The following is a 144179-nucleotide window of genomic DNA, read 5'->3' as shown; positions in this document are numbered from 1 at the left end:
ATGCTATGATACATGTCTGTGAAAGCTTCCCCTTAAAATAGAAATGCTGTTATAGATCTTACAGCATTAATATTTTTAAAAGTTGATAAATGAGTAAAAGTACAATTTAGTCATTAAAATTTAACATATTCTGCTCATGCTTCTTATCTACTCAGTTATGTTCTCAGAACTAATTTTCACATTGTATTTAATGTGTGCTTTATTGATAGCTTCTTTGATCTGTGTAAGATGATAATTCAGGGAACAAAATGAATGGGATTTTTGGTGTAGGGAAAAGTACCTTTCCTAATAAGTCATTTCTTAAAAATAGTATTTCAGTCAAGGTTCTCTGGCTCCAGGGAACAGAAATTCACAGTTCAAATATAATTCAAACTAGTTAAAATATAAGGAGAAATTTTATGGACCTCCAAGGACAGGAAATGAGTAGAATTATCCTACCTGGACATTTGAACTAGGGAGTCACAAACTAAGACAAGACTTCTGTGATAGTTATAATTCCTTTCATCTCTCCTTAGGTTAGATGAAAACTACCTTTCAATTTCCTGCCTTGGCCCATTTATTTTTTTCTTTCAACCCTGGGATCCTAGATAATGCCATGTCTCTGTGGTGGTTTGTGGCTAACAACAGCAATGTAGTTCCAAATTATCTACATGATGGGTACTAAGGAGACGACTGTGCTATGCATTCAGAATGGTAGTGTTCAGATTTGCTCATGGATGCTTTATTTGGGGTGATGGTGGCAACACTGAAAAGTTATACCTTTGGATATAAAGGAGCTTTTATCAATTCTTGGGGAGAATAATGCAGGAGATGCTGAAGGAACCCAAGTATCATCCAGCTGAGACTGAGCAGGGAAGAAATTGGAAAAGAGAGGATTTTTGATTCTATGTATTTAGCTTTTTGTACTTTGTGCTTTAAAAGGGGATTTTGGGGGTTAACTTTTGGGTTTTCATTTCACTGGGAATTGAACAATCAAGGAAAACTTCTGATATGTAACTTTGGAATAGTCTTCATTGTATTAGTTGGGTTCCTTGTGTAATTTCTGACAAGCTCTACCACACCATGTGGCTGGCCATGATTGGAGATGGGAAATAGAATACATAGTTATTCTTTAGCCTATGAAGAAACTGATCTTGAAGGTAAAAAATGTTCTTTTCCAACCCAGAAACCTCCAATAGCTGAATGGCTCACTTCAGAGGTCATGGAGAGCATATTAACAGTGATGGAAACCCGAAGGTAGGGAGACCAAATGTCCTGATTTGCCCGGGACTGAATGGGTTCCTGGGATATGGGGCTTTTGGTGCTGAACTTGTAAAAGTTCCAGGTAAATTAAAAAGGTTGGTCAATCTGCCTAAAGGATGGAGCAGATTGGGTCTCAGATATGGCTGGGCTTTTCCCCTGAATGGCATGATGATGAAGATGAGGAGGAGACAACTCCTGTAGTTGTCCATAGTCCTTACTTCCTTGCATTATAGTGGTCTCATAGAGATCGGACTTCTGATACGGTGGCTGGTTTTTATTTTTTATTCTACTTTATCTCTCTATTTATTATTTATTATTTTAAATATATTTTTTAAAATTTTTATTTGATACAGAGAAAGAGAGAGAGAAAGAGCACAAGCAGAAAGCATGACAGGCATAGGGAGAACTGGGTTCCTTGCTCAGCAAGAAGCCTGATACAGGACTCGATCTCAGGACCCTGGGATCATGACCTGAGCCAAAGGCAGACGCTTAACTGGCCGAGCCACCTAGGCATCCCATGGTGGCTGGTTTTTAAAGAGGAAAAGCAGAAGCTGACAATTCTTCTAAGGCCTAGGCTTGAAAGTTCAAAAACATTTACTTCTATCACATTCTTTCAGCCAAAGAAGAGACAAAGCCAGTCTAAATTCAAGAGAAGAGGAAAAAGTTCCCAACTCTTGATGAATGGAGCAGTATGCACATACAACAAGGAAAGGAAATGATGATGGCAATCTTTGGAGACTATCTGCTACAAATACATATTTTTTTTAATTATGAGGCACACAGGAATGTAAAATGTTGATGTTGTAAGTGTTTACTGTAAGTCAGGTTTGTCTACCCTATGGTAAGTAAGATAGTTGCTCTCCTTAAAAATTTATATTGTAGGGGTGCCTGGGTGGCTCCGTTGGTTAAGCCTCTGCCTTCAGCTCAGGTCATGATCTCAGGGTCCTGGAATCGAGCCCCACATTGGGCTCTCTGCTCAGCAGGGAGCCTGCTTCTCTCTCTGTCTCTGCCTGCCTCTCTGCCTGCTTGTGATCTCTCTCTCTGTCTGTCAAATAAATAAATAAAATATTTTAAAAAATTTATATTGTAGAAGGAGAGACATACATGCGAATACACAGATGCAATACAGAATAATGTATATCTACACATACACATACATTTTCATATACATAAGATATAGAAATGTTATATAGATATCAGTGATTTTTTTTTAATTTGGAGGTGGTAGAAAATAACCAGATTTCATGAGAATATACAGGGTTTGAAGAATGAATAGGAGTTTTTGTGGTGTATAAGAAGGGTTAGAGCATATGAGGTACAGGGGAATCATGTACTGAGTTTCAGGAATTAAAGAGCATGGTTTGCACTATAAGATTAGAGCATAAGACCTGAGAAGTGAAAATGAAAGACAGGTAGGAAATATAACAAGTAGGATCTTGTCTGCCATGTTGTAGAATCAATGGGTTTTTAAGTGAGGAAGTGCTTTAATTAATTTTAGTTTTTTAAAAGTTGACTCTAACAACAGTAAGTAATACTAACAACAATCACAATAACTAATACCTAATGAATATTTATTGTTTTCCAGGCACTGTTCTAAGCACTTTGATGTTATTTGATATTACAAGAACCCTACAAGATTACCATTACTCATCCCCATTTTACAGTTCAGGAAACTGAATCATAGAAAAGGCAAATGACTTGCTTAATATCTTACATTTGCTAAAAGGCCAAGTGTAAATTTGAAGAGAGGTAGTCTATCCCCTTAACCACTATGCTATATTGCCATTTTTGGTGTTAGGAGTTTTTGGAGATGTATCTCCAGTAACTTTGGAGACTACTGAAAAAATTCAGATGCATGTTGTAATATCGTGAGAAAAGGCAGCAATCATAGAAAGAAGTGATACAGATGAGTCCCAAAGATAAAATACAGATAATAGGATTCAGTGAACAACTGAATACATGGAAACTGAAGAAAGAAAAACTGAAGATGACTTTGAGTTTCTGGTTTGGGTGAGCTGATGAATGCCAGTGCCATTACCAAGAATATGAAATAGACGGGGACAGTTTGGTTTGGGGAGAAAGACAGAGAGTTCATTCTTGACGCTGATTTTTAAGTGTTCATAGGACAACTGAGCAGAGAAGAGAGATGAAGTTGAGAAAAATTTAGTGGAAAAGGGAGTGCTTCCTAGTGCCAAATGGATTAGGAAGGTCAAGTAAGTTGAGACATGCAGAGCTACCATTGGATCTGTAAATACAGAGGTCGGCGCGACCTTGACAAGATCAGGGTGATTGGAGAGGTGGCTGGAAGCCAGACTGCTGTGGGCGAGGAGAGGAGGAAGTGAAATCAGCAAGGGGTGGCCTAGATTTCCAAGAATTTGTCTGGGAAAGGAGGGAGAAGCATAGAGTAGGAACTACATAGAAAAATGGAAGGTAAGAGACAGGGTATGTTGTTATCCCACTTGCTTGTATTTTTAAAGAATGGGTTAATTTTCTGGGATGCCAGAATCAGAGAAGAGAGAAGGAGACTTAAGATTTATGAGGAAAAGGGCAGGAGGGATGGATAAAAATGTGAGAGTAGACCAAAGGCAGGGGTAAACAAAGGACAGATGGCAGGACATTTCTCCTTTCAAAAGAGGAAGGAAGAAGATAAAAATGTTTAGAGAAATGGGTATATTTGTATTTGTGGGGGTGGGATAGGAGATTGAGAAATTTCATATAATCTCCAAGAAGTATTAGCAAGTCATTTGCTTAAGGAAGAGAAGAGGGCTAGGAACCTGGAATAAGAAAGATATTGGAGGCTGAAATAGCACTTTGGTGAACAAGGTGATGGGAGAAAAATTGCATTCGTGGAGGGTTCAGTATGTGCTAAGAACTGTGCTAGGTCTTTATGCATAATTACAGTGGTAATAATACAAAATAGCTGGGATTATATCCCTTTGAAACTGCCCATACAAAGTTGGTCCTCCATAAATATTTATTGAGTGATTGCATTTTGTTCTTTGTGGCTAGGTTCAGGTAAGTCCGTCCCCTCATTGAATCAGTGAAAGTTAATTCACAATTACTGTGTAAAAACCTGATGCTAGAAGCAAGAAAGTGTCTCAGGAAGTTACAATATTGTTAATGACACTTTTATTTTTATGGTTATTAATTGAATGATTATGAAGTCCCCAGCCCCATGTAGTTTACATGGGATCACATTTAATCCTTATCAATAGGTTTTAGTTTATGTCCACTTTTCAGATGAGAAAAGTGAGGTCAAATTGCTTTCTCAAAGTCGCTACAGCCAGTAAGTGGTACTTGGGATTCAAATTGAGACTTGTCTATCTCTAGGCACTTAAGTCACCAAGTTATAGTGCTGACTATATAAGAAAAGTCTTAGGTTCTCAGAAAATACCCTATCATTCTTTCTCTCTCTCTGTCTCTCTCTGTTTCTCTTTTTTCTCTCTCTCTCTCCCTCACACACACATACTCACATGATTTTATCAGTGATTTTACACTGGCTTAATTGATGGCTATTACCCATCTTAGGAAGAGATTCCTGTCTCTCAATTCATCTATCCTTCCTTTCATCTTAAGTGCAAAATGTCTTTTTTTCTAGAACTCATTCTTCCTACAACTATTCTGCACAGTTCCAGCAAAATCCACAAGGGTCACTGGAAAGTACAAGGTGTTATAAGACAGCACACGGTATTCCATTTCACCGAAGCAGATGTCAGAGTTCTCATTTCTCTCTATGTCTCTCTTCTCTTCCCCTCCTCCCTCCCTCCCTCCTTCTTTCTCCTGTGCTTCCCCTTCCCACTTTCTATAAGCAGTTGTCTTACTTAGTTTCTTCAATGAACCCATCACATTGGACTCTCCATACAGTTACTTTTACAAGAAGCTAATAATTGAATATGCAGTGTACCAAGTACTGGGGAATTCTTTTCCATAAAGAAGTGGGCATGGATCAGCTCTGAGACTACATTCTACATTGGCCCTGACGGAGAGAAGATACTTTCTGGAAAAACTAGTCAATTTATCCCACTTCTGGCAGCCTTTCCCTTCTCACCAAGCCTGTGGTTAGGTTGCTGGAGCACAAGAACTGCTGTGAGCCCTTTCTGTATCTGTGGCTGTGGAGGTAACAGAGGAAGCCAGAGACTGCCGTCAGCACCCCAAGGCCATCAGAATGACGCTCTGAAGCTCCTCTGAAGAGGTGGATGTTGGGGTCGCAGGATACCTGGAGCTTTCTAGGGCTTTCAGTGCCCTGTTGGCCTGGAAATACATTCAGGGCAAAGGGCTTCGGCTTTTTTTCCCCCTTGTGGTATTTGGCTATGTTGAGCTCAAATCCTAACTCAGCCCTGGCAGAGCTGAGGACTGTATAAGTGAAAAATAGTGGAATGAAACCTCAGAACACGTTATGACCTTCAAGAAGGTTTGGTTTGGATTGGGTTCTAGAAATGGTCTGGGTTTTTTGGTAGCAGACTTCATTTTCTTTCCAGAACACATTTTGAACCTCTTCAGAGAGCTCTTCATGACCTCTGAGAGGCATATGAGGCTCTGGTGGTCCTCACTTGGCCCATCCCTGTAACCTCCCCACCCCAACAGTAACAATAGGCATGAAAGAAGGGTAATGTTAGGAGTTATCATTAAACAAATGTCATGTATCAGGAACTGGGATAAAGAGCATTACAATCATCATTGAATGTCATTTTCAAAAGATTCCAATGAGGAAGGTATGGTTGTATCCATTATACTCTGATGGCTCTAAGGCTTAGGGTATTTGATGTCTTGTCCATGTCCTCAGGATAATGGCAGTGTGGGATTTGAACATGAGGATGTTGGACTTCAGGGTGTGGGCTCTGAACACTACTGTACCACCCTCTCCTTTTCCTTCTGCTCTCCTTCCCTACTTCTTCCTACTCCTTTGTCCTTCTTTCCTCTCCCCTCTGCTCCCCTCCCGCCCCCTCTTCTCCTCACTTCTCCTCTTATTCTTCCCTCTTTTCTCCATTCACCAGGACAATTCAGGCATACTTTTGGAGTGCCTGCTATAGACCAACTACTATGCTGTCAAAAGCGAAGAAGACACATCGGTGTCAACTGAGGAGACCTTTAAACACTGACAGGATAAGATGGGAGCTGGGTCAGTGAGCCTGTTCTTCATGGGGAGGGTCCTTGAAGCTAGTCTTATTTAAGAACACACATTCTTCCCTTTAATTTCCAAATATGGCCCTCAAAAATCTGATGCTTAGATCTTAATTAACTGAGAAGAGAAAGGAGTAAGGATTATCTATTGTGAATTGATCGTCATTTGTAGATTCATGTTTGTGACTGTCACTGTATATTTAAGTTGGGACAATATGAGACTGAAATTAGCTTAGTTTGTTCAAGGTCGGTCACCTGACCCAAGCTAGACCAATCAGAAATCTCTACTGGACTTTTACTGGTATTATCAATAAAAATGCTTCCTCTTTTTCTTGGGAATTGCACTACACAGTAGACTTAGGGCTGCCAGCAACCATCCCACTACCATACAAAGAATGTCTATCTGAAAATAAAGCCAAGAAGAGGTGTCCAGGATTGAGGAAAAAAGGGGACTCCTTAAGAAAAGCATTGGAATGCTAGATCTAGCCATACGGAAAACTAACATATTATAAGTATCCCCTACTTTCTGAAAGTTCACATTATGCCACTTTGCTTTTGTGAAGACCTATGTTAGTACCTGTTTTCACTGATAGAAAAAAAATCCAAAGAGAATTTATGAAAAAGTCTATTACTGTACTAATGAAGTTTTTTTTTCGTATTAAGCTGAATTTTTTTTTTTTTTTAACCCATGAATAACTCTTTATTACCAAAGTGGATTTTTTTGTTTTTTCAACTTATTTTGAAATAGTTACAGGTACACAAGAAGTTTTGAAAATAATACAAAGAATTCTTCATACCTTCCACTGAGTTTCATCCAGTAGTTACATCATTTTAAGTATAGTATAATATCAAAAATCAAGAAATTCATATTAGTATAATGTGTCTATACAGTTGTATGTAATTTTTTAAAATAAGAATATTTCCTTCTTCTTTTTTTTTTTTAAAGATTTTATTTATTTGCCAGAGAGAGAGAGAGAGAGCACACAAGCAGGCAGAGAGGCAGGCAGAGGCAGTGAGGGAAGCAGGCTCCCTGCGGAGCAAGGAGCCTGATGCGGGACTGGATCCCAGGACCCTGGCGGGGATCATGACCTGAGCCGAAGGCAGCGGCTTAACCAACTGAACCACCCAGGCGTCCCGAGTTGTATGTAATTTCATCAAAGGTGTGGATAAAATTGTCATTTTGAGGATATCATAGACATGGAATAGTGATGGTATATAACCTTTTGTGATTGGCTTTTTTTTTTGCACTCAGCATAATACCCTGAAGATCCGCTCAAGTTATTCTATGTATTGTGACATTTTGAGGAAGATGTTTTATAATAGCAAAGTGATATAAACCAAACTTTTGGAAAGTGGGGATTCTTCCCTTTATGCCATTAAGGCTTACAAAAGACTTCATAGGAACACACTGCTTTCAGATAATGGGGGAAACCTGTCATTATATGAGCCAGTAAATTCCAAATTTTGCTTAAACTGATTTGAACTGGGTTCTAGTCACTATCAGACTAAATATCCTAAGCAGAAACAGACAGAAAGAAATAAAGCAAGGTGGTCGTATGGGATGTCTGACCAAAAGATGAAAGGAGAAAGGAATCTGAGTATAGGGACTTCCCTGTCTTGCTCACTGGTTTGTACCTAGCACGTAGAACAGTGTTTGGCATGCGATAGACACTTAATAAATGTCAGTTAATTGAATGAAAGAATTCAGGGTGGATCAGGCAACTTGCAGATCAGATTTAGCTATCTGAAGTTTAGAGCATCGTGGTGGTATGTTTATCCATTTGCCATGCTTTTGTATATTTCTTTCAGTTTATGCTTGACTCCGAAAAGAGTTCTTTTCTTCCTTCCTTCCCTCCTTTTCCTTCCTTCCTTCCTTCCTTCCTTCCTTCCTTCCTTCTTTCCTTTTTCTTTCTCTTTTTCTTTCTTTTTTTAGATTTATTTATTTGAGTGGAGAGGGGCAGCGAGAGAGGGAGAGAGAGCCTAAAGTAGATTCCGTGCTGAATGTGGAGCCCCATGCAAGACTCATCTCATGATCCTAGATCACAACCTGAGCCAACACCAGGAGTTGGATTCTTAACCAACTGTGCCACCCAGGTACCCTGATAACAAAGTTCTTAAAAAAAAAATCAAGCTTGTTTCTTGTGACAAAGTGGCAAAGAAAAGAAGATTTATCCAGTCCTGGGCTAGAGAGAGGAACAGAATGCCTGCCCTTGGAGGCTGGGTATGTTAAATGAGGTAAGGAAAGGATTTACATAGTGCTGTGATGTCAAGATATGGGGAGAGATGGCCTGAAATCAACAGTGAAGCACTCTTCTCTCTCTCCCTCTTTCTCTCCACACCAACAGCACCCCTACCCCTCAACTTTAAAGTTCTTTTTCCTCTGTTCAGTGGAGAGTTTTCTGTTTGCAGGGAAACATTGTCCCTCTCAGTTACTCAAACATAGTTGTCTTTCTCCTTTTCCTTTTCTGCTTCTCCCTCTTTTTTATCTACCCCCATTCTTAACCAGGGGTCTCTCCTCGTTCTCTGTGCATTCTCTTTTCCTTTCTTCCACTTCAACCTCAATTCCTCAGTGATTGTTTTCAAAGCTACATGACTTTCAAAGGATGGTCCCTGTGAACATACCTCGCCAGGCTCATCCATGTTCCACATCTTCCCTCTGACCTACCATTATTCCAAAACTTGGTTATATTATGGAATGACATGAACAGAGGCACATACATAAACTAAGAGGAAAGAGCTTCTGGAGAGGCTACCAGAATTTGCCAACTCTCCAATAATGGTTGGCTTAGAGTCAAAAGGATTTGGGCATAGCCAAAACATTCTGCACAATTTGCTACCTCAAAAAATGTTACAACTGTCTAGGCAATTAGCTGGGGCAGGGTGGGAGAAAACAAAAAGCAGGAGATCTCACAATCCAGTAAAAGCCTAAGAATTGAGGGAAGAGTGGGATCCTTGGAGTTCTTGGGGTTCCTGATTCACATCCCAGTCCTCATCTATAGAAGGCTGAATTTAGCCAAAGTACTTAACGTTCATGTGTCTTAGTTTCTTTATTTGTAAAATAACCCCCTATGAGGGTTTTTGTGAGGATTAGAAGATTTAAATTACCTACTTAATAATTAATACTTGGTAGGTATTGCCTCCTTCTCTAGTTGCAGAAACAAAGCTTAATATTCTAACTCTTCTCTTCAAGAAGAAATTGCCAGCCACCACAATTTGCACCACCAAGAGATCTGTGGTAGTTTCTCAGCCTTACAGCTGGGGTGGCAAATTCAAAAGTCTACTGGGGTCAGATAGATAATGTGAATGAGGGAAATTGGTTAGGTTTACTCAGTTACATAGGGTAGTATGGAATAGTGAGAATTGTGGCAAACTGGATAGTATGTGCTTCATCTAACAGGGAAAACCAACTTCCATAGGTTATTTCTTGTGGGACTGTGGGCCCAGAGTTGCCACACTATTAACTGTTTTTCAAGAAAATCTAAATTTTTAATAGTGAAACTTGCTGAATTTTATGGTGTTGTCAAATTCATCACGATTAAAAATGACCACAGCAAGAAAATGCCATGATGGATCAAAACACACACCTCTAGAAATCAAACATTTCCCCTCTTCTTGGCAGTCCCTTTGAGAATTATAGCTCATCTTTTGGGACCCCTGATGCTTGGACTTCTGCATATAGAAGCTTCTCCTTTACTTGCTTTCACAAAAAGTCCAATAATCTCAATGAGGATTTAGTGTGACAAGAGATTTAGCTGGGAAGTTGAGGGTCACAGAAAAGTCACATCATACCATATGTTTCTTTTGCCCCTTTCACCTACACTCCTCCTCACCTTTCCCCCGCTTCTCCTCCGCTGTCTCAGGAATAACTAATTTTTCTTTGTCTTAGCTGAATTTGTGAAGCTCTTTTCTTTGAAGCTCTGGTAGCAACTGACATGTGTGCTCCAGAGGTGCTCTTATCCCAAGATTGCCCCTCAAACATTTTCCTATTAAGGTTGGTCCTTCCTCTGAAAGAATCCTCTGACCAGCTGCACAAGGGGGAATTTATCACTTATATTTTTACAAATGAATGTACCAATTAGCAAGGAATGCATGGTTTAATAAAATACCAAAGGAAGTGGTTCACAGGTTGAATGCCATGCATTAGAGGAGAGAGAGATGCCCGATTCCGTAGGGCGCTTTTGTCTTAGAAAACACTTGATGGTCTGTGGCCATCCATAGTGGCTCACAGAACACTGGTTGAAACAAACTATACCAAGTGGATCGCCAAGTCTGTGTTTGTAGAGGGATTGTCTAAAAGTTCTGCAGAGATCAGAGTGGTGGACCTAGGGAGCAAGAACAGAGGGTTGATATCAGAGAAGACTATCGTGGTTATAAGGGTAAGCTTGGGATCCCAAGTCTGTCCTTTGCTAGTTATATACTCTCTTTGAACCTCAGTTTCCCTCATCTACAAATAGGAGAGCACAATACTGTTTCCTCCAGAAAACCATGTGTAAAGTACCTGGCTATTGTAGACACTAATGAATGCAAGCTTCCTTCCTTCCTTCATAATTCCTTCTCATTCTTCCAGTTCAGCATAGGTATCATCCCCTTCAGGTTGCTTTCTTTGAACTCTCCTTCATTTCTTCCACATTGGGTAAGTACTCTACTCTTTTCCATGTCCCAGACTTCCTGGCATATCACCTGTATATATCATTCTTATCACATAGTGTCAAATGGCTGCTTTTATTTCTGGATTTTCTTGAATGCTAGGAATAATCTCACATTTACCTTTGTCTCTCTAGCTCCTCACACAGAGCTACATGAGTAGTAGAAATCCATTAAATGTTTCCTGAACTAGGGGTTCTGAAGTGGGGAGAAAATTGTCTTAGCTAAACAGATAAACTTATACTTTAGAAAGGTCTTATAAAATACTCTATTTTTGAAAAGGTGTTATTTTAAGAATCTGTATCTCTTTATATATAACTTATTACCCAACATCAGTACTTGGTCAAGCATTAGCACTTATGGAGAACATTAATAAGGGCAAAACATGGAATTTAACCTGGTATCAACTTGAAAGTTTGGTCAAGATCTCAGAGAGAGAGAGAATTGAGTGGGAAAGAGAATGCTTGTTTCCCTTGTGGAAAATGTCTTTGAGGGATGGCAATTAGAGACCCAGTGTACTTGAAAGTGTCTCTTCCAATCTGAAAATAAACTAAGTTTCCTGAGCTGCTTCTGGAAAACCAAAGCTTGGAGGATTTTTCTGACTTTCATCCTGCCTGCATCAGCATTTGGAAAAGGAAGAGGGAACAATTAACAATTAAAAAGGACCAACTGTATTAGCAATCAGTAGATTTAGGGGAGAGGGAGACAGAAAGGCTAATGACTAACTTTTTAATTGTGTGAAGAGTAAAGAATTATGGAATTACCTAGAACTTAGCTTTTTATCTTTTTTCATTTGATCTCTAGCCAAGTAACTACTGTAGAATAATTTAATATTCTCTGAGTCGTCAATAATAAGGCTTGCAATGTGATAGTCAAATGCACTTGAAATTTTGATGAGATCATTAATAATATCTCTTGTCAGTGACTTAACTCTAGTTAATAACTTCCTTGTGACTTTCGTCAAATGGATTTTCCTGGGGGATATTAATTTCCAAAGGTTTATGGATGTCCTTCAATTGTTAGCCAGTGACAGAAATAGCTTTTCTGCTGTGGCATGTTTTGAGGTTTTGCCCTTACTTCTAAGAAAAAGGCGATAATTGTGTAAACCAACTACTCATCTGTGTTTGGCATCAAACTTTAACCTAAAACCTGAAGTAATATTTTCTAAAAAGAATAGTTTCATGTAATTTTCACAACAGCATGCCAACACCAACTATTCTAAAATGGCAGCCTGTTATTTTACGAGTTATATAAGTCTAATAGAGGAGAAAAAAAAATCCTCTTACCACCTCTCTTTGGGAACAGTTTCTTAGAATTTCTCTGACTAATAGGAGAATACGTCAGTATGCTCATTTCTCATCTTCTGCAGCTCATGCCACACTACCAATCCAAACCCACTCCCATTCCAGAGCCAAACCCAGAGTTTTCAAAGTGAACTGTATTTGTATCTGTTCTGTGGTGAGGAGGAAAAGCTTGAGAAAGGGTCAGCAGAGAATTGTTCATCAAATCCTAGAACTGTTGAGCAGTGGGTCACCCTTCAAATTTGGAAGGAAGTATTGGAGGGCAAAAAAGGAAGAACGGTGCTATACATTGAATAATATTCATTCAGAATTTGTCACTTTGCATAGGAACCTAGAGCCTCTGTGCCAAGCCCACACGCATTTTTATTGAATGAGTGAATAATAAATAGAGCTAAACAGCGTTTGGATAAATGTATAGATAATTGATATGTAACTGATTGAGAAGGGGAATTCAATTTCTCTTAGGTTACAGACCCTCCACTTCTTTCTTCTCTCATCTTCTTCTTCTGATTATGTGAATTACTGGAAAGACTCTTGCCCCTGGAACCAGGAGAATCTTTTCCACTATGATGTTCTTAGAAAACAAACATATATTCTTTGAAATTTCTTCTTAAAAAAACTGAAAGAGAGAGAACTTTGCACATTATCTCTAATGTCCTTTAATCATGCAGCCAGGAAAGGACTTTGTAAATGATCTCTAATGTCCTTTAACCATGCTGCCCAGGAAACTACCTCCAAATGAAACAGAAAAGAAGCAAAGGACTGGATTAAAAGGCAGTCTTTTTCTGGGCCTGCACGGTCTTGTTGGGAGACAGGAATAGAGAAATAATGGTACAAATGAACGTATGTTGAAGTCCAAACAATCAGCATGTCTATATGCTGTCACCCCAGGAGATAAGATACCCTTTTACCCATCAAGAGAGACACTGGTCCTAAGATCTTGCTCCAGTCTTCTTCCTCTTCCAGGTCATCATTCCACCAATTCATCCTTTCTTTATTAACTCTAATATTTTCATCTGTGTTGGAGATTTCTTCTGGGCTCAGAAGAGTGCTCAAAAATTTCCTAATCTAAACAAACAAATGCCAGCTAATTTACTTGGGCAATGTCACCCTCCAACTATTGGCCTTTCTTTGTCCTATCTTAATTCCACAGTTGCTACTTCTACATTCTCATCTGTCTTTCATTTCTCAACCTTCCCAAACTTAAGTTTTTCTGACTTTCTGTTCCTAGAGATAATATCTCTAGGATATGGTGGCCTCCCCACACTAGCTAAGATCACTAGCCCAGTCTCTAGACACTTTCTGTCTGTTTTATTGGATGGATCACTCTACTTCCTTTGGCGCCACTTTAATGATCGACTGAGATCTCTAATTTTTTTTGCTCCTCGGTTCTCCGATCTCCTTCTTTCCCAAATTTCTCACCATTTTCACCATCTCCGTTGTGAATTATTCCTCTTACCTTCTCTTAGATATTGGTGCTTTTCCTTTCTTTTTTTCCTGTTCTTTTCTCAATTTATATGTTATCTTGAGGCAATTAAATTTACTTTTAAAATTTATGTATTTTTGTCTCATAAAACTATATCTTTCTTGAGCACTAGACTAATATGTTCAACTGTCTGCTCACTGGATAGTTTTCTATCAGGCATGATTGGTTTCATGCTGGAGACTGTGAACTTTTCAAAGGCCTAGTAAAACCTGTGAGACTTAAATAAATAAATGATAAACTTCAAAAATATTAAAACAACCCTGCAAAAGCTTAATTAATGTGTTATTTAAAACATAACATTTTGTTAATTTTATTACAAAAGTAAATTTATTATTTAAAATATTCAATTTGTAAACAATTGAAAAAATCAAAATAATCAAAAATTAAATGTATTGCAAATAATTAAAAAAATCAAGATTACAAAAATGCTCTCAATTTTTTTTATTGCAAAAGCTAAATTTAATGTGGAATGTGGGTACATTTTAATATGTTTGCTATGATGTGGGATGGGGCTTCCAGAAATAAGTGTGCCTAGGACTTTGAAGGTCTTACAAACAGCACCACTTCCCGTATTATCTCCATCTGGATATTCCACAGGCATCTAGAAACTTGGCATATCCAAAGCCAAATTCATCTTCTTCCCTCTCTGGTATTCCCTATTTTGGTTGGCATCACCCAGTGATCCAAGCTGGAATTCATCCTCGGCTTTTTGATCTTAGCCAAGATTCTTCATATTTTCCCATTCAATCAATTACTACATCTGATTGGTTTTATCTCCATATGATGTAGTAAATCTATTCATTCCTTCACTTTCTTTCTTGCTGCTATAGTTTAAGCCCTGGTCATCCCTCACTGACTTTTGCGATAATCTTGTAAGTGGTCTCCCTGTAGCTGCTCTGTCTGCTTCTTTCCTTACAGTTGACTTAAAGTTCACATTAGACCTTGTCACTCCTATTTAAAAGACTTCAGGAGCTTGGTAGTGATTACAAAAGAAAGCTTGAGATCCTGAGCATGGCCACACAAGGCTTTGGTGACCTGCTTGTATCTGTTTTTTCAGTCTCATCTGTCACTGCTCCCTCTCTGGCACTTGCCAGTTAATGAATTGCTTTCTAGGCAATATGAGGGCTCTCCTGGCCTCAAAATGACCTCCCTGCTTGGAATGCAGTTTTTCACTTTTCTCACTTAACTTTAATTTATTCTTGAACATTCCCTTCAGTTATTACCTGTTAAAGAAAGCCTTCCAAGAGTGTCTCAGATCTGAATAGAATTCCCTCCCCTGTAGCATTCATACCTACTTCTATCACAGACTTACCACGCTCCATGCAACAGTTTATTCCCATGTCCTTCTCTACCCTCTCAATGATAGGTCACAGAATGGCAGAGGTGCTCTCATTCTTATCTTCTCATTGATACTTCAAGACAGAAATCAATTTCATTTTAAAAATTTGTTTTAATGGAGAGAGAGAGATAGAAGAACAGCGAATTTAAGCAAATTCATTTGTTTAAGATCTTTAGGTGTGGTGGAGGAATTGTCTCTGTCCTGGGCTGGTCCAGATGTATTTTTCCTTTAATTTCCCACTTTCTGCTGATCCTGTTCTGGGACCTTATGTTCTTATGGTCTCTAATGTTCACATCCAAGACTCATTCCCTTTAATGCCATGGTCTCTGCTGGAAAGAGAAGCTTCATTTTCTTCATCTGCACTTGTTCAATGTCCATGCCCACATTTGAAATAACATCTGTACTCTCTACATGTAAGGAGGTTGTTTTTCTCCAGCACTCTGCCAAATGTTCTCTGACAGCTCCTGATACTCTAGGTACTTTTCTTCTACTTTCCCTACACAACCATAGCAAAAAGTTAATAAGACAATAAAGGGAACCTGGAGGCATATTTGTTTTCTGATGACCTCATAAATAGGGTTGTTGGATTTAATAAATAAACAAACCCAGGATGCCCAGTTACATTGAAGTTTTAGAAAAACCATGATTGTTTTAAGTATGTCTCATGCAATATCTAAGATATACTTACACAAAGGAAAAAATCCATTATCTGAGATTCAAATGTTATTTTATATTTTATTTGGCAACCTACTTTTAAGTTTTATTCTTGGACTCAGACTCACTTCATGTGCCTATTAAACAAGTAGGATTATTTTTAATTTGCACAAGGAAATTTTTCATTCCCACTTTTTTAAAGCAAAGATTTCCTCTTGTCTGTCTTTAATTTCTCTACATGGAACAGGAATCCATTAAAAAATAGTTATTTTCTTCTTAATTCTACAGTTTAAAAAAATGGCATCACTAATTATGATGATACCTGTCATCTGTCACCACAACTGGATTTTAGGGAGTTAGGGGTATTGGGTTCTGTGGGAAATCAGAGGGCATGTATTCCATCTAAAGGAGGTGCCACAACTCAGTCTCAGTGTTGTTATTTGACAATACAGATTCAGTATTTTGAGAGTCTGGTTTTTGTTTTCCTCCAAAAGAAATGTCAGGTATCTTGATTTAATGTGAAAACCCCAGAATTGTAATCATTGATAACCAATTCAACTGTTAATGGAAACAAATCAGCACAAGGTAAAATGAACAGTCATGACCTCTGCATTTGAGTGTCTCCTCTTTTCAAGTAGTCAGCTTGCTGCTGCTGGAGTCCTGTACTTTGTCCCAGGGTCTCAGGGCAGAAAGAAAAAGGTTAATCTCTGAGTGAAACAATTTTGAAAGAGTTTCTGATGAAAATGTTTCCTCAGTGGGACAGAAACACAGGTGTCAACGTAGCAAGATGATTTTTCTACACATCTTTCTTTCTGAATTTTTCTTTCACTGTCCCCCAGTTAAGCAGGCAGTGGAATCTTGCTTCCCTTTCTCAGGGAGTTTTATGGCAGGGAACAAAGGGTGTAAACAATTACCTTTTCTGACTTTTGTTTACAAAATTCCATGCCGTTGAGGAAATTTTCTAAGGCTGTAGTCTGGAGAGTTTGAGGATAGAAAGAATGGCCCTGAGGGAACCATAAAGAGTGAGATTCTCCTAGACCAAAAAAAACAATTCTCAGACAGTAGAAATGGCAGATGTTTGTGGTTTCTGTGAGCAGTGGACAACATCCTTTTCCTCACCATCCCTCCCTGGCAGTGCTTCAAGAAGGTGGCTGGATCCCGGAGGGAACAGTGGCAGAGGAGGCAAGAGTAAACACTAAGCTCCCCAGAGGCATGTCACAAACCCACAACCTGAGGGAACCACCTGAACAGAAAAAGCACAAATCACAGAGTGAATTGGTCTCTATAGTGATTGGTGAATAAAGGGGCTTCCCTGTTATAGGGTGCTCCTTAAAATACCAAAGCTTATCTAGTGCCAGATGTGAGAGGAGACCCCAAAACCATGGTTGAATATCCTAACTGCACAGTGTAATGAAGACTTAGAACTGAAATTAGTTAAGTTCTAAAACACAAGGAAATAGGCACAAAAGAGTAGGAATGAATATTCACCTGAGTGTATGGACAGAGGTTCCTATCTACAACCCTTTGATACTTCCCAAGCAAATGTCTAATTTACAAATAACCTTATTTGTACCTACTCTGGTGGCAACCGCTCAGAGATTTACTAGTTAGACATTTCTCCTCGTTCAGCATATAGATAGGACACACTTAGTCAAGGTTGGGCTTTTTTACAGACTAAAATATAAAAACATAGAAACTCTTGGATTACTTAGCATAAGAAATGCCTGTGCTTTTGCCAGAAAATACTAAGTACTCACCACTAGGTAACTCACATAAATTACTACTTGCTAAATTCCTGACCTCCTGTTGCATGTCCCCCAATGCTGTGAAAAGCATTAGCTGTATTTGGTATGTGTCTGTAGTTTAGCACTTAAAATTAATCTTCATACCAAGGAATTTATGATATAATAATGATAATGATTATGATAACTATAACATAATAATAATAAAATTTATGGCATAATAATGTTAGATAATTAGTCATATTTTTAAGTAAATAATTATTATTCAATCTTTTTTTACAAATGAGGAAAATAAAGCACAAGAGGTAAAATAACTCATTCAAGATTACACAGCTAGAAAGTTCTAGAGCTAAGACTGAAATATGAATGTTCTGATTAGCTCCAGAGTCTGAAGCCATCCCCCATCTGCTGTCTGGACTCTCCATAGGCTGCTCTTGCCTCCTGAATGCTCCGGACTTGACCAGGTTAGTCTCTCCATTCTATGCTCCCAGGGCCCATATGTGTTTCTTTCATGATATTTATCATAGTTCATAAGGATTTTATTATTTTCTGTCTCCCATCTAGATTATGGGCATACATAGTAGGGAAAATGGGAAGGTTTGATCCACTGAGGTCGAGACAGTAAGCTATCTTTGCAAACACTTCCTCCTCTCATCCACAGTGATAGAATTATAGCCAGGCTCATTGACTTCCAGACACCTACATCTTCCAGCCTCCCTTGTAGTTGTGTGTGGCCACATGTTTAAGTTTCTACAAATAGAATGTGGGCATTTTATTTTCCTTTTCTGTTCTTGCCAGCTGGAATCAATTGTGACCCAGTGTCCACTGCATGGAGGATGCAAAACAAAGCCTCAGAGAATGGTGGGGAGGAGGGAAGAAACCTGAATCTCCAAATGACCAAGTGGAATCAAACTTCCCACTAACCTGTACCTTACCTCAAATTGTCATACTAGAAAGAAATTTACTTCAATCTTCTTCAAACCACTGAATTATTTTGGTTCTCTTTGTGATGGTAGTGTAACCTCACTCTAACCCCCCACTGCATTCCTAGAACCTAGCAAAGTGTCTGGCACAGGGCAGAGGCTCAACATATTTTGGTTGGGTAACCCACTGCATTTGTTGAGTAACCAACATGGATAATTGTGCCCAAAACTCCTTGAAAGTTGGGACTGTGTCTTCCACTTGTTTTCTTCCACATCAGACACAACATTGAACCTACAATAGGTGATCAAAGAATGAATGGAGAAATGATGAAGAAAGAAATATTGGGTGTGTATATGTTGATATCTGTATGTCTTTTCACATCTTTTCAGCAATAGAAATACTTTTCAAGTAGTTATAATTTATTCTTATTTGAAAAGGAATTCAACATGAAGCTTATGTATGAAGTATGTTCATGTAGCTTAATTATCAAAGCAAAATAATTGGGAAAAGTTAAGGCACTATATCATATATGATGGACTTAGAGTTAGGGGACCTGGATTTTAGTTCTATTTCTAAGTCTGTGATCTTGGACAAATCACCTAGTTATCCAGGCATCAGTTTGCACCTTTGCATACTCATGAAATGAATAAAAAAGTTTCTTCTTGAAGGTTCCTCCTAGTTCTAAAAGTCTATTATTCTATATACTACATTTAAAAAAAAAATTCGGCACTATCTTGCTTCAGATTCCTTAGATTCCAACTCCTTTAAAGACTATTCTGTGATTCATACAAATGATTATTTTCATTTTTTCATTATCACATAATGAAAAATAGTTACTTTGAACCAGGCACTGTACTAAGCATGTTAAGTGCACTTAGCCCTCACAGTAACTCTGTTGAATAGTTAAGGTGAGAAAGTTAAAGCTCATAAAGGTTAAATGTTTCCTTAATGTCCCATAGCTAGTAAATGCTAGGTGTAGATATCAAGTCCAAGTCAAATTGTTTATCAGTTAATTCATTAATATATTCATTTAGCAACTAGATATTGAACATCTACTATGTGTTAATACAAGTCACTTTTGAGATGGTAGAATCACAGCAGTGAACAAGACAGACATGGGTCTACACTCATGAAGCTTAAATCCTATCTTCCTAGCTGGAGGTGTGGCAAACAGTAAATAGGTAAGACACAAGTAATGAAATTTCAGATAGTAATAAGTTTTATGAAGAAAATAAGATAAAGTAATATGATAGGGTCATAAGTAGAAATGAGTTTTTAAAGGAAAATCTAGAGGTTTGACATCAAGAGAACATACTTCAATTGCTACTTCTGGTCTTAATAATTGCTATAATTTACTGAGTGTCTGCCATGTTCTTGGAACTGGTATATATTTTAAATGTGTCAACTCATTTAATCTTTAAAAGAATCCTAATCATGTGAGGCATTATTCCTATTTCATAGATGAGGAAATAGGTTCTTAAATTCCCGAAGTTCTGAAGCAAATAAATGGCAAGTAAGGATTCTAAGTCAGGTACTCTGACTGTATGGGGTCCATGCTTACTTCTCTTCTAATCTCTGTCTGACGAGGGGACTGTTAGAGGAGTAAGAAGTCCAGAGACAAAGCCAGGATAGGCAGGGTTGTGAGTGTACATATGGCATTAAGACCACTGGACAGGACCCAATGATAGAGAGACAGACAGAAAGACAAAGAAAACAAGCTGGAGTCCTAAGACACAGCAGGATTTCAAGGTCAGGTGGACAGCCTGGGAGATAGCAGGGAGGTGGAACTAAGAGAAAGTGGAGTTAACAGTAGCCAAGAGAGAAAATAAATATTTCAAACAAGGAAGGTGGTCCTTATGTGTAGAAAACATAAGGACCTTTGTTGCTGAAAAGCCAAGTAAGATAAGGGCAGGAAGTTGACAATATGGAGGACAATGTTGAACTTGGTATGAATGGTCTGGGTGTGAGAAGACAGCTGCCTAATTGTGGTTCTGGGAAGAATGTGAAGTGAGGAAGTGGGACACATGCATAAATATATGTAAATAACTCTTTAAAGAGTCTCTTTGTGAAGGAGATCATGAAATGACTCGGTAAAAAGAGGAGGATGGGTGGCCAAGGGAGGGAAACACATGCATGTATACATGCCTACATGCTCACATACATATTTTTTTTTAAAGATTTTTTTTATTTCTTTGTTTGAGAGAGAGAGTGTGTGCATGCATGAGTTGGGGGGAAGGCAAAGGGAGAGCAAGAAACAGACTTCTCACTGAGCGGGAAACCCAATGCAGGGTTTGATTCCAGGACCCTGAGATCTTGACCTGAGCTGAAGGAAGACACTGAGCCTACTGAGCCACCCTGATATCCTTACATGCTCACATACATATTAAAGACAGGGGACACTAGAGCATGTTTGGTTTCTCTGATTCCTATTCCATGCTCTCAACTCCATGCCACACTATCCCCATAATTACATTAAATGAGAAGTGACTAAATAGGCTTATTAATGGACTGAAATGGACTCCACATGTAATTGATTAAAAACAACAAAGCTATAAAACTATGTTAATGATGTAAAGGCAGTCCTTTGTGCTGGAATCACATTGGCAATTTCTTCATCTCTACATCTTATTTATGCATCACATAGGCAAATAAGTGTTCAGGGAGTGGCAGGTGCCTACAGTGCATCTTCATAAGTTTACCCAAGATAGGTTTTTGAATCCGAATTTCAGCTTCAGCCTTTCCTTAGCTGTGTGACATCTGTGCTTGGGTAGTTTTGAAAGCCAAGAAGTTGCCTCATCATTTGGGAATTGGATTCTGTATGTGTACAGTCAAACCTTAGTCAAAATAGAAATAAAATCTGTGTTTATGTACACATTGACATTAGACTATTTTTCAGTTGTTTATCCAGAAAACATTTATTGAGTGTCCACTCTGATGAGCACAGTGCTAGACACTGATAATATCAAACAGAAAAGACACAGCCTCTTCCCCCGAAGGACCTCTCAAAAGTGGAGATAGGAAGAAACCTTTTAGAACTAGATGTCATAGAGAAAACCAAATGCAGTGTTTGTGACATAACAAAGTTTGATGGCACTTTTGTTAGTGGAAGCAATTTGTGTGTGTGAGATGTATGTGTGTGTGTGGTCTAAATGTACCTAGTGGAAAGGGGAGGTTTGATCTAGGCCCTGAGAGTGAGCATGATATACCTCACACAGGGCACAGTGTAAACAAAGGTACCTGGGCACATCCTCTGGGTTCATGATATGAGCTACCAAGTATGTCTACAACACTGGAAAGGCAAATGAGTAATGAGGAGGTCTGAGTGGTAGAGAATGGTTGTAGGTAAAGCAGCAGAATGTAAGGCTAGAAATATACGCGGGCCCAAATTGTTCATTTGTTCATTCATTCATTCATTCATTCATTCATCTTTCCATTCACTTGATAATGACTTTTAAAGACTAGTCAATACTAGGGACCTGAGTGTAAAGGCCTACTTAATCAGAGGGAGCCATTTTGTTGCAGTAAACTTAGATTGACCCTATGTAGTAAACTTAGATTGACCCTGCCCCTCCCAGAGGAACTTACTTGCAAAGCCTAGATACAAGGGCAGGTCAGGACACGTGAAGACATCCAATCAGTGGGGCGCGCATATATCTACTAGGGTAAATTGAAATTCAATTGGCCACCTGTGTGTTACCTAGCAGTTTTTTTTCTGTGTATGGCAGACTTAGCATGACTGTGTAGTTTTCTCTGTGTATTGCAATCTCATTGGCCACCTGTGTATAGCCTGGCTAAACTACCTCTATAAAAGTTAGTTTATGAGGCTGGGAGGGGTCGCCTCTTTGCAAGAGATAGCCCTGACCGGTCAGTTTGATTTTTGATGCTTGGCATGAAATAAAGCTTTGCTTTGTATCAGTCTCGCTCCTTTGATTATGGACCCTAACACTGAGGATGTTGTTAAAGATGCAGTGGTGAGCAAAAATGGACACAGTCCCTGCACACATAGAGTTTTTAGTCCAGTGCGTGAAGAACATTGACTGCTGTGCTAAGTTATTAACTCCAATGTTTAAGAACTGTAAATAAGAACTTTTCAGTATTGATGATCATTTCTGTGTTGTGAAAACTCACCTCTGGAGGTCATGCAGAGAACAGACTTGAGAAAGGAGAAAGTAGAAAGAGAGACATTATTTGTGAGGCTGGTGCAGTGGTCTCAGAGAGAGGAGGGAAATTAGGGCACAATAATTGAGGATGCTGGAACTCAGCCATTTGTGACCATGTTATTTATTCATTCAGGAAATATTTTTTGAGAGGCAGGATAGTGAAGCTGTTAACATGGACTTTGGATCTGCATCTGGGCTCTGCTGTTGATTATCCGGGCAAACTTGGAAAGTTGTTTCATCTCTGTGCTCAGGTCTTTTAATCTCAAAAACTGACATGACAATAACAGTCCCTACTTCTGCTGGCCTGAATAGTGTCCCTCCAAATTCATATCTACCTGAAACTTCATGTAATATTACTTGGAAATAGGGTCTTTGCAGATATAATTGGTTATATTAAGATGAGCTCATAGTGGAGTTCAGTGAGTCTTAATCCAATAACTGGTATTCTTATAAGAAAACAAACACACAGGAACACCATGTCACAATGGGGGCAAGACCAGAGTGATGCTGCTCTAAGCCACAGATGCCAAGCATAGCCCACCACTACCAGAAGCTGGAAGAGGCAAGGAGGGATTCTCCCCTACAGATGTAAGATGGAGTATGGCTCTGCCAATTCCTCAATTTTGGACTTCCAGTCTTTAGTCCAGCCTGTGGACTTGAGAACTGTGAGAGAATACATTAACGTTGCTTTAAGCCACCTGGTCTGTGGTAATTTGGTATAGCAATGACAGGGAACTAATGCATAGTTTGTGCTGAAGATTAAATTTGTTAATACATGTAAAGCGCTTAGAACAGTCACTGTAGTATGTGTTCAATGTAGTATGTAGTATGTGTTCAGTAAAATATAGTCCATTATTATTATGTGCCTGACACTATTTCATTGCAGTCTCCTGGCTAGTCTCATTTGGTTGGGAAAATGTCCCATTGAACCTGTTGTTGGTAGTTATGTGTGATTAGGTGCTTTGGTGGGTGAAAGCAATGTTTGACAGTACCCTTATAGAGAAAACCTTTCTGGAGAGATGGCCCATTTCACTGGGTATCACATTCTTTTAAAAGTAGAACCCAATGGCAAGTTTTCATTCTTTTTGATGACCTAGTAATATTCCATTGTAGCTGTGTGTGTGCGTGCGTGCGTGTGTGTGTGTGTGTATACGTGTGTGTGTGTGTGTGTATACCACACAAAACTAGAGGGTATTATGCTAAGTGAAATAAATCAGTCAAAGAAAGACAAATACCATATGATTTCACTCATATGTGGAATTTAAGAAACAAAACAGATGAACTAGGGGAGTGAAGGAAAAATAAGATAAAACAGAGAGGGAGGCCAACCATAAGAGACTTTTAATGATAGAGAACAAACAAGCTTGCTAGAGGGGAGGTTGATGGGGGGAATGGGGTACCTGGGTAATAGGCATTAAGGAGGATACTTGATGGAATGAGCACCAGATGTTATATGCAACTGATGAAATCACTAAATACTACCCTTGAAACTAATAATATATTATATGTTAACTAAATTGAATTTAAATACAAAAATTTTAAATGAAAGAATCAACACCCTTTGTCATCCATTCAGTACATGTATGTCCCTTTTGGGGCACAAAAGCTCCTATTCTCTCCTGCCATCACCTAGAGAGCAACTGAATTAGTTTGTGGTACTGCCACAACAAAATAGCACAGACTGGGTTCCTTAAACAACAAAAATATATTTTCTTAAGGCTCTAGAAGCTCAAAGTGCAAGACCAAGGTGTTGGCACATTTGGTTTCTCCTGAGGCCTCTCTCCATGGCTTGAAGAGGGCAGTCCTCTCACTGTGTCCTCTCACGATGTTCCGTGCATGTGAATCCTTGGTGTCTCTTTTTGTGTGTCCACATTTCCTCTTATAAGGATACCAGTTAGATTGAATTAGGGACTACCCTAAAATGATCTCATTTTTACTTAATCGCTCCTGTAAATTTCCTATCTTTAAATACACAACTTGAGGTATTGGGAGTTAGGACTTCAATGTACAAATTTTAACACACAATTCAGTTTCTAACAGTAGCCTAAGACACATCAAGTTCTAAGGCACAGTCATAGGCTAGAAGCTGGTTGCTCATCTTATGAAGCTCTTATGACCCAGAAAGATCTGGTCAAAGATTTCAAGTCTTTTGCCTGGATTGGCAGGAAGTGGAGTGTGAGATAGGAAGAGGGCCTGGTGTGGTTTCTGGTGGAGCTGTGGGGGGCATCAGGGCACTATGTGAGAGATAGGACCCTTGTGATTGCCCATTTCCATGAGTGCATGCCTTCTAGACTGTTATTTTCTGGAGGGAAGGGACAATTTCTATCTTGTTCATCTTTGAATTCCCTGATGCCACATAGTTGGCATACTTGCGGAATGAATGATTCACTTTTGCAGCCTTTTCCCTAAGTGAAAATTACTTTCCATGTAATGAAAGCAAATTCTTTCTGCATCTAGAAACCTTCAACATCCTCCAGTCTTTATCTTAAAGAGGCCTTGTCTTATTTTTTTCTCTTTGGAAATGTTTGATGCTCACAGATGTAGGCACTGTTTATGGAAGGTTTACCGCACTCCAGACACCAGGCTAAAGGCTTCACAAATATTTCAGTTAATCCTCATGGCAATCCTGTAAGGTGGTTGTTACTTCACTCATTTAATAGGCGAAGTATCCACCACTCAGAGAGGTGAGCTTCCTGTTCCACATCACACAGCTAGCAAGTGACAGCTAGATGGGTTTGGAACCCAGGTCTCTTTGGCTCTAAAACTCAGGCCCTTAACCATCAGGTTTTCTGCGCACAGCCAGCATTCTTGCTTCAGATTTGTCAATGCTTATAGTTTTTCAGAATGGGTTCCCAGGGATAGCCAGGCCTCCTGACTATTTAGGTCAAGTGATTTGATTTCATTCATAAATGTATTAAAAGAAGATATACATTCTTAAGCTAAGTAATAGTAACACTTGTTTCATTAAAAACCTTTGCTTAGAACTCATGATTCTAGGGAAGAAAACTCCAAGTGTCACCAAAGTTCATTTTCCCTTTCTTTCAGCATCTCGTCTGTGTGTGTGGCACGGTAGGGGAGGGGGTGGATGGGTGCACATGGTATTTAGGTCCACACACAAATGAAAATTCACAAAAGGAGACTGGCTTGTATTTCCTTTGTCAACCAGACTTGAACTACAAGGTTTTCCCCCTTTTGCCCCTTTTTTCTTTGGTTTGCTTTTTTTCTTCTTCATTTTCAACCAGTTTGACTTATTGTCTTAATATTGTGTAGACACAGCCCTGGTGATACCCTAGGATGAGTTTGATATTCTTCAAGATCTAAACACAATGGGGGTGACTTAAGGACAGAGTTTCAGTTTTGCTTCTGATTCTTCTTGGTTTTGTGGGTTTTACTTAATGTTATTTGAAAGTTTTTTTGTGTGTGTGGTTGAATATATACTATAACTTGTTCTTTTGTGACAACAAGATTTATACTGGCGGTGTCTCTCATACCACTGGAAACTGGAAGGAAATCTACAATGTGAACCTCTGAGAGTTTTAAAAAGACAGCAGCCATTATTTGGTAGTGATGGGTTCAAGCTGCCCTTGAGTCTAGATAAAGGCTTGTGCTCCATCCTGGCTCACCAGTGAGATCAGTATGCAAATGTTCTGTCAGATATTTAATACATCACATATGCATTTAGACTACTTCCCTGCCTCCTCCTTAATTAAGGTTTCTTCAGTGAGTAAGACTTCAGGAGAAAGAAAATGATCTGATGGAATTGTATTAAGTACCAATTTACTTCCCAAGTTTCTGAGTTTTTTTCACTTAAATTAACTTGGCCTGAAAGACGAAGGGATTTGAACAGACTATAGAAGCTAGTGTTCCATTTTGTATATCATTTTGGCTCCAGGGAGCTGCTCCTGGTAAAAATGAGCCTGTGAGATGTAGCTGTTTTATGGAAGGGCTAACAATACTAGTCTTTTATAAATTATAAATCCTCTTAACCTCAAACAATTTGGAGCCACCAACTGTAATCTATAAGGTTTCAACTGACAGGGATTTCATTTCTTCTCAGTGCCTTTCAGGCCATTAGGCAAATATTTATATGAAGTTCTCAGCTATTAGGGATTTAAAATCATTTTGTGTGGGATAGAAATTTCTGGTCTATACCTCCTCAGCTGAATTTTTTGATATGAGTTTTATGTTTTCCCTTTTGTATTTTCTGCAGTTTTGACAGCCATTTTCTTTAATTTCTTTCAGATACAATTTGTAATAGAAAAAAACTTTTTTGGGGGAGATGAGGAAAATGGTGAGGTAGACAAATTATCATTGCATAATTCTTTCTTTTGGTGGTTTTCTTTGCACCATGTCTTTCTGTTTTTGAAAATAAATAGTAATCAATGATAATTATTACTTGACACTTTAGCGATTCCTTTAGCATAAGCAATAGCAAACGACTCTAGAAAACTTGAGCAGAAAAGGAGTTTATTACAAAATCAAAGAGAGGGCTAGAGGATTGATTTCTGATAAGCAGAGAAATCAGAGCAAGATTGTGCGGTCAAGGGCAGAAACTATTGAACAAACCCATCTGGATGTGACTAAGGAGTAAGACAACCAGTGAGCACCAGCTGTTTATTCCGTTCCTCCCTTCCATGTTTTCACCCTGAGCAGACTCACTGCAGTCCTGGGAGACAAGGTCTGATTAGCATAGCTCCATCTTCATCCTTGTCTGGACAGAGATGGGGCCTGATTTTTGGGATCCCCAAACCTCTAACAATGCATACAATGAAATCTTCTCTGAAAGGAAATAGGGCACTGTTAGGAAAGAAAACTGAGTGCCGAGCAGCCAAAAACAACATCTACTTATTGCTTAACATCACATGGAGAAATAAGAAAAAAAAAATCCATTCTCTTCTCAAACCAAGAAATTTAATAAGTCTCTTGGCAAATTAATTTCACCTCAGTAAGAAGAATTTGATCATCTTAGATTCAATTCAATGAAACAATTGTGAAATCCCTTTGGCTTTAAAGTGCAGAGAATCCCAGGAACAATACCCTTGATTCAATTCCACACTGTAAGCTGGGCAGTTTAGAAGAATGGCCTGGGTTTTTCTCCAAGCCCTAATGAAAGTTAATGATCAAGAACTGGGCTATGTGCTTTTTTTATGGTTGCTTATTATGAGCTATTTAACTTTTACAGCTTTATTAAATGTTTTATGGAAAGGTTTATTTCATGTTTTATTACAGCTTTGTAGGATGGCCATGTTTGGTTAAGAAGAATGACAGATGAGCACAGATGTTTTGCAAATATTGCTGGTAAGCATTTTCTGGGTAAAGTCATTGTTCATTTTGACATTTTGTGGGGGCTGGGTGGGAGTGTTCTCTTTAATGAAGCCCAGTAGAGCTGGGTGAGATGATGGGAGGGGAGTAGAAAGTGGAAGGAGCATTCCCCACATTTTGATTTTTTAGACTTAAAAAATTAATTAAAGTATGTTATAGAAGTCCATTTTGGCTGAAAGTGAACATTTGAGGTAAGAACCGCTCCCCTCACTCAAAATACATCTAGCTGGTATTAAACATGCTTTATAAAATTAAAAATAATATTTTACACTGTGTTTATTTCACTGTTACAATAAATTCAAGAGGTGGGTAAAAATAATAATAATTACCATTACCAGGTGTTCTAAGCCTTTTTCTAAGCACTTGACATTCAATATCTCATTTAGTCCTTATAATAAGATAGTAGATGAGTACTAATATTGACCCATTTTATAGATTTTATAAGACTTCTATAAGTTTCCCAAGCATTTTACTCCAAAGTTAATTTGTATCTCACTCTGTCACAGAGACTTAAAGTCCTAATAGTTTGATGTGTGGCTATTCAAATTATCAATCAATCTTTGAGACATCTCTTTCTTATTTTTCTGCAGACAACCAAAAATACAAAAACTGTTGAGAATACACATTTTAAGGCTATCGTCACACTGGCTGACATCTCCAAATTCTTGGTTGCCATTTGCCACCTTTGCTGGGAAGTATGGACCATAAGCCTCTGCCTTTGGCTCGGGTCATGATCCCAGAGTCCTGGGATCGAGCCCCGCATCAGGCTTTCTGCTCAGCGGGGAGCCTGCTTCCTCCTCTCTCTCTCTCTCTGCCTACCTCTCTGCCTACTTGTGATCTCTGTCTGTCAAATAAATAAATAAAATCCTTTAAAATTAAAAAAAAAAAAAGAAAAAGAAATTCTCCCTGCAAAGCAAGAATCTAGCTATTTGGAGGGTGCCTAGGTGGCTCAGTGGGGTAAGCCTCTGCCTTCAGCTCAGGTCATGATCTAGGGTCCTGGGATCAAGGCCCACATCAGGCTCTCTCTGCTCAGCGGGGAACCTGCTTGCCCCTCTCTTTCTCTGCCTCTCTGTCTACTTGTGACTTCTCTCTCTGTCAAATAAATAAATAAAATCTTATAAAAAAGAATATAGCTATTTGGAAATCAAAGTCTCATCCAAAGAATTCCTAAATACTTGCCCAATTTTTATCAAAAGCCCAAATTTTGTTTTTCCCCTCCAAATTTTGTTGATGTTGCAATGAATTCAGCTGAAGTGCTATTTCTCTGTAAAAGCATCTCACATCTACTCTTTAGACAATTTGGCTTTGTGCAACATCTCATGTGTTTAGAGTATAACACAACATTTAACCTATCATTAATTGAAAGCCTACTTTGTCTCATAGAATGTGATGGGTACTTTACATATGTTGGCACACTTAATTGTCACCACAACACTAAGTAGTGAGTATTATCATCTTTTTACACATGAGAAAACTGATATTCAGAGAACTTATGAAGCAGATATGGGTTTCAAACTTAGGTCTCTGTCTCCAGGACTCAATTGCTTTTCCTGTACTCCATGTGGACTTTCTGACAGTGAAAGAAGGACATGCTTCAGGATGTCCAAGGTAAGCTCATTGGGGAAGTTTTCCAAAGTGTTGTGACATTGTAGTCAGGAAGATATTTGTAGATAAGTGCCTTAGATTGGGACTACAAAATAAAAAGTCTTTTGTTTTATTAATAGGGAAATCTCCCATTTTACATTCTGATTGTACTACATTCTTCTCCCTACTTTGCAAATCCTCCCTCTTTTGCTCAAGCAACAGTCTCAGTCCCTAGGGCGAAGTCCAAAGAATTTACCAGGCACATTTAGGGCCTGAAAGTTGATTTGACTCTTGAAACTTGGCATTTGTGTGTGACTGCATGTGTATAAGTGCATTTAGTTACATGGATGTGGGGTAGGGCATGAGCACTAGGAGACATTATCCAAAGGGATATGTGTATGTCCTATGTGTCCATATGTGTCTTTCTAGGTAGTGTAAAATCAAAAGGTGTGTGTGTGTGTGTTTGTGTGTATGTGCATGTTGTATGTGTGTATAAATAAAGTCTGTGTGTATAAGGGCTGATTATGCAGCCATGTGCATATTCAATAATGGTTTGTGTGTGTAATTACAGAAATGAACATGTAAATTAGAACTCAGGTAGCAGGGAAGAAATATCCAATCCAGGGTTTCAAGTTCAATTGAGGAAAATGTATGGATTTATGCAATTCAAAATATATATACAATGGAGTATTACTGAGCCATCAAAAAGAATGCATCGGCCACATGTGGCCTCTTCAACATCGGCCACAGCAGCCTCTTTCAAGATATGTCTCCAAAAGCAAAGGAAACAAAAGCAAAATAAACTTTTGGGACATCATCAAGATCAAAAGCTTCTGCATAGCAAAGGAAACAGTCAATAAAACAAAGAGGCAACCCATGGAATGGAAGAAGACATTTGCAAATGACACTACAGACAAAGGGCTGATATCCAAGATCTATAAAGAACTCCTCAAACTCAACACACATGAAACAGATAATCATGTCAAAAAATGGGCAGAAAACATGAACAGACACTTCTTCAAAGAAGACATACAAATGGCTAACAGAAACATGAAAAAATGTTCATCATCATTAGCCATCAGGGAGATTCAAATCAAAACCACATTGAGATACTACCTTAGACCAGTTAGAATGGCCAAAATCAACAAGATAGTAAACAAGAAGTATCGGAGAGGATGTGGAGAAAGGGGAACCCTCTTACACTGTTGGTGGGAATGCAAGTTGGTACAACCACTTTGGAAAATGGTGTGGAGATTCCTTAAGAAATTAAAAATAGAGCTTCCCTATGATCCTGCAATTTGGGTTAAATACCCAGTAGTAGGGTATTTACCTCAAAGATACAGATGTAGTGAAAAGAAGGGCCATTTATACCCCAAAGTTCATAGCAGCAATGACCACAGTCACCAAACTGTGGAAAGAACCAAGATGCCCTTCAACATATGAATGGATAAAGAAGATATGGTCCATATATACAATTGAGTATTATGCCTCCATCAGAAAAGATGAATACCCAACTTTTGTATCAACATGGACAGGACTGAAGGAAATTATGCTGAGTGAAATAAGTCAAGCAGAGAGAGCCAATTATCATATGGTTTTACTTACTTGTGGAGCACAGAGGACATTGAGAGATGGAGAGAAGAAGTGAGTGAGTTGGGGGAAATCATAGGGGGAGACAAACCATGAAAGACTGTGGACTCTGAGAAAAAAACTGAGGGTGTTGGAAGGGGGTTGGGAGATGAGGCGAGCCTGATGGTGGGTATTATGGAGGGCACATATTGCATGGAGCACTGGGTGTGGTGCATAAACAATGAATTTTGGAACAATAAAATAAAATAAATTTTTTTGAGGTCAAGAAACTAAATTGAAACAAACAAAAACAAAACAAAACAAATAAAAAAGAATGAAATCTTGCCATTTGCAATGATGTGGATGGAGTTAGATGGTATTATGCTAAGCGAAATGTCAGTCAGAGAAAGACAAACACCATATGATTTTATTCATATGTGGAATTTAAGAAACAAAACAGATGAACACAGGGGAAGGGAAGGAAAAATAAGATGAAAACAGTGAGGGAGGTTAAAACATAAAAACTTTTAACTATAGGAAACAAACTGAGGGTTGCTGGAGGGGAGGTGGGTGGGAGGTGGGGTAATTGGGTGATGGACATTAAGGAGGGTACCTGATGGACTGAGCACTGAATGTTATATGCAAGTGATGAAACCACTAAATTCTACCCCTGAGACTAATAATACATTATATGTTAATTAATTTGAATTTGAATAAAAAATTAAAACAAATCTGCTAAGAGATGGCCTATTTAAATTTACCCTAGACTAATGATATAGGAAGGAGAAATGTGTCACATACACATCAAGCTACTCTGAATAAAGCCTAACTAGGGATATGAAATTCATTTTGGTTAGTTCCTGAGGAATCAGTACAAAAGGAATTGAATCATAGGGCATTACTAACACTTTCCCCTAAGCTAATTATTTTTGTCTTTCCTGATTTTTCAGAGTGGGGTAACTCTCTAGTAACTGTGGTTACTAGAGAAAGGTCACTAGTAACCTTTCAAATATATCAAGATATTGGTTAACAAGGGTGAGAACAAACAATTAGGAATTTGGCTTGTAACCTACCAACTTTTTAATAACCTGGGAAAGTCACCTAGTCTTACTGTACTTTAGACTTCTTACCACTAAATAAGTACTACAGTATTTGTCCAATCTAATTTGCAGGGCTATTTTCTGTAACCAATGAAATAATATGAACACTTCTGAATAACATAAATATTGTAAAGTAAATAATTGTTATTGATTTGGTTGTTGTTTTGGAACCAGTTATTGAATGTACTTGTTGCTTAGGTTTTTCTGCTAAATGAAATGAGCCCCTAAAAGAATAAGAAAACGAATAGAAGAAGAAGGAGAAGGAAGAGGAGAAGGAGGAGGGGCAAGGGAAGGAGGAGAAAGAAATGAGCACTTGATGTAAACACAAATGTTGAGGATGTGAATTTGAGCACTACTTTCATCACTTTTTGGGAGAATGGTTTTGGGGTATTTCATTTTACCTATTAAGCCTTAGAAGTGTCCACATTTGTTAAGTAAATTTATGAAACTCTAATTAACTCATTGGGTTAGTTTAAGGATTCCATGGGATGTGAAAGCACTTTGTAAACTTACAAATATCATTGACATGAATAGGGTATTAATGTTTACGTAGTACTCTACTAGCAAAGTTCACTTTATTTTGACAAAGGGAAGGTTCAAGGGCTTTCCCAATAAATAAATATTTTATTTACATCCCTATCTCTGAGTATATAATTAACAGCTGAATGAATTTCATGGACCCAGATGTGTTATTGCAAATTAGGATTAAAAATGAACCCTCCTATACTGTTGGTGGGAATGCAAGTTGGTGCAGCCACTCTGGAAAACAGCATGGAGGTTCCTCAAAAGGTTGAAAATAGAGGTACCCTATCACCCAGTAATTGCACTACTGGGTATTTATCCTAAAGATACAAATGTAGTGATCCGAAGGGGCATGTGAACCCGAATGTTTATGGTAGCAATGTGCACAATAGCCAAACTATGGAAAGGACCTAGATGTCCATCAACAGAAGAATGGGTAAAGAAGATGTGGCATATATATACATATGTATATATAATGGAATACTATGCAGGCATCAAAAGAAATGAAATCTTGCCATTTGCAATGATGTGGATGGAACTAGAAGGTATTATGCCTAGGGAAATAAGTCAGTTGAAGAAAGACATCTATCATATGCTCTTCCTGATATGAGGAAGTGGAGATGCAACATGGGGGTTTTGGGGGGGTAGGAAAAGAATAAATGAAACAAGATGGGATCAGGAGGGAGACAAACCATAAGAGACTCTTAATCTCACAAAACAGAGGGTTGCTGGGGGGAGGGGAGGAAGGAGAGGGTGGTGGGGTTATGGACATTGGGGAAGGTACGTGCTCTGGTGAGTGCTGTGAAATGTGTAAACCTGGAGATTCACAGACCTGTACCCCTAGGGCTAATAATATATTGTGTGTTAATTAAAAACAAAAACAAAAAAACACAAAAAAACAAAACCTCTCTAGCTACTCAAGCTTCTTGAAAGTTAGTTGATCATGTAACAGTGAGCAGTTGGCTAGTCAATTGATTAATATTTAACTAATGAGTTTGTGGAACATATATAAAATGGAATATTACTCAGCCATCAGAAAGGATGAATACCTATCATTTATATTGACATGGATATAACTGGAGGATATTATGCCAAGTGAAATAAGACAAGCAGAGAAAGACAATCATCCTATGGTTTCCTCATATGTGGAACATAAGGAACAGCATGGAGGACCATAGGGGAAGAGAGAGAGAAATGAAGGGGAAAAAATAAAAGAGGGAGAAAAACTGAGGTTTTTTTTCTCCAACTGAGGATTTCAGAGGAGATGGGAGTGGGGGGATGGGGTGGCTGGGTGATGGGTATTAAGGAGGGAATACATTGTGATGAGCACTGAGTGTTGAACACAACCGATGAATCACTGAATACTACATCCGAAATTTATGATATACTATATGTTGGCTGACTGAACATACAAAAATATCTTAAAAATTTAGGTAATGACTTCATGTTGTTTTATCAACTTAGGTATCTTTAGTTTTATATCTTCAAGCTTAATATCTAGACACTAATTGATTTGTTCATCAAACATTTATGGAGTTCTTACCTGGTTCCAACTAGAAGCTAGATATCCAAAGATAAGAAATACTTGATCCTTGTTTCCAAATAGCTTCAAGTCTAGTTAGGAAAAGACCAATAAAAACTAAAAACATGATCCCAAAAAGGTGCATTAGGTACATAAATGGAGGCATAGATGCAGGTGTTGTGGGGGAAGAGAGGATTTGCCCCAGATATTGGAGGTTATGATGGACCTGAGTCTGGAAGGAGCTATGAAAGTTTACCATGCAGAGAGGAGGAAGGGAGGAAAATCTGAGGCAGGGAAATGATAGAGGTAATACAGACATGGAATTGTGAGAATGAATTGTATATAGTGGAATTGAAAATAGGTTGTGAAGGACGCATTAGGATGCTTATGAGGGTATATTTAGAGCTTCTCTCCTAAGAGTATGAAAAGTTGGAGCCAATTTATTAAGGACTTGGAATTCCAAACTGAGAAACTAGAATTCTCTCTGCATTCAAGGACACACTAAAGCACTACAGGCATGCAGGAAAATGCTATAATCAAATTTGCATTTTAGGAAGAGTCAAGATCAAACTTTTATTGAATATCTACTATACATTCTGTGTGAAGCTGTGGCAGACTAAAAGTAAACTATCTTGAGGATTCTGATCTTCTGGAACTTAGAGTGCAGAAGGAGACTATGGATTTTTCAGGCCTTGATTAGTTTAGAGGATAAAGGCACCAGGGTGAAAAAGTTAAGTCCATTAGAGCAATAGCAGAAGATGGCCTGATAGATGAGAGTGTTTGGGCAAGAATTTGTTCACATCAATTTGTGGCCCCTCCCCACCCTACCCCAGGATATTTTGATAGAAGGACTCTTCCAAACCTTTATGAATGGGGACAAGTGCAAGTCACATACACTATTATTAGCAAACCTCAATTACAGTTCTCTCCTACTTTCAGGAGAAGAAAAGAGAAACCTCTGAGAAGTACGAAAGTATACTCTGTAAAAGAGAAATCCTCTATGCCTATGAAAATTTATGGCAGAAAAAAGGAACACATTTCTTTGTGTTGGATTAGAAGATGAAGATAATTATCTTCAAAAATTAATTTTTAATGGGAAACAGAAAATTGTTTAATAGTAAGATGCAAATAGACAGGCTTTTTAATGATAAGAGTAGAGAATAATGAGAAGAGAACATTCTGAAATGAAAATATACCAAGATGAAATGTGAAGACAATAAGTTGAGCAGAAAAGAGAACTGGGTGAGATGAGGAAGATGCAGTAACAAATTTAATCAACCTGCTTATTCCTTTTTCTGAGTCAACTCTCCTACTCCCCATTCTCACACTGGGGAAAGGCACATATATGATTTGCCTTGTTCCCAGTTGATTAGATGAGAGATGGCACATGATCCAAACTTGGCTCCTCAGTTTTTTCTTCTCGAAAATCAGAATAGGGACTCAGGAATGCTTTGCAGGCTTAAAGGGTTTTGAAGGAGAAAAGTAGAACTACCATGGAGGCCATTTTTCTTTTCTGTTCATAGAGAAATAGAGACCTGAATTGTAGAGAGGAATGAAGTAACAAGATGAACAAAGAAAAGCAGATACAAGAAACCACAGAGTCTGGAGAGACCCAAAGAGAAAGTAGCTATCTTGGTTCCTGACCACTTTCCAGTTCCTCATTCCAGTCTCCCATGAGGCCTCACAAGACTTCCTGACTTTGGGTACTATGAATTACACTTGTATTATTTTAAAAACATTCCACTTTTGGCTTACCCTAATTTGAATGGGATACTATTATTTACAACCAAATAGTCCTTGACCAAAAAAGAGGGATTACAAGAATACTAAAAACAAAACAAAACAAAACAAAACAAAACAGTACTAGTGTAGACTTCTGTTTTGAAAGTCAGCTGGAGAACAGCTTCTGCTGCAGAATTTCTTGATTTCCCACAAAAATACATATAAATTAAAGGATTTAGAAACAAGTCACAAGAACACTGAAAATTTAGACTTATAGTCAACTTAATTCTGGAATCAAGGGAGTTGATTTTCAATACTTATTTAGCTTAACCTCTCAATGACATTTGTTCCTGCGGGCTATCCCCTCTTTCCTGAAGCATTTTCTTTCTTTGGCTTTCATAACTATATTCTTTTGATAGTTTTTATACCCCTTTAATTACATCTTTTCCCATTTTCCTTGTTCCTCCTTCTGTACTTGACTCTTTAATGGTTTCCTTAGTGCTGTTCCTTGGCATTCTTCTCTCTCACTCTACCTACGGTGGTCACACTCATGGTTTCTGTCTGTATGACAATGACTTTGGAATCAGTTCAGTTCATAACCCCAAAATATACAGACAACTTCCTACTAGAAATTTCCATTGGGATGTTATGAGAGTAAATCATATGTAACCCAAATCAGTCTTTTCCTAGCCAAATCTGCCCCTCTTTCAATAAATACCACCTTCTCCATCTTCCCATTCAAACTAGAAACTTGAGAACTATCTAGAAATACTTCTTCGCCCTCTCCTTAATATTCAGTCACTCACTAGGTCCTGGTGTGAAGATGATAGAAAATAAACTAGGATTACTGCCCCCCATTGACATTTGATTTAGTACCAGCAACCTCTAAACTTCTGCTTCCTTCCATGTTCTTCACTTGTAACACAATCCTGATAGGTTCACAGGCCCTGGCAAAATGAAAACCTCTGTGTGTGTGTGTGTGTACACACACACACAAAGGGAGGCATATACTGAAATAAAGAACTGTAAAACAGTGGATGATATTTATAAATATAATATATAAAAATATATAATATTTATAAATATTTATAAATACTATGAGATCAGAGTATCAGAGAACAAGGTGATGAGTGTAGGGAAAGCAGGACATTAAGTGAAATTGTGTCAGAACCTGAGGATTGGACTGGAATGAAGCATACTCACCTAACCTCACCTCTGTATACCATACCACCACCATCACCCTCCATCCACAGTTGCATATCTGAAAAGGAAATTTTTCTATCATATGACAGAGTATAAATCCAATACAATCCACATACTGTCTGTGGACAAACTCTGTCTGAAAACACTTTTCTATGTTTAAGAATGAATAAAGGTAGAAAAAAAGGAAAGAACTCATATGGGATTATGTAAACAATACTGAAGAATAAGGGAAAGGGACAAGTATAGGAAGACTCAAAGGAAAGACCTATTTCTGAAAATGATCTTTTGCACTGTATTAAAGTATAGGCAAAGCTTCTGTAAAAGAAGATACTCCATAATATAAGGTATCTTTCTTTTCAAAGAAAATAGAATTTTATTCTTCTTTCATATAATGGTCTAGTGGCAAGAAGACATCCAGATGGCCAACAGACACATGAAAAAGTGCTCCATATCACTCGGCATCAGGGAAATACAAATCAAAACCACAATGAGATATCACCTCACACCAGTCAGAATGGCTAAAATAAACAAGTCAGGAAATGACAGATGCTGGCGAGGATGCGGAGAAAGGGGAACCCTCCTACACTGTTGGTGGGAATGCAAGCTGGTGCAGCTACTCTGGAAAACAGCATGGAGGTTCCTCAAAATGTTGAAAATAGAACTGCCCTATGACCCAGCAATTGCACTATTGGGTATTTACCCTAAGGATACAAACGTAGTGATCCAAAGGGGCACATGCACCCGAATGTTTATAGCAGCAATGTCCACAATAGCCAAACTATGGAAAGAACCTAGATGTCCATCAACAGATGAATGGATCAAGAAGATGTGGTATATATACACAATGGAATACTATGCAGCCATCAAAAGAAATAAAATCTTGCCATTTGCGACAACATGGATGGAACTAGAGCGTATCATGCTTAGCGAAATAAGTCAAGCAGAGAAAGACAACTATCATATGATCTCCCTGATATGAGGAAGTGGTGATGCAACATGGGGGCTTAAGTGGGTAGGAGAAGAATCAATGAAACAAGATGGGATTGGGAGGGAGACAAAGCATAAGTGACTCTTAATCTCACAAAACAAACTGAGGGTTGCTGGGGGGAGGGGGTTTTGGAGAAGGGGGTGGGATTATGGACATTGGGGAGGGTATGTGCTTTGGTGACTGCTGTGAAGTGTGTAAACCTGGTAATTCACAGACCTGTACCCCTGGGGATAAAAATATATGTTTATAAAAAATAAAAAATTAATTAAAAAAAAAAGAATATGAAAAGCACTGCTTAAAGAGAAAGAGAAAAAAAAAAGAATAGGAAGAATTGGAAAAGGCTCTAAGAGATGCCGTCTATCTTGCTACACTGTGGTTATTTAGAGCAATGCTACTCAAAGTGTAGTTCAAACCAGTGAGAAGTCTTTGGAGTCTATGAAGAGTCAACAGTGAGACAAATACAGAAGTTGACAGTGTTTATCTTCTCTTTTGCACTAACAATACTTACCACTGACCAGTAACAAGCAATTTTCAGTTTGTACCTGTCTATGCACCACAATTTGAAGAGCACTGACTTACTGGGTTATCCCCCATGGTATGCTTAAAACCATGCTATATACAGAGAGATTTAAAAAAAAATCCTTCAGGAAGAACAGGTGGCAATTGAATTAATATAAAATTGATAGGCTAAAGTGAAATAAAGCAGAGTATGATAAAAAGTCAAAATGAGATTAGAAGAAGATGAAAAAAGAAACAATGAGCTAAAGAAGTTGTTGAAACTACAATTTAACAGTAACCTTAAAATCTATACTGGAGTTCTGCTGTTCTCCTTGGTATTGAAACTGCACTCCTTGGTAGGTGAACTTATAATGAATACTGTTATGCTGAAAATAAAAAATAAATTTATAAAAAGCAAAAAAAAAAAAAAAAGATTTTTTATAGACTATTCTTTTATTTCCCCTGGGGCTATATCTGGGAGTAGAATGGATGTATCATGTGGTAGATGTACACTTGACTTTCTTAAACCAATTTGTTCTAGTAGTTTGTTTCACTCTGTTCTGTATATTCCCTTGCATTTTATGCACAGACATGATTTCTGGTAATAAAGATAAGTTCACTTCTTCTTTTAAAAAAAAAAATCTATACTGGAGGCAGTGGAGAACATAATCAGTGCTGTACAAAACCCAGTAAATAGTGTAAGAGATAAATCTGAGTTGTTCTCCTAGAATGCAGAAAAAAAATCTCAAAGAAATTTAAAAATTTGAAAAGGAAAATGACTGATGTGGAAGCCAAAAATAGAGAACCAAAACCCAAATAAATTACTCCTCTGAAACAAAGAAAAAAAAAACACAAATAGAATCAAATTACTAATTAAGGATATAAGACAAAACAATTTTAACTGAGATGAGCTAAGGGATGTTTAAAGATTTAAAAGCTTACCCCATTCCAGGAGAAAATCAGTGAAAATGTAATTAAACTTCTGTTCATCCAGATAAGGTTTCTGGACTAGAAGGGTAAAGAAAAGTCCATTGAAAATCCAGGCAGAAAAAGCCATAATGGAGGGAAATCTAGGTTTATTCTTCTTAATAACAATAAATTCTATGGGTACAAAAGTTTGAGGAAGGAGAAAGTCCCACAACTATTAGTCAAGACTTTTATATCTAACCAAATTATCTTACTCTTTCTTAGGTAAAGTACTAAGATGTTATTGAATTAATTTGTTCTACACATACAGCCATGCTTGTTAAGTGTTAGATCCTTTGGATACAGTGGTAAACAAGATATAGATAGATATATATATAGATAGATATCAAGTTGGAAATATAAAATGAACAGTATTGTTATATTATAAATAATTTGGATTTAAAATTCAAGGTTGTATCAACAAAGATCATGGAATGAAGGAAATAAAGTAAATTAAAGGATGCAAGATACTTTCTCATTTCTAATAAAAATAACTATAGGTTAAAAATGCTTTTTAAAATATTATAAGTAGCAATTTATAGAATTAACAATAGGAAATTATTTTAAAATATTATTTAAAAATTTCTTTAAAATTATATATATAAAATAATATAAGATTACAGATCATATATGTTAACTTTAATTAAAAGTATTTATGGGCAATTTTGTTTTATTAAAAGAGTCTCAAACTAGATTAAAATAATCTAATTATTTGCTTCTTCATAAAGAACATATATAACACACCTTGAAAGCTTGAAAGCAAAATTATTAGCAGTGATAGATGTTGAAAATTTAATGATAAATAAACAGACTATAATATTAATTTCAAGGCAGAATTCAAGGATAACATCATGTATAATAAATAATTATTTTGACATACAATAAAGATAAAACTATCATGAACCCAATTCCAGAAAAATGAAATAAAAATATATTTAAATATTAAACCAATAGGAACCATATTTAAAAACAGGAAAATAATTTTTCTTGGCCCAAAAATCAGTCTATAGAAGAAAATGGATAATGGAGATCTCAGCACTAAGTTAAAACTGCTTTTGCAATAAGCCACCTATAGACAGGAACCTAACATAGAAAGCCACAAGTAATAGGGAAAATACTTTAAACCCAGGACACAGAGATGAGAATTCTGTTGCAGAAGTTGAACCCACAACCAAACATCACTGAATCTATGAGAAACATACACCTCAACAGGGAATAGCAAACCTAACAAATAGAAACACTCTCAGCTTAGGAAATAGAGTTAGTAAGCCAGTCAGAAAAGGACTTTAGATAAGCAAGATCTTCATAGAGATAAAGGAAGAAATCTTGAGATACGAACAGGGCTTATAAAATAGGAACAGGTTGATATATCAATATATCTGTATCTATGTTCATTTATAGCCATATCTCCTATTAGAGACCTGGGAGGAAGAATGTGTGTATGTATTTATATGCATGGGTGCTTCTGTGTACAAAATAAAATAAAAAGGTACAATAAATAACATGCTGGATAGAGCTAAAGAACAAACCAACAAGCCAAACATCTTAACTGAGGAATTCTTTTCAAAGCACAGTACAAAATAATAAAGAGGTAGGAAAGAGGAAGAATAAAGTTAAGAGAGTTGGAAACTGGACCCAAAACTTCCAACCCTTACCTAATAGAAGTACCATAAAAACAGATTAAAAAAAAAAAAAGATTAGTTAAAATGGAGGAGAGATAATATTTAAAGGGATTTTCAAGTAACAAACCAGAGAAAAAAATTACACATTAGAGTGTTATAAGACTTTAGAAAGATGAAGGACAGAAAAGCAATTTCTAACAGCCATAAGAGCCTGCAAAGAAATGACTAAGAGATTAAAATAATTTTTCACCAATAACCGTGGAAACAAGAAAACAATTGAAAATACTTTCAAAATGTTTTTAAAAAAACTATTGAATCTGGAATTTGATATCTAAGCAAACTTTCATTCACTAATGTGTATAAAATAAAGATATTTTCAAGCAAGCAAGGCCAGATGAACTTTACTCAGGGCTCTCTTATCAAGAAGAGGAGAACTACTAAATAATACAGTCTATCAAGAAGATAAATTAATCCAAAGGTATAGTATATAATACAAGAAACAATGGTAAACAAAGAAAATGGTCTCCATACTTACTTCATATGAAAAAAATCTATTTAAATATTATTAAATTGTAACTAAACTTACATATGAGACTTTAGAGGTAAGGAGAGTAGCTAAGAGAACATCTTGTCTTATTTGGGATGAGGAAAAATAAAAATGAAAATGCTGATTAATTCTATAATATTTAATAAAAAAATATATTTGAAAGCTAAATAAGGGTAAACAATTGGTGAAGAAAGTGCATAAATTAAAGCAATAGAGAGAAAACAGAACAAAAATGTACTCAATCTAACCAATTGCTTAAGAGAGATAAAGCAATGACATGGTAAGGGAAAAACATAAAATGTAAAAATATATGTAATAAAGTATGAAGTAGTTTGAATTACACATTTAATAAGATTGATCTAAAAGCAAGAAAAGGGCTCTGAATTAAACAAACAGAAATAACACAGCCTTTAGTCAAACAGACGGAACAGGTGCAAAAGTTGATTATATACTATGCCACAGGGAAAGACTTGTCAAAGCTGATATTGCATAAGCCTTGTTCATGGACTACAGTAAAATAAAAATAAAAGTTTATGACAAAAGTAGAGCTTTCCAAAAGACCAGATATCAGAAAATTAAAACAAAACAAATAAAACACATCAATTTAATTCATGAGTCTAATGAAAATAAGTATTTAGAATAGAAATAAAATAAAATCTATCAGGTATTAACCAATGTGGTACATAGAGAGAAATTTATATCCTTAAGTGGCTTATTATAAAACAAAAGGCTTAAAAATAAACTATTTTTTCCACCCAGAAAGCTAGGAAAAACCCAGAGAAAGTAGAAGGGAGGAAATGAAGACAAAGGCAAAATTTAATAAATTAGAAAAATGCACAAATATCAAAAGTAGAGTTGCTTAACAAAACTAAAAGCTAGTTCTTTGAAAATGCTTGTAAAATAAACACTACCCTGGGAAAAATCTATTAAAAAAGAAAGAGCACAAATAAATAGAATCTGAATGAAAATAGAGACATAAAATGCTTTAAATATTAAAATATAGTATGAAAACGATAAGAACAATTTTGTACCAAGGAATTTGAAACATAAATAAGCAGAATGTTTTAAGGAAAATATTAATTATAAAAATGAGCTCAACAACATAGGCCAATAAACATTAAAAAAAAAAAAAAAAAAAGGAAACAGAAGCCAAAGACATTTCCTAAGAAAAGGCACCAGACCCAGATAACTTCATAGGTGAGTTCCAGCAAATCTTCAAAGAATAGATTATTCTCATCTAATGCTAACTGTTCCAAACAATATAAAAAGGTGGGAAACCAGCCAACATATTTTGTAAGGCTAGCTTAACAATGATATCAAAACCTGACTATGTTTATATGTTAGACTTGGGGTATACTTTCTTTGGCGTGTGTGTGTGTGTGTGTGTGTGTGTGTGTGTGTGTGTGTGTGTATACATGCATGCATGCACATGTGGATTTTATTTATAGGTAGTGAATTACAGTTTTTGTTTTGAACATGAATGGGAACATTCTTCCTCTTATTTGATCTAATTGGTTATCTCTGCTTCAAATAAAATGCTAACTATTGAAAATAATTCTGAAATTATCATAACCTAATAGAGTTTGATAGAAAGGGACATTTTGCCCTTAAAGGGATGTATTTAGTTTTTTTTTTTAATTTTATTTATTTTTATTTCCAGCATAACAGTATTCATTATTTTTGCACCACACCCCGTGCTCCATGCAATCCGTGCCCTCTATAATACCCACCACCTGGTACCCCAACCTCCCACCCCCCGTCCCTTCAAAACCCTCAGATTGTTTTTCAGAGTCCATAGTCTCTCATGGTTCACCTCCCCTTCCAATTTCCCCCAACTCCCTTCTCCACTTGTCCTCCATGCTATTTGTTATGCTCCACAAATAAGTGAAACCATATGATAGTTGACTCTCTCTGCTTGACTTATTTCACTCAGCATAATCTCTTCCAGTCCCGTCCATGTTGCTACAAAAGTTGGGTATTCATCCTTTCTGATGGAGGCATAATACTCTATCCCCAGGGGTACAGGTCTGTGAATCACCAGGTTTACACACTTCACAGCACTCACCAAAGCACATACCCTCCCCAATGTCCATAATCCCACCCCCTTCTCCCAAACCCCCTCCCCCCAGCAACCCTCAGTTTGTTTTGTGAGATTAAAAGTCACTTATGCTTTGTCTCCCTCCCAATCCCATCTTGTTTCATTGATTCTTCTCCTACCCACTTAAGCCCCCATGTTGCATCACCACTTCCTCATATCAGGGAGATCATATGATAGTTGTCTTTCTCTGCTTGACTTATTTCGCTAAGCATGATACGCTCTAGTTCCATCCATGTTGTCGCAAATGGCAAGATTTCATTTCTTTTGATGGCTGCATAGTATTCCATTGTGTATATATACCACATCTTCTTGATCCATTCATCTGTTGATGGACATCTAGGTTCTTTCCATAGTTTGGCTATTGTGGACATTGCTGCTATAAACATTCGGGTGCATGTGCCCCTTTGGATCACTACGTTTGTATCCTTAGGGTAAATACCCAATAGTGCAATTGCTGGGTCATAGGGCAGTTCTATTTTCAACATTTTGAGGAACCTCCATGCTGTTTTCCAGAGTGGCTGCACCAGCTTGCATTCCCACCAACAGTGTAGGAGGGTTCCCCTTTCTCCGCATCCTCGCCAGCATCTGTCATTTCCTGACTTGTTTATTTTAGCCATTCTGACTGGTGTGAGGTGATATCTCATTGTGGTTTTGATTTGTATTTCCCTGATGCCGAGTGATATGGAGCACTTTTTCATGTGTCTGTTGGCCATCTGGATGTCTTCTTTGCAGAAATGTCTGTTCATGTCCTCTGCCCATTTCTTGATTGGATTATTTGTTCTTTGGGTGTTGAGTTTGCTAAGTTCTTTATAGATTCTGGACACTAGTCCTTTATCTGATATGTCATTTGCAAATATCTTCTCCCATTCTGTCAGTTGTCTTTTGATTTTGTTAACTGTTTCCTTTGCTGTGCAAAAGCTTTTGATCTTGATGAAATCCCAATAGTTCATTTTTGCCCTTGCTTCCCTTGCCTTTTGCGTTGTTCCTAGGAAGATGTTACTGCGGTTGAGGTCAAAGAGGTTGCTGCCTGTGTTCTTCTCAAGGATTTTGATGGATTCCTTTCGCACATTGAGGTCCTTCATCCATTTTGAGTCTATTTTTGTGTGTGGTGTAAGGAAATGGTCCAATTTCATTTTTCTGCATGTGGCTGTCCAATTTTCCCAGCACCATTTATTGAAGAGGCTGTCTTTTTGCCATTGGACATTCTTTCCTGCTTTGTCGAAGATTAGTTGACCATAGAGTTGAGGGTCTATTTCTGGGCTCTCTATTCTGTTCCATTGATCTATGTGTCTGTTTTTGTGCCAGTACCATGCTGTCTTGATGACGACAGCTTTGTAATAGAGCTTGAAGTCCGGAATTGTGATGCCACCAACGTTGGCTTTCTTTTTCAATATCCCTTTGGCTATTCGAGGTCTTTTCTGGTTCCATATAAATTTTAGCATTATTTGTTCCATTTCTTTGAAAAAGATGGATGGTACTTTGATAGGAATTGCATTAAATGTGTAGATTGCTTTAGGTAGCATAGACATTTTCACAATATTTATTCTTCCAATCCAGGAGCATGGAACATTTTTCCATTTCTTTGTGCCTTCCTCAATTTCTTTCATGAGTACTTTATAGTTTTCTGAGTATAGATTCTGTGTCTCTTTGGTTAGGTTTATTCCTAGGTATCTTATGGTTTTGGGTGCAATTGTAAATGGGATTGACTCCTTAATTTCTCTTTCTTCTGTCTTGCTGTTGGTGTAGAGAAATGCAACTGATTTCTGTGCATTGATTTTATATCCTGACACTTTACTGAATTCCTGTATAAGTTCTAGCAGTTTTGGAGTGGAGTCTTTTGGGTTTTCCACATATAGTATCATATCATCTGCGAAGAGTGATAATTTGACTTCTTCTTTGCCGATTTGGATGCCTTTAATTTCCTTTTGTTGTCTGATTGCTGAGGCTAGGACCTCTAGTACTGTGTTGAATAGCAGTGGTGATAATGGACATCCCTGCCGTGTTCCTGACCTTAGCGGAAAAGCTTTCAGTTTTTCTCCATTGAGAATGATATTTGCGGTGGGTTTTTCATAGATGGCTTTGATGATATTGAGGTATGTGCCCTCTATCCCTACACTTTGAAGAGTTTTGATCAGGAAGGGATGCTGTACTTTGTCAAATGCTTTTTCAGCATCTATTGAGAGTATCATATGGTTCTTGTTCTTTCTTTTATTGATGTGTTGTATCACATTGATTGATTTGCGGATGTTGAACCAACCTTGCAGCCCTGGAATAAATCCCACTTGGTCGTGGTGAATAATCTTTTTAATGTACTGTTGAATCCTATTGGCTAGTATTTTGTTGAGTATTTTCGCATCTGTGTTCATCAAGGATATCGGTCTATAGCTCTCTTTTTTGGTGGGATCCTTGTCTGGTTTTAGGATCAAGGTGATGCTGGCCTCATAAAATGAGTTTGGAAGTTTTCCTTCCATTTCTATTTTTTGGAACAGTTTCAGGAGAATAGGAATTAGTTCTTCTTTAAATGTTTGGTAGAATTCCCCCGGGAAGCCGTCTGGCCCTGGGCTTTTGTTTGTTTGGAGATTTTTAATGACTGTTTCAATCTCCTTACTGGTTATGGGTCTGTTCAGGCTTTCTATTTCTTCCTGGTTCAGTTGTGGTAGTTTAAATGTTTCTAGGAATGCATCCATTTCTTCCAGATTGTCAAATTTATTGGCGTAGAGTTGCTCATAGTATGTTCTTATAATAGTTTGTATTTCTTTGGTGTTAGTTGTGATCTCTCCTCTTTCATTCATGATTTTATTTATTTGGGTCCTTTCTCTTTTCTTTTTGATAAGTCGGGCCAGGGGTTTATCAATTTTATTAATTCTTTCAAAGAACCAGCTCCTAGTTTCGTTGATTTGTTCTATTGTTTTTTTGGTTTCTATTTCATTGATTTCTGCTCTGATCTTTATGATTTCTCTTCTCCTGCTGGGCTTAGGGTTTCTTTCTTGTTCTTTCTCCAGCTCCTTTAGGTGTAGGGTTAGGTTGTGTACCTGAGACCTTTCTTGTTTCTTGCTGGATTTCAATAGTTGTCTCGTAACTTCAGGGTATAGTAATTTGTATAGCATAGACATGTACTCTGATATATGTGTATTTTATTTGGAAAGAAAAAAAAGAAAGAAAACAGTCTCTAAGGTCCCAACCATCATACATCAAGATCCCCTTTCATCTTTCTACATGTTACAGATACTTCATCTATAAGCTATAGAGAACTATACAGATGTTAGTCATTACAAGAATGGTCACTCTTCTGTGACAGGATTGGGAAACAGTTCTATTTCCAATCCCAGGGAAATAAGTTTCTCTTCATAGTTCCTTTTCTCTCCAGTGCTTTTGTGAGACCATTGCTGGAAAAATAACTAATAACTTGAGTTGCCACATTTACTGTTCATGAGTTAGCAGGAGATGAAGTGGTTCTGGCCAGAGGCACACAGATTCTCTGAGCTACCATCACCTTTTCTTGCCATTTACTGTCATCCACTTTCCTATAGGCCCAGTGTTGAAGTAGCACCACATATACATGTAGAGCAGCTAAAAGAACATGTAGACTCAGTTCTAATTCAAATCTTGACTCTACCGCTTTCTAGTTGTGTGACATTAGGCAGTGTAATTAATTTCTCTGTACCTCAAACTTCCAATTTGTAAGATGCATCTATTAAGCATCCCAGGGTTACTAAGGAGAATATAGTATATAATACATACAAAATTATCTAGCACAAATTTTCTTATGTATAGCCAAGTATCCCATATACATTGGCTCCCTTACACTTAATTTATAAGAAACTTAGATCTAGATCACTTGATAAATGACTTTTTGAAAAACTGGTTTGAATTTTAACCTATTTACAAGTGAGTTTTAGAATCATAACAAGAAGTTTCCTGTAAAGTGCTGAGCATCATGACTAATTTGAATTAGCCTTTTGAATAGGAGCTGATCTTCATCTGGTACCTATTGTACAGCAGAAATCAGATATTTGAAGAATGAAGCTGACATTTATGTTTATGTGATTATTAATAAAATTAACATGAGGCAGTACTTCCTAGTTTACAAAGTTCATTCACTATCACAGTTTTATTTGTTCACCAAACCCTAGGGAGTAAAGTCAGAACAATATCATCATTCCTATTTCACAATTGAGGAAACAAGACTCAGAAGTTTTCAGTGACTGTCTTAAGGTCATAGTTAGAACTTAGAACAAGGGCTTTGCTGACTCTTTTTGCAAAATTCAGTTACTTTTCCCAGGGTATCTTATGCTTTGGAAGAAGTGTGAACTAAAAGGGGTAAGAATAAGAAAGTCTTTTGACAGTAATTTGGCAATGTCCTTCAAATTTGAAAATGTGCTAACCCAGCAGCTCTATCTAGGTATATACCCTAGTGAATCTCTCTAGAGGTACATAAGGACATGTGAACAAGAATGCTTACTGGAGGGGTGCCTGGGTAGCTCAGTGGGTTAAAGCCTCTGCCTTCGGCTCGGGTCATGATCCCAGAGTCCTGGGATCGAGCCCCACATCGGGCTCTCTGCTCTATGGGAAGCCTGCTTCGGTCTCTCTGCCTGCCTCTCTGCCTATTTGTGATCTCTGTCAAGTAAGTAATTTTTTAAAAGAATGCTTATTGAAGCATTGTTTGATAATATTAAAAATTGGAAACAATTTAATGCTCATCCGTAGGAGAAACAAATAAGCTATTTTTTGGTAAGATGAAATGTTATACAACAGTTAAAACAGTAAGTTAGCCCTCAAAAATGTGATATTGAGTAAAAACAAAATTTTAGAATGATACATGTATCCTGAAACCCAGAGCCTTTCATGGTTTGTCTTCCTCTCTGATTTCTTCCCATTCGGTTTTCCCTCCCTTCCCCTGTGGTCCTCTGTACACATAATAAAAGAAAAATGAAAAACCAAATAAAAACAAATGAACTTTAAAAATAAAATAAATTAATGATAATTGACTCTCTCTGCTTGACTTATTTCAATCAGCATAATCTCTTCCAGTCCCGTCCATGTTGCTACAAAAGTTGGGTATTCATCCTTTCTGATGGAGGCATAATACTCCATAGTGTATATGGACCACATCTTCCTTATCCATTCGTCCGTTGAAGGGCTTCTTGGTTCTTTCCACAGTTTGGCGACCGTGGCCATTGCTGCTATAAACATTGGGGTACGGATGGCCCTTCTTTTCACGACATCTTTATCATATGGTTTCACTTATTTGTGGAGCATAACAAATAGCATGGAGGACATGGGGAGTTAGAGAGGAGAAGGGAGTTGGGGGAAATTGGAAGGGGAGGTGAATCATGAGAGACTATGGACTCTGAAAAACAATCTGAGGGGTTTGAAGTGGCAGGGGGGTGGGAGATTGGGGTACCAGGTGGTGGGTATTATAGACGGCACGGATTGCATGGAACACTGGGTGTGGTGAAAAAATAATGAATACTGTTATGCTGAAAATAAATAAATTAATTTTAAAAAATAAATTAATTAATGAAAAAATGATACATATCACATGCTAGCATTTATGTAACTTTTTAAAAAGTGAAATAATACTATTTATCTAGTTACCACAGTCTATCTAGATATATATTTATGCTACATACAATTCATCTAGCTAATATGTAGAACATATATGCTGTTATAAAATAGAAAAATGTGAACTATAACGCTACAAAGCAATTTCAGTATAATATTTGCTTCTAGGAGAGAAGGCGGAGATGAAAGAAAGCAAAGGGGACTTTTATTTTATCTGTCGTGTTCCTTTTCTTTCATGTAAAAATTTAAAAACCATGATAAAATGCTAGCATTTGTTAATTTATTGTACTGGGTACCCAGATGTGTTTGTTTTATTATTTTCTCTTTTTATATATTATTTAAGCATTTCAAAATTAAGAGAAAAAAAATATTCATTTAGAATGGAGCCGTACAACATAGTGATTAAGAGCACGAGCTTCAAAAAGACCAGGTTTGAATCCCAGTTCTGCCCATTTCAACATTGTTAAAGTGGAACAGGTCTCCATAACTCAACACTTCACAGTGCGTTTAATATGCATATGTGTACCGTGAGCCATTAAAATGGGTATATTTAAAAGAATAAAATAAAATGAGTATATAGCATTTAGTGTTTCACAAATTTATTTCATCATAAAATCAGAGTTTCTTAGAACCCAGCGTGATAGAATAGATCCTGTCTTATAGATATTCAGTATTTAAGTATGAACTTAAATGATCAGTTGTCTTCAATCTGAAAAGGGTATCCCTTCATCTCCTTCCTATTTAATCTGTCTGTGTGTCTTTTCTATTCCCGCCATCCCTAAGGAAATAGGCTCTGTCAAGACAGCAAGTTTCATTTGATGTGGAAAATTTAAAAAGATTTTGTAAGATCCTTTTAGAAAATGTATTTTTCAGTATCATTTGTTATTTCTACTTTAGGCAATATCTGTTAGATATCTGGTCACAGCATTAAATCCAATTTCCTCTCAGTTACTCAGAAATCCATTTTCATTTATTTTGTTCAGTGTTCATGCTTTATAACAAAGAGCACTAGGATCTTCCAGGCTTAAGTTCCCTGAAGAGTATCATTTTTTTTTTTTTTTTAGTTGTGTTGTGTTAGTCACCAAACAGTACATCATTAGTTTTTGATGTAGTGTCCCGATTCATCATTTGCATGTAACACCCAGTGGTCCATGCAATCAGTGCCCTCTTTAATACCCATTACCAGGCTCACCCATCTCCCGACTCCCCTCCCTTCTAAAACTCTCCCTTTTTTTTTTTCTGGAGTCCATAGTCTCTCATGGTTCATCTCCCACCTCAATTTCTCCCCCTTCGTTTTTCTCTTCTCCTAATCTCCTCCACATTATTGCTTATGTTCTGCAAATAAGTGAAATTTGATTTTCTCTGTTTGACTTATTTCACTTAGCATAATCTCCTCCAGTCCCATCCAAGTTGATGCAAAATTTGGGTAGTCATCCTTTCTGATGGCTGAGTAATATTTCATTGTCTATATGGACCACATCTTCTTTATCCATTTGTCTCTTGAGGGGCAACTTGGCTCTTTCCACAGTTTGGCTATTGTGAACATTGTTGCTATGAACTTTGGGGTGCATGTGGCCCTTCTTTTCACTACCTATGTATCTTTGGAGTAAATACCCAGTAGTGCAATTGCTAGGTCATAGGGTAATTCTATTTTATTTTTAAAATTTTATTTATTTGACAGAGACCACAAGTAGGCAGAGAGGCAGGCAGAGAGAGGGGAAAGCAGGCTCCCTGCTGAGCAGAGAGCCCGATGTGGGGCTGGATCCCAGGACCCTGGGATCATGACCCGAGCCGAAGGCAGAGGTTTTAACCCACTGAGCCACCCAGGCACCCCGGGTAACTCTATTTTTAATTATCAAAAGCATTATTTTAAAATGCTTGAACAGACAATCCTAAAATTTGTGTGGAACCAGAAATGACCCCAAGTTACCAAGAAAATGTTGAAAAAGAAAAACAAAGCTGGGGGCATCACGTTGCCAGCATGGTACTGGCATCATGTGCCAGCAAGTTACTGGCACAAAAACAGACATAGACCAATGGAACAGAGTAGAGAGCCCATAAATGGACTCTCAACTTTATGGTCAAATAATCTTCAACAAAGCAGAAGAAAATATTCAATGGAAATAAGACAGTCTTTTCAATAAGTGGTGCTGGGAAAATTGGACAGCTATATACAGAAGAATGAAACTTAACCATTATCTTACACCATACACTAAGATAAACTCTAAATGGATGAATGACCTCAATGTGAGACCTCAATGTGAATCCATCAAAATCCTAGAGGAGAATGTAGGCTGTAATCTCTTCAACATCAGCCACAGCAACTTCTTTCAAGACACATCTCTAAAGACAAGGGAAACAAAAGTGAAAATGAACTTTTGAGACTTCATCAAGATCAAAAGCTTCTGCACAGTAAAGAAAACAGTCAACAAAACAAAGAGGCAACCCACAGAATGGGAGAAGATATTTGCAAATGACACTACATACAAAGGGCTGATATCCAAGATCTATAAAGAACTTCTCAAGCTCAACACCCAAAAAACAGATAATCAAGTAAAAAAGTGGGCAGAAAACATGAGCAGACACTTCTCCAAAGGAGACATACAAATAGCTAACAGACACATGAAAAAGTGTTCATCATCATTAGCCATCAGGGAAATTCAAATCAAAACCACATTGAAATACCTTACAGCAGTTAGAATGGCAAAAATTGACAAGGCAAGAAACAACAAATGTTGGAGAAATTTTGGATAAAGGGGAACCCTCTTACATTGTTGGTGGGAATGCAAATTGGTGCAACAATTTTGGAAAACAGTGTGGAGGTTCCTCCTGAAGACTATCTTAAGTTATGGTCTCCACCATACCCATAGGTGGGCTTGCCAATTATTTTTCAGTAATTCCCCTAAGAGACACCTCAGAAGGTGTCACACATGCCACACACATAATATAATCTTGTTCTTGTACTGTCCACTAATTAAATCCTATAACCAATGTCCCAAAATGGGATTTGATATCAGTGAACTTGTTTCATTTTACTCAGGGCTTACAGATTTTTGTTGTAATGCTGGTTTTAGCCTTGTTTGTAATCCTCAACATGACTTTGGAGCCATAGCCTGCACATTGAGAATTAAGGGTTCTATTTCAGGTTCTGCCTCTGGCCATGGTCTTCATTTGAACTTCGGTAAATCCAGATCTCCTGGAGAGCAAGTTGTCCAGAGAACCGTTAGCTATGGTTTACCTTGGGTTTGAAATGTTTCCCCCCAGTGATTTATGTCTTTGACATGGTATCATTTTATATAACCCCAAATAAAGACGCAGTTATTTCCCTTGGCCTCTTCAAAATCACCAGAGCTGCTTACTCCATATATTCAGGTTTTGCAAAATTCCCTGGAATGTATCCCCTTATATGTAACAAAGCAGGCTCTGCTTTGTCGATTAGCTTGGTGATCATTTGGGCCTCTTTTGGGATTTCAGAGCTTACACTCTCATAGTTAAATATGCCAAAACTGACAGATAGAAAATATGAATCAGCTCTTTAGAACAGAGAGGGTCCCTGAACTCACTTCTTAGAAGTTCAGCTCTGAGCTCTGCATCTTTCCATAATGAGCTATTCATTGTTTATGCACCTCACCCACTGCTCCATGCAATACACGTCCTCCATAATACCCACCACCAGGCTCACCAAATCCCCCACCCCTTTACCCTCCAAAACCCTCAGTTTGTTTCTGAGAGTCCACAGTCTCTCATGGTTCATCTCCCCCTCCGATTTCCCCCAACTCACTTCTCCTCTCCATCTCCCAATGTCCTCTGTGTTATTCCTTATGCTCCACAAGTAAGTGAAACCACATGATAATTGACTGTCTCTGCTTGACTTATTTCACTCAGCATAATCTCCTCCAGTTCCATCCATGTTGATACAAAAGTTGGGTATTCATCCTTTCTGATGGAGGCATAATACTTCATTGTATATATGGACCATATCTTCTTTATCCATTCATCTGTTGAAGGGTATCTTGGCTCTTTCCACAATTGTGGACATTGCTGTTATGAACATTGGGGTACATATGGTCATTCCTTTCACTACATCTGTATCTTTGGGGTAAATACCCAGTAGTGCAGTTGCTGAGTCATAGGGTAGCTCTATTTTTAATTTTTTTTTTTTTTGAGGAATCTCTATAGTGTTTTCCAAAGTGGCTATACCAACTTGCATTCCCACCAAGACTGTAAGAGGGTTGCCCTTTCTCCACATCCTCTCCAGCATTTGTTGTTTTTTGCCTTGTTAATTTTTGTCATTCTAACTGGTGTAAGGTAGTATCTCAATATGGTTTTGATATGATATTTGTGCAAAGGAAACTATGATGCTACTGAGTGTCTGATCTTCCCTGTACACTCTAAATGACAAAAAGTTAGTGTAATCCTTAATAAGCTTCCAAAGAATTGTAACAGCATTGTCTCTTGTGTATGTCTGTGTAAGAGTGAGTGAGTATATTACTGAGGCAGTTTATATATAGAAGAGATACAATTTGGACCATCATGATACTTTCCTGGTGCCTGGACAACTATAGATAATGGATTTTTCTGATGCTTTGGAACTTTCATTATATGTTGGGATGGATGAATAACCCATAACTCTGAGAAACAGGGCTTTTTAAATAATAAATTTAAATAAATAACTGTTTAAATAATCTCTGCACCCAACATGGGGATTAAACTCACGTCCCCCAAGATCAGGAGTCACCGGCTCTTCCAACTGAGCCAGCCAGGCACCTGGTAACAGTAGCTTTATTTTTTTATTTTATTATTTATTTATTTATATTAAATTGATTTATTTATTTTCAGAAAAACAGTATTTTAAAGGAGCATGTTTTTACCTAATGAATATGGGTGGATCTGTACATACTCAGGAATGACAGTAAAGTTAAAAAGCATTTCATATCACCCTTTCCTTTCCTGTTGATTTTTATAAAGCTGTTTAAAAAAAAAAAAACAAACTCCTGGACTGCTTCAGGGAGGCCCATTCTTCCCCTCAAGTGTCAAGCTTTCTTCTCAAAGCAGTATTTCTTGGATAAATGTAATTCAGATCTCTGACTATGCAATGTAGTGAAGTGGAGAGTTTCAGATAATTCAAATGGTAAATGAGGTTTTCCCCTCGATTATCCAAATATTTTAGGTGACTGTGTTAAAAAAAAATTGTCTGACGTTATCTAGATCAAGAACTCAATTCTATGTAGGTTGCCTGGGTGGCTCAATTGGTTAAGTGTCTGCCTTCAGTGCAGGATCCTAGGATCCCAGGATCCTGGGATCAAACCCTGAGTTGTGTTCCTCACTCAGTGGGATATCTGCTTGTTTCCCCATCCCTCTCCCTCTGCCTTTTCTTCCTGCTTGTGCTTGCTCTCTCTCTCGTGCTCTCTGTCTCTTTCTCTCAAATAAATAAATAAAATATTTTTTAAAAAAGAACTGAATTGTCCATATTACTTTACATAAGCAGAGGATGTATATATCTTTTGTTAGGGGTTATTAACCATAAAACCCCAGAATTGCCAGTTTCAATTTGTTTTTTATTCCCATTTCCTGTAGAAAGAGAATTCAGCAAAGCATTCTGTGTTCCTTCTTTACCCCCTTATATTCTCAGAAGCAGCTGCTGTTGCCTTGGCCAAAATACAGTATTTATTTGCTGATTTGGGGACATTTATGTCCAAAGTTAGCTGAGCTGTGGGAAGGTTGAACTTCTCGGAATACAAGGGTATAAACCATGGTTCACAGTCTGTAAGCACAGACCCTTGGTTTTCCACTGACTACAGCCTAAAACCAGAGGAGGCTACTGTGATTTTAAGTACAACTGAAGTGGGTAGACTAAGCCAGGCCTTTACACACAACTTGCATGAAGCCAGGAGTCTCTTCTAGACTTCTTCAATGATCTAGAGACTCACTACCTATATATGCTCATTTATCTGACTAGTCTTTGGGCTTAACTAGGGAATGAGGGACACAGTTTTGGTCAAAAGGACATTTCTGGATTCCTCCATTTTTGATGTTTGACCCAAACCCCATTCACTCACAAAGACTTAACTGCTGGCACTGTTAAGGAGCAAGCTGTCCTCTATGCTTCCTGCCTTGGGCAAACTGCCATGGTACAACTTTATACTGTCCTGAGAGCTCTGCTAACAGATGAGAGAACTCTGACAATGATGCAGCTGGAGGCACCACATCTGTGATTTAAGTCTCTGTTTTAAAACCTTCAGTGGCTCATGGTCTAAAATTTCCTTTGTTATCTAGTCCCAGTCGACCATTCCCATCTTATCTCTTACCACTGCTTGCCTTGTACTTTATATGCCAGAAATTCTAAACCACCCAAATTCTCTATAGTCACCAAACAAATCTGTGGTATTTCTTGCCTTTTGATTTTTAAGTGTTCTTTCTATCTGAAATGCCTTCTTCCCAGTAAATGCTCAACATCTTCCTCCTGCATCCCCCTTTATCTCTTAATTTTTACAACACTTTTTTTGTAATTTCCAAAGATAGTCATCCCTGAACCTGATCAATCAAGCCTCATCCCTGTTAGTGAGTGTACACGTGAGACACTGTCTTATAACTGCCTGACTATATGACTTTTTTCCCCCATTAGACTGTGAATTCCTTTAGAGCAGATACCAAGTCTCTTTTACCTTTGTTTTTCTGATGTCTGTCTCAGAGGCTGGAGCATAGTAGGCACTCAAAATAAATTCTGAGTATGTTGAGTTAATAAATAAGTGTTACCATATAGGTAGTAGACAATGCTTTTTGGTTGGGAGTTGTATTTAATGGTGGGCAGAGAATAAACATCACAATAATAATGGTTGTGTTCTATCTAAGCAGCTATTATCTCATAAGTGTTTTTAATATGTATAACTTGCAATAATACTATGATAAAGATACCAGAATTATTCCTATTATGATTATGATAATGATAGCAATTATGAAAGAATTTAAAATAAAAAACATAAGAGAACCACATAAGAAAGAAGTTAAGTGACTTTCTTAAGATCACACATAACTGAGATGCCTAGGTGGCTCAGCCACCCAGGAGCCTGTTTCTCAGTCTCCTCCCCACTAAGGCTCTCTCTCACTGTCTCTCTCTCTCTCTCAAATAAATAAATAAAATCTTCCAAAAAAAGGACCACACATAATCACAAAGAGTAGAGCCTGGAATTACTCTCTAATGCTAATCATAATATGTTAAATCAATGACATCTTACAATTTGGAGATAGGTGTAGAAACTGGCTGTATTGGAGACCGATTGAAACCCCCTTAAATGCAATTAGACTTTGAATTACTCTGCAGGGAAAACTCTAAAGGCAATAGAATCAAGAAATACTTCATTTCAGTTTGGGGCTGGCAGAGTCCATGTACTCAGGGGTCCAAAGGCAAGAACAGCTTTTTAATCTGGCATTAAACTATCAGATATTTCTTCTAAGAATTATTACTGGGAAGAGTAGTTGATGCATAATACTGCCCCTAGAGTATTGCTTGGTCTTGATGTGCCTTCCGAATCATCAAAGAAAATTGAAATTGTGCTCATTTTAAGTTTAGTATTGCCTGTCTTACTGTCTTTAGAGCTTTTGTTAGTAACCTCTGAATAACAGGTCCTCTAAACTATCTTAAATATTTTAATAACCAGAACCCCCCCAAGAGAAAATTTATTATTATTTCAAATCTGGTTATTTTTCCTTAAAATATATGTAGGTGTTCATGTAATTTCTAAAATGTAAATTCTTAAGAAAATAGGAGTTCATAGTAGCTTTTGATTATTATATACTTTTCAATTAATGGATAAGATTTTCTCATTTGTAAGTATTTACCAAGCACCTACCAAGTGTACAGGCATTGTGTTGGGTACTGGAGTTACAGGTATACTCAAAACAGATACAGTTCCTGCCATTCTGTAATGAGGGATTCCATGAAAGTCTTTGATTTTAAAGAACCAAATTCTGATTCCCAAAGATGAATGAATGCTATCATGGTTAAGCCTAAGACTCCATGGTTAAGACCAAGTACAGAAAAAGAGGTGGGGCAAAGATTAATAAGACAGGAAACAACAAATGTTGGAGAAGAAAAGAAAGAGGAACCCTCTTATACTGTTGGTGGGAATGCAAGCTGGTACAGCCACTTTGGAAAACGGTGTGGAGATTCCTAAAAAAAAAAAAAAAAAGAAGAAGTACCCTATGACCCTGCAATTGCCCTACTGGGTATTTACCCTGAAGATACAGATGTAGTGAAAAGAAAGGCCATATGTACCCCAATGGTCATAGCAACAATGTCCACAATAACCAAACTGTGGAAACAGCCAAGATGCCCTTCAACAGATGAATAGGTAAAGAAGATGTGGTTCATATATACAATGGAATACTATTCAGCCATCAGAAAGGATGAATACCCAACTTTTGCATCAATATGATTGGGACTGGAATAGATTATGCTGAGTGAAATAAGCAGAAAGAGTCAATTATCACGTGGTTTCACTTACTTGTGGAGCGTAAAAAATAACACAGAGGACATCGGGAGATGGAGAGGAGAAGTGAGTTGGGGGAAATCGGAGGGGGAGATGAACCATGAGAGACTGTGGACTCTGAGAAGCAAACTGAGGTTTTTTAAAGGGGTTGGGGGTGAGAGGATGGGTGAGCCTGGTGGTGATTATTAAGGATGGCACATATTGCATGGAGCACTGGGTGTGGTATATTAACAATGAATCCTGGAACACTGAAAAAAAAGTGCAGAAAAAAAGGTGAGATTTGATGTGGAGTCTGGGAGACAAGAAAGTGTAGTGATCATGTGGGATGGATAGGTAGACAAGGAGCATGTGGTCTTGTAATGGGAGACATGCTTTGTTCATATATTGGGGGCTGAAGAAGTTTAGGCATTATCCTATAGAATGGATGGAAAATAGAATTTTGTCTATATGCCAATGCACTGGTAGTGTTTGCTTGTAGAACCACTTGGGGGCTTTAAAAGGCCCTTTCTGGATTTCAGCAAAGTAGTGTGAATGACTTTTGATATCCTCTGATTGTTGGAGGAAGAATGGAAACTCCAGTGAATGAATGTGTTTGCCACTCAATCTGTGAAAAATGGACAACCATCAATCAATGAATATTCGTTGATCATCTTCTATCACTTGGATAGGGTATTGCTCAGAACTGGGCTTGGCACTATGGGAAATTAAAGAGGTCTAACTGTCTATTGTCTGAGTATCTAAAATATTAGACATTGTTCTTACAATATAGCTGTGAAGAAGTATATTTATGGGATAGCCAGATTTCAGTACAGTTTCAAGAAGAAATCTTGACTCGACTTTATGCATCAGGCTTTTATGTATGGAAAACATGTTAGTTTCTGTAGGACAATCCAACAGCAATGATGGAGAGCTAGAGAGAGCTCTTGCAACATTGCTTAAACGTCTGGTGACAAGACATAATCAGGGCATTGGGGAGGGAGGTCAACAGCCTGAAACTATTATCCAAGCAGGCACTCAGTATAGTGCTGGCCAAGCAAAGTGCACATGAAGAAGTATGGGTTACAAATTAAGTTTTTAGGGTCTCCAATTCCCTTCTCACTAAGAACCTTCAAGTCAAGGGTCCAAAGTGGAATTGGCTATGGATTGGCAGTTCACTTAGACCACTGGAGAGCTGGGATTTATTTTCTTTAAAGTTTTCTCCAAGACATGTTTAATAAGCAGATGTAAACCTATATGTTCTCCTTCCAACAACTCTTGGATCCTTGTGTTCCTTGATGCTTGCAGTGCTTTCCCAGGGTGTCTTTAGCAACATAATCTTTACTTTTTTGAAGGATAAAGGCCTTTGGCTTACATGCTTTCCCACCACCCTGTCAGTTATTACGTCTGTTTTCTTGAAATGTCTTGCTCCAGATTGTTTATTTATTATGGGCCTTGTGGTCAGCTGCAAACATAGTTTGCAGTTTTTTTTTTCAGTAACATTTATTGTTTTCATCTGATTGAAGAAAAATGCATGCCAAGAGTTGAAAAATTGAAAAATACAGGGAGGTATAAAAATGAAAATTCAAATTACTCATAATTCCATCATACAGAGATAATTAGTATTTACATTTTGGAATTTTTCTTTCAAGCTTTTATATATATATATGTATTATATAATGTATTATATATTATATTATATAATGTATTATATATAATACATATATATATAAAATAGTGTGCATATATATATAGAGAGAGAGAGAGTAAACATGTTTTCATGTCTTTGTAAACAAAGATTTAATGGCTATGTAATTTTGGCTTATTCTGATTTTTTTTTTCATTTTAACTAACATCGGTACCTCTACCTTTATATTTCTTTAGGAATAATTTTCCATTAAAAGAATTAGAGTCTCAATTGTATAAATATTTTTAATGACTACTGATACAAATACACCAATTTAAATCTCCACATGATAATGTGGAGACATGATAATGCTAGTGTTGTTTCACTATGCCTTATTACAACTGTATATTATTAATTTCAATTTGAGAATTTAGTAGAACAAAATTTTAAATCTTATTTTTGGATTACTAGTGAATTTTATAACCTTTAATAGAGAAGTGATTCCAGAAATCTTGGTCCTTAATTTTCTGCACTTACCTTTATTTATATTCCATTGATGTTGAGTTCCTGGTTTCCCTAAGTAGAGCCTATGCACATTTTTTTGATCCATAAGACAGGTTAACTCTCTGCTCTACATGTTTTCTCTTCACTCAACAATCATGTAGTCATGAAATATTTATTGAGAATCTTATATTTTAGACATCTGAATCTGGAGGTAGAAAGATGAAAATTTTTTTAAAATTTTATTTATTTTTAAAATTTCTTTTCAGTGTTCCAGAGCTCATTGTTTATGCATCACACCCAGTGAGAAAGATGATATTTGAGGGTCCCTGGTCTCTAGAATCTCATAGTATAGAGTCAACACACACACATAACCTGAGAAATAAAATACAGTGTTTCAGTGCCATGCAATTAATACCTAGTCATTTTCTTTAGAAATCTTAGACTCTTATTGGCTATACAAAACAGTATAAAATTTATTATAATATTACAATACAGTAAGTAAGGAACAGCTTAAAATAGTGGCTAAAGACATGTCTCTGAAGCCACTGTCCGGGTCACATTCTGTCTTGATCACTAACTGATGGTACTCTGTGGATATGGGTAGGCAAATTAGCCATTTTGTTTATCAGTTTCCTTATTAGGAAAATAGAAACAATAACAGTGTTGTTTCATAGATTCATGCAAAGGATTTAGAACAAGACCTTGTACGTAGTGAGTGATCAATACATGTTTCATTTTATTTTAAGAGATATGATATAGAAAGCACAGTTTGTGTTACTGGAATGTGTAAGAGGGGTTTTTGATCTACACTTACAGAGCAGGAGTTGGGGTTTGTGTGTCAAGGAAGCTGCCTTTGGAGAAAGAAGCATTCTCCCGAAATCTGAAAGACAAGTAGGCAGGATGACACCTTTGGGAAAGTACAATAGAGTTTTTAAGTGTATGAGAGTGTAGTTTCTATAAAGAGGGAAGAGCATGTGCAAAGCCTCAGAAAAAAGAGAATGAATGGCTTTCAAAGAACTAGATGAAGTTCAGTGTGATTGGAATATAGGGTCTGAGGGTCTTTCAGTTGTCTATTGTTGTTTACAAAACCACCTCAGAATTCAGTGGCTTTAAAATACAGTGGTTAGGAGAACAACAATTCAAATAACTGTGAAATTTTCATCAGAAACCATGAAACTAGAAAGGAGTGAAACAACATCTTTAAAGTGATGATAGAAAAGAACTATCAACCCAGAATTCAATATCTAGCATACCTTTCAGGAATGAAAATGAAATAAAAGCTTTTTCAGACAAAAGAAAATGGTGAGAATGTGTCACCAGCAGACCTACTCTAAAATAAATGCCAAAGTAAGTTCTTCAGGCTGAAGGAAAATCATACCAAAAACTTGAAACTTCAGGAATGAAGGTAGAATAAGAGCAATGGTAAATAGCTGGATAAGCATAAAAGACTTTTTTCTCATCTTAAAATTCTTTAAAACTTTGCATGACTATTGAAAGGAAAATTTATAACATTGCCTGATGAGATTTTCAGTATAAGTAGATGCAATATATATGACAACTATGACATGGAAGAGAAAAGTAAAGGTATCTATTTGTTTTGTAGGGTTTATAGCTATTACTTAGAGTGGTAAAAAACTTATTCTGAGCATCCTGTGAAAGGTTATTAGTCAATATTGTGATTTCTAAAAAATAATACAGAGATATGTCCATGAAACCAATAAAGAAATAACACAGAGGACACTGGGAGGAGGAGAGAAGTGAGCTGGGGGAAATCAGAGGGGGAGATGAACCATGAGAGGCTGTGGACTCTGAGAAACAAACCAAGGCTTTTGGAGGGAAGAAGGTGGGAAGTTGGGTGAGCCTGGTATTGGGTATTAAGGATGGCAGGTATTACATGGAGCACTGGATGTGATGCATAAACAATGAATCTGGGAACACTGAAAAAATAAAATAAAGTTTAAAAAAATAAAATAAAATGAAGTAATAAAAGTATTCAAATAATTTTTAAAAAAGGAAAGGTGAAAAATGAATAAAAAAGGAGGGGGGACTAACAGGAAACAATAAAATAGACATAAATCTGACCAAATCAAGAATTGCATTAAATTTAAATCAGTTGAAAGACAGAGATGGATTTTTTTAAAAAAGACACAATTATATGCTATCTATAATAAATTCACTTTAAATATAATAACATAGATAGGCAAAAAGTAAAATGATAGAAAACACATGTTACGTAAACACTGATAAAAAGAAAGTTGAAGTGACTATATTAATATCAAAGTAGACTTTAGAAGAAGCAAAGTTGCTAGGGGTAAAAAAGAATATTTCACTATGAAAAAGAGGTCAAGTCACTAAGAAGACATAACAATCTTAAACACGAACATGACAAAAGCAGAACATTAAAATACATGAAGCAAAAACTGATAGAATTAAAAGACAGAAAAATTCTCAATTATAGGAATCTTTAGTATTTTTATCAATAATTAATAAAACAATTAAAAAGAAGGCACTGGAGGTGGGAGGTTGGGGGAGCCAGGTGGTGGGTATTAAGGAGGGCATGTATTGCTTGGAGCACTTGGTGTGATGCAAAAATAATGAATTCTGTTACGCTGAAAAGAAATTAAAAAAAAAAAGAAAATAGCAAGAATATAGCCCACTTGAACAACACTATCAATCACTACATACCCTACAAGAATAAAAGAATAATAAAATAATTAAAAGAATAATAACAATGTTATGACTATAAATTTCACATCTTAGATGAAATGAACCAATTCCTTGAAAAACACAAACTGCCAAAACTCATACAAGAAGAAATATAAAATACAAATAGTCTTATATCTATTTTTAAAATTGAGTTTGTGAGTAAAACCTTCTAGGAAAGAAAACTCTAGGCCAGATGGTTTCACTGGCAAATTTTACCAAACATCTTAGGAGGAGATAATACCAGAAAAATAAAGATAATGGAACACTTCTCAACTTCTTTTATGTGGCCACTGTTAATCTAACGGCAAGATCAAACAAAAATACAAGGAAAGAAAAGCTATAGACCAAAATCCCTCATGAACATAAATGCAAAAATCTTCAACAAAAATATCTAACACATCAAATCCAGCCATATCTTTAAAAAATGGTTATTGGGGTTTGTCCAGTGGTGTGCTGTGAAAAATAAAAACAAAACAAAAACATTTTTTTGGAAAGAAAAGCTCTGATTCGTATTACTTGCCAATTTCCATGTCAGTTTCCATATTCTCACAATGGCAAATGGTAAGCCACCCATATGAAGCTACTAATCACGGAACTGGAAAGATATGTACACAGTCGGCTTTCATGACCCATGTCTCAAAATACGGTCTTTATCATAAGGAAGTGTTTTGAAGCTTTTAAGCAGGGAGATATTTGGATTTAGAATAATTCCTCTTGCTTCAGACTAGAAAATGGCTCAGAAATGGGCAAGGTTAGAGCCAGAATGATCACTTATGAATTGCTCATTGGCATTCCTAAGAAGTGGTCATGGCCTAGAGCTGGATTGTGAAGGCTAGAATGGAGAAAATGGACACTTGTAAACTATTTTTAAGATGCAAGCTCAATGGGGCATCAAATTGGTTGTAGGGTGTGAGGCAAAATTTAGGAGCCATACATCCCACCTAGGAAGGTCCTTGTCATTATTTTTGATAAGCACGGACACACACTCTTCATGGAACCATTTTATTTTTTTGTAATTCCTCCATTCCAGTGACAATGGGTAGTTGTTAATCTATGGAACAACACTGGTATTTTTTTTTAAGATTTTATTTATTTATTTGACAGAGAGAAATCACAAGTAGATGGAGAGGCAGGCAGAGAGAGAGAGAGGGAAGCAGGCTCCCTGCTGAGCAGAGAGCCCGATGTGGGACTCGATCCCAGGACCCTGAGATCATGACCTGAGCCGAAGGCAGCGGCTTAAACCCACTGAGCCACCCAGGCGCCCACAACACTGGTATTTTTAAAAGCTTTACTCAAAATGAAACTCCAGCCCTTCGTGCTTTTTCAGTTAGCTGCATCTCTAAGGTTCATTACTGAATGCCTTCTTGCACCATACACTATTCTAGGTATTTGGGATATATTAACTTAATATAAATATATTCCTTTCTTTGTGGAACCTATATCCTAGCTGTGGGGTGAAGGGAAGACTGAAGATAGAGAGTAAACATAATATGAAAGTAAGTGTTATAGAATGGAAGAAAGTGAAGAGTGGTTTATAAAACAAAAATGTGGAGCCGGTTAAGGAAAGTTCAGGAGTGATGTTGAGCAGGATTGTAGAATTAAATATGGTCGTTATAGACAGACCCACTTAAGCAGTAATACCTGAACAAAATCTTGGGGAGATGGAAAAGCTACCATTAGCCACTTTATTCCTGTCATTGAGACCAAATATGTCCCCCCATGGTATACATGTCTCAACTACATTTCTGTAGTCATTGTGCTGTGTTACAAAGTCAAAATTCTTCCCTCACTCTCCCAATTTTCTATGACCTATCTGGAAGGCAGAGTTAAGTGCACTTTTTCTGTTTCTTTGGTATTCTGAGCGCCCTTTGACAAAAGAACTGTCCCTAGAGAGTCATGGGTGCCTCCTTCCTTGGCTAGTTTTCACACTGAACTAAGAACCCCTCAGGGATTTTGACTGTCCTATTTAATTTTATATTCCAGTGCCTGTAGCACACCTGGCATACAGGAGGTATCCAACAAATATGCTTCTCAAGAATTGATAAATAGAATAGTCTAAAGAGTTTTTCATTGATAAGTAATGCCAAAATTTGAAATGAACTCTAATCATAGGATTTGATAGGAAATGATAAGTTTAATTGTCTGGTTTCAATATCATGTCTTTGTCCCCTTCATGTGTTTTTGTCCCTTCTGTTTAAGCAGCTATGAAATTGCAGATCGAAAATAGTATTCAAATCTATGCCTGTGTGTAAAATGCCCATTGTTGTGCATGTGTTTTTGTGCTATTAAACTAATACTAGACGTACATTTTCTTTGGCAAGAAAGAGAAGAAGTGCAATTGTTTTGTCTGGGTACCAAAGTGCTAGACACTTTACCAGTGCTTAGTTTGAGAGACCATCCAGAAGTTAGAAATATTTCAAAACATTTTGTTCTTTTTTTGAGAGGGAGAGAGCGCATTTATGAGTGGGGGCAGGGGCAGCGGAGAGGGAGAGAGAAAGAGACTCTTAAGCAGGCTCCATGCCCAGTGTGGATCCTGATGTGGGGCTTTATCTCATGACCCTGAGAGCATGACCTTACCCAAAATAGGCAGATACTTAACTGACTGAGCCACCAAGGCACCCCTAGAAACATTTCTAAAACTAAAGTAAGCAGTGATGTTTTTGTTTATTTATTTTGTGTCTTCTTTTTGAAGGGGAGGAAAAGGAATAAAGAACTTTTTAGCAATGACTGAATTGCTTGAACTACTTAGGTAGATAGGGATCATCTTTTGTGTTTTGACCTTCAAAGATAGAAATTTAATGGTGCTATGAAATGACAAAACCCACACACATACACCCATGCACACAAGTACTAATGAGGACTGGGAAAGAAAATGTAAAGACAGGATAACTTGAATGGTGGCTGCCACAAGTACGATACTGGGCAGAGGGATTGGCTGACTGTGGATCTGATATCTTGTAGCAGAGCATTTTATAGGTCTTAAGAAAGCATGCCTAAAGCATCCATTAGGGACTAAGAAAACATTTCTCTTGGAGGAGGAGATTGTATGCCCTGAGCACTCCTAGTCTTGTCAGAGTTTCAAAGGAAAGAAAGAAATATGAATGAATGAAGAAAAGTCTTAGAGTTCCGCATAAAATAATTCTTCTGAGGAATGGTCTGAGGAATTAGTTCCAAGATGAATGGTGAAATATTGATTCTTGGTATCTTAATGGAGATTCCACGTCAACACTGTTCCAGCAATCAAGATATCCATTTATACAGTCAAGTAGTCTTCACTGACTGCTCTGTATTACCAGGTACTAGAAGCTGGGAAACACAGAGGTGCATAGGACACATTGCCACCCTCTTGGAACTCACAGTAAACAAATGAATTACAATATAATGTACAAAATGCCAGGATGTGAGTATGAACATAGTGCTTTAGGACTGCCAGAACTGGCAACCACCTTTGACTGAGGGATCCAGAGAAGACTTCAGGAAGGGAGATGTACATTGATCTCTATCTTGAAAGAGTGGGCATTGGTCAAGTAAAAAATGAAGTTTGAGAGGGGCATTCTAGACTAAAGCAGCCTACCCAGGGCACAAAATGGTGAAAAGTCCTACTCTGATCAAAGAGTGATATGACAGTAATAATGTCTTAAGACAAAATGTGTGAAGAAAGTCAGGATGGGGGGAAGGAGATGAAAGAAGAATGGAATTTCAGGCCCAAGGGGATGGAAAGTAGATTAAGGAAGTATTGTCGTACCAATTAAGGTGTCTGGAGTCTGAAAAGCATTGGAGGCATTTCCATAATTATCCTGATACTTGTCATTTATTAAATACTTAGTTTTCTAAGATAGGCCAGATTTAGACATGACCTTTTAAAAGGTCAATCTCTAGTTTTTGGTACCTGACAATTAAAACTCTTCGACCCTAATGGGGGCAGAAGGTAGTGAAGGTAAGAAAACTAAAACCAATAAATGAAAAATTCTCTGATCCTCCCATTGACATATTGTATTCTTTGCTACAGATTTCAAGCTTTATGCCTCCCAAAAGTGCTAAAACCAGTCTTGTGTGTTGTGTGTACCCACTTTCATCCCTCCCATTTCCCCAGAATGAAAGTGGGAAGATGGAAATAATTTAGAACAGTGCTTCTTCTACTGTGGTCAGAGGACTGTGGGAATGCTATGGAATTTTTAATTGTTTTCTTCCTTCAAGGATAACCTTGAGAAAAATGACTTTGCCAGTTAAAAAGAAAATGATCATTTTTTTCACTGACAAATTAGAAGTAGGTGCATTATACGAATTTTCTTTTTTTAAAAATTTAAATTCAATTAGCCAACATATGGTACCTCTTTATTATTTGATCTAATGTTCAATGATTCATTAGTGTGTATAACATCCAGTGCTCATCACATCACATGCCCTCCTTATGGACCATCAACAAGTTACCCCATCCACCCACCCACCTCCCTTTCTGAAGCCCTCCATTTGTTTCCCAATCAAGAGTCTCTTATGATTTGTCTCTCTCTTTTCTTTCTTTCACTTCAGTTTTCCTTCCTTTCCCCTATTGTCCTCTGCACTATTCCTTATGCTCCACATATGAGTTAAACCATATGATAACTCTTTCTCTGACTGATTTTTTTGGGAAGATTTATTTATTTAAGAGAGAGAGAACATAAGCAGGGGAGAGGGACAGAGCGAGAGGGAAAGAGAAACTCAAGCAGACTGACCTGATGCAGAGCCTGACTCGGGGCTCCATCTCAAGACCCTGAGATCAGACATGAGTGGAAACCAAGAGTCAGATATTTCAACCTATTGCACCACTCAGCTCTGTGAAATGAGTTCTTAAGTCATAATTTTGAAAACTCAAGTCCATAGATTCAGAGGATGTTATAATAAATAAATCCTTGGGAGTCAGAAATAACTTTTTCCTTTAAAAGATGAGTCAGCAAACTATGGCCCACATGTACATCCCACTTTTTACCTGCTTTTGTAAATTTAGTTTTACTGGAGCTTAGCTACAACCCAAATATTTATGTATTTTCTGTGGTTACTTTCTGGCTACAAAGAGTAGGCCCAAGAGAGAATGTATAGCCCACAAAGTCTAATATCTTTACTATTTGGCCTTTTATAGACAAATTAGCCTATCCCTGTTTTCAAAGATGTTTTATATCACTGAGATTTAAGACATACTGACCCAGGCATCAAATGCTTATTAACTGTTCAGGGTTAGAGTTATGTGTTTTGAAATCTGTCATTCTGTGCACAGGCTTTGGACTGTACAGATCTTGTCTCACATCTAGGCTCTGTCATTTTTTAGTCATCTGACCTCTGCTTTCTTACCTGTAAAAGGAATGAAATGAGGCATCTACTTCACACCAAAAACCCATGCTTACTCATGCCACTCAAATTTGGATATTTGGGAATTGGTTCCTGGACACAACAGTTTCAGTTGGTTGCGTAGGCTTTTTCTGACCTTGAAACAAAGCAATTTGCACTTTACAAAGTCAGTGAACTCAATGAAAGCCCAACGGCAAGATTTTACTGTTTTTAGTATGCCTGGGCCATATAAAAAGAACTCAAAATGATAAATCACAGGTTTATCCGTTACGTATTGTTATCTCTAAGACCTATTTCTGTTTTGTGCAGAAATCCCTTACTACCTAAACTCTCATTACTCAACTATTTATCAAAAAACCCCCAAAATGGAATGCAAGTTGGTGCAGCCACTTTGGAGAACAGCATGGAGGTTCCTTAGGAAATGAAAAATAGAGCTTCCCCATGACCCTGCAATTGCACTACTGGGTATTTACCCCAAAGATACAGATGTAGTGAAAAGAAGGTCCATCTGTACCCCATGTTTACAGCAGCATTGGCCATGGTCACCAAACTGTGGAAAGAACCAAGATGCCCTTCAATGGACGAATAGATAAGGAAGATGTGGTCCATATACACTATGGAGTATTATGCCTCCATCAGAAAGGATGAATACCCAACTTTTGTATCAACATGGATGGGACTGGAAGAGATTATGCTGAGTGAAATAAGTCAAGCAGAAAGAGTCAATTATCACATGGTTTCACTTATTTGTGGAGCATAACAAATAACATGGAGGACATAGGGAGATGGAGAGAAGAGAGTTGAAGGAAATTGGAGGGGGAGATGAACCATGAGAGACTATGGACTCTGAAAAACAATCTGAGGGTTTTGAAGGGGTGGGGGTTGGGAGGTTGGGGGAGCCAGGTGGTAGGTATTATGGAGGGTACATATGGCATGGAGCACTGGGTGTGGTGCATAAACATTGAATTCTGTTATACTGAAAAGAAATTAATAAAATAAAATAAAATAAAAACCCCCAAAATGAAAAAAACAAAAATCACCAGCATATATATGCCAGCAAAATTGTTTGACACATATGATTATGGATGAATAGCATCACAATGTTTTGCTGTTGCTTCTCAGTTGTTTTAATAAAGTTGCATCTCATTATTTCAACATAATAGGTGTTAACACTGTCATCTTCCCCACATGAAGTGATGATGTCTCTTCAGGAAATGGAGAGCCTGTAAAGAAAGTTGGTAGGTCTGAGATGATTTGGGAAGTCCATTTACTGGAAGAAAGAGTGGAAAGTATAAAGTACTTTGAAGAACGATGACTGCATAAAAATACATTTGTCATAATTTTGTCTACATCTACTATGAATACTTTTTTATGTGGGAGGAAATAGAAAGTTATTAAAGTACTTTTGGCTTATTTGTTCAGAAGTTCTTCTTAGAATACTGTATGACTGTTTAGTGACATTTAAAGATGTTTGGGGGTTAAAGGACAAACTGAATTATTATTATTATTAATTTTTAAAAATAAGGGACTAAAGGATGCCATTATCTGAACATTTGCTATCCAACAGGTTTTTGGGAATGGATAAAATTCAGATAAAGAGGCAAGCTTCCTTTGGGGAATTTAACTCCTATCTTATTCCCACCTGTGAGCTTCTCCCTTGCTCACTATCCATGCTGCAAGCTTTGCATTGTTTTGCCAATCACATCCCAAGAACTAGAATCATCATCTGTAGTGGTGGGTGGGCCTCTGCTCTCCAGGTGCCAGCTGTTTCTGCCTGTTTTCCTGGGTTTCCTGGCATAGCCCGCTCTTTTATTCTGCGGATTCTTCTCCTTTCCTTTTCCAAATGTGTCTCCTTTGAAGCTGTGCGTGCCTAGGCAGAAATCCCATCCTTTAGTCAAGCAAGTTCAAATATGCATGCTTGCCTGTTCCCAACATTCCCTTTCAATATGTTCCTTCCATGGGTCAGGACATGCTGTGCTCTGCCATGGATTTCTCTGGTGTCCATTGCTTTACTGACCTACCACTGTTGTCTGCTGCCATTTCTTCAAGGTGCTGTTGTTCTGCATGTAGATCTGAACTCCCTCAAAGGTCCTATGCCAAGGCCTGCTTTCCTACCTTCACTCCTCTCAGTGTTGGTTTTGATTCCAGATCCCTGCTTTCCCAACTATCTATATCACCAGTTACAATGAAGAGAGCAATGCCAAATTAGGGTCAGACACAAACCAGGCTACCTTTTTGGGATTTGTTTGTTTCTGTTCTCCTTTACTGGTTCATTTTAAACTGATATGTCCAATATAAAATGTTGGATAGAGAAACAGGGGTAGCTTGTGGGTAACATGATATGATATGTCTCAAGCTCTAATTTCTGTAATTGTAAGTCAGATGCAATGACCTCACTCATGGACCCCAATCGTGCAAAGCCTCTGGGACATGACAAGCTTGGAAATCTAACTTTCTGTTTCTGCACACTAGATGTGTGACCTGTCTGAGCCTCAGTTTCCTTTTTCATAAAGTGAGGGAGATAATGTCTACTTTAAAAGGCTGTTACAAAGATGTAAAGAATCTAATACAGTGTCATGACCCAGTGGTTGCACAATGCCAAGTAACTGTGTCTATGTCTTTCAGAGACCCTAGGATTTCCCCCCGCCCCGCCCCCAGCATTTACTTCTTATAACTGCAGTTGGCCCCAGATGTACAGGGGTGCCTGGTTATTCTATTTTGGAGCTCCAGAAATGAGACAGTAGTGCACCACAATGTATCTAAAGTAGAGCTTATTCAGATGTGGGAAGATCATACCTGTTTCCCTTATCGGGGTTCTTTTCCTCCCTTCTATTCTCCCCACTCCTCTCTCTCTTTTGTCAGTGTTAAATGGTCTTATGGCTTGAAGCAAATGCTTTGTTCCAGACTTAGTTTTCCAATACCTCTGTAACTGTTTCCTGCTTGGCCGTCTTGCCTTTCCAGCTAGAAAGGATTCCTTTGCCCTTTCACACAGGAAAGAAAACATGAACTTATAGAAAGAGTACCAGAATTGAAGTCAGAAGACTGAAATCAGTACAGGATCTACACCTTTACCAGTTGAGTGATCCTGGGAAGTAATTTTATTCTCTGCATGTTATTTTCTTTGACTCGCAGATTTTGAAAGTTGAAAAAGTCTATACAGCTATTTACTAAAAGTCATTTCTTTTAACTGGCTTCAAGCTTTGCATGTTCTTGAAAAATGGATAGAAACTCAATAATATACTTGTTGGTGGATGAATTGAAGAACACCTATGATGTTCTAATTCACTTGAAGTAAATTAAGTTGGATTTACCACATTATGTGTTGACTGGAGAGGCAGGCTAATGCATGAGAAATATCTCAAATTCAAGGACCCCTGTCTATTCATCTCAAAGTTTGGTTCCTTTCTTCCCTGTCCACACACCTTCCTAAGAGTGAATGAGACCTTTAGAAGCTTTATGCTTTCCTTCTCATGGTAGCTGTTCACCACTTGATGTTTTAGCACTCTGAAGACTAAAGAGTTGGGAATGGTTTTCCAAGTGGCACGAACCAAGTGAGCCTCTTCAGGGAGCTCAGTGGGTAAAAATTTCATCTGCCTTCTCTCTTTGTGTGAGGGAGTCCCCAAGTGTCTGACCTCTCCAGAGGAGCTTCACCCCTCTCCCAGAACCCGCATCAATCCTGTCTAGCTTAAGGCTCACTCTGCATCCACTCTGCCTCCTTCCTCATCAATTCCCCCAATCTTTCTCCACTTACTGCTTCACTGGTGGTCTGGGCTGTGTGGCCCAGATGTTTTCCCCAAGCGATTAGAAGGTTACTTTTCAAGTGTCTTCATAGAGCAGATGTTCCCATTCATACCCCACCCCTTGCACCCCCAATTGCTGAAAACTTTCTCTGCCCCAGAGAGCACATCGTGTTGCTGCTGTGTGTTTGATCAGGAGAGTACAGACCGGGAACAAGAGAATAGCACACTAATGACTGTTTGGCAGGCGAGCTCCTGGGTGTGTGTGTGTTCCTTCTCCCTTTGTTCCCATTACAGTTGTGAGCAGATGTTCTCAACTAGCCCATTGGCTGCTCTTTCTCTGGCCCCTTACACCAGTGCTTTATCCCAGTCCCCTGCTTCAGGCTAATCACAGTCTGCCCAAGACTGTAGTATCTTTCTTTGCTTAGAGACACCCCATTCCCTTTACTTTGTCTGGCACTTTGCTTGTGCAGCCTGGGAAATCTCTATTAGGCAAAGAAACTTGCTCCTACCTCTAGAGTTCAGTTACATATTGATTGCTCCTTACCCTTTGATTCACTTGAGTCATTATTTTATCTACCCTCTCCTTCCCTTTCCAATCCACCTTTCCTTCCTAACTCCAGCCCCACTGGAACTATTGTAGACCAGCCATGCTCTCTCTCACCTCTAAGACTTTATGTGTGCCTTCTGTTCTTTCTGGAGCATTCTCTTTTTTCTTTTCTTTTTGCTTGGTGAATTCTTTCTCATTCTTTAGCTCTTTGCTTAAGCATGACCTTCTCTTTGACCTCTGCCTGCCAAGCACAAGTTTCCATAGAGCTCCTGTGTTAATTCCAACTCAGCCTATTTTTCTATTCTATAATTTTTCTTATTTATTTATCCATTTTGTTATTAACTTTTTTTGCAAATCTGAACAAGTATGATTTCCACAGTATCAAACAAAAGGATTAGAAGAGACTCAGATTCCTCTCTCTCTCTACCTTCCTTTGACAGTATTCATTAAGCATCTAGTCTGTGTTAAACACTCTGCTACATCTTGGAGTCAAAGACTAGACAGGAGTTGTCTTGTCCTCAACTAGGCAAGTCCTATATGCAGACTTCCAAAGTAGTATATGGTATTATACTGGTGAGATATACAGGAACACATGGAAAACTAACACACAATTAAAGTAGCAAACCATGAAGACAGAACACAGAAAGAAACTGGCAAAGCTAGATGGGAAAACAAATTGTAAGCAAGAAATGGTTGAGAGCAGGGATTGGCAAACTACTGCTCACCTGCCAAATTAAACCCTGCTGTGTGTTTTATAAATAAAGATTTATTGAAACACAGGCATATCCATCCAATAACATATTATTTATGACTTTCTTCACAGTGGGAGAGTTGAGTAGTTGTGGTATGTCCTCAAAGTCTAATACTTACTGTCTGGCTTTTTTATAGAAAAAGTATGCTGACCCTTGGTCTAGAGCATGAATAATAAAAGTGGTCAAGAAAATTTTAGAAAAAATAAAAAAGGATGAAATTCCTCAAATCAATTTTAAAGTGTATTATAGAACTACTACTGTAATCAAAATAGTATAATATTGATTTGCCAAAGGGTGAATGGCTCACTGGGAAGAAAATAGGAAGTTAAAAATAAATCATTTATAAAAGAATTTAATATATAACGAAGATGACATTTTAGCTCTATTGGGAACATACTTTATTTGTAAAAATGTTATAAAATTAAGCTATTCATTTGGAAAAAAAATATTTCCACTAGATTTTTAATATTCCTAACCCACCTCCTCCTCCTCTCCCCAAAATAAGCAATGTATCATTGTTTTGCAGTCAATACTTATCTCTTTTCTTATCATTGTTTTTTGTTTAACACTTCTTTCTAGGTTCAATTTTTTATTACTATGTTATAGCCTTTAGCAAATCTTTCTGTTCAGGTGTGTACCTAGTGAATTTTCTGTTTTTACATGTAAAAAAAATCTTTATTTTACCCATAGTCTTGAATGGTGTCTTAGCTAATTATAGAGTTCTGCTGTCACAGATCATTTTCCTTATAACTTCAAAGACATTATTTCATTGTCTTCTGACAAATTTTAGTGCTGACAAGAAATTTTCTACAGATCTAATTATGGAACTCATTCATCTATTAAAAAAAAACTATCTTTTGGTTTTTCTATCTTTTAATACATTTTCTTTGTCTTTGACACTCTACAGCCTCCCATAGTGTGTTGAAATGAATATTTTGTGTCTTTCTTCAATTTTAGAAAATTCATAGTCATTATTACTTTAATAACCACCTCTCGCCCATTTCCCCAGTTCTCTCTACTGAGCTCTTTTAGACATTTGAGTTTCTCACTCTTTGTTTTATATATTTTAATAGCACTAAGATGTTTTCCAGCTCTGGGTGATTTGCTCAGACCTGTTTTCCAATTTGCTAGCACTGTTTTCAGCTATGTCCTCTCTGTACTATTTCTTAACCATCCATTGTGTGGGGGTGTAGGTGTGTGTGTGTTTAATTTCAGTGCCTTTTTCCATTTTAAAAATTTCTATGTTTCCAGAGAATAAGAAGAAGAGCCACAAGCTGGGAGAAAATATTTGTAAAACACATTATTAAAAAAAAAAAAACATTGCTATTTAAAATGTACAAAAAACTCTTAAAACTCAACAATAAAAAAAGAAACAATCTGAGTTTAAAATGAGCAAAAGACTTGAACAGATATTTCACTAAAGAAGATGTAAAGATAAAAAATGATTGTATTATAAGATGCTCCACATCACATATCATCAAGGAAATGTGAATTAAAGCAACAGTGAGATGCTTCTATGTAACTATTAGAATGACCAAAATCCAGAATACTGACTACACTAAATGATAGCAATGATGTGGAGCAACAGAAACTGCACTAATCATCAATGAGAATAACTATACAGTCACTTTGGGAGACAGTTCTGCAGTTTCATAGAAAACTATAAATACTCTTGCTATATAATCTGGCAATTGTGTGCTTTGATATTTACCCAAATAAGTTGAAAACTTACGTCCATTAAAAAAAGCTGCACACAGATATTTATACAAACTTTATTCATAGTTGCCAAAATTTTAAAACAACCAAGACGTCCTTCACTAGGTGAATAGATAAATAAACTGTGGTACTTTCAGACAATGGAACAGAATGAGAGAAGATATTTGCAAATAACCTATCTGATAAGGGGTTAGTACCCAAAATACATAAAGAACTTATAAAACTCAGCACTCAGAAAATGAATAATCCGATTAAAAAATGGACAGAAGACATGAATAGACATTTTTCCAAAGACATACAGATGGACAACAGACATATTAAAGGAAGCTCAGTATCACTCATAATTGGGGAAATACCAATCAAAACTACAATGAGATGTCACCTCATACCCTTCAGAATGGTTAAAATCAACAACACAAGAAACAATAGGTATTGGTAAGGATGTGGAGAAAGGGGAACATTCCTGTACTGTTGGCAGGGAATACAAACTGGTACAGCCAGTATGGAAAACAGTATGGAAGTTCCTCAAAAATCTGAAAATGGACTAACCCATGATCCAGCAATTGTACTACAAAGAATACAACAATACTAATTCAAGGGATACATGCATCCTGATGTTTATAACAACATTATTTATAAGAGCTAAACTATGGAAATAGGCCAAGTGTCTACTGAAGAATAGATAAAGAAGAGATTTATCCATAAAGAATGGATAAAGAGAACAGGTATATTATTCAGCCATCAAAAAGAGTGAAATCTTGTCATTTACAATGCATGGATAGAACTACAGAGTATTATGCTAAACAAAATAAGTCAATCAGAGAAAGACAAATACTATATGATTTTACACATGGGTGGAATTTAAGACACAAAGCAGATAGGTATGGGGAAAAAAGAGGAAAATCAAGAAACAGACTCTTCACTATAGACAACAAACTTTTTGATTGCCAGAGGCGATGGGGATTAAGGAGTACAGTTGCTGCAATGAGCATCTGGTGATGTATAGAATTGTTGAATCACTATATTGTACACTTATGCTAATATTACGCTCATGTTAACAGACTAGAATTTAAATAAGAACTTAGAACAAAGAAATGAGACAGGAAGAGACATGAAGGAAACTCAAATGTATATTACTAAGTGAAAGAAGCAATCTGAAAAACCTAGAAACTATATGATGCCAATTTTATGACATTCTGGAAAACAGTTCAATCAACAATGGAGACAGTAAAAAGAATGATGATTGATAAAAGTTGGGGGGAGGGAGGGATTAATAGGTGAAACACAGAGGATTTTTAGGGCAGCAAAACTGTTCTGTATGATACTATAATGTAGAAGACATGCCATCCTATATTTTTCAAAACTCACAAAATGTACAGCAATAAGAAAGAACTCTAATTTAAATTTTGGGTGAATTTTGGGACAGTGAAAGGAAATAAAAAAAATAAAATAAATTATGGGTGATAATGATGTATCAGTGTAGGTTCATTGATTGTAATGAATGTACCACTCTGGGGCTGGATGTTGATAGTGGGACAGGCTGTGGGGCAGATGTCTATGGAACAGGAATTTTTGTTTCACATAACAAGGGATTTCAAAGTAAGCAGTACAGCTTACTGCTGTACTGTACACTCAAGAATGTCAGAATGTACAGCCACTCAAGAATGTCACCCATGGTCCTACTCTATGATGTCTTTCTACTCCACAATCTTTTGTCCTCATTTTCACAAGATGGGTGTGTGCCTCCAAGCATTGTGCATACTTTTCAAACATTAAAAAAGGGTGAAAAAAAAAAGGGTGAAGGTCAAAAAGGTTTCCTTTAAGTGAGGCTTTGTTTCTTTACTGAGGGGGAAAAAAGGTTCCCCAGGAACTTCTGCTTTAATCTCATTGTCCTTGACTCTGTGTCACATGGCTTGCTGTAGCTGCAAGGGAATCTGGGATAGTGGATATTTCTTTTCTGACTTTTGTAGTAGAAGAAGAAAAGTAAAAGAGAGATTAGGAATAGATGTTAAGGAAGTCAATCTACAATATTTTCTACAGCTGTTTTATTTTTTTAAATTTTTATTATTTATGTTAGGCACCATACTGTACCTCATTAGTTTTTTTTTAATTTATTTTCAGCATAACAGTATTCATTATTTTTGCACCACACCCAGTGCTCCATGCAATCCGTGCCTTCTATAATACCCACCACCTGGTACCCCGACCTCCCACCCCCCGCCCCTTCAAAACCCTCAGATTGTTTTTCAGAGTCCATAGTCTCTCTGTTAGTTTTATGTGGTGTTCCTTGATTCATTGTTTGCATATAACACCCAGTGCTCCATGCAGTACATGCTCTCCTAAATACCCATCACTGGGCTAACCCATACCCCATCCCCCTTCCCCTCTAAAACCCTCACTTTATTTCTTGGGGTCCACAGCCTCTCATGATTCACCACTCCCTCCGATTCCCTCCCTTCATTTTTCCTTTCCTTCTCCTAATGTCCTCCATGCTATTCCTTATGTTCCATAAATAAGTGAAACCATGTGATAATTGACTTTCTCTGCTTGACTTATTTCACTTGGCATAATTCCCTCCAGTCCCATCCATGCTGATGAAAAATTGGGTATTCATCCTTTCTGATGGCTGAGTACTATCCCATTGTCTATAGATGTTTTATACATCATTTATACATCATTAGATTTCTTTATTTTTGAAATACTGATTTGTAGGTTCCTTTTGAGTAGGGAATGTTTTCTTTGTGTAGTCACCCCTCCTTATCAATGGCTACATCTGTTCCCCATCTCCTAACTTAAAGAAGTAGGTCTATTAGTAATGGTACGGGGTTTTGTGCTTGTGGCGTCATTACAGTTTTTACCTATCTAGTCACCAAGCTTGGATGACGTTTTTCATTTCTGGCAGTAAAGTTATGTCTGTGCCCTCCTCTTCCCTTGGACCTCAATGTCCTTTAAGCTTAGTGCACTAGACTGCAGTTGTCTGCAAATATTTTGGACAATTCTTATGATAGGAAGTCTAATTTTAATTTTTCATTTCACATGGAGCCATTTTCCTCCCCATCAGCCCACAGGAGCCAAACTTCGAGACCCAGAGCCCAGTATGCCTGTTTATTATTTAGTGTTTCTGTTCCAGCTCAAGTTCACTGAAATGTTTTTTGTTTGTTTGTTTGTTTTTTGTTTTTAATAATAGTTCAGCTATGTTATTTTGGTTTTCTCCTCTTATACTTTGACCAGCATGTCTAAAGGTTTCAAACACATAGCAAGCAACATGTTAATGCATGAACTGACCAAGCCAACTATGATTTTTTTCCTTGATCACACATCTTTTTTTACATTGTTCTTTATTTGCCTATGTGTGCAATTAATCTTCATAATACATTTGCAAGATTCTTAAAGACACAGACAATGTCTTGTGCATCCCAAAAGAGGTTTGGGAGAGGCTAAAGCTGAAATGTAAAGATAGATGTATGGAGGTACCAATCACTAGAGTTCTGGGTAGTAAAATACAGAGTACATGAAATTTTCCTGTATATATTGAATGGGAAATTGTAGGAGATAATTTAAGGATCCAAAGATTCATATTAACTCTGTCTGGGATTTTAGAGAATTTCTAAGATATCCTAATAATCACCTGGCCTAGAGATTTAAAGAAGCAGCCCTAGAATCAAACAGACCTGAGTTTAAAGTCCAATTCTGCTATTATTAACCAGTGTGAACTTGGAAATAGTCCTTAAATTCTCTAACCCTCTGATCCCTTTCCAAAAAAAAAAAAAAAAAAAAAAAAAAAAAGATGTAATAATAGTACTGACCTCATAGGATTGTGGCAGGGATAAATGAGACAACACACATAAAACTCTTAACATGGTGCCTGGCATATAACCAACCAGTTATAGCAGTTACCTGCTATTATCACTTATGAATTTTCTGGCCATCCATGAAAAGGAAAACATTATTCTTGGTTTTATTCTTATTTATTTATTTATTTTTCTAGACTAGAGAGACATTATAACCAAGGTAAACATGGCTATCCCAAATAGCCAAAAAGCCAATTTTTTGTTGTAATCTGATCCCACAGCACATGTTTTCTTTGTACTTTTGATCATTGACTATTAACTTTGTAACAGGATTTTCTGAGAATTGCTATCTAGTTAAGGTCAAATTCTAATAAGTGTTGTGCAATTAAGAAGTCCCCTGCTTATTAAATTGAGAGGGCCAGTTTTAATTTCTCTTAGTCTGTCAGTCATTGTACACTCTCCTCCCCCATTTCATCATTGCCAATTCTCTGGTTTCTACCACCATCCTTTCTGTTGTCATCCCCTGAAAATATTTGCATATCCAATTGAACAAGTCTTCACCTAGTAGGAAAATGTTAACTGCACTGAAGCTGAAGATGAATGTATTGCTTCTAACTGTGCTCCCCTTTCAAAGTGTCCAAAGCCCTAACTAATGGCTTCAAACACACTTCATATACTTCGATCCAATACACACAGTAAGTGGTAGGACTTTATTTGACCATGAGATCATCCTGTAATTCTAAGCCACTTAAAGGAGGATTATTATGTAATTTGCCCTTTAGATACCACACCAGTAATTTACTCAGAAACTGAAATAATCATTTGCTTCTTTTCCTGCTTACTGTAGTACCTGTTATCAAAGAATTACAGTAATTATGAAATAACTGAAAAATTATTTCTATCAAGTATGGCAATTAAGTAGGGAATATGAAATGAATCCTTTGGTGGGACGTTTTCATAGGTAAAATATCTGAAATGTTTTGATTTGATTTTCAGAGTTAAAAAAAAGATCTAACTGAACACACCATGAAGAGATAAAATCATTTCACTTATTTTTTTTTATTGGTTTCTACACATTAGACTTGGTTTGATCTTTAACCTTTTGACTGATTTTTACCGCTTAAATCAGATCAAAAAGCCCCATATTTCCCATTCTACCTGAACTCATTTCCACTTCACCAAACTGTGTGGTGACTGTCCACATATGGACTAGATCTTTTAAAATGGTGCTACAGTCTCCTATAATCTCCTGTTCAGTGGGTTTTTCAGATGTAAGTTTAATTTTAACCTTTATTACATGTTCAAATGGATTTGATTGGAAACAGTTTTTAAAGATTGGATATTGCTCTTGGTGTTTGGTTTTGGTTGTTTTGTTTACTGATCTGTAAGTGAATCTCAATTTTTAATGTACGTCAAAGTCACCCAAGAAATTTATTTTAAAAATGCATATTCCTGTCCCAGCCCTGGAAGTTCAGTAAACCTAGAAGCACCCCCAAGTGACTTTAATGTCTTTGCTTCTTTTTTAAATTTATTTTTTATTTATTTTCAGCATAACAGTATTCATTATTTTTGCACCACACCCAGTGCTCCATGCAATCCATGCCCTCTATAATACCCACCACCTGGTACCCCAACCTCCCACCTCCCCGCCACTTCAAAACCCTCAGATGGTTTTTCAGAGTCCATAGTCTCTCATGGTTCACCTCCCCTTCCAATTTCCCCCAACTCCCTTCTCCTCTCTAACTCCCCATGTCTTCCATGCTATTTGTTATGCTCCACAAATAAGTGAAACCATGTGATAATTGACTCTCTCTGCTTGACTTATTTCACTCAGCATAATCTCTTCCAGTCCCGTCCATGTTGCTACAAAAGTTGGGTATTCGTCCTTTCTGATGGAGGCATAATACTCCGTAGTGTATATGGACCACATCTTCCTTATCCATTCGTCCTTTGAAAGGCATCTTGGTTCTTTCCACAGTTTGGCGACCGTGGCCATTGCTGCTATAAACATTGGGGTACAGATGGCCCTTCTTTTCACGACATCTGTATCTTTGGGGTAAATACCCAGGAGTGCAATGGCAGGGTCATAGGGAAGTTCTATTTTTTTTTTAATTTTTTATTTTTTATAAACATATATTTTTATCCCCAGGGGTACAGGTCTGTGAATCACCAGGTTTACATACTTCACAGCACTCATCAAAGCACATACCCTCCCCAATGTCCATAATCCCACCCCCTTCTCCCAAACCCCCTCCGCCCAGCAACCCTCAGTTTGTTTTAATTTCTTGAGGAATCTCCACACTTTTCTCCAAAGAGGCTGCACCAACTTGCATTCCCACCAAGAGTGGAAGAGGGTTCCCCTTTCTCCACATCCCCTCCAACACACGTTGTTTCCTGTCTTGCTAATTTTGGCCATTCTAACTGGTGTAAGGTGATATCTCAATGTGGTTTTAATTTGAATCTCCCTGATGGCTAGTGATGATGAACATTTTTTCATGTGTCTGATAGCCATTTGTATGTCTTCATTGGAGAAGTGTCTGTTCATATCTTCTGTCCATTTTTTGATATGATTGTCTGTTTTGTGTGTGTTGAGTTTGAGGAGTTCATTATAGATCCTGGATAGGGCATCACGTTACCTGATTTCAAGCTTTATTACAAAGCTGTGATCACCAAGACAGAATGGTACTGGCATAAAAACAGACACATAGACCAGTGGAACAGAGTAGAGAGCCCAGATATGGACCCTCAACTCTATGGTCAATTAATCTTCGACAAAACAGGAAAAAATATACAGTGGGAAAAAGACAGTCTCTTCAATAAATGGTGCTGGGAAAACTGGAAAGCTATATGTAGAAGAATGAAACTCGACCATTCTCTTACACCGTACACAAAGATAAACTCAAAATGGATAAAAGACCTCAACGTGAGACAGGAATCCATCAGAATCCTAGAGGAGAACATAGGCAGTAATCTCTTCGATATCAGCCACAGCAACTTCTTTCAAGATATGTCTGCAAAGGCAAAGGAAACAAAAGTCAAAATAAACTTTTGGGGCTTCATCAAAATCAAAAGCTTCTTCACAGCAAAGGAAACAGTCAAAAAAACAAAGAGGCAACCCACAAAATGGGAGAAGATATTTGCAAATGTCTTTGCTTTTTAAGCATCACTTTGAAAAACTATTTTGGGTGCTGAAGGTATGAAATTGCAACTGGCCTGTGACCACACTCTTCCTAATGGGAGGAAGAATTTATAGAAGTTCTTCTGTAAAGGACCAGCTAGTAAATATTTTAGTGGCCATTATACTCCTCTCTGCTGCTGCATTGAGAAAGGAGCCACCAACAATATATAATGAGTGGGCATGGCTGTGGGCTGCTAAAACTTTATTTATAGTACTGAAATTTGAATTTCATATGATTTTCATGTATCAAAATATCTTTCCTTTTTTTATTATTTTTCAGCTATTTAAAAATGGAAAGACCGTTCTTAGGCTTGTGCAAACACAGAACGAGCCAATTTGGCCTGTGGATGTTAGTTTGTCAACCCCTGTTCTAGAGAATGGGAGAGTCTTCCTTCTATTCAAGGCCAGTCCTTCCACTCAATCTAGACCCTATCCCTTCCTTCTTCTTCTGAGGTCTCACTAAATCTGACATACCCTTTCTCTCCTGCTCCTTCTTGTCTTCCTCACTCCTAATTTCTCCTTAGAATATACACTTATCTCTCACTCTAAACTATGTTGTCTCTTTATCATCCTGCTTCCTACTTTCTGTCTCTCTTCTCATCTAAGTCTAGAAGAGAAGTGTTGAGACTCAGCTTTTGCAAATTGGAAACCTGTGGACAAGTCCAGCCTTTAGATTTATCATTTAACCAGTGTAGTGTTGGGTTCCATTGTTTAGGAAACAAGATTGGAAGTCAGTGACCTCATTTAGAAATGGAAAAATTTCCCATCTCACGTCTCTTTTAATAAACATATTAGTTTATGATTTTCTAAAAAAAAAAAGAGGAAAAATTTCATTTAAAAATCTAGATTTCTACTTTTTTTTTTTTAATTTGGAGATTGGGAAACTGAGGTAATATTCTTAAGAGGAAATGAGTATTGACCAGCAACTTCGAGTTAGACAAGTGCTCTCCACTCTAACATGGTTCACACTACTTTCTTTTTTTCTTTTTTTTAAATTAATATATAATGTATTACTTGCTTCAGAGGTACAGGTTTGTGAATCATCAGTCTTACCCAATTCACAGCACTCACCATAGCACTTACCCTCCCCAATGTCCATTACCCAGCCACCCCATCCCTCCCACCCTTCTCTCCTCCAGCAACCCTCAGTTTGTTTCCTGAGATTAAGAGTCTCTTATGGTTTGTCTCCTTCCCCTGTCCCCTCTTGTTTCATTTTTTCCCCTCCCTTCCCCCCACAACTCTCTGCCCTGCCTTTCAAATTCCTCATATCAGAGAGATCATAGATAATTGTCTTTCTCTGACTGACTTACTTCTTTTAGCATAATACCCTCTAGTTCCATCCACATCATTGCAAATGGCAAGATTTCATTTTTTGATGTATGCATAGTATTCCATTGTGTGTGTGTATCACATCTTCTTTATCTATTCATCTGTTGATGGACATCTAGGTTCTTTCCATAGTTTGGCTCTTAGATTCACACTACTTTCTATCATCTCCAGGATGATTTATTCTTGTGCCTAATCTGTGACTTTCTGGGCACTTCAGCTTGTGATCTTTGCCATAGCCAACTGGCCTGAGTTAAAGTGACTCCTGTCGAGCTTTCCTACCCCATCAGCAAACCCCTTCTACTTGCTAATAATTCCCAGCCATGTTGTCCTCTTTGTTACTCAAATACCCCAAGCTCATTCCTGCTTCAGAATCTGTATTTACTGTTTTCCCTTGGCCTAGAATATTCCTTTCCCACATATTTGCATGGTTGACTTCTTATTATTTAGGGGTGAGTTTAAATGTCATCTCCTCAGAGAAATCTTCCATCATTCCGCCACTCACTTTGCTACTACTCTTTTCTCCATTTCCCTGTCTTGTTTTCTTCGTATCTTGGAGTTTAATATGCAATATCCAAACCTCTCTTAGATATGTCCATGTGGGTGTCCTACAATAATGTAGATCTAAATATTGAACTCATCCTCTGTCTTAAATTGATTTCTCTGAAATATAGACTCTTAGATGGAGATTTGCATGTAGGAAATATACTGGGAAGTTCTTTTGGCAACAAACCCCCATAAGAGGGATTGAAGGAAGCAGAATTGGGTAGAATAACTTGAACTAAAATATATTTGCAACGAAGACTTCTGATAATCCAGTAGGACGTTCTCAAGCTTTAGAGTAGTCTGAATTGAGGGAATGGAGATAAGCTTTTGTGTCCTTGCATTGGCCAGTCATTTAAGGCAGGTTCTTCCCTAGGGAAGAATATATAGGGCTGAGTCAGCTTGTTTAGGAGATGATAACTCCGAGGGAGAGATTAATTTGTGAATTATCAGCAGATAATGCTCCTGGCAGGTATAGAATGACTGCCTCAGTACCAAAAGCAAGATCTGGGTAGCTTAACATATATTATACCTCTTGAGATACTGGATGCTTTCACTTCCAATAAATTCTCTTCATGTAGTAATAGCCTCTCCCAGGACTGTGATTTGCCCTTATCCTGGTGAAGCTTACAAAATGAAGAGTAGTGGGATGAAAAATTATAAACCCCTCTGCTCAGCTGATCTTGGCACTACAACTGACACTTCCAATATCCTTCTACTATCCATTCTGAATTCTCATCTCTTTGCAGTTTTACTATTTAGGTGGCTTATCTGGAAAAGTGGCTCGGACCACCCTCTCTGAGGGATCTGATCCTCTCATCACAATGTTCTTGTCAGGCTTTAGCTGTTTTCCCCATCCATTTAGTGACAAAGTTGGAGAGGATAGTACCAAGCATGTAAACCCATGCTGTGACTTCTGGGTATCAACTTGACAAAGGTGGAAAAGGAAAATAACATTTATTAATTTCTAGGGTCTGTGTTAATTATTTACAGGTATGATCATCTGGAAAATAGAAGACCTATATTGTTTATGTTTCACTTATTTTAAGATTTAACTGTTTTTGTTTGGATCTCTGCATCTAGCTCTCTTTATCTGACAAAAAAGAAAAAGAATGTCCAATTTGGCTGTGAATAAATACCAGTCGTGCAGATAGCATTCTTTAGTCATAAAACATTTTGATTTTTCTTATTTATTCTGTATCTGTAACAATTATTTGCTGAACTAAATTAAACCATTTTTAGAATTAAACCATTGTTTAACTCAAATATTAAGTAATTATTTGCTAACTGAGACTGTGGGCCTCCACGAACCATATATGGTTGCTGGAAATTGAGTTGGGCAATGGGACCAGGGTGACATTTAGTTCATATCCATCTCTACTTTCTATCATCTTCTCTGGGATGGAATAAACTCTGAAAGTCTAGAGTGAAATCTTAATAACAGCAAGACAATCACTTGAAATCCTTGGAATCAGCTTGGATAATTCATCATTGTAGAAAACATACTCAGGACAGGCAAAGGGAAATGGAATTTGGCACCAACCATTCTTAATAATCATCCTTAGCTTAATAGCACTGCTTTAGTAAAGTCATGGAATGTTAGAATTGGAAAGGGCCTTAGAGACCATAAAGTCCAATCTATTCCTCTTACAAATGAGGATTATGAGACCTGGTAAGGCTATACAAAGTTACCTAATATTTCACAGTTAATCAGTGATAGAGTGAGACCCAGGAGCCAGTGCTCTGTCTTGGTCAGGAGGCACAAATTGAGTGGCTAATATATTTCAGACCCTGATTGCAGAAATCAATCTCCTGACCTCTAGTCTTCTTTCTAATGGAAGACAGACATATAATCATATTTTCACATCATGGCCTAAGTGATAGAATACAGATTCTTGATATCATTTTTTGAATACTTGCTATGATCAGGATTTTGTTGATAATTTCCTATAGCTTAGTTCCTTTAACTGTCTTATAAATGGCTTTATCTATTAATTCCTTTCCAATTCCTTGCTCTGAATAAGACTGGAATACACATTGGAAAGATTTCTCTAAGTGAAAATCCTTGTTCAGATTATCCCCTTTTATACCAAGTTTGAAGATATGTGCTGCCAAGACTGTTGGAGATAACCTCTTCTCCTACTGTGGATAGGTGCATAAGGGAATAATAAACAGCTAAGGAACCTTAATAGGACCAGTACTAGGGGAAATCTCTGTGATGGAGGGGAAGTTCTCCAGTTTATGATTTCTCTGGGGCTCATATAGGAGTGTTATAAGACCATAAGTTCATACTTAAAGCTGGTCAAGGGCCTTTTAAGGTTTACAAGGCACACAGCGGAGTACTGATGGGAGTTTCTGACGCCTAACCCATGAACACAACTTTCACTGCTTCATAGGGATTGACTGATGAAAACTTAAGACAACAAAAACTTACATTTTTGCAGTTCCCTAAATACATCATTCTCATGTTCTAAAATGCTTCACAGGAAGGTGGGGCAGTTAGTTATTAAAATTCAAGGAATTTTAATGACAGCAGAATCAAAAAGCCAAAATTTACTTTGAGATTTTTACTGATCCACATAGGGAAAAATGTGTTCCCTGTACCCTCAACCATTTCAGTGGGCTGATGTCATCTCAAACAAGAAGGGCTCAGGGGGTTACGGTACAACAGTCTGCATATTTTTAATACTTATTTCTACCAACCATACAAATGTATGACAAAATTAGATAAAAAGATGACCATGTTTAAGAACTCCATAAACTCTCCCCTTTTCTGCTTGATCTTTTGTTTGTTTGTTTGTTTATATAAATTTTTTAAAATTTATTTATTTTCAGCATAAAAGTATTATTATTTTTTCCACACCCAGTGCTGCATGCAATCCGTGCCCTCTATAATACCCACCACCTGGTACCCCGGCCTCCCACCCCCCTGCCACTTCAAACCCCTCAGATTGTTTTTCAGCAGACATGGGGAGTTAGAGAGGAGAAGGGAGTTGGGGTAAATTGGAAGGGGAGGTGAATCATGAGAGACTATGGACTCTGAAAAACAATCTGCTTGATCTTTTATTGTTGATCATATATTATTTGCTAAACACTATTCTAGGCCCTGGGGAAAAACAAAGAGAAATAGTCATAGCTCATAACTTGAAAGAACTTACATTCTAATTGCAAAGGTGAGTGGGTATTAAAAACAAATAAATACAATTCCTGTAGTTATATAAATAAATAATTCTGGTACTCAGTAAGGTACTGAAGAAGAGAAAATAGGTAATGAAGTGAGAGAAGTTTGGCTGTATATGTGTGGTGTAACTGTATGGGGACATATTTTCACCAAGATGATAAGGGAATATCTCTCAATAATTGAGATCCTAATGAAGAGAAAGGTATAGCTTTACAGAGATTTGAGGCAGGGTAGTCCAAACAGAAGAAACAGAAAGCACAAGAGCCTTGAGACAAGAAGTGGGAAAGCATTCTTTGATTTTTAATGTTATGGTGTTGTATCCCTTTTCAACAGTAAATATTTTGAAGGCCTAAAGATTTATGTTAGTATAAATATGACACATAAATAGAAAGAAAACCAGAAGAGTTGAACAGTAGTAATGGGGGATGGGGAGGTGGGTGGGACCCAAGTGAAATGAGAAGAAAAGTAGCAACGAGCTATATCATGTAGGATCTTGAAGTCTATTTAAGCCTTCATATTTCACTCTAATTTTCACAGAGAAACTTTTGGAGAGCTTGAGCAAAGAAGACACAGTCTAAATTGTTCTACAGAATCACACATGCTATGTAGATGAGGTGGCAGGCGTAGGTCGGGGAGGCCATTGAAAAGGCAGGTGGCCATCTCCAGGTAAAAGATAATAGATAATTTTTTTTTCCCTCTTAAAGGCTGAATTTGAAGATGACGTTCTCAGTGAACCTCTTCTTGACACTGCCTCTCCCCTCCACAAACAGATATAACCAGCTCCTCCTTGCTGTCCCCCTAGCCCTTTGCACAAGTCTCTCTAGAGAACCTATCAGCTGTGTTATATTAAGTAATGTGTTTGCTTGCATATCTCCATGTAAATTTATAAGTCATTACAAAAGAAAGATTGTGTTTTATCCATCTGGACAGCTCCCAACACTTAGCAGTGGGACTGATTCATAATAAGGGCTCGGTAATGTATTAAAGTAATAAATGCATGAATGAGTGAATGAATAATGAATGAAGTGGCCCTGTGCTCAATATACTACAGATATAATCCTTATAGCTGATTTTAACGCACATGCTTTGTAGAACATCCCAGATTGAGAGATTTTTTTAATTAACTAATTAATTTAATTCATGCATAATGAGAAGGTGATTTATGCAGGTATGTGGGTGTGTTTTCTAAAGATATAATTTTGATTACTTTTTTTTTGGTGTTGAGTTGTATAAGTTCTTTCTATACTTTGGATATTAACCCCTTATCAGATACATCATTTGCAAATATCTTCTCCTATTCAGTAGTTTGCCTTTCTATTTTGTTGATGATTTCCTTTGCTGTGCCAACTTTTTTATTTTATATAGTCCCAATAGTTTTCTTTTTTAATTAACTTTTGTTGTTCTTCCTTAGGAGACATATCTAGAAAAATGTTGCTATGACTGATATCAAATAAATTACTATATATATTCTCTTTTAGGATTTATATGGTTTCAGGTTTCACATTTAGTCCTTAGTCCATTTTGACTTTATTTTCATGTATGGTGTAAAAAAGTGGTCCAGTTTCATCATTTTGCATGTAGCGGTCCGGTTTTCCTAGCACCATTTATTGAAAGAGACTGTCTTTTCCCTATTTCATATTCTTGCCTCCTTTGTCATAGCTGAATTGACCATGTGAGTGTGGGTTTATTTCTGGTCTTTCAATTCTGTTCCACTGATCTCTGTGTCTATTTTATATCAGTACCATACTGTTTTGATGAGTAGTGCTTTGTAGTTTATCTTGAAATCTTGAATGGTCACAACTTCATCTTTGTTTTCTTTCTCAAGATGGCTTGTAATCTGAAAGAAGACACACAGATGGCCAACAGACACATGAAAAGATGCTCAACGTCACTCATGATCAGGGAAATGAAAATCAAAACCACAATGAAATATCACCTTACATTGATCAGAATGGCTAAAATAAAAACAACAAAAAATAACACATGTTGGTAAGAATGTAGAGAAGAAGAACCTCTTGTGCTCTGTTGATAGGAATGTAAACTAGTACAATCACCATGGAAAACAATATGGAGACTCCTTAAAAAAGTAAAAATTGGAATACCATATGATTCTAATAATTCCACTGCTGTATATTTACCTAAAGAAAATGAAAACACTCAAGCAGAACTGTTGTGTTCAGTGGATTAAACATAATAATGCCGTGCCTTAGCTAATATCCTGTTAATATCCATTTTCTTCAATGGCTATTTTCTATTTTGGTGCTATTTGGGATTTGAGAAATAAAGTTCACATTTTGGTTTGTCAAAAAAAAAAAAAAAAAAGAAAATGAAAACACTAATTCAAAAAGATATATTCACCCCTATGTTTTTGCAGCCTTATTTATAGTACCCAAGATATGGAAGCAACCTAATTGTCCATCAATAGATGAAAGAAGATGTGGTACATATACACAATGGAATATTATTATAATCATTAAAAAGTGAACTCTTGCCATTGGTGACAACATTGATAGATCTAGAAGGTGTCATGCTAAGTGAAATAAGTCAGACGGAGAAGGACAAATGCTATATGATTTCAGTCATATATAGGATCTAAAAAACAAAATAAATGAATAAACGAACAAGAAGCAGAACCAGACTTACAAACACAGAGAACAAACTGGTGGTTGTGAGAGGGAGGAGGATGGGTGAAGGAAAGAACAAAATACAGATTTCCAGTTACAAAATCAACAAATCATGAGAATAAAAGGTACAGAATAAGGAATACAGTCAATGGTATTGTAATAGTGCTATACAGTGACAGATGGTAGTTACACTTGTAAGCATGGCATAACAAAGCACTGCATCGCACACCTAAAATAAACATAACGTGTGTCAATCATACTGAAATAAAATTTTTTTTAAAAAATATATAATTTTGTCTATGGAGTGATTTGGAAAGATAACTGTAAAGCTGTAAATAAATCACAGCAGAACACATCCATCTCCTAGCTGCTGTCCTGTTGCCATCAGTCATTGTGGTGTCCTGCATATGCTCCAGATTGCTGCTGTGGACTCTCAGGTGAAGAGGTGATGGATGTGGGTAAGACTCAAATCCAGAATTCTCAGTCTCCAACGGAGTCAGTTTTTAGAAATAGGAATGCTGGCCAATTTTAAGGCATGTAATTATGGTCAATCTTGACAGTATTTAAAAAATAAAACCTTTTATAGTATAAACTCCCACATATCCACTTCTAAACAATATAAAGAACCCAAGGGTTAGAATTAAGCTTTTCTAGGTTAAAGTTGTGGTTCTCTGGACATGTGTTCTTGTGCAAACCACTTCACATTGCTGAGACGCATTGCTTCATCTGTAAAAGGAGAATAGTAATACCCACCTTATAATTTTCCAAGAGGATTAGGTGAAATACTGTGTGGAAATGCCTGACAATTGCCTGGTATGTAGGAAATACCAAATGAATGTTAGTCTCCTTGCCCTGCTCCTGCCATTCTATATCACGGATCTCCCCCACACACTGGGAGACAATGTGGTTTAATGGAAAGACACTGAACTAAAATTTGAGACACCTGGCTTGCACTTTGGGCTGTAATGCTAACCAGCTCTGAAATTTTGAGTTATATATTTGGGTTTACTTCCTCATTTATAAACAAGAAGTTATTAGAATGGATTATCTCTAAGGCCCCTTTGATCTTACTGTTTGTTTTTATAATCACAGTGTCTAATGGACCACACCAAATACTTAAAATTTCACTAGTAGTCATTGCCATTTACTTGATGATGTTCTCCATTGAGGAAATTCCTCAATAAACTAAAAAAAGCAAAACCAAATCAAACAAAAAAAAAAATCACATGCATTGCTTTATTGATCATTAAATATCATGATTATGCAAAGCAGTTTTTCTCAAAATTAAGTATACCTGCAGACATAGGCATATTTGTTAATAATTAGTCACACTAAGGTTGGATTAGAGCCATTTTATTATTACAGTAGCTGTCACAATTGCTGACACTAAAGCAGTGGCATTGAGAATATCTCAGGGCTAGTTGAATCCTTGAAATTCAGTTGTGGTTCCTTCAAATGCCAAGTCTTTGTGCAGATGACAGCAGAAAGAAAATAAAAACCAGGAATTTGTTCATATTTTAGTTACCCGGTGAAAAATTTCTCCTTATTAATATATTGTAGCTATAAAACTTGTGGAGAAGATAAAAGCCTGCTTTTAAAAATCACTAGGATTAGAATTAGTAGGTGAATTCAGCACATCATGAATTACAAGATCAATATAAGTATAATTGTATTTCTATATTTCAGAAATAACCCACTAAAAAATAATTTAAAAGCATGCCATTTGCAATAGCACCAAATGACATCAAATATTTAGACTAGATCTAACAAAAGATATATAAAATTTCATTAGAGAAATTATGAAAAATTTTTAAAAGATTTTATTCATTTATTTGAGAGAGCACACAGACCCAGGGAGGGTCATAGGGACAAGCAGACTCCCTGCGGGGTGCAGAGCCCAACACAGGGCTCAATCTCAGGACCCAGAGATCATGACCTGAGCAAAAGTCAGACACTTAACTGGCTGAGCCACCCAGACACTCCAAAAATTACAAAAAATTTTAAGGGAAATTAAAGAAGATCTAAGTAGACTGTTATATCATATTTATGGATACCTAGAAAAGTGGAACAAGATGGAGACTCCAGAAAAAGTTCCCATACATGTATTGCCACAACATAAAAAACGATAATACTGCATTCAGTGCAAAAAAGAATAATTTCAGTAAGTGTCACTGGATCAATTGGTTATCCATATGGAAAAACTAGCTCTTGACTCACCCACCTCATACTGTACACAAATATCAGTTCCAGGCACAATGCATATCTAACTATGAAGAATAAAATAATGAAATTTCTAGAAGGTAACATAGAAGTATGTTTTTATGACATTTGGAAAAAGTGAAAATTTCTTCAACAGAACACCAAAAGTGCTAACCACAAAGAAAAAGACTGGTAAATTGGACTACATTAAAATAAAGAATTCCTATCATCAGAAGATAAGAGAATGAGAAGACACATCAAAGAGTGGGAGAAGAAATTTTTAATATACATATATAGGGTAAATTGTTTATAGACTATGTTAGGAGCTTCTACAGCAGACCTCCACTAGAAAAATGTACAAGAGAGAATGCAAATGAATATATAAAAAGATGGCCAGTCTCATTCTTCAGTGATATGCAGATAAATCTACATGATATATTCCTACACATCTGCCAGAATGGCTAAAATTTGAAAGACTCATATTATCAAGTGTTGTGATAATACAGAACAACTAGAACTTTTGTACACTGCTTGGGGCATTATAAATTGGCATAACACTTTATAAAATTGTTTAGCAGTGCCTATAAAGCTGAATATGCATATACTAGGAGGAGAATATGCAACAGAGATGTGTATGGCCTTCAAAGCCTGAAATATTGACTCTCTGTACCTTTAGAGAAAAAAATGTGCCTCACTTGTTTTGTCTGACATCCTCACATTGTACAGATAATGAAACTGAGGCCAGAAAGAAATGACAGCCCAAAGCATCCAGCTAGGTGATAAGAGAACTAGGACTGGGAGTTTTGGTTGTTTTTTTTTTTTTTTTTTGGCTTACATGATACTGTTCTCTTCATTGATTAATGTGCTTCACCTGTATCTTCAACCTGGACCTCTCACTAGACTTAGATACTCAGGAAACTTAAGACTCCATTTATCATCCTCCTTAACTACACTTCACGCCCACCAGAACTTCTCTCTATCCTTCTCATCTACCTCAGCATCTACCTCCCTGTCCAGGCACCACTCAGGAACCAGAGGGGCATTTTTAGAACTCTTTCATGCTCCATCGCCTCTATTTAATTGATCACCAAGACCTGTCAATTCTTTCTTAATGTACTTTGTAACTAACCCTCTTTTCTACTCCAACCACTATTGCCTTAGATTCAGAACTTTATCTTCTTTTTTAAGAACTACTGATTAGTATCTAAATGGACTTCCTCTCTTCCTTTCCTTCAATTCATCTACAACCAGAATAATCTTGCTAAAGGAGAGATTTAATGGCCCATTTGACTATTTAAATTGTAGATTTTAATAGTGGATTAATAACAAGATCTCCCTCCTTCCTTTTTGAACCAGGACTAAACTTCAAAATCGTGAAAAATAATTGCAGTAAGAATACTTATAGCCAGCATTGTTTTCCATGGTGGTAAATTTTTAAGAATTTCTTTCTTTCTTTCTTTTTTTTTTGAGAGAGAGAGAGTACAAGGGTGGGGGTAGGGAGAGAGAATTTTTAAGCAGACTCTGCTGAGGAGTCTCCATCAGCATAGGGCTCCATCTTATGACAGTGAGATCATGACCTGAGCCCAAACCAAGAGTCTATCGCCTAACAGACTGCAGGCACCCCCCAAGAAACCCCAAATTTTAAGTATTTCACCCTCCTAATGCTGTATACTTTTGTTCTTCTGTATTCGCTCATCCATTTATTCATTCATTCTACTGAAAAAATATGCACTGAGCAAGGCATTAAGATTATTTCTGACCAGTGGTCAGAAAAAAAATGATGCCTGCTGCCTGGGACTGGCCACACCCATTTACTTACATTTGGTCTGACTGCTTTCATGCTACATCAGTGTGTGAAAATTAAATTCCATTTCCATCATTTAGAGACGTTCAATATGGTAGCCACAGACAGATGTGGTTATTTAGGTTTAAATTAATTAAAATAAAAAATTAAAAGTTCAGTACCTCAATTATAGTAGCCATATATCAAGTGCTCAGTGACATGTGGCAGGTGAGTATCATATTGGCAATACGGCTATAGAACACTTTCATCATACAGAGATTTCTATTGCACAACTCTGCCAATACCTACAGAGAGTATTTGAGTTCCTTGATATGGTACATAAAGCGTTTTATTGTCTGATCCTTACCTCGTTCTGCAGTCATCTCATGTCACTACCTTTTAGAACTTTATACTTCAGTAACAGAGTGCTTATAAATTCCAGAAACATTGTTAGTTTATGCAATCATGCCTTTGCACTGCTTCACCCTCTGCCCAGAAAGTTAGTCCCTATGGCAATTCTCTATTCTTTCAAAACCAACTCAAATGACACCTCTTTTAGGAAACCTTCCATGTTTGTCTTACTTCATTCCTTTCTTAGGAATTTCTCCACTTTGACATATTTTTGTTGGTGTATTTATAACAAAGAATTGATTTGTTTTTACTGTTCTTCTCCTGTAGACTGTGAAAAATCCTTGAGGGTAAGGGCTATGTGTAGTTCAAAAGTCGGCAAATGCTTTCTTTAGAGTGCTAGATAGTAAATATGTTTGACTTTGAAAGTCATGTAGTCTCAAAAACAATTATTGAACACTTCTGGTACAGTGTGAAGACAGTTATAGACAAAATGTAAATGAATAAGCATGGCCAGCTTTAGCCAATAGGCAACATTTTTTGACCCTTCATCAAAAATGATCATAATGCACCAACTTGCATTCCCACCAACAGTGTAAGAGGGTTCCCCTTTCTCCACATCCTCTCCAACACATGTCGTTTCCTGTCTTGTTAATTTTGGCCATTCTAACTGGTGTAAGGTGGTATCTCAATGTGGTTTTAATTTGAATCTCCCTGATGGCTAGTGATAATGAACATTTTTTTTATGTGTCTGATAGCCATTTGTATGTCTTCATTGGAGAAGTGAAGGGGTGGGGGGTGGAAGGTTGGGGGAACCAGGTGGTGGGTATCAGAGAGGGCACGGATTGCATGGAGCACTGGGTGTGGTGCAAAAAACAATGAATACTGTTAGGCTGAAATAAATAAATAAATTTTTAAAAATGATCATAATGCCTTGCTCAGGACATATTTTTGAGTAAAATCAATGAATAAATATGAAGAACAAAACGTAACATTAGGAAAGTTAAATGCTTTAAACTTTACCATAGCAAGAAACAATGTTGGGTGTATTATGTTTATTGATTATTTTTAATTCTCTTGATCTTGAAACTTAATCCTGGTTTAAATAAAAAGGGAGAGAGAGATCTTATTATGTAATTCACTCTTAAACACATATATTAAATACGTATATTACTACATGACAAATTTCATTCTTCAAATATGTGATTCTTTTGATGTAACTACTTACCTTGTAATCATAGGCACTTTATTTTAAGAATTAAGAATAATCACGAACAAAAAGGGACAAAATAGTTAAATATCTCTGCCTGTGCCTGGACTCTGTCTGTGGGTACTGGTGTTCCTGGAGCGCACCGAGGGAGGGACTGTCTGCTTCGTCTAGACTGGAGGAGATTGCAGTACAGCTGTAGCTAGGGAGTCCCAGCTCAGCCAGAGGAGCCCTGCATGGTGCACGAGCAATTACTAAGCTAAGAAGCTGCCTGTTGGAACCCTCCCCACCAAAGAATGCTTGGCTGCTTTCTGGGTGTCTGTCTGGATTTGGATTCCCCAAGTGTTGGAAAACCTGCCATCCCAAACACTTTCCTCTGTCTTTGCCATGGAGTGATCTAATGAAACCAAGGCTCTACCTGAAAGCTCTTTTTAGCTCTATTGTTTGTGGCAACCAGGGGGTGGGTGGAGAAGACAGAGAAACTGTGAGCCTTGGGGTTGTGTACATTGGCTAGGACTAAATGTGCATTGATTAATACGAGGGTAAGAAATTATGGTCTGAGAGTCAATGGCTAAGTGGATGCTAATTGTATTTTTTCTCACATCCTGCCTCAGTCCAGGACTCAGTTTGCCAAGTATAAGTGTGGGCTGGAGAACTTATTCTTGTTGCTATTGTTTTCAAAAGCCATTGCATGTTCAAATCCTTTATAACACAACTGAATGCACATTAGGTGAATTAAACAAACAAAAGACTCTGGTCATGGATTAATCTCCAGAAATTTGCAGTTGTCTGATCAATTCCTATTAGGAAAATAAAGGGGGGAGCTCAAATTCCTGCTCAGAGAAGATGGACTCCCATGGTTTCAAGTCTGGAAATGCCCATCCCTTCAAGTTACTTAGGTATTACTGATGACTCAGCATGTGTCTTGTGTTAAGAGTGAGGCCAACCTGGGTTTATGTACAAGACCCTTATGCATAAAATAAGTACAATTATCCTTACCTCAAATTCCAACGACAAGGGAGAGCAAGGTATCATACTCCAGGTAGAACGTAGGTTCTGAATTGCTTGTATTGGCATCTTTGTTTTTGTTAATTGAGGTCCACTGGCTCCTGCTGGGCAGGCACAATGTAGGAACTACATTCCTGTCTTCAGAGCATCAGAGCTACAGTAAGATAACCTCAGAGTTGACACACAATAATAACTTGATCAAGATTATGTTTTAAAATGTTTTTTAAAAAAGATTTTAAATGATCTCTACACCGAGTGTAGGACCTGAAATCACAACCCTGAGATGAAGAGTTGAATGCTCTACCAACTGAGTCAGCCAAATATCTCCAAGATTATTGTTTAAAGTCTTTCTTTGGCTATTTGATTTATCATGTTCTTTCAGGCCTTGGATATAAGCCTGGTAGCACATCATACTACAACCATACTCTTTTGTATCACGTACACTTGCATGTTGCACATTATTTATGTATTAATTTTTTACGAAATTTTGGAAACTGCAGGTCTCTTTCAGATAGAATGGCTTTGAGTTCCTACTACAACATTCACAACTATTTGGTTAGTTTCATCCACCAGGGTCACCACTCCTTACCCCTGTCAGTGACATCATTAAGTATCTAGGTTCCTGACGAGGGTCAGGAGACTTCCAAGTAGAAAATGTTCTTGAGGATTCCATAGGGTTTTCTCTTGTGACTGAGGGAGACAGAAGTACTTAGATGGATTACTGAGATCTGATAAAATCTCCTGGTGAAAGGCTGTAAAAATGAAATTGTGGAAATGTTTGGCCACTCATCCAGCTAACAGTTGTTTAAAAGTAAATCCACTAAACCCACTAGAATGTAAGCACTCTGAGGACAGGATTCATATGATTGTTCTTTGCTATGTCCCCAGTGCTTTGAACAGTGACTAGCTTGAAAAATACTTGTTGGATCAACAAGTGAGAGGCTTGTAGAATCCTTAAATGTTACAGGTGTACAAATCACTATGAAAGAAATGGAGGCATGGAAGAAGAAAGGCCTGAACCAGCTTGAAGAAGTCATGGAAAAATCATTTGGGGCGTGGGGGTTGACTAAGGCTTGAATGATGTTCAAGAGTTGTCAAATAAATGCATGATAGAATTTCAGACAAAGGAACTAGTGTATATTAAGCAGAGAGAGAGACAAGATCGCGTAGTACATTCCAGCAATTGAAAACAGTTTGGAATGGCAGATGTTGGTAGGAAATGATTTGGCAAGATGTCAAAAGACAGATCATGAATGATTTTCCATGTCCCACTAATGAGTTTGGATTTTATCCTGCAGGTAATAGGTGAGTCACTGAAGGTTTGAAAACAGGAAAGTGACAAAATATATTTTAGAGTGGTCTCTCCAGAAGACAGATTTGAGAAAATAAGGCAGGAACACATAGAAGATCATTGTAGCGGCTTAGAAAATGAGAGAGGAGAGATGCCTAAGGTGAAGCAGTGGAATAGTGAAAGGATGGGTTTGATACACTTTCAAGAAATAAAGTTTATATATTAGCTGGATTTTTTAAAAAAAGGAAGAGCCAAGAGATCCTCCTAAGAGGTTACTGATTTGGACAGCTCCATCAATGGGAAGGAAGTGATTTGCAGGCAAGGAGATGAGGGAACATTACCGAGGCTTACCATGGAGAGCGGAAAGAGAAGCAGAGAGAAGAGAAGAAAAAGGAAAGAGAGGTGTCAGAGACCAAGGGAAAGGAGGGTTTCAAGAATGAAGATGTCCTCAATAATGCCACATGAAAAAAGACCATTGGGTCAGGAACTAAGAAATTGTAGGTGATGGGAGCAGCAGTATTTTGGTGACAAACTGGGGGCTTTACCTGGGTTGCAGAGGAAATGGGAGGTTATAAAGTGATAACAGCAAGTGTAGATCCTTATTTATGGATATTCAACTGGCAAGGAGGAAAACAAAAAGCAGAATTGAACTCAGAGAAATACATAATCTTGAGGAAAGGTTTTGCTGTTATGTTTTCTGTTTTATTTTGTTTCCAAAGGTAGAGCAGACCTGTGGAAGGGAAAACACTTTGGAGAGACAGGAAGAGTAAAGATATAGGCAAAAGGGTTGTTTTTTTGTTTTGTTCTGTTTTTTGGTTTTTGGGTTTTTTTTTCTTTTTTGATGGAACAAGGGAATGGGATTTAATTAAGGAGGGAGAAATTAGTCTTGGGTAGAAAGAGGGACCTTCCTCCTTTGGACATGGGGTATGTTGGGAGCAGATACAGATAAGCAACTGGAACATAATTTAAAACAGCCAACTTGCCTTATAATCAGTGGCCTTTCTGACACTATTCAGAAAAAAGGATGAAAGACCCTAGGGACTCCAAAGCTCCTAAGTCTCTTTCCATCCTCTTTTCTGCCTAGCCTAGAAAGACTGGGTAAAAGCTAGACTCTGTGGGTTCACACAACATTTATAGTATTATTGCCCATACAATCTTGGGCAACTTTTTCACTAATAAGAGGTAGGTAAGGAATAAATAATAGGTAAAACACTCAGAACAGTACTTGTCAATAGTAGTCATAGAATAAATGCTAGTTCCTGTGATACTAGGAGATCTGGTAGGCTCAACAGACACTAAAGCAAATACAACTCATAGGAAGAAAGATGCTAAGATTTATAATACAGAGAGGAGAACTCTCAGTTTCACAAAGAAGACAGCGTCTTTGTTAAGTGAACAAAACCCTAACTTAAATCATAAAAACAGACTCACAGCCTCTCAACCAATCCCAAAACTTGAGTCAGTTTACAGAACCCCCTGAATGAAGGGGGAAGCTGGGTCCCATTGAGGACAAGCACACTGCCAAAAATTCATGTTGTTACTTTTCCTCCTAATCTTCCCCAAAGGGGTCTATAGCCTTTTTTCCAAGATAACTTTGCATTGGGAGAAGATAAATAATCTGAAGTTTTATGACTGCTGAACATTGGCTCTCCTGATACTAATTTGAGGAGCCCCCAAATATCACTATGATACACTCAGAGTAGGGGTTTATGGAGATCAAGTCGGTGAGACTTTAGCTCAGGTTTATCTAATAGTATGCCCAGTGGGTCCCTGAACCACCTGTGGTTATTTCCCCAGTTCTGGAATGCCTGGTAAGAATAGATGTACTCAGCACATGGCAGAATCCCCACATTGGCCCTTGACCTGTGGAGTGAGGCTATTATCATGGAAAAGGCCAAGTAACAGCTATTAGTACTGCCTCTTCCTAGAAAAATAGTAAACCAAAAGCAATACAGCATTCTTGGAGGGATTTCAGAAATTGGTGGCACCAATGAGGACTTGAAAGATGCAGAAATGATGGTGGCTACCACATCCCCACTCACCTTGCCTATTTGGACTGCTCAGAAGACAGACGGACCTTGAAGAATGACAGTGGACGACTACAAGCCTAATTCCCATTACAGCTGCTATTCGAATGTGTTATTATTGCTTGAGCAAATTTGCATATACCCTGGTACCTGGTTTGCAGCTATTGATCTGGAAAATTCTTTTTCTGTTCATCCGTATCCATAGGCCCACCAGAAACAGCGTGCTTTCAGCTAGCAAGGCCAGCAATACACTTTCACTGTCCTATCTCAGAGGTATGTCAATTCTTTCACCTTATGTCATATTTTATTTTTCAGGAATCTTGATCACCGTTCCCTTCTGTAAGATATCATACTGGTCGATTAGATTGATGACACTGTGCTGATTGGACCTAGCAGGAAAGAAGTAGCAACTATTCTACACTGATTGGTAAGATGTTTATATGTCAAAAGATGGCAAATAAATCCGACTAAATTTTAGGGTTCTTTTATCGCAGTGAGGTTTCTAGGACTCTAGTGGTATGAAGCATGTCAAAATATATTTTCTAAAATGGAAGATAAGTGGTCCTTTTTGGGCCACTTATTTTAAATTTTGGAAGCAACATATTCCTTGTTTGAGTGTATTACTCCAGGTCATTTACTGAGTGACCTGAAAAGTTGCTAATTTTGAGAGGTCCCAGAACAACAACAACAAAAAAAGGCTCTGCAATGGGGTCCAGGTGAATGTACAAGCTGCTTTGCCACTTGAGCCATCTAATCCAGCTGATCCAATGGTATCTGAGAGTCAGTGGCACTTAGGGATGCTGTTTTAGAGCCTTTCGCAGGTCTCTATAGGTGAATTGCTGCACAATACTGCCATTTCCGTGGATAACCGCTTTCCCGTTCAGAAACAGCTCTTGGCCTGCTACCTTGTAGAGACTGGACACTTGACTATAGACCAAAACATTACCACGTGACCTGGGATACCAATCATGAACTGGGCGTTATCCCCCAGCCCCCCGCCATGGGTGTGCACAGTAGTATGTCATCAGATACAAGTGGTTATATATATGATCAGGACCAAGTAGACCATGAAGACACAAGTGAGTTATATGCCAAAGTGGCCCAAATGCCCATAGTCTCTACTCCTACTATAATAGCTTTTCTCTCTGTATGTACTGGTACCCTAGAAGAGTCCTCTACCATCAGCTGGCAGAGAAGACTTGGGCCTCACTTACAAGTAGTTCTGTATTATATGCAGGCACCACTAGAAAGTGGACAGCTGCAACCCAATAGCCCCTTTCTTGGACATCCATGAAGGACAGTGGTCAGAAGAAATCTTAACAATGGGAAGAACGCTGAGCAGTGCACCTGGCAGATCACTTTACTTGGAAAGAAAAATGGCTAGACATGTGATTTTACATTGATTTATGGTCTGCAGCCAATGGTTTGGCTGGCTGCAAAGGACTTGGAAGGGATATGATTAGAAAACTAATGACAAGGAAATTTGGGGAAGAGGTAAGTGAATATAGACTTCTCTGAATGGGTAAAAACATGAAGAAATTTGTGTACCAGTGTAAGACTTACCAAAAGGTGACCTCAGCAGAGGAAGATTTTAACAATGTGGTTAGAATTATCTATTCTGTATGTGGCTGTATGACTCTGTATATCTATTCTGTATGTGGCTGTATGTACTCTGTATATACAGTTAACCTCTTTCCCCAGGCACCCCAGTCATCACCCATTAGGCTCATGAACAAAGTGACCACGGCAGGGGGATGGAGGTTATACATGGGGTCAAAAAGATATACTTCTGAAACTCAGCAATCTCAACCTGGCTACTTCTGCTGCTAAATGCCCCTGTATCCACGCAGAGACCAACACTGAGGGCTTGATACAGCACTGTTCTCCAGAATCATCAGCCAGCTGTCTGGCCTCTTCCATCGTGAAAGGGGAAACATTTTGTTCATACTGGAAGAGACACACTAGATATAAATTTGCCCTCCCTGCATGCAGTGCTTTTGCTAAAACTACCATCTGTGGACTTATAGAGTATCTCATCCACCATTATGAAATTCCATACAGCAGCATTTCTGGTGAAGGAGCTCACCTCACATCAAAAGAAGTGCAGCAATGGACCTATGCTCATAGAATTCACTGGTCTTACCATGTTCCTCACCATCCTGAAGCAACTGTCTTGAGAGAATGGCAGAATGGCCTTTGAAGACCCAGTCACAGTGCAAGCTAGGTGGGAATGCCTTGCTGAGCTGAGGTAAGGTTCTTTAGAGGCCATATATGCTCTGAATCGGCATTTAATACGTGGTGGAATTTCTCTGATATAGCTAGGATTCACAGGTCTAGCAATTAAGGGGTAGAAATAGATGTGATACTACTATCCCTAGTGACCCACTGGCAAAATTTTTGCTTCCTATTCTTGTGATCTTATGCTCTGCAGGCCTAGAAGTCTTAGCTCCAAGGGGAGGAATGATTCAGGAAACACAGCAATGATTTCATTGAAATGGAAATTAAGACTGCTGCCTTGGCACCTTGGATTCCTCATGATTCTGAATCAACAGACTAAGAAGGGAGTTACTGTGCAGATTTGGTGATAGATCCCAATTACCAAGGGGAAATTGGATTACTATTCCACTATAAAGGTAATCAAGAGTGTATTTGGAATACAGGGCATCTCTTAGTATTACTATGCCCTGTGATTAAGGTCAATAGAAAACTACAGAATCAATTAAACAAGATGGAATTGGGAGGGAGACAAACCATAAGTGACTCTTAATCTCACAAAACAAACTGAGGGTGGCTGGAGGGAGGGGGGTTGAGAGAAGGGGGTGGGATTATGGACATTGGGGAGGGTATGTGCTTTGGTGAGTGCTGTGAAGTGTGTAAACCTGGTGATTCACAGACCTGTACCCCTGGGGATAAAAATATATGTTTATAAAAAAATTAAAAATTAAAAATTAAAAAAAAAGAAAACTACAACAACCCAGTCCAAGTAGGACTACTCATGGCCCAAACTCTAAATGAATAAAACGTTGGGTCACCTCACCATATAAAGAACCACTTCCAGCTGAGGTACTTGATGAAGGCAAAGAAAATATGGAAAGGACAGTGGATGAAGGTACTTATAAATATCAATTATAACCATGTAAGCAGTTACAGAAATGAGGACTGTGATTGTCATCAATATTTTTCCTTATTTTGTTTTGCATATGATTATGTATGTGTATATTTGTATATTTATATTTAAATATATTTACTTTCTAATCCCTTTATAATGTAACATAAGATATATTGATTTTATATTGTGGTATTTAAGTGTTGTTAACTTTACATCATGGTGTCTGAGTAATGAAATACCAAGGAAAATAATGAACACTACTCAAATATTCTACTTTCTTTTTTGGGGGAAGGGTTTAGTGAATTTTTGGTTATATGCAAGACAGTTGTATTGCTAAAATTATGACCTTATTATTGTCTTCATGTGGAGATTAACTATCATTTAAGGAGATGCATGTGGGTGCCAAATTGATAAGGGGTGGAGCTGTGATATTTAATTTTGTGTCAACTTGACTGGAACACAGGGTGCCCAGATATTTGGTTAGACATTCTTCTGATTGTTTCTGTGAGGGTAGTTTAGGGTGACATTAATATCTAAATTGATAGACTGAGTAAAGCAACTTGTCCTCTCTAATGTGGGTGGACCTCATTCAATGAATTGAGGGCCTGAATAGAACAAAAATGGTGGTGTTCTTCTGCATAAGAGAGAATTCATCCTGAATGATTACCCTCAAACTAAAACACTGGCTTTCTTCCTGCCTTTAGACACAAATGGAAACACTCGCTCTTTGGTCTCCTGGTTGCTGACTTACTGTGCAGATATTGGGATTTGCCTGCCTCTATAATAGTGTGAGCCAATTTCTTTTATTTATTTTTTTTCAGTGCCCCCAAATTCATTGTTTATACACTACACTCAGTCCTCCATGCTATACGTGCCCTCCATAATACCCAACACCAGGCTTTCTTATAATAAATCTCTTAGGCGTGGCTGGCTGGTTCACTCAGTGGAGCATGTTACTCTTGATATCAGGCTTGTGAGTTCAAGCCCCATGTTGGGATTACTTTTAAAAAAACTTAAATAAATAAATAAATCGATCTCTTTACTTAGACCCCCCCCCACACACACACACACTCTAGATGAACCCATTAAGTAGCATGTTCTTAAGATTTATAGGACTATATTATGTTGGAATTGGATTAATATAGTCAATAAGACTAGTCTATAAATGTCTTCTAACAATCCTGGAACTTTCTCTGTAGCCCTGCCTTCTTCTCTCCTTGAACCAATGAGGGCACTAACCCAGAGACTTATAAATTATTTTTTATCTACATCTGCTTTGCTTTTTCCTCTCTTGGATTTACCTTGGGTGAGCTGTGTCTCTCTCCATTATGTATCAATGATTTTAGGCCAGCATTCATGGGACTGTAGCCAGTACATAAAACATTCAGGAGACCTCCCTGTCAGCATGGGGTTGTCCAAATGCATGCAGGGGTCCCCCCAATAGGCACACTGTCCTCATAACACCCATTTAGCTCTTGGCTAGCTATTCCTTGCAGATTCCTCTCTTGACCTATTCCCAGATGGTTCTGACCAGTCCTTTTCATTTCATTTGTATATTTGTATAATGCAATGAAGCATATCCTTGCTGGGACTGCAGAGCAAATTGGTGGCATGCCTTCTGAGAGTTCCAAGGTTGTCATGGGCATGATAGCAATACCCTGCTTTAACTAAAAGTCAGTTCCAAACTCTCCAGGGAGTTCCAGAGGGTGCATGCTCTTCATTCTTTTAGATACAGAGCAGACACCCAGAGTGTCCTGAGGTGCCCTAATAACAAGAGCCCTTTCCTCCACATACCAGGAGAAGAGGACCAGGTTGGTTTTATTTCCTCAGTGATCTGCTGAAATCTCTCTCCGATTAAAAGTCATCTTTTTCCTAACACTGAAAAGATGTAACATTAGTTTAATCATTCCCAAATGAATCCTGAAAAATATTTGGAAACAGTACACTTAACACAAAATCATTTCAGCATTACTAGAAAGTTTCAGCCATATGCTATAAACTTGTACTTTTAAGTGGCGACCATGTGGTCTGCCTTCAGAACATCCAGTTCTTTCTTTTTTATAGAATTAAAACCCCTGACACTTGTTTTAAGACCTAAAAAAACCTTTAGTGCTTAGCAAAATGCAAAATCTGGCATGGTCATAAAGAAGATATATTTGATTTTACTCCTTGAAGCCATTAAAAAAAAAAAAAAGAAAGAAAGAAAAGAAAAAGAAAAAAGGCACAGGATACTGTGTGTACAAAAACTAAAATGGCAGCTGCAACTTCTTCCCAGAAGTCTCTGGGAGGAGACATGTAAGGTCACTCCTTATTCGCCTGGGTTCCAGGAAAGAAATTTACCCCTCCATCCCCACCCCCCCCCATCTAAAGCAAAGAGCACTGGGGAGGGATCCAACTCTCAACAGAGCCTGTCTTGATTGGGAAAGTTAACACTTCAAGAAAAGGATTCTGTCTTCTTTCAGGCTCTTGAAAAGGATCCTTGCCAAACCCAAGCCCAAGATAGAAAAATTTTTTTCTAAGACCTGAGAATTAGTCACCAGCTTCTATTAGCAATCAGACCTATGAAGAATTCTATCAAATCATGCAGCCCAAGGGCCATAATTTAATAAAAATATAATCAATTTCAAAATTAGAGTCCAAGTGGGATATCAAGGAGAAAATTCCAGTGCCAGGGAGCAGTGGAAATTCACACTGGATGTATAATGTATTCCTGGGAAGAAAGGCCACCATATTGGAATCTAGCACCTGTGAGATGATGAACAAAAGCTTCTAAGAGGGTAACTCTCTTTTGGGAACGTGAGGGAAAGAGATTCTTTGTTCTAATCTACTGAGAGTTTAATACCGCATTGAAGGAAATCATTGATGTGTCATTAGCAACATCCTCCTACTAGGCTGGCTCTAGCTTCTCTGGATTTTGGGAAGAGTTTAGACAAAAAAAAGATGGTTGAGAAGGTGAAAAATAGGTGTAGAACAATCTCCTTTCACTTGTTTTGAATTGTATTGATTTTTTGTGCCTAGTAGAGTGCTTTGCACAAGAGACTCAATATATACTTGGTGTTGAAGGAATTAATTTTTAATTAATTTTATATGTATATAGGCCAATGCATTGCACAAAAATATTTTGGCACAACTTTATTACTTCCAAAGAAATTAAAAATGAAAAAAAAAAAGAAAGCAAAAGTGAGCCAATTTGAACAAACAATACCTCATGTTAAAAAAGACCATGCCTTTCCTTACAGATAATGAATTTTGTGGTCCAAAAAACAAAGGAGCTGCATAACATTAAATGAAGAAAAGGAAAAGAAAACTATAACAGGATGTTAAAATTGAGCTTATGACTAAGCCCCAAAATATAATTGACTAGTAATTTCAAAACGAAGTAGCAAATTGCTGATTGCATATTGATCAATGGAAATGATCCTGAGGAGCTGATAGATGAGTTTTTGACCCCTCAGCCAGGTCAAGACCATAAAAAGGGAGAGGTGGCCGGTGATCTACTACACATCACTTCTAATCTAGTGAGAGGAGATTTTGAGGAAATCACTACACAGTTAGGAGTAATCTGACCCCTTACCTAGGAAATCTGTAAGCCAAAAGAGTTGTCCAATGTTATAGCACTAGAGTCAGGACTTGTTGGAGCAAGGGATGCAAGATTTCTTAAGGATCAAATGTGGACCAATTGAATGGGGGAGAGAGAGAGAGAGAGAGAGCGATGGTTTATTTCTGATCCTGGAGGTACAGAAGGACCCAGCAAAAAGAATCTGGATGTGAACACCTTTGGTCAGGAAGGAATCAATAGCAGCTGCTCAAAAGAGACATGTTTTGCATCAAGGGATCTGTGTAGAGAGGAACCTAGGGGAGAATTGTGTGACAGCCTATCAAAATATCCCTATTGAGACAGAATCTGCCAGGCTTAGAGAACAGGAAACCAGGTAATGTGATTCCATTAAGACCTTTCTTTACCACTCCCTTCTGACCTATGAGGGGTCAGAAACTGCTGGCCAGGAAGGGAGCGGATGGAGAGAAAAGAGAAGATAGGATAGGAAAATATAGAAGAAATCCACAAACCTTTCCTTTCCTGACTGCAGTTTTCTAACCTGAAATACACATTAAGAAAGAAGGAAAGAAGAATTAACTCTATATCAATTTGGGACTTTTTTTAAAAAAACATTTTATAATCTTATTAAACTTTCTAAATTGAGACTATGATCTCAATTTAAAGTAAATGTACAACTGTTTGTTATCTAAGTGTGTACAGAAAAATGGGAGTGCCCATAGACAGATCCAGATTTGGGGGAAACCCTCATTCAGAAAAGTAGTATAAAGTTGTGATTATAGGAAAAGAAATCATAGTATATTACAGATTTTTAAAAGCTGAAAAATAACACATATATCACAAAATAACATTTTTGTTAGCTGTCTGGCACATTGATATATTTTCTAACTAAAATTTTTGATTGAATATTCTTCAATTGCTTCTTAAATATTTTCTGCAATGAGAATGAAAAAAATATATTTTGTTGATCCACTTTTATAGTCCCAATGTAGATCCATGCCCTACAAATATAAGTATAATGATAAATTCCATTTCCTTTGTTTTTCAATTAAAAAAAGAAAAATAATAAATGCATGTGGCATTTAAAATTCTACAGACTGCATTTTCAAGTTTGTTGTAAATAAGATTCTATGAGAAATGAATGAATCATCTGTTTACAGTCTCATATGTGAAATAATTACTAAAGTTTTCAACAAACTTGTTTGTGGTTCTATATCTGTTCTCTTTTTATTCAGGCATAGTGTGACACATTCATATCTAGATACAACCTATGCTTTGTACCCTATCATTTTAACTACAGTGAGTTAATCTTCAGTCAAAACTCTGCCTTTAACAGATGAATGGATAAAGATGTTGTCCATATATACAATGGAATATTACTCAACTATCAGAAAGGAAGAATACCCAACTTTTGTATCAACATGGATGGAACTGGAAGAAATTATGTTGAGTGAAATAAGTCAAGTAGATAAAGTCAATTATATGGCTTCACTTACTTGTGGAGCATAAGGAATAACACAGAGGACATTGGGTGAAGGAGAGAAGAAGTGAGTTGGGGGAAATCGGAGGGGTAGACGAACCATGAGAGACTGTGGACTCTGAGAAACAAACTGAGGGTTTTGGATGGGTTGGGATGGGGGGATGGGTGATCCTTGTGGTGGATATTAAGGAGGGCACATATTGCACGGAGCACTGGGTGTTGCACATAAACAATGAATCTTGGAACACTGAAAAAAAAAAGGAATCCTGCTTTTATGGAGCTTTTGGCTTTCTAGTAGAAACAAAAGCTACTCAATTAACCACACTAAAAAGATGTGAGGTAAGAATTTTGGAGGAAAGGAGTATTAATATATAAGAGCCCATAAGAAAGGAACCTCATCAGTAATTATTTGATAGTGGATACTGGATTAATAAAACAAAGGTCCAGGTAATGTGGCTATAGTCAGAAGAAGGCGTCTGAATGCCCTTGGTTGAATAACATCTTGCAGCCTACCTACATTCCAGAATCTCATTTCTCTCTGTGCACTTGGTATTGGGAATTCTTCTTAGTGCCTGTTCTCAGGCTCTGTTACCACTACTGGCATCTATGCTGCTCTGCCAACCATGTTGTTTTCCTGGTGTGTTGTTTTCCTAGAACACAGCAAGCAGTCTGGCTTGAATCTTAGAAAACTGCATTAAATGCAAGCTGTCTTTTGGCATCTCGGAGTCCACTTGTATATAGGCTGGGCTTCTGTCCAAATTAAGCAATCTTTCACCACTACCTTCTAATTCTGCACTTTATCCCATCACCATAACATCTTTTACCCCATAATATGCAGTGGGGTGTGTGTGTGGGGGGGGTGGGAAATATCAAAAGAAGATAAATTAAATCAACAAATAAATTGAATCAACAAATATAACATTTGCCTTAAATTGCAGGTTGTTTTTTCCTGAGAATGTATCATCCCCTTATGAGTCCTTGGTGTGTTTGCTGCACTATACTTCTAGGTAACCAGTATTTGAAAGCCTGCTTTTGAGTGTGTAACAGGTCATCTGCTTCGTAATGATCTGAGGTGCTTATTTAAAAATACAGATTTCAAGTTCCACTCTTGAACTACTCCTCAGAAGATCTAGAGACTGAGACCTGGGAATCTGAATGTTTATTTAGCCCAACTCCCTAGTGAAAGTGTTGCACATTAAAGTTTGATAATGAATCCACTAAGGATAGAACATATATGATCTTTTCAATGTCCAGCATTAAGAGATAAGTTGGATGCTCAGACTGTAGGACACCAATATGAAAAATGCAGGGAAAAAAATCTCAGCTTATAAGGCAATCACTGGAGGAAACTATAAAGTATGGTAAACTAAAAGGTTGACAGTGTGAATGAAAATGACCAAGGTACTAAATGCTCTACAGCATTGCTGAAGTAGCAAAAGTATCTACATATGAGGTACTAATTAAGTAAACTCTAGTACATTGAAACAAAGAAATACTATGCAGCTATATAAAAATGTGTAACACTTAGGGTAAATACCCAATAGTGCAATTGCTGGGTCATAGGGCAGTTCTATTTTCAACATTTTGAGGAACCTCCATGATGTTTTCCAGAGTGGCTGCACCAGCTTGCATTCCCACCAACAGTGTAGGAGGGTTCCCCTTTCTCCGCATCCTCGCCAGCATCTGTCATTTCCTGACTTGTTTATTTTAGCCATTCTGACTGGTGTGAGGTGATATCTCATTGTGGTTTTGATTTGTATTTCCCTGATGCCGAGTGATATGGAGCACTTTTTCATGTGTCTGTTGGCCATCTGGATGTCTTCTTTGCAGAAATGTCTGTTCATGTCCTCTGCCCATTTCTTGATTGGATTATTTGTTCTTTGGGTGTTGAGTTTGCTAAGTTCTTTATAGATTCTGGACACTAGTCCTTTATCTGATATGTCATTTGCAAATATCTTCTCCCATTCTGTCAGTTGTCTTTTGATTTTGTTAACTGTTTCCTTTGCTGTGCAAAAGCTTTTGATCTTGATGAAATCCCAATAGTTCATTTTTGCCCTTGCTTCCCTTGCCTTTTGCGTTGTTCCTAGGAAGATGTTGCTGCGGTTGAGGTCAAAGAGGTTGCTGCCTGTGTTCTCCTCAAGGATTTTGATGGATTCCTTTCGCACATTGAGGTCCTTCATCCATTTTGAGTCTATTTTTGTGTGTGGTGTAAGGAAATGGTCCAATTTCATTTTTCTGCATGTGGCTGTCCAATTTTCCCAGCACCATTTATTGAAGAGGCTGTCTTTTTGCCATTGGACATTCTTTCCTGCTTTGTCGAAGATTAGTTGACCATAGAGTTGAGGGTCTATTTCTGGGCTCTCTATTCTGTTCCATTGATCTATGTGTCTGTTTTTGTGCCAGTACCATGCTGTCTTGATGACGACAGCTTTGTAATAGAGCTTGAAGTCCGGAATTGTGATGCCACCAACGTTGGCTTTCTTTTTCAATATCCCTTTGGCTATTCGAGGTCTTTTCTGGTTCCATATAAATTTTAGCATTATTTGTTCCATTTCTTTGAAAAAGATGGATGGTACTTTGATAGGAATTGCATTAAATGTGTAGATTGCTTTAGGTAGCATAGACATTTTCACAATATTTATTCTTCCAATCCAGGAGCATGGAACATTTTTCCATTTCTTTGTGTCTTCCTCAATTTCTTTCATGAGTACTTTATAGTTTTCTGAGTATAGATTCTGTGTCTCTTTGGTTAGGTTTATTCCTAGGTATCTTATGGTTTTGGGTGCAATTGATTTCTGTGCATTGATTTTATATCCTGACACTTTACTGAATTCCTGTATAAGTTCTAGCAGTTTTGGAGTGGAGTCTTTTGGGTTTTCCACATATAGTATCATATCATCTGCGAAGAGTGATAATTTGACTTCTTCTTTGCCGATTTGGATGCCTTTAATTTCCTTTTGTTGTCTGATTGCTGAGGCTAGGACCTCTAGTACTATGTGATCCAAAGGGGCACATGCACCTGAATGTTTATAGCAGCAATGTCCACAATAGCCAAACTATGGAAAGAACCTAGATGTCCATCAACAGATGAATGGATCAAGAAGATGTGGTATATATACACAATGGAATACTATGCAGCCATCAAAAGAAATGAAATCTTGCCATTTGCGACAACATGGATGGAACTAGAGCGTATTATGCTTAGCGAAATAAGTCAAGCAGAGAAAGACAACTATCATATGATCTCCCTGATATGAGGAAGTGGTGATGCAACATGGGGGCTTAAGTGGGTAGGAGAAGAATCAATGAAACAAGATGGGATTGGGAGGGAGACAAACCATAAGTGACTTTTAATCTCACAAAACAAACTGAGGGTTGCTGGGGGGAGGAGGTTTGGGAGAAGGGGGTGGGATTATGGACATTGGGGAGGGTATGTGCTTTGGTGAGTGCTGTGAAGTGTGTAAACCTGGTAATTCACAGACCTGTACCCCTGGGGATAGAGTATTATGCCTCCATCAGAAAGGATGAATACCCAACTTTTGTAGCAACATGGACGGGACTGGAAGAGATTATGCTGAGTGAAATAAGTCAAGCAGAGAGTGTCAATTATCATATGGTTTCACTTAGTTGTGGAGCATAACAAATAGCATGGAGGACATGGGGACTTAGAGTGGAGAAGGGAGTTGGGGGAAATTAGAAGGGGAGGTGAACCATGAGAGACTATGGACTCTGAAAAACAATCTGAGGGTTTTGAAGGGACGGGGGGTGGGAGGTTGGGGTACCAGGTGGTGGGTATTATAGAGGGCACGGATTGCATGGAGCATGGGGTGTGGTGCAAAAATAATGAATACTGTTATGCTGGAAATAAAAAAAAAATGTGTAACACTATATATTGCTAAGATATGTTGTTAAATGAAAAAAGGAAATGTCTGAGCCGTACATATGTTGTACTGTCTTTCACATGAGAAAGAGGAAAGTACTTCCTAGGGGGAAGAAAATAAACCATGTACTCATATTTGCTTGTGTTCCCATGAGGAAATGCTGGAGGGACACAGAAGAAACCAATACAAGTGATGTGACTTTTTGCAGTAATAACTTCACTGGCTCACACTTCTCTTTCTCCACTCTTTTTAGATAGTGTCTTGTCACACTGTCTCTGGGCTTGACCATGAAATTTTCTTTGACTAATGTAAGGCAAGCAGAATTGGGGAATTGCCTTGGCTTGCTGCTCTGGGAGTCCTCTGAATGCCATGTGAAGAAGGCCAGGTTAGCCTAATGGATGAGGAGAGACATGATGCAACTGCCAACGCACTTCGCACCCCCAAAATGTCATCAACAGCTTATTAACTGCAAAGTGATATGGAGTAAAAGCTGTATCAGGGGAATTAAACCTTGCACAATTAAAAGACATTAGCCAGAGACCACAAAGGAGAGCTGCTAAAGAAATCTGTGGAAGGCTTCTACTTTTTATTCCGATGCTGTTCCTGAAATCACTGAAGGTCAGAAGCGCAGGAAGTCAAAAAGAAAGGTGAGCACAAAGCAAGACAGACTGAAGACAAACTGGAACCTGTGTCTGCCTCCAATTTCTTCAAATTTCTTTGCTGTGGAGATGTACATGTGCCTGGCTCAAGACTCAGGAAAGCAGAAGAAGGAAATCCATGGGAGCTGAAGGAGTGTGGATCTTGCCACGGCCCCACAGCAGAGGGTGACCCATTGGTCAACAAAAACGTGCAGGAGCTACAGTGGTACCTGGAGCCTTAAACCAACGTTCCAAGCATAATGACAATCTCTTCCTTCCACCTTCCAAACATTGTGCAAGTATCTTGTGTTGTATACCCTAATCCAGAACTATATTAGGAAGGGAAATGTACTTGCAGGTAAGCTAAAGGAACGCTGTATAATCATCATTCCAATCCTAGATCACCAGCTTCCAGCCAAGTGGACAACTAACTCCAAAAGCATAGAGTGTAGTTAGCAGAGTTCCATCAAGATCACCTAAACTAGAAAACTTATTCACCACACCACAGAATCACAAGCTAAATAAACTACTGTTTTAAGCTGCTGAGCTTGTTTCATGGGGAGGGCTAGTAGCTAGTAGCTAGACTTCTTAGTGTCTACCTTATTCTGTAAGACTTGTATCATTTAATTTTCTGTGTAAAATATTACTAATTAAGAATAAAATTAACTTAAAAATATCGGAAAGGACTATAGTATGTTACTGGGGAGCTTAATAGTTATTGAAAAGACACCATCTAAAGGGGTAGGTAGTTCAGAGCGGCAAAAGGAGAGATGGGTGAAAATCAACGGAGTCCCCCCACAGCCTTGTCCATTTCAGGTGTGGAACAAGCATCCACCTCTGTGAATGTTTGTTCCTCCAACCTGTCTTTTTGCCTCTCTTTTATCCTTGATCCCAATCTATCCCCAAGACTTTGGATTCCCTGTCTGAGCTATCTCTTAAATATGCCATCTTCTTTTTGTCCCCACTGCCATCACTATAGTCCAGGCTATTGCAACAATATCCAAACTCATATCCCTGTTGTCACATGCCTCCTTCCAATCCATTCTCTGTATGTAATAGGAGTTAAAATATGAACCAGATCATGTCATCCCCTCATTCCATTTCCTGCTTGAAATCTTCAATGTCTTCCAATTAAATTTGGAATTTATACAAAGTCCTTATCTCGATTTGTAAGATTCTATAAGACCTGGATCTTACCAATTTCTCAGATCTCCAGGGTCACTCTCCCAGACCCATCCTACTTGACTCTAACTACAGTTGACTTCTTTCAGTGCCTCCAACATTCCACACTTAATCTCTTTCATATCTTTGGATTGGTACATGACATTTCTTATGCCTATTTATTTATCTCCCTAATAGAATATAAACTCCATGAGGGCAGGACCCTGTATACCTTGTGCATTATTTTGTCCCTGAGGCCTATCAGAGAGCTTTACACAGTGGGCCCTCAACAAGCACTTGACAGATGAATGAGTGACTGAAGCAAGGTGGATTGAAGTAGCCTATCTCCTTTCAATTCCCTTTGAGTATCCATTTAAGCATACCATGTATCTTCTTAGATTTATCTGGCTCTACCCCTTGCTTCACTCTTGTGTCTGTTACAATGTCTATTCCTCAGAAAGGTCTGCCCTGACCACAACTCATGTAGTCTGCACTTGACACTCTCTAAGTCCTTATATATTTATCACTCTTTGAACATATATTATTTGTGCTCCCTTTGGCAGCACATATACTGAAAATATATTATTTGTGTGTTTATTTTTTATTGGCACATTCATTTTACTTTTTTCATATTTTTAAAAATGGAACTATAATTGACATACAACATTATATTAGTTCCAGAATTATAATACAATGACTCAATGTTATATATATTGTGAAATGATCACCACGATGATATTTGTGTTTTTATAATGGCAGGAACGGAGGTTGTCTTATCACCTAGAATAGTGCTTAAGACATAGGAGATGTTTGGTCGTACATACACACATGCATACATACACACACAGAATAGTGAGCAGTGACCCCAACTTATACTTTCTTGCTTGCCTATGAGGACTGACAGTCCTGACCTTTAATTCCAACCTAGTCCCCAGAATCCAGCTACCACAAATTGTACCATCCAAAGCTAAGCATGTCAAAGTAGCATCTGCTTTGAATTCTCTACTACTAAGCCTCATCCACCTTCTGGAACTCACCTTCTTTTGCTCTTTCTCAATTGCTACCAAATTGCCAGACCTATAACAAGACTGCTGTACACCCTTGGCTATGCTTGGCTCACCAAACCAAACCTTCTCTCTCACTGTGCCTCCCCATCTCAACTCTCTGGAAGGTCTGGGCCCTTTGATGTTGCCTCCTCCAGATGCCTCAACTTTCTGTATGTAACTGGATAAACCTCCCTGACTCCCTGACATGACTGAAGGAAGAGTGAAATCAAGTCTAAGAAAAAAGGTTAAGGAAATTTAACAGCAGCCATTGAAGATTTAATTGTTCACTTAGGCTTGTAATATTTTTCTAAAGAGCTGCATAGAATCCCCAAATTTGAATATACCATAATGCATTCAACTATTCCTGCACTGACAACCAATGTTGACAGTATGTATCTTTGTGCATATCCCTTTGGAGACATTCAATATGATGCCATTTATGCAAAAAGAAAAAGACTTTGCTTATCTTCCATGGCACAGGCATGTATGTAAGTATATGAATGCACAGCAATTGTCTGTTAATAGTAGCTACATCTGGAGTTCAGGGGTCATGTTCAAAGACCCTTCTGCCTTCTCTATTTCAGTTTTATAATAAGGAAAATGCGAGTTTGTGTTACTTACAAGATTAAAGATGATTAAAAACATTAATGAAACAAATTTTAACAACAACAACAAAAATGAATGCCCTTTTACCAAAGTAACTTTCCCAAGGTAGTGGAAACTGGTAAAGTGATTAGACTTTCTGTATTCCTATCTCCGGGTGGAGGTATGGAATGTTGCAAAAGGCAAGCTGTCAGGTTGCCCAGGAGGAGGCCATCTGGGTAGACCGTTACCTAGTTGAGCAGCATGGTAACCCATCCTCCTGTGGCACATTTTAAGAACATTAAATTTTTTTTTTTTAAAGATTTTATTTATTTATTTGACAGAGAGAGAGATCACAAATAGGCAGAGAGACAGACAGAGAGAGAGATGAGGAGAAGCAGGCTCCCTGCTGAGCAGAGAGCCCGATGCGGGACTCGATCCCAGGCCCCTGGGATCATGACCTGAGCCGAAGGCAGCGGCTTAACCCACTGAGCCACCCAGGTGCCCCGAACATTAAATTTTTACTTTGAACTTTGTATCTCTACAAAACCTATTCAGGACTTCCCAGAAAAGTCCAGGCCTGGATTCTACAATTGCATCACAGTGCAATGACGGTTTCACAGTTAAGTCAGTGGGATGTCAGGGGGCTGTCATCTGATATCTAAGCCATTGAGTTACATTAGAAAAGTGTGATAACAATGAAACAGCACACCCTTGTGTTTTTTTTTTTTAAGATTTTATTTATTTATTTGACAGAGAGAGATCACAAGTAGGCATAGAGGCAGGCAGAGAGAGAGAGGAGGAAGCAGGCTCCCTGCTGAGCAGAGTGCCCAATGCGGGACTTGATCCCAGGACCCTGAGATCATGACCTGAGCTTAACCACTGAGCCACCCAGGTGCCCACACCCTTGTGTTTTCACTGGGCTTTCTCAGGTGCTTCCTGACACCTCACATAGCTTTGCAACATAACAATGTGATAATTTGGGGGCAGATACCACCATCCTGTTTTACTGAAGGTCTTTGCTCTAGCAGTGCTGGTCTTTCAGTATCTTTGCCGAGTACTCCAGGGTCTTTGCACTTGCTATTTTTCTGCTTTCTGCTCTTTTCCTAATCTTCTGGTAGGATCCTTTTCATAGTCCCAAAATCATCTTCCAGAGCAATCTTTTCTGACTATACAGGTACCCCTCCAGTTCCTTTCTATTACATCACATCTTATATTCTTTACAGCACTATCTGGAACTATGTGAGTTATTTTTTTATCCATTGCCTTCCTCTCCCCCGCTGAATGTAAAAGAGCTTGGGATTTTGTCACGTTCACTGCTAAATACCCAGCACAGTTCCAGATATCCTGTAGGCACTCAGGAATGTCTTTGAATACATAAATAAATAATTTCCCAGAGACTATGCTAGAACACTGATTCTCAGTCCAGGCAGGCTCATCAGAGTCATCCGGAGGGCTTTTAAAAAATACGCTGCCCAGGGCTACCCTCCATAGATGTCCATTTAACCATTTAACAGTCTGGTCTAGGCTTGGTAGTTTTAAAAGCTGCCCAGGTGATTCTAAAATGTGTCCACAGCAGGGTATCCAAGGCTGATAGTTTTTTTCAGACCTTTCTGATGCTGTTACAATTCCCCAGGAGGAAGTCTGTAGTCATAAGGAGGGTAGTGAGATGTGGTTAGAGTCGGTTCAGGATATAAGATGTGCAACTGAGGCTAGTCAGGTGAAGATGTGTCCAATATCACTAGCTTTATTAGCAGAGCTGAGACAATGACCCACATTCCCTGATTAAAAATAGCAGACCTCATCTGGGAACATGTTGCCTCTCACTTCTTGGCTGCTCATTCCATGATATTCTAAAACACCCTGCAGAAATCAGTGCACAGACTTTGACTACCCCTTCTCCTGGAGTTTAGAATTGCATCTAAGTGGAAGTTCTGCTCTAAGAAAGAAACTTCTGGACATAAGCCTCCTCTCATTATCATTCTTATCCTTTTCTTTTTCCTTTGGCTTCAATTCTTTTCCTCTCTCCATTTCTTTTCCTCTATAATCTTAGCACGTTTTATTCCCTCAGAACTTTCTGAAATATTTCCTTAAATATTTGGAAGCTTTTAGTTTTTTAGTTCCAAAACTTGGAGAGTTCTCTGCATAGTGTTCTGGGCAATCTATGGATAAGAAAAAAATTCTTCATCCAGGCATTCCATGTCATCTTCATGCAAAGACACCACACAGATTATAGTTTGTCATAAATCCTAGATGATATTCTTGTCTTCTCAGACCAGAAAAATGGGGAGAAAATTGGAGTGCAGACACTTGACCCTTCTCCAGACTCTGGAAGTTATGAAGTTCCTGGAAAAACAATAGACATCAAGGTCTTCTGGGCATTTGGGGAAGATGGGTCATATGAAATTTTGAGTTTTGAGAGCCTCTAAACAAATCTCCTTTTCTGTCAATTAAACCATTGATTTATGAGGAGTGAAGTTGCCACATGGTTTGAATACACCATGCTCTGGGGATGAAAAGAGAAGGAGATGTAATTTTATTTGGAAGACCTTTTAGGCTGTTGGCTGTCTAGCGCTGAGAATAAGATCTCGGTGCAGAAAGGATGAAGAGGGGGTGGGCCTGACACAGAGTGGAAGGATGGATTAGACAGAAAGCAGGGTTTGGCCCTGAGTGAAGCGTTACATTGTTCCCAGCCATTGGATGGATTGGGGTCCCCATTTCCTAAATTTCCTTATGGTTTCTTATTTTTCCGATGAGGTGGTGAGAAGGCACAGGGTATGTTGGGTTCAGTCCTCTTGGAACCAGAGGAACCCTGTGTTTTGTGTCTGTATATATAGACATGTATGAAACTTAGCAGACCTGACCCTTGCCTCTGCCTGGGGAATTCAGGGGAAAAGGCCAGGTGGGACATGGCATGGTTATTAAAATGACCACACAGCACACAGTGTCCTCCCTCGATTCGGCACTTCACATTCTCCAGTGAAAAATTAGTGGAAAATGCTCATTTGTGTCAGGCTTTCCTCATGATTTAAATGCTGCATGCTTCACCCAGGACACCTGTGTTTGTTGAGCAATACTAGAGGAGGCCTTTGAGAGGTTTACAAAAGACTAGGCAGTGAAAGGGATGAGTAATGAAATGGAGGTTCCCCCTGGGGTTGAAGGGAGCATGTGGGAAGATGTTGTTGGGAGGAGGGGGTAAAAAAGAACGGAGTGGTAGGGAAAATTAACCTCTTTATGCATCCTTTTAGCAATGTGATAGCTATGTATTGAGCATCTTTATGACAAAGTACTTTCCCAAGCCTAGTGGATATATCAAAGTGAATTGGAGAGGATTTGCCTGTCTCATATTTGCTCAACTTTTTTGTACTTCCCTTCTGTGGAGAACTTTCCTGACTCTTGGGTGAAGGTATTGCTCTTTTCTTGATTCTTCAGTAGCCCTTTATGTGGACTTCCCCTCTGGCACTTTCTACATTTGTTATATTCTAATTTTCTGTGTACACATCCATCTGCCTCACAGGGTTCCAAGCTCTGCAAATAGGGATCATGTCGTAATTATCTTTGACACCACGCATATGGAAGGTGCTCAATAAAGGTTGATTAAATGGATTTGAAATTAATATTTAACTTGACAGGTAGACTGGTCTTCATATATTTATAAATATGATGCTGTTGCAGATTTAATTTCTTAATCTGTTCCAGGAACTGAGGAGGCAAGTTTGAAAGTGATATGTTGAGATCCATGAATCTCCTCTTTTGTTCTTCAGATAATCAGCAATGTCAGAACTATCCCATGGAGGATTTGTGGGTGGGATAAAACTAATGGTCATTATTTAAATGCAGTTGATATAGTTATTTTTTTAATCAGTTGGTCCTTTCCTAACTCACTGTTCTCTCTCTTATTGCTCCAAATCATGCCCTCAACATGTGCCACATCCATGAAGTACTCATCAACAATGGCAATGATGAGAAAAAATATTTATGGAGCTCTTCCAGGTGCCAACATTTATTCTAAGTGCTTTGCATGTTCTGTTTCATTTATTCCTCATGAAATTCCATGAGGGTAATACTGCTATTGTTCTAATTCTAAAATAAAGAAACTGAAACATAAAAAGTTTAAGTAACTTGTTCAAGGTCGCATAGCTTATAAGTGGGATAGAAGCAAGATTCCTACCATGAGTTGGGCTCTTGACTTCTCTGCTATATTGTCTCCCCTATTTGACTACTCATCCTATAGGAAGTTTATGCACAAGAAGAGGTAAACACATGTCACCTCTTGTGTTGAGGATTTGTTGCTAGACTGGGTATCACACCCTCTGAGACTTGATCTGCTTTCTGTATTTCTACAAAACCTACTTCTCTTCTTTTTCATACGGCATCAATTATAATTGTCTAATTTCTTCTTTGCTTCCCCCTTGAGCCTGTAAATTCTTTTTTTTTTTTAAAGATTTTATTTATTTATTTGTCATAGAGAGAGAAGCGAGAGCAAGCACAGGCAGAGGCAGAGGGAGAAGCAGGCTCCCTGCCAAGCAAGGAGCCCGATGTGGGACTCGATCCCAGGACGCTGGGATCATGACCTGAGCCGAAGGCAGCCGCTTAACCAACTGAGCCACCCAGGCGTCCCGAGCCTGTAAATTCTTTAAGAACAAAAATTTTAATCTCTCAATGCCTAGAACCTGTTGCTTAAGAAATATTTGTTTAATTAATTAAGAAAAAATTGCAATTTTCTTCCAACTTCTCAAGAGCATTTCCATAAGAATGCTTATTGCAATACTTATTAACGATGTTTGTTGCATCCACTGATTTGTTCATTCTTTCAGTAGATATTTATTGAGGGAGGACTTGCCTGTGTTAAGTGTTCTTCTGGGGGCTGAGGTGAGAAAATGTAAATAGTTCCTGTTTATAAGAGGCTTGCAGTCTACTGAAGGGTGTGTAGGCATTAATCGTATAAGCACAATTTGGAATATTGTTATGGAGAAAAGGAAAGGGTGTTATATGAAAACATAAAATTAAACAGAAGAATCCTTGAATCTCAGAGAAAACCCATAATCCTACCAAAAGTTCAAGTAGATCATGCTTTGACTCCTTAGGGTATACCCCTGAGTCAATAGCTACTGATGATAGTGAGTCAATTAAATGCAAATTTGAAAAATCTGAACAAGTCAGTAAGTTATTTTTAAAATAGTCTCAAGATCATTGAGTTAAAGAGTCCCCAACAATCACTGAATCCAACTTCATATACACTGGAAAAGCTTACTTGGAATTAAGGTTCCAGGTAAATTGATTGTGCAAGGGTAATGAGAATCTGTCCTAGTTTAGGAGGATTTGCTCTATGTCCCAATACTGTTCCTGGTAACAGAGACCAGTGTCTACCCAGAAAGTTTATGAGGCATTTAGGGAGTTATCTTCATAAGCTCATGTAATTTTACACAGAATCCAGAGCAAGTTATGCTAAACCAAGTCTGACATTTGCTAGGGATTTATTCCAATTTTGTCTTGGTGCTACCCGCTGGTGGGTAAAACCAGAGAGCAGAGATTGAACTTCTAATTCTGGAGAATATACTGATAGAGTGAGCTTTTGTTTTATTTAGAGGAAGGATCATAAGATATTATTAAAACAACTTGAACATCTGGTTTGGGGATAAAGTCATTTTATTGTGCAACTGCCAAGCCACAGAGCCAAGCTTACCAAGAAAGCCTCCCTCTTTCCCAGCCTTCAGTAAAGTCTAATACCCAACTATAATAATATGCACCCTCCAACACAAATGAAGAGTAAAGGGGAGCAGAGTGAGGTCTTCAAAACTCAAGGAAAATTCACCTGGTGGTTGGAAAATCAGAGCAATGCAGAGTAGCTACACTCCCTTTTGAATCTTTTCTCAACCTAGCTGCTACCTATTCAAACTCTTAATGAAAACATCCAAAAAGGAAGCAATATCCAAAAGAAGTATTCATTGAATCCAGTAAAATTCCTCCTCCCACCACCTCTATCCTCTTCTCTATGAAGTTGAAAATTGCTGTTCAGTCTCAGAGAAAATAAAAATCAGTTAGCAAGGAGCCTTCGAGTATACATGGACATGTTCAGTGCTGGGGAAGTCCTTTCCTGCTACTGCACTATTGCTCTGGGCATACCCTTAAGTTACTTAGTCTCATTCATCTATTCAAAAAATAGACTCATTCATCTATTCAAAAAAATTATTCAAAAATATTAAAAAAAAATTTTTTTTAAAAGTCTTCACTTCGCTATCAGGTAACAGGCTCTGTGCCAGGCACTAAACTTTATGATATGATGGTGTTTATATTTAGGCAGCTAAGATACAGTTAAACAGACACATGTATAGAATGACTACTAGCTATAAAAGACCTATGAAAGAAAGAAAGTGCTGAGAATATAAACACCTGGTCCTCCCATTTCTTCCATTCACACCCAAGGCTGACCTTTCAGTCGATCATGACAGCCTTTCCCACATTCCAAACAGTTGATCAAATTGGCAAACAAATTAAAGTCTATCTGCTTGCCCCCAAGCCAGGGTTCTCAGACAAGGACAATAAAACTCCTAAATAATTTGTGCCTATGTCATACATGCATACTCACAGTATCAGAAAGTTGGAAAACAGACTAGAGATCTGTTTTTGCTCAACCCCTTTGTTTTTGCAGTGACCCAGAGCAGAGCAGTGATCTGCCACAATCTCTCAGGTCTCCTGTGTCAAAGCTCTGTTAAGAACTCCAGTCTCATGAATCTAATTCCAGGACCTTCACCTGTTGCCTTCAATGGAGATTTTAATTTTGGTCTTATCCCATTCGACCATCTCTCTGTTCACTAATTGTGGTTTTATAACTTGAAGAACCCAGAAGAGGGAGGAAGGGATATTTACAAAGTTTAGAAGTCAAGTAATTTTTCTGGTTGACAAGATGAACCAATGAGAAGTAGATTGTAGAGGCTTAAAAAGGGAAAGCGTATCAGAACCCAGCAAATAAACAGGGATTAGGGTCTTTCTTTCTCAAATATTTCAGAATTTTCAGAATGTGGTTAAGTTATTCTCCTTTTGAGTCCTCAGCTTGTCTTTTTAGGTGTGGGGATTTGGGAAGAAGGGAGGGGTTGAGTGAGTGAGATGTGGAGGTAGGATTGGACTATTTCTTTTTTGTATTTGCTAAATGCTCTTGCATGGACTACCCATGGGATACAAATGCTGAGAATAATCCACTATACTCCAAACCAATGACACCAGTTTTTGCATCTGATAGCATTTTACCAGGGGAAGTCAACTATAAACAGGTTTTTAGTCTGACAATCCAAGACTCCTCACAGAATTGACTCAGCGGTTATTTTGTCCAAGGTACATAGAGTAAGTTTGCTAAGTCTGGGTCATTTTGATAAATTCTTGAAAACAGGGACCCCAGACTGCAAGGGAGAACATCAAAGATCTCCTGGGGCTGTAACTAGAGCTGGCAACTGGCCTATGTCCTCACTTCACTCCAGCCCTGGGCCTGCAGCAAAAGGAAGCTTACTAGGCAGGAGTCCTCTGCTTTCTTGAAGGCTATCTGCTTAGCTGTGGCTCCCTTGAAGGATCAGAGCTTCTCAATTTGGGAAAAAAAAAAAAAATCCCAGTGGATCATCTAGTACAGCCCTTTCTCCAGGGAGGTAAATTAATATTGTCATTAACAAGACTATACTAAAGGCTTTCATGTGGGGAGAGAGAAGGGATTGGAAAACAGTGAGTCAGGAGGTCCCCAGAGAATCCAAAGAGAACAGGAGGTGACTCCCTGCCTTAGGTATAAGAAAAAAAAGATTTAATAGGATTGTAGCCCTCAAACTTTTGCATGCACCAGAATCACCTGGAGGACTATTAAAGCATGAATTACTGGACCTCACCTCCGAACCTCTGATTCTGTTAGGTTTGGGACTTGAGAATTTGCATTTCTAAGAAGTTCTCAGGTAATTCTATTGCTTCTGGACCAGGAACCATACTTGGGGAACATTTTAGGAACTTTTTCTCTTTAGGTAAAGAGGAAAAAGAAGATAGCAACTACCCAAAGTCATCCAGTTCATTCACATTCTGGAGGCCTCAAAGAGGGAACTATAAGAGCTGGCATTCTCCATAGTGAGATGAACATTAGTCTTTTCTGTCCATTAAACACCATATTGAATTCAGTGAGGAAGGGAGGCCTGTGCCAGCTGGTATAGGTCACAAATATAACTCTGTGAGGGAATTCACTTAAGAAAAACGTAAATAAAATAAAATAAAATAAAGCTAGGTGCTATATGCAGTTGATGTGGCTAAGCCCTGGAAAGAGTGAGGGGGCTTCCTTGGGTCTGGTGATCTGGTGAATTGGAGTGTGCATTGGGTAAGCAGAGAAGGGAACAAGACCCATTGCTCCTTTATGGTATCACCAAGTATATAGTAGGTTGTACATTATAAGTTTTTTGTTTTTCCAATTATGTTAACTTTTATTCATATTTAGCAAAGCCTATGATGTGAGAGAAAAAGCTCCAGACCAAGAGTTGGCAGAGCCCAAGCCTGGCTCTACCTTGGTCAGTTTTGTGATGTGGGCAGATTGCTTCAGCTCTCTGCGTCTTGGAAATCACATAATTTACCCTATAATTCTGCTGAACTCTCTAAAGGTACAATGATATCAGGTGTAAAGGCACTTTACAAGAATATAAAGTCTTATATGGGGCATCTGGGCGTCTCAGATGGTTAAGCATCTGCCTTCAGTTCAGGTCATGACCCCAGACTTCTGGGATCGAGACCCACATTAGGATCCCTGCTCAGTGGGGAATCTGCTTTTCCCTCTTCCTCTGCCCCTAGCTTATGCTCTCTCTCTCTCTCTCTCTCAATCAATCTCTCTTTCTCAAATAAATAAATAAAATCTTAAAAAACAGAATATAATGTATTATAGAAACAGAAGAAATCATTCATTCATTCATTCATTCATTCATTCGACAAAGTTGTGTTGGAAGTCAACCACATGTTGGGCTCTGTTGGTAGCCCAAGAAAAAAATAAAAAAGTTTTTTGCTCTCTGTGGAGAAAAGAGGGAATAGCAGTCTTTTTTTTTTTTTTTTTTTTTCCAGTCAATTTTTTTCTCACTCCCTCCTCCCCTGACCTTGACACTTCTGAGAAAACTTTTAATAGGATGAACAGAGAGTTAATAGATGCAGCTTTAGAGGTTTCCTGGGAGTCCTTAGGTGCCCTTGCATGCCCTCTCCAGAATACTATGTACTCTCATGTCTAAGTATAGAGTGACAGAAGAAGGAAAGAAGATAGAGAGCCAGCAAGAGGGGTGCAATTGCCTTGCAGTAGGGTCACTGGGTCCCAATCCTTATACTCAATGGACAACTTTGGATGAGATATTTAAAACCTCTGTGGTCCCATTTTTATCTGTCCTATGGAGATAAGTTAGGGTTAGGATTCAACAGTACTAGTTATCTAAACATTGACATAACTCTGCATCTGTTGGTATTAGCTTTTGCCACGCAAGTGTCCTCCATCTCTGCTAATCTGCGTATCCAGGCCCCACCCAGTCCTGAGACCCCTGGACGTTTCCACACTCCAGCAACTAGGAGGTAATGCTTAGCACAGTGGGTACCTCTGATGCTGGCTTCAGTGCATCTTCCACATCACTTCTGATTGGTTGGCAACTGTGCAAAACCTATTGGTAAATATTTCTGACCATCGCTTGGATATCATATGGTTTTTGTGATGATCACACAATGATCTCAATAAATGAGTATCTCTATTGCTACTATGTGTGGATATTCAGTAAGTTTTGCTTCCTCCAAGACAAAAGCAGATATTGTAGTTCTGAAGGGTGGGCAGAGGTGAGCAGAAAGGAAAGAAGGCAAGAAGTTGTTTGAAAAAAAGCAGAGAGTGAAAATACTATGGGTGACACACTTCTCTCAGGACCTGGGATGTGCTTAGCAAGTGCCTTCTTTGACACAGAGTCCTGTCAAAGGGCTTGGAGTCCCTTGAATGGAGCACAAAGTGTTATTGTTATATAGTAACAGCTCTTGCCCACACTGCTAATTTATTCCATTCTAATCTCCTCTTCACAGGGGAGACAAGAGTCTGAGCATTTCTCCCTTGCCTAGCCCTGCAACCTGCTCAAGGGAAAATAGTTTCCTTGTTTCCCTGGGGCTCCCCTCAGATTTGCACTTTCTTGGCAGACCTGCCAAAAGGTATCAGAGTCACCAGGCACAGCCCAGAACATTGATATGTTTGGAATTTAATCAAATGCCTCACAAAATGGGACTATTTACTTTATCCTTGGAAGCACTCACCTTAAAAATATTTACAAGTGATCAAAATACAAATGAGTAGGATTCTACTCTTCACGACGAGCTTTTTAGGATTTATTCATTTTGACGCACACCTCATACTTCCCAAGAAAAGAAGTTCTGGCATTTCCCCAATTCCGATGTATTAGCTCACTGAGGGGTAAAAAGATGGCGGGTATGCAATTCTGTGTTTCAGTAACAACTTCTTTGCCTTCCTCCTTGATCTCTCCTTACAGGAGGGGCCTAAAAAACCCTCCCACAAGGAGTCTAAGGTGTCATGGCTTCACTACCCAGAATTACCAAGCTATGAGTTCCAAACGTGTGGCCTTGGAGGCAAAGGGTACACAGTCAGTCACAGGTCTGAAAGTTAAAGCCCACAGGAGACCAAGGTTCCAGGAGTCCAAAGAGAAAAAAAAAAAAAATCTCTTGCTGGATAGCAGTCTTTTAACTCCCCACTTGTTACTCCTATGGTGCCCCCTGACCTCACCCTAGGGGCTGCACTAAAACTTCTCTATGATCCTCAATCCTCAGACCCACCCTTTTCACCTGACCCTCAAAAAAGCCCCAGGCTCACCCACTGAATTGAGAAGACCCTCGTTCCTCACCCACCACCGCACTCCTCCTCTGAGTTCTTTTGTCCCTTTGTTGATAGCACTCTCTCTTCTTTTCCTTTGCCCTCAGAGGAATGGTCGTCCTCCTTACCAAACCTAACTTCACCACCTGGGGCTGATGATCAAACACAAACTACCACCCCCCCACACCATGATCTTATCCCTTGGTTGATCTCTCCATTTGGGAACCACTTCATCTTTCTAACAGTTTCTTTCCCCATTTTGTAAGAAAGTCTTTCCTAGCATGTCAAATCATCACAAACACCTCTTTCTCCTTTCTGTCCTCATGGGCATTGTTGAACTAGTGTCTCCACTGGCTGGCTCCACTATCTCAACGCCTTTCATTCCTTAAACCCTCGCAAGCTGGCTTCTCCCAGAGGGATGTTATGGAAAGCCTGACAAGAATTGGTGAAGTATCTATTTCGACTTTGACTCTTGAATCATCAAAGTCAGCTGTTTTTCTTTTTTTTTTCTCAGTCTCTCCTTCACCCTTCCCCTGCCCCCTCCAGGGCACATGACCCTCCTATATCCCCTTTCTTCTTAAAACATTCCCTGTACACTGTGGTGGTAGTTGTCCTCTTGCAGTAATGAAGTTTTTCTCAGGTTTCCTAAATGGCTTCTCCTTGGCTGAGAAAGAAAAACATTCCCAGGATTCCTAGCCTCTATTCCCTTTCCTTCGCCCTACCCCTCCCTTGAGCTCCCTTTCTCCTCTCCCCCCCTCCTCCCTGCCCCACTCCACCCCACCCTTTCTCTCTCTCTCAGGAGGGTCACCCACTGCCTTCAACTCAGTGATTGACCCTGAACCTCTGTAGAAACAATGCCTAAGTCATTTCCTCCAGAAAACTCACTTGCCTCCTGGGTTCCAGACCCATAATTCTAGGAATCTGCTGGATGTCTCCTTTTATGCATCCTGCTGGCATCTCAGCATAGAGTTTTCAATACCCCAATCATCCTGTTCTCAAAACCTACTCAACCTTCTGTCTTTATTTTTGTAAACAGTGCAAATATTACCTTAGTCATGCAAACTAAAAATATTTGACTTTTTTGTTCTGCCTCACCCCATTTATTGAACTCACTTTTTATGTTCCATTGTTTCCTGAATTGTGTCTTGGCTGCTCTCCCTCCTTTCTGTTGCAAGTCATCACCCAAATTTTATGCATTCTCTTCCTCATGTCAGGACTCCTGCAATAGTCTCTTGGGTAATTGTGTCCTTGACTTTGTATTCTTTTCTATTTATCTTACTTATGTCAATCTTCCTGAAGCCCACTTCCAATGAAAGTCTTTCGTCATTTTGCCTCTCTGCTCAATTAAATTTGGACTCTTAAAAATGCTATTCAAGGCTTTCTGTATGTTGGTCTTAAAAGATCTTTTCAAGTTTAATTCTCACTACTGTCCTATAATTAGCCTATTTTCTAGTCAAATGAGATGGCATTTCCTAGTTATGCCCAAAGCTTTCCAATTTCTGTCTTTTTGTCCCTACTCTTTATTTTGCTTAGTACCCAAATAAGTACTTTTTGCTCAAATGCTATAAAACTATCCCTCTCTGAATTGCTGCACAACCTAGTTTGAGCTTCCTAGTGTCCCTGACCTTTATCAGTTTAAGAGTGCTTATTCTGAGAGCTTGGCCTCACTACTTCTCTCTTCTCCAGTTTATAAGATCTTTTTGGGAAAGAGACCATAGACATCCTTAAAATCTTGTACAGCCCCTGAGCTAGTACCTTCTACAGAGTTGGCCCAATGTATGTTTGTTAAATGTTGAATTTTTAAAAAAATTATATTATTAAAAACTTTATAACTAATTTCTTGTGTTTTGTTTTGGAAAGAGTTTTAAATTTTTTCTTCTATCATTTTTTATTTAATAATAGACAATACTAGAAACTATCTCACATAAACATTTTCACAACAATCTCATTTCTACTCAAAGATTAGTACTCTTACCAACATTTTTAGAGTGATTGTAAATTCCTATATAAATAATTTAGACCTACTGGTCTTTGCATATTATTTCATGGCCCTATACATCCAGGGGAAAAAAATAAACTAAGTCAATTACCTGGATATTGGTCCCCAAATTAAAAAAAAAATAATAAGTGCAAAACACCCTTAATAATTAACAATAACAACAAAAAGAATTGGTTATTAAATGCAGGGATGATGTGTCAGTACCTTGTTTATTTCTCCCACAGGACTAAATCCATTTCTGAGCATATAATGAAAGAGCAGTTCTCATCAATTGACTATAGACAGTTGATTTAGTTCTAAGAACTCTTTTTGAAACATTACTTGATCCCTCAGTTCATGTGAGAGCTGACATGTAGACCAAACCTGTGTTGTTTGAACCAGGTATTGTCTGTCTGAGAATTAACCACACAAAATGCTGTCAAACAATTGGTTGTTGACAAGATTCAAGCTTTGTTAAATGAGAATAAAAAAATAGTTGGCAGATGGGTCCCAAGTCTTTTTTAAAACATTTGTTTGTGTGTGTGTGTGTGTCTGTGTGTGTGTGTGTGTGTGTGTGTCTGTGTCTGTGTTTCCAGATGCCCTTGTATATTTTTTCCTGGCTGCAGAGTAGAAACAAGCAGTCCTATCTCACTGGGAACAAATGGAGCCCTCTCCAACAGGTAGACTCTTCTAGCCATCATAGACCATTTCTGTGCCACAGGAAAAGATTTCTTCTTCCCAAACTTTATTTTGAAGCAAGTTCAAGGAAATTCGAAACAGCAGTTAGGTAGAAAAAATAAGAAGTCTTTTATTCAGCATGTACAGTTTGAATCATGTCAGGAAATATTGCTACTTCCATTTCATTACACTTTACTTTGGAGGAATTTTTTTTTTTTTTTTTTTTTTTTTTTTAACAAAGTCAGGAGAACTCTAAGTCAGGAGGTTGTCCATAGCTAAGCCTCACGGACAGATGGCCGACTCAAACACATAACAAAGGGTCTGTTGTGATGTTGCCAATTCTAGTTCATGAAATCTTTTTTGGTATAAACTGGAGAAAGCACTTTGTTCAGTTAAAAACTTTTTTTCAACCTGTTGTCTTTGCCAAGGTCAATGTTTCTATTATATGGGGAAGTATACACTCCCTCTGGTGGCTGATTTAACACACTAGTCTTTACCAAAAGACCCATGGATCTCAGTGGCTGATGTCCTAGTATGATGTGCATTCTTTGAACAAATATTTATTGACTTCTTATTATGCATCAGGCAATATACGAAGATAACTAGAGTTGGAAAACCTAGGATCTTGCTCTGGGTTTTCTACATACTAACTAACCATTGGGCCTGTTCATGAGGCAGCCACCTAAACTCCTTCTTCTTCATTTTCTTAATAAAGAAGTGTGCATCTTCACTGCTTATCTCCAAGCATAGTATCCAAGATCAAAAAAGATGAAATAACAAGCAGAAGGATCATATGCTGTAAATTAGATGAAGTCACTTTAATGCTTAAAATAATTCAATCTCTTTTCCTTGCCATTAGAGTAAAATCCAGCCATATTTCATGGATTCATAGACCTATCATAATCTAGACTCTGCATGTTTACCAACTTCACCATTCGCCTGCTGGGGAATCCCATGCCTCCATACCAGCCAAACTTCCATTTCCTTGAAAGTGTGATTTCTCCCTTAAGACCTTCCTGCCTCCTCTTCCTGGTAAGCTCTTTCTCCTATTCCTCATCTTCCTTTTATTTATCCTCATTTGAAAGCCGCTTTCTCAGAAATCCCTTTGCTAATCACCAACTCTAAAAATGGTTACCTTTATTATTTTCTTTCATAGCAGCTTATTTCCCTTCATTTATTCCATATAGAAATGTATTTAATTTTGTTTTTTTTTTTTTTTACTTTCCCATTAAAATGAAAGCTTCATGAGCACAGGTACCGTGACTATACAGTTCACTAATATATACCTCACACATGTAAATAGCATCCATTAGAATTTTAACAATGCCTGGATGAATGAATCTTGTGGAGCATTAGAGAAATGTGAATTCATTATTTAAAAATAAAATAATATATAATATCTAAAAAAAAAAGGAGACTATGCAGTTTGAGAAAAAACAGGTTGGTGTATTTGACAAGTATTATTGGGATATGGACTTTTGAAACTATTTTAATTATGTACTCAATCATGTTAATGTCATATATTTCATGACTGCATAATTAAATGGAATTATAGAATCTTATATCTAAACTATTTGCAAATTATAAAACTGCAGTCCAGAGATGTGATATGATCTATCTAAAGCCATACAGGACAGATATAGCACTAAAATATGTGCCTATGATTTATTTGATTTCATTACGTGTTCATGTATACTGTTATCATTAAAATACCTCATTTTTTTTTATTAGTTTAGAAACACCTTTTTTAAGTTGATTTATTTATTTAAGTAATCTCAACATCCAACATGGGGCTCAAACCCACTACCCCAAATCAAGAGCCACATGCTTTTCTGATTGAGCCACCCAGGATTCCCAAGACCTCATTTCTTAAAGTTTGTTTGGTAGGTTTGCTAAACTGCTGTATTAATTCCAGACTACTGCAACTATGAATAAATTGCTTAATATTTATCAGGCATTTTTAATCCTAGTGTCTGAGAATTTAATAGGTGTATATCCCTGTTCAAGTTCTTTCTTCTTTCCTTCCCTCCTTTCTTCCTTCTTCCTCTTTTTTACTTTTCCCCTACTAAGGGCATTTTTCATCCTTTGTGTTCAGAGGGTATTTTCCTTCTGGAAATGCATACTCTTCAGTTCTGGGAAATTTTCTTGAATTATTTCTTTGATCATTTCTTATTCTCCATTCCCATTGTTTTATTTTTCTACAATTCTTCTTCCTCTTCAGACTCTTCTATTTAATTTTTCACTTCTGCTATCATCACATTAATGATAGTTCTTTAATGTTCTTTGACTATTTCTTTTTAAAACAAAATGGTCATAACACAATTAAAAAAAAAAAACCGATCCTGTTTTTAAAGTACAATATCCTTTCTTAACTTCCTGAGAAAACAAATGGCACTATTTTTGAAGGTTTTTTTTTTTTCCTTTGCATTCTTTGATCTTTAATCTATGTTCCTTTTTTCCCATTAGTATGTTTTAGTCACTGTTTTCATGTTGAAGATTTCCTCAAATGTTTGGTGATTCTCAAATGTCCATTCTTATGTAAGAGAGGATAAGGTTGCCAGATAAGTTAACACCCAGATAAATTTGAATTTTATGAAACAATGAATACATTTTTAGTATGAATATGTCCCAAATATTACACTTGTATTTTCTAAATCTGGCTGTCTTAAAAGAGAAGCGCAAAGTAGCTGAAGAAAAATCTGTGTGCAAGGATGGAACTTATTGACTCCTGGGTGTCACTGATGTGATGTGGCTGGGCCATTTCATTAGAGGATGCCTGAGCATTGGTATCTTTAGGCCTTTACCATTGGGGCTGGTCAGAGTCCTCAGACCAAACCATTCAGTCTTCAGCCTAGGGACGAAAAGCATAGTTGTCAGTGCTCTGGGAGCTGGGGAGGAACAGGATTTTGCTATGTTTATCACTCAGAATGCATACTTTCAACGAATCTCCCTGTTTTCAATGGAGTTATCTCTGGCTTCGGTATTGGCTAGCATCTTTTTGTCTAGGATCTTTCCGATGCAGCCTCTCTGGAGAAAAAGTCTTCAGTCTCCTGCCAGGAGTAAGAGAGAGAGCTACTTCTCAAACAGACTGTTAGAAAACCCTGTATCGTCTTCAGCTGCATTCCCACTTTCAGAGGTACATCTTGCTGCCCATTTCTGAGCCTTCTTGGGGTTTTGCAGTGCAAATCAGGTTGTTTCTGGAATCAATGAAATTTCAGCTTCATGATTCTGCTAAGCCAGTTACCATTCAACCATCTGCTTTCTGTCTTCCAAAATGTTGTTGTTGTTGTTTTCTTTCTTATTCTTTTTGTCCTTACGGGTTAATGTCTTTAAAATCCATCTCTTTACTGTCTTTTTAGTGGGTTTTGGAGATGGAGTGTAATGTAAAGCATATGTTAAATCTGCCATCTCTAACTAGAAGCACAGCCATGAATTTTCAAAGTGACTCCAGAAGAGTCTTTTAATTGCTTTTCTCTCAATTTTCTCTTTTGTAAAATGAGAAGACTAGGAGGGAGAATTGTTGATGGACCCCACATAATATTTTATGATTGTATAATCTCCCACATTATCATTTTTAACTGAGACCATTAGGTTACAAACTTCCTAAACCTTCAAAACAAATTCTGTGTTCAGTCTTATAAGGAATAGACAAAGACATAGTCTACATTTTCAATTATATTGAGCCTCCCTATTCTGTCACTTGTCATTGTGGGACCTTGAACAAGGACTTCTCTGAAGTTTATTTCCCCCTGAATGGAGACAGCAATATCAATTTCTCTCATGGGGCTGCTGAGATTAATAGATAAGTGAATATATAAGAGAATGCTTCACCTATGGAAATTTGCTAATGCAAATATTAGTTAATGTTAATTTTTGGATTAAACATCTCAGCACAATAATTTCTGGCTTTTTAAAAGTATTCTGGTTGGGGAATTGTAGTATTTACTTTTCAGTTACCCCAACTACTATATTAGTGCTATTAGTCCCGGCAGGTTGCCTGTAAATCTCTTCCTATTAGACATGAATACTGTTAATGTTGCTAATAAGGGTCATTCCAAATTAAAGACTATTAATGTGTCAGTGCTTTATATACATCATCTGTAATCTTTCCAACCATCCTGCAGGGTAAGTTCCATTGAACCCATTTTACAGATAAGGAAATTGAGGCTCATGGAAGTTAAGCAGTTTGGCCAAGCTCATTCATTCAGTAAATGGTGGGGTTGGGATTCAAACCAGGTCTGTCTGACATCAAAATTTATGTATACTCTTTTCCCTATGCCAATATGCCTTCTTAACTCTTTAGATTTTATTTATTTATTTGACAGACAGAGATCACAAGTAGGCAGAGAGGCAGGCAGAGAGAGAGAGGAGGAAGCAGGTGCCCCTCTGAACGGAGAGCCCAATGCGGGGCTCAATCCCAGGAACCTGGGATCATGACCTGAGCTGAAGGCAGAGGCTTTAACCACTGAGCCACCCAGGTGCCCTTAACTCTTTAAAATCCAGTAATATCTCTTATAACACTGAGGCCAGAATGTGAACAAGCTAAATATAGTAGCCATAATTAGGCTCCTGCTAGTCTCAATTTTGGTATCCGTATAATGGATTCTGAATTCCAACCATAAGAATCTATTAGTCATGCTTTCTCATGTCCACTGCTTTTGTTTCTGCTATTTATCTCCTTTGAATATCATCTCTCCTACTCTCTATTCAGTGACTGTCTACTTACCCTGAGGGGCTCCATTAAGGTCCAACTTCTTTGTGAATCTTTCCTTTACTTCTCCAAGCAAAATTAATTCCTCTCTTTTCTATGTTCTGTGAGCATTTTAATTTGTATCATGTAAAATTCCCTCTTTTTAACCGTTTTTGACCTACAAAAATTACAACCTTATATAATTTAACCAAATATCTCCTTATGCCATTATATTGTAGCTGGGGACAGGATGTGTCTGTTCTTCCACACCCTATCCCTGAAACATAAAGTCTATGACAATAAACCATAAAAAAGCTAACCTTCTGAAAGATTACTAAGGGCCAGGATTGTTCTACGCACTTCCCATGAAGTTAGTCTTTTAATACTCAGAGTAACCCTATGAAAGTCATATATGTATATATGAGGAAACTGAGGTACACAGAAGCTAAATAACTTGCTCAAACTCTCTAAACTTGACAGAGCTTGATTTTGAGCCCAAGCAATCTGGCTTTAAAATCCATTGTATGTGTGTGCATGAGTGTGTGGAGGCCGTGCGGGGAGGTTATAAAATACATAGTCTACCACTTCTCTAAAAGCCTTTCTTTACTATTCTGTTGGTTGTGTTTTGCTTACTAGTATATTCCCTGAACCTAGTAAAAGGCTAGGTGTCTAGTAGATGCTCAGTAAAGACATAAATGAATGAATTTTGTATCATCCATGTTTATTAAGCACCTACCCTATACTCCTAGATATTATGGTACTAAACGCCAAGAAAACTAAGGCCCAGCTCCAGCCCTTGTGGAGATCACAGCCCTGTAGAGGACCATGGCAAGCAGCACAGCAGTTACATTGGAAAGGGACTTCTAGACTTCAGAAATGAGCATTAAGAGTGGTATAAAAGGGCTCTTGAGCACCTGGTGGGGAGGAAGAGGTGATATAAGTGAAAACTGAGTCTTGAGGGGGACACTAAGCGTAGAATTATCCAAATGAAGGGGAATTCAGAGCCAGTATAGATGTATTCCAGGCACAAGAAGCAGGTTATACAAAGGTTCTGAATGGGGTTCAGAAGTGGGGGAAGTACAAAGAAGGCATCGGGTGTTCAGAGCAAATTAGAGCAGAACAGAGAAGGGCAAAGGTTGTGGGACCAAGGGCTTAGATATGACCCCAATGGGCTTAATTAATTACTGTTTTTGTGAAACTTAGGTGGATTTCTTAATCTTCTTGTGCCTCAATTTTTTTTTCTATAAAATGAGTATAACAACAGGACCCACCTGGTAGGGCTGTAAGGAAGATTATCTGAGGTAATACTTTTAAAGTACTCAGAGTAGTGTCTGGATTAGGGAAAATGCTCAAAAATCATTCTTACATAATTAATTTTCCTGCATGTAGAGTTAATGAAATAAAATATTTGCTTCCAAAGAGTTAGAAGTTTATGATTTTAGAGCATCTAAATGGGCTTTAAAATAATTAAAATAATAGCCATCACTTAAATATTGAGTGCTTAATAAGTATCTTGCAGTATGCGCTCCTCCAAACAACCTTGAGATGAACATACTAATGTCCCCATTTCACACAAGTGAATTGAGGTTCTGAGAGGTTAAATAACATCCTCACACTCCAAGAAACAGAGACAGGTTTTAAACTAGGCATTGCCTCCAGAGTCCTTGAGCTGAGTCACCATGATATAATGCTTCTGGTTTTTAAGTTTTAAAATGAAAGTGATATGTGTTGGGTCCTAGGTCATTCTTGGTTTAATGGAGCTATTTGAGAACACAACATAATACAAATGAATTAACAAACATTGGTATGTCAAATTCTTGTTGGTTTCTGTCTCTTCAAGCTTCTTCCAATGGATGGATGATGTCCCAATCTCCTTAAGGACAATCAGTAAGTAAGACCTTGCATAGACCGAAAAGTGATCCCCTTGTGGTCAAATGCTCAAGAAATAGTGAGGTTATCTCCCTTTTTTATTTTTCACATTCTCTTTTAAAATTTTAACCCAAACCTAAGATTCATTTAAGGTTTTAGAGTGAAATATTCAAAAGAAAATATTTTTGAGAATTTCAAGAACATATAGAGGTGAAAGAGTTAAGGGCAAAGATCAGCTTTGGAAACTTGTGAACTTGAGGAAGTTTATTTAACTTCTCTGTGTACCAGATGCCTTATCTCATAATGGGGATGATAATAATAATAATACTTTTCATACAGGTTATGACATGAAGAATAAATGAGTTAATTCATAAAAAAATGCTTTGTATAATGTCTGGAAGACAGTGCAAAAGTTATTTCTCTGAGGCCATTTAACCAGCTAATGGCAAAAAAGAATTTTCACCCAATCCTGTTTTCTAAGCAATCATTTTTTTTCAACAACAGATTACTATGAACACTCTTGATATAACTGATATTTGAGTCTCACGGTAGGTGTTTGTTTCTATGAACTGATTCGTATACATTTACTCCTATTCTTTTTTTTTTTTCTGGTATTGTAATAGTAACTCCTTAGGTAAAAAACTCTTTGATAAATTTCTGAATAATAGAAATAACCTAGCTCAAAGTTGAACAGCTGAATTTATGGTATATATCCTTTTAAAAAATATTATCTTAACTTTAAAGAAAAAAAGCAGCATCTGATATAAAACTCAAAAATTTGTGTTTGTTTTTAGCTGAAAAATCCAGAGTTACCAAGCATTAAAAATCTTCAGAAATCTTTGTACGTGGAGCTATTAAAATAGACAGAGCCAATGATGTTGGTATCTGAAAATGAGGTAATTGCAAGGCTTAAAATTTAATATCTTTTCATTTTTGAAAGTGAACCATTATATAAAGACCCAAACTCAAGTTATCCAGAACTTGCAGTCAGAAAAAGAAGAAAACTTGTCTCCTGTTCATTTTATATTATGGAGTGTGAGGTTAATCAGGGAAATTTTGCCATGAGTTGGGGAGATGTGACTATTCTTCCCATCATTTTCTTCTAGCCCGGCTGAGGAGCTTAGGAGAGATTCATAGTAGAGGGAATAAGGATTAGTGGGCTAACTGTATTATGAGAAAAAGCATGTAATTCGACGAGGTCATCAGGAAATCATTTCCCAAGGAGGGCCCTTGTCTTTGAAATCCTTTCTCACTCCTGGTCTAACAAAGCCCTAGTTCATTGAACCTCAAAGGATGATCCTAGGCAGCTGGTTTTGGCTGGCCAGCTTTGATGGTTGGGGTGTTTGAACTGCAGTGGGGGTTAAAATGGTCTATTTCAGTTTAATTATTGGTGTATCTGTCCAGGATTCCTCTCAAGGAAGAATGGGCTTCATCCTGTGGGAAATGAACATCTCTCTGTGAGTAATATAGGGTCTTAGACAAAATAAAATTACTTTTTTCAAGAGCTCAAGTTGATGTTTTGGTGAATTAATTTATCTTATATCTTGGTGCGTCTGTGGTCCACTTGGTTTGAGTGAGAAGTATCTGCACTTTGACATCTCTATGCCTGTTATTTTCTGCAACCTAGAAAACTCCTCCACACCTTCACACTTCCCTAAATCCTGCTCTTTCTCCAAGGATTCCCTTTTGTAACCTTCCCAAATCACTGAACTTCAAAATCCAAAATTAACATAAGATTTTAACATCCCTTTGTTGTCCTGGGGGAAGAGCAGAGGGAAATGCCCTCCAGACTTATTTTCAGTCGCAAAAGATTGTTGAGAGTGTATCACAGGATGGAATTTCCTAAATTTAGCCTTGCCTTTAATACGGTGAAGAGTTAATTTTCTTCTACAGTATATGCCTTCCTTTCTAGGCTGAAGAGATGCTGAATTTGATCTCAGTAGATTTCTCCATGAGAATATAAGTTCCATGAAGGCAAGGACTCGTCTAGTTTATTGCTATGTCATGAGTGCCTAGGACACTGACACATAGTGGGTTCTCATTCATTTAAATGAATAAATGAATCACCCAGTGTATCAGTTTGGGTAGGTTGGGTTCTGCTGTACTAACAAATAATGTTTGCATATTAGTGTTTATGCATTGCAGGTCAGCTGTGAGGTCTGCTCCATACCTTCTCACTTTGGAACCCAGGCTGACAAGGTAGTTACCATAGAGGTAAAAAGAGCTCTAAGTTTCCAAATAGCAATAGAACATTCTGATTTGAAAGCGACATGTGATCCTTTCGCTTACAACTCTTTGGGCAGACATGTGGCTCTCCTCAAACCACACGAGTATGTGTGCAGTCTTCCTATGTGCTACAAAACTATTGATAGCAATAATTACTACATCAAGAGCAGCAAGGTTATAATTGAAGTGTCTTAGGGTAACTTGTCCATTTTTAGAATTTTAGTGAGCCCATAAGCCAGCTCTATTTTTTGGAATGACTTTTAAAGTCATAACTCAAAACACTTTAAGCAAGAGCAGTATCATGCCAAGGGGATAAAAATTGGTTCTCGAGGGCTGAAAAAAATTTAGATCTTTTAGCTCTCCTAAAGGCCATACTGCATTAACAGATACATAGTATATTTGTGGTATTTAAACATCGTAGTGGGGGCAATTAGGTAAAATAAAATATCTGCACAGGTTCCCTAGGAATCCATAATGAAAAAAGGTTGGAAAACACTCCTTTAAACTGATGAAAGGCGAGCTCGTATCTGGACTTTTTGTTGCTGGTGGTGTTTGATAGGAGTTATGGCTCCCTAACACATGTGGATTTTTTTTTTTTTTTCTGGTAGTGAAGAGATGATGCTTACACTCCGGGCCACTTTCATAGATGGGATCCCTTCGTTTGCTGATCTGCTATGTTCTAAAACGTCCTCTTACCTATAGGTATAGAAAGCCTATACTTAGAACATTGTTAACATTAGTAGTACTAGTAATTTTATCGTCAACACAAATTTCACCCCCCTGGGCCATCAGTTAGGGTAATCAACACCAAATCAGAGGTGTCCTATGCGAAATAATGCACCGACTGATATTCTTGTTCTGATATTTTTGGTCATGAGAGTCAGAAATTTAAGTCAGTCTCACATTGGCTAACCATTTACTGACTTCCTAAGAAAAATCTTACTGTAGGGGCGCCTGGATAGCTCAGTGGGTTAGGCCCCAGTCATGACCTCAGGAGCCAGGATCTCATGAGCAGGAGCATTGTGCTTTCTGCTCAGCAGGGAGCCTGATTCCCCCCCACCCTGCCTGCTGCTCTGCCTATTCGTGATCTCTTTCTGTCAAATATATAAATAAAATCTTAAAAAAAAAATCTTATTGTAAAGACAAGACAAAGGAAGCAAAAGATCCCTTTCTTATTTCTTAGCAAACCTGGATTAGAGTTTTTGCTCACTGTGTTTCAATTGTTGTTTGAGCACTTATTCATTGAGGGACTTCCTTCAAGTTGTATGATTTCTTTGTGTCTTGGTTTCCTCATAGGTAAACGGGAATAATAACAGCACTTAACTCATAAGGTTGTTGCAGGCACTAAATGAAGTAGTGTATTTAAGTATTTTGAACAGTGCTCAGTGTACAGTAAATCCCAGGTAAATGTTAGTCATTGCTAGCTACTTTCTGTTATTATTGTTGTTATTATTCTTCACACATTGTCTTCGGCTTTCTTTTGTAAATGCAGGTTCCAAACCCTCTTTTTAATTGCATATTTCAACATTCATGTAGCTCAGTTTTGTTTATATTATTACCTGTGGCAGACCCTTTAGTATTGCTGGAGACAACCCCCATCTGCAACTTGCTTTCTCCTAGAAGTTTTCAGAGATTTGATTAGGTGTTGTCTGTGTGACTCCATGAGCTCTATGAGGAAACCACTGGATGGAACATCAGGAAAACCTATTTTGAAGAACTGTACCCAAAAAGCATGGTTCCTTGGCATTTAGTTCTTCATATTTTCTACTTACCAACTGAAATGCAGATGGATTTTATTCCTGTTGGAGCACCAAAAAACTTGTGAACATGAGGCAAAAAGCATGATACCGTTCCGGGAAAGTGCAGCAGAAGGATAAAATGAGGTCAAATCCACAATGGTGTAGGGGGACAACTCATCACCCTAGATAGACTTCTTGATATGTGAAAGAAACAATGTCTATGTGTTGAAGCCACTGTTTTCTGTTGCCTGCAGGGGGAAAGAAAGCATTCTATTTTTTGTTTTAATTTTTTTTTTATTATTTCACAATTCAAGTATAATTAACATACAGTGCTATATTAGTTTCAGGTGTACAATATAATAATTCAACTGTTTTATGTATTTCTCAGTGCTCATAAAGATAAATGTACTCTTCATTTTTCTCTATTTCACCCATTTTTCCATCTACCTCCCCTCTGGTAACCACTAGTTTATTCTCTATTTAAAAGTCTGTTTTTTTTTGGTCTCTTTTTTTTTTTTTTTAAGAAAGCATTTTGAAATGATATACTGTTTTTACCAATATGGAAATCTTTCAATAGATCTGAATGCTTTATAAAAATGAATGGAAAGTGAAAAAATATACATATATTTATAAACTATTGGTAAGAGGCATATTACCAGAACATGGTAGTAGTGAAAGAAGTCTTTTAATTTATTTCTCCAAAACTTATAAAACACAAGGATCACTCCATATGATACTAGAAAATGACAATTTGTCTTTATTATTATTATTATTTTAAATTTTATTTCTTATTTTATTTTTTCCAGTATGATTGAGACAGTTTTCATATAACATAGTATAAGTGTAAGGTGTATAAAATAATGATTTGGTATATGTATACAGTCCAAAATGATTGCCACAATAATATTGTTAGTACATCTATCACCTCACATAGTTTTGTGTGTGTGGTGAGAACTTTTAAGTTTTAGTATCTTAGCAAATTTCAAATATACAATCAAGTGTTAACTATAGTCACCATGCTATACATTACATCCCTAGAAATTATTTAAAACTGAAAGTTTTATTATATACATCCTTATTGATGTGCAGATTTTTCCCTAATTGTCTCCACTATGACATTTAACATTTAACATCTACATTTAACATCTACATTTAACATTATACAACGTGTGTGTGTGTGTGTGTATATATATATATATATATACACATGTGGTACATAACATAAAATATATATATACCATGTATTCTTTATATATGTAATTATACACACACACACACACACACCATGTATTCTTTATCCATTCATTTGTCAATGGTCAATTAGACTGTTTCCCTGCCTTGGCTGCTGTAACTAATGCTGCAATGAACATAGGTGTGCAGATATCTCTTTGATATTGTGATTTCATTTCCTTCAGGTACATACCTAGTGGTGGAATTGCTGGATCATATGGTGTTTCTATTTTTAGTTTTTTGAGGAACATCCATACTGTTTCCAAGGGCTGCACCAATTTACATCCACACAAACAGTGTGCAAATTTCCCTCTTCACATCCTCACTAGCATTTGCTAACTTTTCTCTTTTTGATAATAATCATTCTAACAAGTGTGAGGATATATCTCATTGTTGTTTTGATTTACATTTCCCTGATGATATGCCAACAAACTGGACAACCTACAGCAAATGGATAAATTACAACATATATACATCTTAAAACTGAATCATGAAAAAATAGAAAATCTGAACAGACCATAATGAGTAAATATATTGAATCAGTAATCAGAAACCTCCCAAAAAGAAAAACTAAGGACTGGATGGTTTCACAGGTGAAATCTACCAAACATTTAAGGATTAATGTCAATCCTTCTCAAACTCTTCCCAAAATTGAATAAGAGAAAATACTCCCAAACTCATTTTGTAAGGTCCAGCTTACCTTCTCCCAAAGCCAAATAAGGACAATATAGGAAAAGAAAACTAGAGGTCAATATCCCTGGTGAATATAGATGCAAAAAATTCTCAAATAGTAGCAGGCTGTAAGGAATGTTAGAGAAATAGGATCTGGCTTCCATACTGGGAGATGTGTCTCACCTCCTATGAAGAATCATATATGGAAGGACATTTCTAAACATCTCAAGGGATTTCAGATACTAGCCAGTCAAAAAGAATGATTCTGCACATCTAAGCAGCAAAGTCAGAATTCAAATCCAGATCTCTCTAACAGCGACATCAGTAGTTTCAGCCACAATACTGAAAGTTTCATAATTTGCAGTGAGGAAACTAGCTCCCCAATTTTTAAGATAACAGCTATCTTAATATATTTATAATGGAATATTACTTGGCCATGATAAAGAATGAAATCATGCAGTAACATGGATGGAACTAGAGGATATTATGCTAAGCAAAATAAGTCAGTCAGAGAAATAAAATATCATATGATTTCACTCGTATGTGGAATTTAAGAGACAAAACAGATGAATATAAGGGAAGGGGAGGACAAATAAAGTAAAACAAAAACATAAAGGGAGGCAAACCATAAGAGTCTCTTAACTATAGGAAACAAACAGAGGGTTGCTGAAGGGGAAATGGGTGGGGGATAAGGTAATTGGGTGATGTGCATTAAGGACGACACTTGATGTAATGACCACTGAGTGTTATATGCGACTGATGAATCACTAAATTCTACCCCTGAAACTAATTATACATTATGTGTTAACTAAATTGAATTTAAATAAGAAATTTAAAAAAAAGATAACAGGGCTCCCACCTGGTGAATCCAGAGATATAAAAACACAACTTAGTGTGTGTTTCTAAGCCACCTTTTCCCTTTATTCTCTTGAGAGGTTTCTTTAAGATTCTGATGGCATTCCCATGAGGAAGATTCACAAAGAGGATTTATTTTCTTTGACAGATGCACTGACAATTGTATAAATTACAAGTGGTTTATCTGTTTTGGTTGAGGAAGTGCTTTTTCTGTTGAGAAGAACACATTCCTATAATGGGTAGATGTGACAGAATGAAATGAGCTTTGGCAGTGTAATTGTTAGGAAAGTGTCCTTATTCACCTTTTCTTACTTCTTCAACAGGTTTCCACTAAAGTAGTGAGTCTCAGCTGAACTCTTCAGTTGTTTTCTGCCCTTGTTATTCATATACCCCTTTTTCCTTTGGGGAGAAGGGGTAAATCTGGTTGAAAAGAAGCTGGCCATCTTGCTTTTACTAATGGTAGAGTCATTGTCAAAAGTCCTTGATCATACCTTGTCCTAATGTTGTTGCAGCAAGCACTCTCAGCCTTTGACCCTTGTTTTCTATCTCCGGGGGAGGGGGGCAGCCAGAGGATCTCACCAGCCTGTTTTGCTGTCTCCTGTGGTTAGCTAGGAGGTAAGGTAGGCTGGTGACTGGCTGGTTATATAGATTTAAGGGCCATCTGAGGACCGTCTTCTTGCTAAAGGGTTCCCAGGTCTTTATTTAGAAATAAAGTAGAAAGTCTCATTTTGTGTTCTCCAAAGCCATTTACTATATAATCTTAATTTCTACTTTATTAAGTCATTGATAAAGTTGATATTTTGGTTCCTGTTTGGCTGTTGGGGCATAAATTTGTCTTAGACCAAGGAAATTTCAGAATTAGACTCTCAGGTTCAAATATATCTACTTAATGAATTAGGCAAGTCAGTTAGACCACCTGAGCCTCAGTTTCCCCAACTATGAAGTGGGAATAATAATATCTGCCTCACCAATATGTAACCATATAAAGATAAAAGAGCTACCATATGTTAAGTGTGTTAGTTGGTTGGACCCATAGTAGGTACTCAATGTGAGCTTTATAGCAATTTTTAGAAAGACAGTGTCTATTTTAAAATACAAACAAGCTAGTCAGGAAGGGTAAAATAAAATCAACATGGATTCTAATTTGGTAAAATTTTATGTCATTTTTCTTTCTTCCTTAATAGTAGCTATTACTTATTGAGGACTTACTCTGTACTAAATATTTTACCAAAATTATCACATTTGATCGTATGAATTCAGTGCCATGAAAAGAAGTCCCATTTTACAGATGGTAAAACTGAAACTTAGAGAAGTTAAGTAGAAAGTGACAGGGCTCGGGGTGTAGCTTGGGCCTGCCTGTCTCCAGAATCACTACTCATAACCATTAATCTCTCCTGCAAGTACAAAGGAAAATTTGGCTCAGTTCCTCCCATCACAAGACTGCGCATTCCCAAAGGCAGAGTGGGAATACATGAAACTAACTGTCCTTGTGAACAGTTGATCAGAATTTAAACCCAAAACTGTAACCTACTACACCTAATAATCCATGATTCTAAGCAATATTGTCTCTCATCTTGGGTTCTGTGTACCCTGACTGCATGGTCAGATGTGTTCCTAATTCTGGCACTGATGTCAGTAAGAGAACAGTGAGATAGTAAACAAACTGCTCGAGCCATCTGGATATGAACTGACACCCATACCTGTCAGAACTTCTTGGTTTGTTTACTCATCTCAGTTGGCTATGTAAGTGGTAACGAGAGTGGTTGGGGCCTGGTTCATTTGGAAATCATTGGCTTGTTATCTACTTAGGTTTTCCCTGTCTGCTGAGTGTGATACCTATTCAGGGACAAAGTTCTGTTGAAAAAGCAAGCTGTGTTTCAAGGCAGCTATCCAGTTAAAAAGTCCATCTCCTGAGAATCTGATCTCTTGGGAATGAAGCACTATTGTTAGTACAATATATTCTAATTCTTTCTTCACAATGCCAGGTAGGTTCCCATGAAAAGAAACTGTGTTGTTGGCATTGGATGTCATTTCTAGCACCAGTTTTCCTTGTCCTGGCTACAGGAACTGAGTGGTAAGGTGTACTCACGTAAAGGGATCCTGTCTTGGAGGGGGATGGGGAGGAATGGAGTAGGGAAAGGCATAACCAAGAGGCTAATCCCAGGCCTGTCACAGACACATAAACAATGATTGACTACCATGATCCTACACAGTAGTCCTTGAAGGCAAGTTTAGAGAGTAACTGTGTGCCGTGTGTGTGTGTGTGTGTGTGTGTGTGTGTGTGTGTGTGTGTGAGAGAGAGAGAGAGAGAGAGAGAATGATGGAGGTGTGCTCTCAACAGATCCTATTTATTTATTTATTATTTATTTTTTTAAAAGATTTTATTTATTTATTTGAGAGAGAGCACAAGCAGGAAGAGTGGCAAGCAAAAGGAGAGGGAGAAGCAAGCAGTCTCCTTACTGAACAGGGAGCCTATGCAGGGCTGGATCTCAGGGTCCCAGGATCATGACCTGAGCTAAAGGCAGACACTTAACTGACTGAGCCATCCAGACAGATTTTCTTTTATTTTTTTATTTTTTATTTTTTTTTTCAGATTCTCTTTTAAAAGGAAGTCCAG

At 37.8% G+C, this 144179-nt stretch overlaps 2 long non-coding RNA genes across 2 annotated transcripts; both read left to right on the top strand.

Annotated features, from left to right (window-relative positions):
- Positions 1-23138: 23138 nt before the first annotated feature.
- Positions 23139-99748, top strand: LOC116592931. The gene is made up of 4 exons (XR_004286659.1): positions 23139-23201; positions 27843-27911; positions 29470-29543; positions 99642-99748. It is a non-coding gene; the product is annotated as an uncharacterized LOC116592931 (long non-coding RNA).
- A 1736-nt stretch (positions 99749-101484) lies between these two features.
- Positions 101485-103222, top strand: LOC116592932. The gene is made up of 3 exons (XR_004286660.1): positions 101485-101574; positions 101758-101959; positions 103140-103222. It is a non-coding gene; the product is annotated as an uncharacterized LOC116592932 (long non-coding RNA).
- The last annotated feature ends 40957 nt before the right edge of the window (positions 103223-144179 follow it).

The sequence above is a fragment of the Mustela erminea genome, chromosome 6, assembly GCF_009829155.1.
Source record: "Mustela erminea isolate mMusErm1 chromosome 6, mMusErm1.Pri, whole genome shotgun sequence".
Taxonomy (NCBI): domain Eukaryota; kingdom Metazoa; phylum Chordata; class Mammalia; order Carnivora; family Mustelidae; genus Mustela; species Mustela erminea.
Note: the sequence above shows the minus strand (reverse complement) of the source record. Positions and strands in the feature narration are given on the sequence as shown.